At 42.5% G+C, this 144,179-nt stretch overlaps 1 protein-coding gene across 3 annotated transcripts; it reads right to left on the reverse strand.

The window, feature by feature from the left end:
* Window positions 1–16,078: 16,078 nt before the first annotated feature.
* mafa (v-maf avian musculoaponeurotic fibrosarcoma oncogene homolog a (paralog a)) lies at window positions 16,079–94,540 on the reverse strand. 3 transcript variants are annotated; one of them, XR_004695044.2, is made up of 5 exons: window positions 93,041–94,540; window positions 85,156–85,221; window positions 59,809–65,205; window positions 59,630–59,679; window positions 16,079–25,062 (listed from the first exon to the last, which is right to left on the reverse strand). XR_004695044.2 is itself a non-coding variant. In XM_035151387.2 (3 exons), the coding sequence occupies exons 1-2, from the start codon at window positions 94,006–94,008 to the stop codon at window positions 85,194–85,196; spliced, it is 996 nt and encodes a 331-aa protein (XP_035007278.1). In that variant the 5' UTR covers window positions 94,009–94,538; the 3' UTR covers window positions 16,079–25,062; window positions 85,156–85,193. The 3 variants fall into 3 exon arrangements, 1 of the variants encoding a protein (XP_035007278.1); XR_004695043.2 differs by lacking the exon at window positions 59,809–65,205 and having other exon boundaries at window positions 93,041–94,539; XM_035151387.2 differs by lacking the exons at window positions 59,630–59,679; window positions 59,809–65,205 and having other exon boundaries at window positions 93,041–94,538.
* Window positions 94,541–144,179: the final 49,639 nt, after the last annotated feature.

Below are 144,179 nucleotides of genomic sequence, written 5' to 3' on the forward strand. Positions count from 1 at the left end.
ATGTTTTGAGCATTTCCATTAGAGTCAACCGACAAGTTGAAAAAACACGTTCCTGTGTATTTGGTACCTAGAAAACCACTAAAGGAAGCAGTGTTTCATTTTCCAATAAATAATATATCGTAAAAGATAGTGTAAAGTTCAATTTTCAAATTCTTGAAACTTGCTTATATCCAGGCAACAGTTTGTCAACTGAAGCAGAATTTATTTGGGAGTAATTTTTCAAGAGAATATCTGCTTTTCTTGGTCTTACATCTAGATCTGTCTGTCTGTCTTTCTGTCTGTGGCTCGCATATCTCGAGGACCCTTCAACTCTGCATGTGTATTGTAAAGGACCCAAAGAAGTGAAGTGTTGAATTTGCTGCTATTTGGACACTTAATATCTTCAGTATTAACATTCTTTGAATAACCGACAATGTCAGTGACTTTGTCGATCATGACAACGTGTTGGATCTTCACTGAACTTTGAATTCGCAGATGAACAGCTCTAAGTGCAGCAGTGGAGACGCAGCTTTAGGGATCTGAGGACTGAGTCCAGCAGCCGGTCTTTACTTGCCGTGGATCAGTTACTGCAGTGTCACTTTGACAGTTTCAGAAAGAAATCTACAACCAGCATTACCACATGCCAAGCAAACAGCCCTTTACAAAAACAGCCATTGCATAAGTAACTGCAAATTTAACATATTATGGCTTTTGGACTTTTGCTGGTCGGCCCCTACAAGACATTTAAAGACATTCCCTTTGTTCTCTGGGATATTGTGATGAGAAGTTTTAACTGTGTTACTGTTGGGATGTTAAAACAATCATTGTTACAGTCACTGTTATAAGTTAGTTGAATGGTAATGCAGCTTGCAGCTTCACATCATATCAATAATGTAACATTTGCTAAAACAAAAGCAGACCTGTTGTGAAATCCACTGATCAAGGATGTCTGCCAACTGTTTCTTTTTACAAAACATAAGTTCAAGAAAAGCAATTGAAGAGTTTAATCTAAGATTATTAAATTCCTTTCCTTATTCAGAACACAGGGGAGTACTTTGTAAAAATGATTTACAATGACATGTGTGAAGTATATGTGAATTGTGGTAAATGGACTATGACATGCAAAACCACTGGTGTGGTCCTTTAAAGAAACCAAGCCTGGGATTCTGATGAGGCCTGATGGGAGCTGTGAGAAGTGTGCAGCTTTAAACTGTTGATGCCCCCGGCCTGTCAGTGTTATCTCCTTCTCCCTGGTGGGAGGAGACACACTTCATGGGAAGGGCTATCACCACTGGGCTTGTGTGGAATCAGATTCTCCTATCACAGCCCCTGACCTCACTGTTATATGATAGAATGTGAAAGTTAACCTGGATCAGTGCCTGGGGACAGTGTCTGCCTTGTCGAGGGAATATGATGTTTCACTGAGTTCTGAGACTTCTCTCTGTCCTCACTCACACTGTCGAGCTTAGAGACGCGCGCACACACACACACACACACACACAAAATGCTTACAAAAGCTAGACCAGTGTGAAGAGTTGGTTTCTGAGTAGTTGCAGGCCACTTTTGTGCATTTGTCAAGTCACATTTCTTTTTCCATCACACCCCGTTTACACATAAAAGACATGTGTCTTTCATATAACACTGATGGAAAAAGATTCTACAACCACTTGTCTATTGGCATTTCTTTTCCTTATAGCTGTGGTTCAGTGTTTCAATGTTCATATTTGGTGCTAAACCAAAATTGTGCCATCGTTTTATTGAGGACAGTGGACAGCAAGTGTAGAATGGGAAGAGAAAATGGGGGAAGACATGCGGTAGTTCCGGATCGGAACTGAAACTACTGTCAGATAAATCAAGCCTACATAGGCAGTGTGATCGCACCACCAGGTGAGCCAGTGGGCGCCCCAGAGTCATCTTTATGAGGAACAAATCATCTCCATTAAACGGAGCGTGAATGATGATGTGTTTTTTTTGTTTTTACTTTATTCTCTTGGGTTAGACTTTTGTTTACCGGCCGACGTCTTTACCGAGTACTGGTATTTATGTTGGGCAATTGCCAAAAACGCTTAAGCAATGAAGGTTATCGCCAAAGCTGCACCCGGAATCTGGGAAAACAAGAATGTGTTCTGTAAGCAGCTGTAACTTTCAGTAAATGTGTGGGAGGACTCGCTGCTTGTAATCTGCTGGGAGGATCGGTACATGCTCTGTTGTGTATAAAGGTTAATGAAATTAAGCAGGGGGTTGTTACCACAGCTGCAGGTGTCCTCTCACATACGGCCACACAGAGCAGAGAGAGAGGAAAACAGAACACACTGAGGTCCTGCGTTCTTACACCTACATCTGAAAAATATCTGCTCTCCTGATTTATACCCCCAGCACAATGGATATTGAGAGAAGTTAACCAGCAGATTAGTTTCCTTGACAATATTGGTCATTGTTTTCCTTTACTTTGTGCTTTGTCTTTTTACATCTTCAGTTGACCTGTCTGACCTTTTTCAGGCAGAGAGAGTGTGGGCGTGTGTCTGTGTGTGTGTGTTCTTGACTCATCAGTGTCGTGTTGCTAGTCACGGATCCTTTGTTTCACAACTCTACAACTACAAACTGCATGCAGAGTATTTTTTACTGTTTATCCTTCACCTCATAAAGTTCCATTCACATTAACTTAATCAAATATTTATTTAAAGTCAAACATGATATTGAAATTATTAAAATTAGCTTCTTTTTTTTTTTTTAAAGATTGGAGGTCACATGTTTCCTGACATTTTTCTTGGTGAGTTGGTTTGCTCCTGCAGGTCAAAGGTCACATAGTGGTGACGACGTCTGCGCTCTAGTGGGCAAGAGAGAGCCGAGGAATAGCGGGGGCCACGATACGAAAATGACAGCAGGACAAAGATATTTAGTTTCACTGTCTTCAATCTGTTCTCTATTCTTAAAGCTGTTTAAAACTATGTCTGATCCCAGGGAACAGATGGCCGTCTGCCCCTCTCTGTTTTTCTTTTTTCATGTGCAGCACCATTTGCTCATGCATGCTCGAATGTTCATATGTGACTGTTTTTGTGGGGGGTTGTATTTTTAATCTACAACTTACTCTGTGTATTTATTGCAGTTGTTTAGTTTTCCATTTTTAGAGCTTTGAAACAAACATGTTGAACAGTTTTATAGCTGCATCCCATGGATATTTTATTTGCTGGATAAAAGAGCTGCATAAGGCTTCATGCATAAAGTCCAGAGCAGGTGGGGAAAATAAAACACAAAAGGTCTGATAACATGCAAGTAAACTTACGAACAAAGAAAAGACATATGCTACAACTAATGATGAATTAAAGATGAAACATGGATTGCCATGGCATTGCAAGAAGAAGAAAAAAATGGAGCTTGCAAAAGGCAAAAAAAATTAATGGATGGAAGGGGAGGGTGGTGAAAGTGAAAACAAATGAGATAGAGTTGCATTGAGAGATCGAGGTAGAGACAGGGAGGGCTAGAGGGATACAGGCAGTGTTCTAATGACTTCACACCCCATTAGCCACTTAGTCTGATGCGTCACACCTCATTATGCTGCTGGAGCAGCAGTGCATGAACGCGTGAAACCGTCCACTCAGCCAGACCTGTCCACTCGCTCCAAACACTCACTCACTTACAGCAATTAGTGTGTGTGTTTGTGTTTCTATGTTGTTTGCATGTTGTGTGTGTGTGTGTGTGCCCGTAAAGGTAGAATCCAACTGGTCTGCCTGTTTCAGAAAACAGATGGTTAAAATCGATTGTTTAACGTCCACTGAAGACCTTTTCAATAGAGATGTAACTGCTCCCACTCTGTGGCATTTCAACACAAGTTCGCCATGGCTACCCCGCAGCTCAAGCTGGAAATGCTGTGAACAGGCCAGAGCAGCACTTTTTTTTGTCAGCCTATATGAGGGAGGAGGGCCGGCTAGTGTGCACCAGAGGACTCTCCTTAATCATCTCCCTTAAACACACGAGTGCACATGCACGCTCTCCCGCACAATGATACACACACATCCACACACACACACAGGGACGAGGAGAAAAGACCCCATGCCATTCCCTGCACGGGCAGCCCCAGTTGGCAAAGTGTGAAGTGTTCCTCTCCAGGACAAGGCCTGCTAACTCAAATCCCTGGCTGGCAGCCACACTCCTCTCCATTACAAACACTGGGCCCATTTATCCCAGTGCCCCCCCCCACTCCAGTCGCACTGCCACCCCAGGGGGAATGCCACATAATGGCTCTGTAGCCACTGTAACTGACATCTCTATTCAGCTAATGTTTATTGTTTTGCTTTGCTCGGTTTGTTGATATTCAACAAAAAAAAAAGAAGAAAAACCAAAATGAGTAAATAACTATATTGTTGTTCCAAGCTTTGTATAATTCATGAATCCAGACAAATATTTCATATTTAATCGGAGTCGTCTCCTGTTTCCAGCCAACTTAGACTGTGTTAATACCCAGGAGATGAAGGAGCTACTGTATTATGCAATTTACCTCTGACTGGCATTTCACTATGAGACTGAACACATAGATTATCTTTTATCTCTGAAGCTGACCTTAAACGATCTCTTCTGTCTCTTTTATATTTAATCGTCTCTACTGAATATTTTCTTTTTTTTCTGTGCTATTCAGAATCTGGTCTCATATCTCATATGGTTTACTCTCTGGATTTCATTCATTTGCCAATTTGATAATATTTAAGCATTGTTTGCCTGATCTCTGCAGCCTTTGCTTGCTTAGCCCTCGCTGTGAGCATGATCCTTCTCTGTCAGGTTCCTCCCAAGGTGACTTTCAGGGATGTTTTACAAATTAGGTTTTGTATGATTTTTCCTCCCCCTCGTTCATTTCTTTGTTCTAAGTGAGACCTCCGATTTTTTGTTATCCTTTACCTGTATCGTTTCCTAATGTACGAAGACACTTGACTTGATGTATCCTGTCACCAATTGCCTTGAAGATCAGATTGGGTTGCAAGGTGCATGCACATGTGACCTAGAAACAGCAGTAGAAAGAAACAGACTATAAAGCAAAAAACCCACTGCCATTTAATGTATGACTGTATGTAATTACAGTGAAATACAAGTTAGTGTGGAAAAGAAAAAAGCTTGCTGGATGTGTTAAATGTGATGAAGCTAAAAGATTTAAGATGTGTCCAGAGAGAAACTGTGTGATTGTCCTTTCCCCCAAAAAATTGTAATTTTTTCATATGTGTGTTACTGTTGGTAGCAATAGGACTTAGCATCAGCAATAGTTGTATCACAGCCCCTGTTCATACCTGACATTAAAGTGCAACTTGGGTGATCGATCACAATACAGCTCTAAGCACACTGCACTGGTGTGAACGCAGCCAAGATGCTTTAAGGACACGTTGAGATCGGATCACTGACCATATTACATTCTGGGATGGTCTCAGACACATTCTTTTAAAAAGTGAATTTGTCCTGGCGTCATCGTATCACTAGTGCTTCAAACATCTTGGGCGATTTGCAAACAGAATTGACGTTTGTGTTTATTTGTATATTAAGTGAGGAAGTCCAATCACAAGTGGTCAATGTAGACACACTCTAATGCCAGGTGTGATCTGAAGTACTTGTCACCCATAAAAACATGTTAGTACCAAGTATGAACAGGCCCGAGGTAAATGTTAGCTCACCAAATGATGTGTTAAAGCAAATGTGACATTTTGTCAGGATCCAAAACCACAAAATATAACAATTCTAAACAAGATGGTCATGTGATATAATGTGTTTGCTCTTCACTCAGTAGCTGGGGCTCTCCCCTGACCTTCAGCAGCACATGTGAGATAATGTAATCATGGTCAGGGAGTTGCTGCTGTCAAACACGTCTCCTCCCTGTGATGAACGCATGCTGCGTGAGCATGTCAAACATCACACACCTGAACACCTGTCTGTTTCTGTCTCTCTTCTGCCCCGACTCACCACCTTCGCACAGGACGAGTGAGGGAAAGGACAAAGCCGGGGGAGGGGCTGTTCAAAAAAAGCACAATGAAACAGGAGAAATCCTCCTATGCACTCACAGCCAAAAATAATCTCAGTAGATTACAACTCACACCATTGCATTGTTCATTTGCTGAAATCGAGGATTCATTAACGAGGCTTTATCAGTGTGTGGCTTACATCGCAGAGTACACAAGTATCATGATTTGTGAGTATCGTAATAATTTGCTGACTGGCAGCTGTGACAGTGCGCACAGCTTGGAGTGTGTTGGCCCCTGCAGTGTCCTGTTACCGGGTCACCGAGGCCTTGCTGTGACGCTGTGCGTTGCAGACAGGGGGTGGCCTTTAGTGTCAGAGTCTTGTGTGACCTCCCTCCCGCATCCTCCCCTCCCTTCACCCTCTGCATCTCTTCCGACTGTCCTCTGGGATAAAGTAGGGGTAACTCGTATCAGCTGGAGGAACTAACATGCAAAATAATGTCTCACGTTTCACACTGCGATAACAGTTTAGAGAGAGGTGGATTGATGGCAGAGAGCATGCACATAGATGCGTGTACTTCGCCCTGTGTGCATGAGTTTGTTGAGTTGTTAGTGTAAAAGGATAACGGGGTGAATAGGATGACAGAGATGACTCTCTGTCATCACCAGGAATCCTTTACACGGTCAGGCTGTGGCTTCCGACCTCTGAACTTAGGAACCAGCATCAACAGACATGTGATGAACATGCCCTTGCCCCGTCCAGATGTCCACAGAATAAATATTACGCTTTATTTTGAAGACACAGACCGAGTAGAGGAGGGGTGATAACGCACTATGGTCAAATATTCTCATTATCCCTCTTAGTTCATTATTCCCTCCACTGCCTCCGTTCAACGACCCTGAGACTGCCCCCCCCCCTCTACCTCCCCTCATTCACTCTGCCTTACTCTTCCCCTCTCTTCCTCTCTCCTCTCTTTTGGACAGAGGCATGGGTGAGATCATAATTATGTTTTGACACATGGCGTGAGCCCCTAGAGTGCTTGGATTTTTAACTCAAAGAGGGAGTTGTCAGTGCGACAGCCCTTACTGCTCTTAATTGGAGGGGAGGACCAGGAGGCCCGCCCACAGACCAGGGTGGCAGTTTTAATGAGGTTATGTTTGTACAGGAAGTCAGAGTTATGACAGGAGGAAACTGTCATTGGCCCGTTAAAGAGAGCGGCTGACATCTCAAAGCCTACTGTGTTTGTCAGTGAGAGGGGAAAACCTCTCCACTCCTCTCTACAGGTGGAAGCAGGCAATTAAAACAGAAACGAGTTACTAAAAAAACACCCAGGGCAGCCACACCAAATTGAGTATCGCCAGTAAACACCAATCAGAAGAGGAAAAGCTGCTGATAGAATAATAAATTAAATACCTATTAACTCCCTTCGCCTCACGCCAACAAGGCTACGCTGAAAAGAAGTAATAATTACCTTAATTAAACGGCAATCAATACAAATCAGCAGGAGTATGTGCGTGTTTGCCCATGTGTGCATTCATGTTTGCTGTGTCCATCTTTGCATGCTTGTTCATTCTGTATCTTAATCTGTCCCTAGGTATGTGAATGTACAGTTTAGGGACTTTTTGCTAATGTTTTTCAGCCTTTGCTTCAGCCTCAGATAAAACGAAGGGGGAGAGAGGGTGTTGAAAGCAAAGCTGCAGACTTCTCTGGTCCAAACACTGGCCTCAGTGTTCTCCAGGTGCACCCTGTTGAGAAACGCTGCTGTTGCCAGAGGTTTGTGGCTGTTGGTGTTCTGCCCTGACAAACAGGCAGTGCGTAACCTTTCATCTGCACCACCCTCAAGAGTGAGAATCCCCCCGAGCTCCCACTTCAACGAAAAAGTCCATTTACAAAATGTATCCCATTCTTTCTCTCAGTAATAACCAAAGCCAGAAATGTTGGCCTGACAGTTGATTTCAAACAGACATTTATTTGGAATGGGAGCTGTGTTTATTTTCCTAAGTAGCTTTTGAACAGGTTAGACTTTCACCAATGCTTTTAGGCACACACACGATGTGTGTCAGTGTCCAACCAAAATCATCAGAGATCAGCCATTTCCTCTTGGCGTGTCCCTCCATAGACCTCTACATGTTTCAGGCACACCAGTTTGTTTTGAAGACAAGACTAACTTTGCAGACCAGGAATTCTGTGGGACGTAAAAAGTGTTTTCACAAAAATGAAAAAGGAAAAATGTTATCCAAGTTTCACACTATTGGCTCTTTGTTGGGTTTAGTTCAGTTTGATGGAATTTAGAGTAAATCGCATTTGTGTTTCCCCCTCGACCATGAAAAACACAATTGTGGTATAGGTGGAGAAATATGAAGACAAATTTATGTAGCAAATATTTCTTAAACACACACTGCCGATGCCACGATGCTCTCACATGTCGCCGTCTTTGGTTTGGTACACCTGGACCTTATATCATGAACGTAATAGGCTCCCTTTGTCCACCATGACAATGTGAGGCTTCACACAATTAGAGAGGACTCCTTCCTGCCATACTATAGATAAGCATCACCTGCTGGCTGTATAGATTGGAACAGGCTCTCCAAGGTTGTCTGGAGGTCTTTCTGTGTCCGACTCCAGATTCACACAAACACCACAGCGCTTTCTTCTCTGAGGAGATGGAGAGGACCATGGGAGGATGTGTCATGACCTTGTGTGCCATCGGGTCACGAGGAGTGAGATGGTGATGAGGTGAAGTCTCTAGTCCTGAGCAAAGAGGGGACAAGGTCACTGTGTTATTCCATGGGATGCAGGAGGTTGTTTAGTTAGTTGACATGGACCACAGCAAATGGCCTTATTATGAGATATGCACACCAAGGTGAGAAGGGGCAAAGTCCCATTTAAATCCAATCTGAATTTAATGCTATGGTGAACATGATTCTTTCCCCTGTTGCACATCAGAGCCTCATATTAGTTAGTTTTTCCTGTGATCCGATCTGAAAAGCAAAGCGAGCAAGGTGCCTTTTAATAGCTTCTCCATCAGGATGCAGGATTTCTAAGATCTAACAAGTCTATTGAATGGCTGCTACCCGCAGGGTGTGCAGGCTCCAGCGCAATCATTTGTTTTCAGTTTGTGATCTGTGTTCTGCTGTCGGTCAAGTCCGTGAGAACCAAGAAACGCGGAGATGTGACGTTCCAGGTGAAAATGCACTGGGGCTGTGGAAATGTCTGTCACTTTAGTCTGCTTGTGCGTGTGTATGTAAAATGCATGTGTGAAAAAAAACGTACACCACCCACGAGGTATCTGTCAGTGCACTGTGATCTCACCACAAGTCAGGCTCATTCGCTTGCTTTCACCACCAGAACATTGTCTTAGGTTTCAGCGGAGAGCATTACTACCAAACTGAGTGAAATTGCTGATGCTCTGTGAGAGCTACGAGATCGTGAGAACTGACATGCCAACCCTGTTGCACTGCACTTCCTCTGTGTGCTGTGGACGGAAACAAATTTGCTCGAAAATTGAACGTGAACATGGAAAGTTCTGAACACTTCATTTGATTTACCACAGGTGATATAAAGATTCTCAGCTTTTTCTCGTGTATTTAAATTTTCTTTGACATGATCAGGAAAGGTCATAACGCAGCAGTCGCTGTTGGGGGGGAAAAAAAAAGACATCACTAAATGTCAATGTTTTGCTTTTTTTCTCACCAAGAGTTAAGGTTGAACCGTTGCAGAATCATTAGTCTGATGGATTTGAGCAAATCCTTCTGTCACACTGTTGTAGAATCACATTGGACTTTGTGAATCTCTACAGTGATCACCCCTGGTTAAACCAAGAATCCGTAATGCTCTGAGGTCCACTTAGCCCGGCCTCTCTAACATTAATAATGCAGAACATTTTCCTAATGAAGGAACATATTTTTTCTTTTCCATTTTTCTTTCAACATGTTGGATAACTGTGTTAATCAAGGCTTTACTTTCAGATTTCCTCTCTAATGGCATATCCAGTGGAGGGAAAAGGTCATGGTGGTAATAGACTGATCTGTAGTCCTCGGGGAGATTCTCTCTCTCTTTTTCTTTCCTCTCTCTCCGCACCTCTCTCTCTCTCTCTCTCTCTCTCTCTCTTTCTGCTCAGTCCCAGACAGACAGTCTCCATCCCAGACATCCTCATCTGCCTCCCACTGCGCTCTGCCCAGCTCGCCAGGATTTCAATCACAGGGCCAAATGAAATTATTAAGAGGTGTTAAACTTATTAATCATTGAATTAGCTAAATGATTCTCCAAGTACAGCCCAGATGAATGACATGTCATTCACTAATGTAATTTGCCTCTCCAGTAGGTGAAGGTCAGGAGAGGGCCCTCAGCATTGCAGTTAATGGCTTCTTTTCATTTCCTATCATTCTTTCTCTGTGCCCACTCCAAAAATGTTCTCCGGGCTATGAATAAAGACTGTGGCATCTCTGTCCACATGAGCATTTTGCTTCATTTCAGCTTTACTCCCAATCTATACTAACACGCCTGAAAACGTACACCACCTGACCGCTCATGTACACTGGGCGTGCACGTGGTGGTGTAAACAGGAAGTGCCATGTAGGGCGGAAAACACCACCAGACATGGGAATTGACACAGACTGTTTGAATAATAGCTTGTCTCCTATGCATGTGAACAGTAGTATCATTATAAAAATAGGGACAGGGTCAGCAAGGCTTGTAATTGATTTGAAGATGTTGCGTGATAGGAGCCGGACGAATCAGCGAAGGCTACGTCTTGACTGAAAAGACCCAATCAGCAAGTGGTTGTGAGTGTCTATGTCATGGTTGCCGAACATCTTCGTTTCTGCCCGTCCAGACTTAAACATGCAGCTTTCATGAGTTTTCAATGTAAAAACGGAGCAAACGTGATTTCCACCACCTCTCCATTCAAGTAGCTCTTAAACTCTGGTGTGGTGTGGAGGGCAGGCGTGTGTGGAGTCATGTGAATGTCGCCTGAGAAAAAGTGCTCAAAATAATACACTTTGAAGGTAGAAAATACAATATGTAATGTGGCTGAACATGCAGGGACAGAAACAAAAGGGCGAGAAAAAGCATCAGTTTATGAACGCTTCCTGTCATCATTTCCCTTTTGATATTAGGCACGTACCAAACCAGCTTTCAAGTTTCAGTTTCCCTGTTATCTTGATTCATTTGGTGGGAAAGTAGGCAAGCATATGTGAAACACTCCTACATAACACCTCCCCTTGTTCTCTGCATTTAGTGACATTCTCCTGATATCACATGTGAACATAGCATGAGAACTAGAATATAGACACTACTGAGCTGACATCACCCATCTCCTTGTGGCTGATTAACCTTTCAGGAACTCCTATTTATTTGTATTATTCGTTTTGATATGACTATGCATGACTCACGTGCCAATGTTGGCTGCACTCATTCATTTCGGAAACTTATTTGGTAACATTTAATTTAGTCATTGACACGTCGATGTTATAAATCTTTTATTTTCATTCTGCACCAGCACACACTTTTTTTATCGATCCTCAACATAAAACAGCAGAGCCATTCAAAATACGCCTGCCGAGCAATCAGTGATATTATCACGGAATTTACAGGAGGCTAACAAAGCGTACCTCTGCTCCATCAATTCCAGCTGCTGTTGAGGTCAGCGTTGTGGATGAACAGGCTGAGTGGATGGTGGTTTGAGGAGGGGCACACAAGGTCAAATTAACAAAAACCCTTGAGGGCTTTGCACTGAAAAGGTATTTACAATTAAGACCCTTACTTCCAGCAGCAATCAAACAAATAGTCAAAAGTAAATGCTCGAAAGCTGGATTAATTGTATTTGTGCATTGTGATTTATTTATTTGTATATAGACAATACCGTGGAAATGTGGTCAGAATTGTAAATGTCCTTGCTAATGCTCACAGGTCACATGACTTTCTGCTTACCTGCAAATTACACGTCTTGCCAATGACATCCATTTCTATGCATTGTTTGTCAGCATACACGTGTGTGTGTGTGTGTGTGTGTGTGTGTGTGTGTGTGTCTTCGTGCACGTGTGGGTGTGGGTGTGTGTGCGTGCGTGCGAGTGGATGTGACATACACCACAGTCGTGCAGATTACAGTCCTGAGGGATTTAAATATCATTTTAATTAATCTGCTCACCTGAATTTAATGAGACATGTCCAAGGGGCTGAAGGCACGTGTGAATGTGTGTGTCCTCATATGAATGTGAGCGCTGCATGTGTGTCCGTATGTTCGAGAGTGCATGCCTGTGACTAATGAAGTTCACTGCTGGACTTCAAATGGCCCCCTTCATTTGGTCTGTTTTACAAATCTGCATATTACCTGTATCTCAGCCAGAAAGACGGAGGCAGGAGGAGAGTGGGATCAATAGTTTTCTTTGTTTACAGTAGGAGTGCTCCTCCACAATGTAAGCTACTCTTCTTTTATATAACAAAGGAGTATATAGAAATAACTTCCCTCTGATAGTAATATTGGTATGATTACGTAATTAGTCTGTGATCAATAAGCCATTGATTCAGACGCAAACAAGGGATTAATGTTCTCTGTGTTCTCTGGACAGTTGGGCAGACATGATGTGGACATGTTCGACAGGCTGACCAACTGGCCTGTGCAACCTTGACCAAGTTTGAATCAATACGTGATTGAACAGAACACAGAGGTTATGGGAAAATATAGAGTTATAGGAGCAACCAAAATTACAAATACACTTGATATTTCATGGTTCGTGATGGCATCTACACATGATTTCACCCAACAATGGGGTTCTTGTGCGAAGCTGGTGCTAATAGTAAGATCTCGGCCTGATATTACCACTATTAAGTTGATTTGTCAAATCAATCAAGGAGGTTATGTTTTCACCCCCATCCATTTGAATGTTGGACTACCACAAAACTTGGTAGAAGGATCCCATTATTGGGAGGCTGAATCTAGGAGTTTATCACTTTCTTTAAGATTTTGCGATTTTCGCTAATTTCCCAGAAAAAATACATGGATGTAGATGAAAAAAATCTGATTTCTATGAGTCTGTGCAAAGTGCTACAGCTTTATTGAATGGAACTATTGGGCGTTTGTGGAGATATGTGCTCTACAGAGAGCCATTCTTTGCTTGTTTGTTTTTCAGCAGGATTGCTTCTTTGATTTCCAAAAATCAAAGAAGCAATTTAATTTTGAGATGGATTCAGACATGGGGTGGATCCAGGAATCTTTTATCACTTTCTTTAACGATGTGAGATAGGACGGTCTCTGAGAGTTTTGCTGGTTTTCCTGGGAGTAACTGATGCATCTTGATGGACAAAAATCTGGCATGTTAAGGGGACTGATATTTATTAGTGTGAACAATTTGGTGCAGATGCAAATAATGCATCTGGATGTAGTTAATTTAAGATTCATCCGGGGACCTCTGGGCCTTGGCGGAGATTTTCACTCTACTTTGTGCAATTGTGGTGTTTACATAATTCTCCATCATCTACAATATTCTCAGAAGGTTGTTGATAAATTGACACAAGGTTGGTGATGATCATATAAATTTGTAATCAACAAAGATTAAAGAAAGATGTAACTACCACATCTGTATACAATTTTGCATCATGCAACTTTACAGGCCTGTACTGTAACAATATTTTGTGTGTGTGTGCGAATGTGTGTGTTGATTGTGATTGTTGTCAGGGTGAAAAACCACAACACACACGCGAGCACGTTGCCAGACATTACACAATGGGCGTACACAAACCCTCCTTGCCTCTGTCACAATTGCCTGTTTCTCTCTGTTCCGCTTTTGTTTTGTCCGCCCTCATTTGTAAAGGTATTTATGTCAGTAAAGGATACAACCCCCCCCCCCGCTCTTGTCTGAAAGAAGAGTCATTTACAATCATTTACATTAACAAAAACTGTATTTTACCATCACAATAACCTCAAACAATGGCATATATCCGCCTCGTTCATTTTGTGCAATGAATGAACCGAGGTACACACGCTTCCATTGTTCTGGGTAAAATGTGCCACAGACGTAATCATCTCCCTCTGCACTTGGTGTATTAGATAATGAGAAGATGCTGATAAGTTCCTCAATACAATCTGCTCCCCGTTGGATAATCCGCATCATTCTGTATTGTGAGGATCACAATGATGGTTTATTATTGCTCATTCAGAGCTCAACAATGATTTAAACATTTACAATATGGGAACAAACACTTGGTCTCAGATCACTCATCCATTTAAGAGGATGCCAGCACTGCTTAGTAGCAGCTGTGACTCGCTTGGAGGATGCAGATGATTGTTAGTCTCTGAGCTCTCGAGTAGATACCTATCTTTGAAAATCTGTGTGATGGACCAATATAACATTTTGAAAAAGCTCAAAAGCTCTCAAATCTCATTGTTTTTACAAATCGACAACTTTTTCAGCGTCTTCTATGTGTATGGTAATGCTTTTACATCCTACATTTGTATTCTTGTCAGTTTTGCCTCAGTCGCGTGTTAGAAACGTCTTTTTGCTAAATGTCCGGAGCAGCTGACATTTACGTTCTCACATACAGCCCTTCCGGAAATTTACAGGACAAAGTCTGAAAGCAGCTTCACAGTGAAACCCAGAAAATGGATTGAGAATGGATGTTGGACATGATGGGGCTGCAGTAAATGTTCCCATTTCCCCAGGATCTTATAAAGAATGAACATGTAATGTTTAGCTCATCTATCCCTCTTCTGTCGGGCACCTGGGGTATTGAAGTTCCCTGACACTCGGACCCTTAATGAGAAGCAGAACGACACCTTCATGTTATAGCTCGTGCCCCACCTCTCTCCATTTCTATGACTTGCTTTAATAAATTACTGTCCAATAAGAACTTTTATGATCTTGGCATATGTTGCCTTTTATAGGTGAAAATAATTGCGTTCCCAGATCACCCTGCCCATTCTGAACATGAGAATGAGAGTAGCGGAGCCTACAAAATGAGATAGTTTCACAGTGTCTGCACAAGTCCTTCTCATTTGGGTCGTTACGCCTCCCCCTCCTTTTTTCTCTGTTTCCTGGCATACCTTCACAAGCACCATCCCCCCCCCTTCACCACTCTCCGCTCCACTCATGCCTAGAGAGGCCTACGCTTGCATGCCAACGGGCACTCTTAAACCGACACCACCATCCCCCAATCGACTTCATATTCACACACACACATAAACACACACTGAGAGTCTTGTTTTTGAGTTCCCACTGAAGTGTGACAGAAGCCACTTGACAGGTGACACACACACACACTTGATGTTATCGGGTCAGGGCCAGAGACTCAGCCTCTTGAGTGATGAGAGACTGTCACTGGCATTGTTTATCTATGCCAGAAGAGGGGAGAGCCGGGAATGACAGAGAGAAAGTGAATGCTTCTCTCCTTCTTTGCTGGATATCACTCAAGGGGAAAGGGCAGAGCAAAGAGAAAGACAGAACTTCGAATGTGGAATTTCCGGCCTTCAAGTAAAATCCGAAAAGATTCTCATGGTATACATGATAATACATAGCGTTATATGGATTTCTGTTAAAAAGCCAGAGCATGCGAGAACTCACTGGGACCTAAAACAGCAGCGCTCTTCAATCATTTAGAGAAATGTGCTGGAGTCGGCTCACAAATTGATGTGGCTTTGTTATCGGCATTGTCAATTGATTCCTCAGAGGGCGTTAATGAAATAACTAATTGAATGTGTCCTCTTGTAAACAATTTGTTGAAACGTACAAAACACAAACAGCCGTGTCTTGCCTCTTTCTGCTTGGGTGTGAGTGGCTTTTAATTAGTCCCAGAATGAGTCAGATAACCTTCACAAACAACTATTAGCCGTGCCTTTTGTTGCATTCACAATATTCCTTGTTTGTGTCCGGCCAAATAATCTACTATGCCCTGTTGCTGTTGTTTGTTGGGATATAAGAAGCAACCACATTCCTCCATCTTACATGGCTGAGAGCCAGGGGTCAAAGGTCATTGTGTGTAAGCCTGTGGTCTCTTAGTATTTCATCTTGGATATAATGAGTGAAATGAGTAGTTTACTAGGGAACAAATACCCTTAAAGACCCTTTATAACTAAACTCCTTCAACCTCTTTACTTTCTCTTTGTCTCTCTGTCTTCATTAACATCAAGCCAACATGCAAAAGCAAAGTTGAAAGTTCAGGACACAACAGGTTTTCTTGTTACAATAATTATTTATTAAATTTAAAATATCTTTAGCACAGGTTAAAAATTAGACACTTCCATCTACCATTAGCGCCTTGGGATTTAACATGGTTCTAAACATGGTGGAAAATAAACACTCTTAGAAACCAGAAAGATTTTCTTCATACTTCATCCATCTCTGTCTTCATAAATTGTCACATTGGAGTTTGCTAGGGCAGAGGCAAATTTGGCATTTAGGTCATCGTTTTTCACTGGACATATATTACAAACGAGCAAACAAAATCTGTCAAAGTTTTCAAAAATCTCCCCGTTGCCTCATGATTTGGAGAATTTGGAATGAGTCAAAATCGCTTGCTCCAGCTTCGTAGTTTATTTAATGATTTTGCATTCGCTTATCAGAAACAAATATGTACTATTTTAAAATAACAGCACACTTTAAAGCTGGTGATTGGTCTTTTTTGGTGAGATAACTCAAATGGCAGGCCAGTTTCTACTGCTTTTAAGCTTAACGGTTTTTGCCATGGTATTTTATTGTCTGTGTTCGACATTAAGGATATGTCATCAATTAAGTGTGTGCATGTGAATGTGCAGCGGCAATGGAAAAAACGACATGGTCAGACGGCCATCCTTCCCCTCATCTTCTTATTCCCCCAACCCGGCTCTTCCACAAACCAGTGATTTATGGTCCTTTTTGCCTCGGCCCTATCTTATGAAACATAAAAAAGTAGCATGAGCAGAGCACTGTAGTAAATGGCAGGCCAATGCATTAGTCGTCAGTAAGAAAACATTAACAGCAAAGACATATATTTTCCAGTTTTGAAGTTGTTTACAAACCATATTTGTGTTCACAATTTATTATGTTTTTTCCATGTTTGCTTTTTTCATCATTACATGCCATATGAGAAGTCTGGATTACAAAAGTACCTGAACAAATTGCTTGTATATTAGCATGCATAGCTGTTTGTTATTTACATCCTATTTACAGACTTGAACTAAGAACAGAGGGATCTACAGTATGTTTTCTTTCATGTGTTTCATTTACATTTCTAGGATGGAGAACAAAAAGCAGCCTCACACTGATATGCAGAGTACACAGGACATGCACGTAAAATAACATGTTTGCTCGTCTGAGGAAAGTGTGGTTATTTATTTTTTATTCCCTATCACTGAAGAAGAAGAAGGAAGAGCTCGATTCTGTAACAGGCTACATCACTAACCGGTGCTACCGCATTGCATAACACAGATCTATTTTTCTCCTTTGTCTATACTGCGCACCAGTCTCTGAGCACGGGGGACTTGAAAAGGTTAATTTACGATGTTAACCGTGCCGTGAAGGGAAAAGCAAATAGGAAAGAGCATGCACAGCACCAGAGAAGGACATTAAGCTGCGGCTACATCTTTCTCTTTCTCGCTCCCTCTATCTGTCCAGTGACAACAGTAGAGCCCCCTGATGTGTACAAAGACACAGGGCTATCACCATCCATCACTGTAGACGCACTGAAAGGATCTTTCAGCAGTGATCAGGCTGTAAGCAGGCACACACCTCTGACACCTCTAGTTTTGTGTTCCTAGCCACAGGAAAATGTCTGTATAAATGTAACAGATGCGCAAGGAAATAAAAAAGACATCCTTTTGACAATTTTGTGAATAGAACCGGTGTAGCGCAACAATAAAGGAAGGTTATGTTACTTACAGTCTACAGCAACATACTTAATAACTCCAAGATATAATGTTACATCATATCTAGAAGCATATTAAACGTTTGTTATGGTAGTGTCAGTTATTGTAGAAAGAGTGGAAGACATGGATATATTTAGACTGCAGACAATATTTGTGATGCCGGGGCTGGTAACCTGCTCTTGGGGTGTTGCAGTCATTAAAAAATATTGCTCATTTAGTGAGAATAACATCAGTATCACATCCTCAGCTCTCCCCATGACTACAGGTCCATTGTCCACCTCCAGCTCATTTACACTCAACCTCTAATGTAGGCAATCAGCAGCTCTATACCCTCACTGGGGCTCCATAAACACTTGATTTCATAGAATTGCCTTTGATAAAGGAGGGAGGTGACTGCCAGAGCATGTTAATGTGCTTTCCTATAAAGCTTATCTCTGACTGGGGTCATGGAGGCCAAGTGGCAAGGGGCTGATCGCCATAGCAATAAGACCCTAGAAGCCGTTACTGCAGCTTACGACCCCTCTGACAATAACAGAGCCAACCGTGGCCTACCTTTGGATAATCAAACCCCTGGTCCAGGCCCATGTGGGAAATAATGTGGACATTTACTACAGTACAATTGAAATGAGGGGCGAGCACAAATTAACCTCTGGAAACAGAAGGGGCTCATTGTGATAGGAACCATAAATTTTTAATTGTCCGGCAGCAGCAGTATTTTAAAAGCATGTAAATACAAAATCATGAGCTGACCCACACCATCAGGACATGGCCACTGGTAAGAAATTGCAGGAAACCAAAAAACGTCCCCTCATTTTTCAAAGGCAACACTTTTCTTAAAACATACTTTTCAAGAAATGATTTTGTGTGTGTTTGTACATTGAGCTGCATAATTATGTTTCTTCTATTTTTGTCAGGTATACAGTATGTGATGATACTGTATAATTTAGTGGACTAAAGACGGGAGCTTTGAAGAACACTTTGATAACATATGGTTATCCCCTGCTGTTTCCCACTCTCTGCTCTGTCGGGGGCCCAGAAGGGATGTATGCGTAACTTTCTGGACTCTACAAACTTTTCACTTCTCTGAAACTGAAGGATTACACCCTGTTCACAGCAGGGAGAACAGCACACATCCTGGCATCTCCCCTTGAGACACTTTAATCTCTATTTTACACCCTAAAGACAAAACCCTAATGTCTCCCTTGAACACAACCAGGCTCAGATGGCAGAGTTGTGCTACCTCCTTGGCTGTGCCATGCCTCTATCCGTGTGAATGGGTTTGCACAACATTTGCCTGATCTCAATGGTCTTGCTACAGGTACCAAAAAGGTCCATCCTGCAGAATAGCTTCATCATTATGTTTCAAAGCAGGTAAATTGGAATCTAGTTAAGCTGTTTTTTCCTGCCGTTAATTTTCTCTCCTTTCTGGCTCAGGTGCAGGAGACTAAATCAAGCTGTCAGGAACCAGACTGCACAGCTAAATGGTGCAGGCTGAAATGCCACCTGTCCGCAGCTTCTGGCGATTTATTATTCCCCCATTTATTTATTTCTATAAGAGCAACTTGGCTATTTGTAAAAGTCCTCGACTGCTCATAACAAACTCGGCGTGTACATGTTTCCGTACATTCTCGTACAAACCCTCACGTCATGTTCCGGGCTATCTCACCACAGCTAATGTTGGCTAAAAAGGATGCGTTATCCTCCGCTACCTAATCAGATGCTAAAGATTTGGTTTACAGCATTTATCAATGGTATTACACTTGGGTCAGCCCAGAGCATTTATTCCAATTGAGGCATTTGGGTTAATCCGATTCCCTCCATCCCCCCCAAATCTTCTTGGGAGCCCATCTCATCTCGGAGAGGGGCTTGATGGCTCGCTGCTCACCCAGTGCTTTAGCTTATGTGCAGGCCAGAATGAGGTGGGAGTAAGGGCTTTAAAGGCTCTATTATTCATCCCTGTCATTAGCTGTGTGACATAAGGAGGTCTGCCCTATCTTTGCTGCTGTCTGGCTGTTAGATCAACCCTCATCCAATGTATCTCTGGTGCTAAATCCAATACAACTTCATAGGCTTTTTTTAAGCATTTAAACAAATGCCTTAAAATCCCCTTTTTGTTGAAATGTACAAACGAGTTAGTGTTTCTGTGAGTAATATGGTGATACACTCATAACATGTTGAGCTGAGACGTGTGAGTCATGTTTCCAGAGTCTGGGGTCGGCCTGCAGGTCAGGATTACAGCAGAGCAGTCGACATGGTTGACACACTGTAATCCTTTCACCTTTGGCCCCACTCCCACTACCCCAACCCTGTCTGGCTTGAGGTCACTGTTAATCGTGACACCCCACTCTTCAAAGAGACACAGAGTGTGTTTGTGTGTCGTTGTGTGTGTGTGTGTGTGTGTGAGGGGGGGCAGATAATGTATGTGTGTAAGTCAGAGGAGCTAATCGTTCCATAATTCTTTTTCTCTATTAAATACTTTTAATATCGTGAACATTACTTCACATAGAAACACAGGACGATTTCATGATCCTAAAGGTTTATGTTATCGCCACTAGTTTATACATTTTACCCTTAAGTGTTTTCATTCAGTTTGACAAGGTGGTCTGCTCTGAATACTACAATACCCTTAGGCCTCCTATGCTGAAATTTAGTAACCGTTTGCCTGAACTATTTAGTTTATCCTTGTGGACCTTTTTGGTTTGCCTCCAAAACTGTATTGTAGGCCCAAACCTACAGTTTTTATATACTAAGAGTCAACAATTTGTTCCTTTAAGCTGCAAACTTTTTGAACAGGGTTTGGTGGGATGTTTGGGGTGACAGCTTTGTTCATGTAATATAGCAAACGGGCCAAGTTCTCACTCTGGGGTGATGCACACTAACTATGCCAACAAAACTTAGGAAATGTGTAACAACATTTTTTGCTGAAACTACATGTCAAACAAAAATCAAAGATCACAAAGCAGACAGGATGACTTGATGTAGTGCAATGAAAAAACGAGGAGCGCTCACTCTGCAGCCACTTCTGGGAACTGAAATGCCCTCAGAAATATACTGGACACTGACTGACAAAAATAACCCTGTATCTTCCACTTGAGGGTCTTTGATTGATTATTCAAATATTTGACTTCCAACTGGCAGCTCCACTGTATTTCATCACATATGGGATGTTCCTACAGAAGCCTTAAATGCCAAATAGGCAGAAGTTCCTGATGTTGTTCCTGATTGTCGTCATCAATAGACGGGCCATCTTTGTACCTATTCTGTGTCTTACAGGTTGTTTTTCTTCCCAGTGTTCTGCTCCTGTGTTTACTCTGTGTCACTCGGGCCCAAAGTGTATCCGCTCCACTGGCCCACAGACGTATGCAGTACACACACAAGCTTGCCAGTGATGACACTAATGGAGTGTTTAGTCAGGACGACATGGACTTATTAACCAGTTGAGCGATTGGGCTAGATGGTAATCAAATAAAGCAGAGATAAGTTAATAAGCTGTATGTGCAATGGAGTAAGCTGCACAGGGTTTAGCCTGACTGACACAGCACTTGTTTGCTGATACGCAGTGAGACGCTCTTGCTCTTGTTTTCGGCATGGTCAAGTATAACGTAGAATTATCTGAATCAACTGTGTAGCTGTTCTATTCATCACATTGTTCGTCAGAAACTTACTTGCTCAGACTTTGCTGAAATAGATTATATCCATCTAAAGGATGGAGAAGAGACAGGACTGAGGCATTAGAGGTGAGAAATGTTAATAAAAACAAATAAAAATGGAGGAAGTGAGTGTAAGTAAGATGTGGGCGAATGGGGGAAGGACAAAGGCTGATTAAATGGGGCCAATACGAGGGAGGCAGAGGAGAGAATCGCAGCGGACGGGGGCCCGATAGGGGGTAAATCTGAATCGGTAGAGCTCTATATCCTTCATATCCCCTGCCCCCTCCTCTCTCCCACATATCCATCATGTTAATATACCTACAGCGTGGCCCTCTGGGTAATATATCTTTGACCTGTGATTACGCTAACAGCTTATTGTTTGCACACTGAACAATCCCATTATGTCGACAATCTGTTTACATACAGCCTTGCTGTTTAGATTAGCATGGTGTGTGTGGTGTGTGTGTGTGTGTGTGTGTGTGTTAAATAAGAGCAGGGATGTGCCTCTATGCGTTTGGATCCACTTTCACACATTTTGGATATGAACATCTGTGCATGTTTACATATGTGTCCTTACATTGGTCAGGGTCATTGCCAGATAAAAGTGCACTGGCTGCCTGACTACCAGGGCAAAGCACCAGAGCACTTACATGCAAAACCATATGAAAACAAACCGACCTGTCACAAATAGCCTGCAGCTGCACAGAAATGGGGCTTTGTTTCATTTCTGAGAAAGTGAAAAGCCTCGAGGCTCAGAGAAGATCAGCTCTTGCTCAGTGTCTTGTTTTCTACCACATACTATTTTCTCATGTTTGGGTGACATCTTCATCCTTCCTGTATTTTAAATCTGCTTTAACTAATCACCTCTAAGTCATAAGTCTTGATTTGAAGTTTGTTTACATGTTGACTGTAAATACGCTCTTATGATTGAATGTGATCTGACAGTATATGATTTAAGGAGATTTTTTTCATGTAAATCGGCTGCAGGAAGGGGAATACGGAGTATGTATCCACATGTCTTCTGATACAGTGACTGTTTTCCTTGGTAATTTGTGTCTGCTGGTAGATTGCATTTTAATTATCTTCAGTCAAAAAAGAAACTTGTTTTACACACTTTGAAGTTGCTCCCACATCATCATTTGTTACTTGGTGAAGCTGTTCATGATGCTGTGTCCAGGAAGAGTTCAGCTGTAGTTGGCAGGCGCGAGAGAAGGGTAACAGGTATTTAACCACAAGGCTGAACATCTGGTTGAGCTGAGAGCCAGGCTCATTAACTCAACGTTAACCTCCGACAGCACGTGAGGTCTTGACAGTCTAGAGAGCCGCATGATGGTGTAACCGTCTGAGGTCGAGGGGTTATTGAACTCTCCAAGAACAGAAGATTCTATATGTGGAAAGAGCAGGAGAATACTTGAACATGAGTCCAGTACAATCTAACATTTTTGGTAGAAATCCACACATTTTTCTCTTCGACCCTCTCCCTTGAGCCTCGCTTTCATTTCTCTGCTCTCCTCTGCTCTGCTCTCGGACTTCTCTGGCAGCGCGTAGACTCATTGAGATGTGCAAATCCCTTTGACATAGGATGAATAGACAGTTGCTGGCAGGATGCCCCATGCCACTTTGTGTGCTGCCACTTAATTGGAGCGCCCCAGTTTGCCTTCCATCTCCTCTTCTCCTACCCACGCTCACTGTGGCTGGGTTCTGTCTGTCATCAGAGGCAGGTTATGTGTCCCTTCTAAAGGGTTTAAAACCCATCAGCATCACCGTTTGGCTGACGAGGACCTTGCACAAGAGGATCGGGAGCGGTCAAACGATTTCAGTCATGTTAGCATACATTTTCCAAAAGCAAAGTGAGGGGATGTAAAGCTGACAAAGAGCTTGCATTGGTTCAGAGAGTCAACCCACTGACTCGGTCTACCTGCTCAATCTCTTCTATGAATAATGGTCACGTTCCATCTACAAGTCAACATGCAAAGTACAGCATCTGGGACTATACATAGTGGATACACTGTACATATATACAGCAATATATTCGAGTGGCGCTGTGTATGATTGTGCATCTGTATGCATGCACTCGTGTGTGTGTGTGTGTTTGAGTCAAAGTGAGTAAATGTTTTTGTCTTCCCCATTGCCGTGTTTGTCCATCAGTGCAATTCAGCTCTGAGCGACTCCCCCCTCTGTGTGTCCCCACTGCTGTGCGGACAGTAGCGGGGACACTGAAAAAAGTCATGGTTTCTTGTTGCACAATACACACTGAGAGGTAGAGGATGCACGGTGATGGAGCTGAGGTGTTCAACGAGCTAGCATTTTCCCTGTTGTCCATGCAAAGGTTTGCTCTGTCTTCACTAGTGAGAGTGGTAACCTTTGAGGTTGTCTGTTCATTGGCTTGGCATATTATCTGTCTGTCCATTTGTGTCTTCTTGAGAATCCATAGGAGACGGAGGTCGGAGTCCTCGTGTCTACGTTGCAATCAGTGATGAGTTCCTTTTCTTCGATGTGCAGGCTCCTTGTTAGAGCACCGTTTCAAACCATGCAAAGAAAAAAACGTGTCCTCTCAGGCTGACGGTTACAGCAGTTCCAACCCAAATACTGTATGTGGATGGGGAAGGGAGTTATTGCAATCAGAAAAATAAGTAGATAGCTTCTGAGAGAAAATAATAAATTACAATACTATAAAATTTTAAATGTTTAAAAAAAGGTTTAGAAAGGACACATGGCTCAGGTGAACAGCCTGCTTTTCCTCTTCACTTTGACCGTTCAGTGATGAAACCAGAAGAATTGCTGCCTTATTATTCTTGCCAGGTAGTCAAGTAACCACATTATCTATAGCTACTGCCTTTATGCATCTATTCATATACACAGGAAAATGTCCAGATACCTGGGAGTATGTCTTTAACTATCAGAAAAACAAGTTCAATATTTTAAACGCTTTAAAAAGGTTGTCTGAAATATCCACATACTGAGATTTGTGATCTACGAGGGGAGTGGTACATATACACTATGGTCTGTTCCATGCTGTTGTCGTCATTCATCTCTATTTACATGTACTTGTGTGGATATTGGAGAGGAAGACTAGGCTGTTTTGTAAAGAGAATAAGACGAAGAGGAAGTACAATTTTTCAGTCCAACTAACTCCAACGAGTAGAGAAATGATGAGGGAAATGATAATTACATGGTCTCTGAGGAGGTAAGGAGAATACTGACTTCATATAGGAAAAAAAATGAACCATGAGTACTCTATCCACAGTCGTGAAGGTTTATGAAGTTGGTGAGAGCGACTTGGTATACTTCCTATATTAGGAATAAGAATAGGGTTTTTATCATGATCTATTTACAGAAGCATGCATCAGTGATCTTCCCACCTAGAGAAAATAGTTCCTCCAATGTCTGGCGTTGTCAACAATGTCATTAGTACGAGTCCTCTTTCTTTTTTCTTTTTTTTTTTAGTGTGTTTTGTAGAAAAAAGCTGGATGTAAAATATCAAGTAGGGAAACGGGAGTAGTAAGAGGCTTTCAAGAATTTCGCTGTAGGGATTTCGAGGGATTTCAGCGGGTCTCTTCTTTTGTTCTTCCGTGAAGTCATTTTCTATTGTTGTGCTTTGTAGGTGCCTTCTTGCGATTGGTCAGCCGACGCGATGTCATCACTGCTCAGCCGGTAGGTTATCTGTTGACAGAAAGAGAACGATGGAGGGGAAGAGGAGAGAGGAGGGGTCGGACAAGAAAAGAGAAAAAAAAAGTCATTAGAGTTTGAATCAGACCACAACTTTCTCACACACTTTAGCGTATTGCATACACACACACACACACACACACACACACACACACACACACACAAACACACACACACACACACATAACGTGCACTATAAGTTAGTGAGTGAACACATTGTGAGCCATATAGGGGCGCCTCGTGTAAACTCTGTCTGTCCATACAGGGTTTATGGTGACACACAGTGAGTCACATTATTTGGGGGGTGGGGACGGCTCTGCTGTCACTGTTTCCAGTTCGAAAACAAAGGCAGAGTGACCACCCTGTGAGTGTACGTGGCAAGCCCACTTGGCTGGGATTCAGAGTGACAGTGGCGTCAGCATGGGGGGTGACTCTTTAATCATCTTCAATTAAGGCCAAAGAAAGACGAGCAAATTCACTAACAGTGTGGGTGAGTCTCCTCCATGTCTACATCCCTTTACATTAATCAACGTGTTCACGCTTTACTCTGTTAAAACGCAGAAATACGTCTCTTTGTTCTGCTGTTGTATCCTGAACTACCCAAAGTTTGGTGAGAGGCCTCAGCAGCTCCTGCACAGAGTATGAATGAGTCATGTAGCCAGAAGCAGCACATTGTGGGTGGCACATTAAACACAAGTCCAGATATAGTAGAATATTACAACTATACTATAGCTACATGACCCATCTGTAAAGATTCCTACCCTGCTCCCGATATAAACAACCATAAACCAAACAAATATGGACAAGCTGGATGATATGACCAAAAATTATTTCAAGATAAAAATGTCCATCATTCGATATTGATAATTATCATGTTAAATGTCACATTTATTCTTTTAAGTTTAAATCTTTCCTCAGTGAAGGTTGTGTTTTTTTATACTCTTGAGCATATTATATAAATGCAATTATCATTGTAAAAGATGCAGTCGAGACTGTATTTGTGTTCCTACTGTTACTAAAGACATTCACTTGAGATATTACTGTTATCTGTGGTCTCATCTCACACACACACACACACACACACACACAGCAGTATCAGCGGCTCCTTCTCCATGTGACATTGTCTGTGTTTGCCTTCCACTACTTGCGGCACAAATCACTGCGAGCGTTATGTCTATGTTTTGTCCATCTCGTGCGCAGCGGTGAGCCATGTTCTATGAGTTAATATTCTACAACTGAGATCACAGCCGTTGCCCCGGGGCATGCTACATCCACTGTCAGAGAACAGCAACAGTCAAGACTTAAGCCCCCTCTACACTGAATGTGGTCCCAGGGTGTGTGATAAGAGAGTGTGTGATGGGAATGCAGGGCCGTTTGGACCTCCAAAGCCAGGTGTTAGCACTTCAGATCACTGCCTCATCAATAATTGACAGAGGCAAACCAATCAGAACGATTTGCTCCCCACAGCGAAGTGCTAGAGCAGCCTAACACCAGTGAATCATTAATGAGGCAATTAGATGAAATGGTTAGACGGTTAGCCCTCACTGGCAACGCTCCTGTGATGCCACTGTGACAGGGCCCCATATACAGGAGCTGCACATGATAGAGTGATGTATGGGCCAACACAAGCTCAGCGAGAGAGAGACTGGAGTCGCACAACAGCACTTGGAAACAGAGCGGAGCCTCCTTAAGGTTGGAGTGTAACTCGTGTCAGTGGTGCCAGCTCTCCATCTGTTGACCACAGCTCAGAGGGCCAATAATGGGAACAAACCCAATTGGCCATTACCATGGGAGATTGACCTTTATTGGTTGTTGTAACCATTGCACAGACCAACAGAGGACGTCTCCCGGGTGATTCAAGTGTGGGAGAGCCTTTATGGACATGGATAAAATCGACCTCGGATGACATCACTCAAACGCGGGGAGAGCAACAACAACAATAACAGCAAAGATGGAGTTTGCCTTTGAAGAGCGGAGATCCTGGATTGTTGTTTGAGAGGAAAATCAAAGCCCCAAGGGAGCTGCTCACAAAGCCTCATCGATTGGCCATATTGGAACCATTTCATAGTTTGTCGATGCTCTTCTGCCTTGCTCTCTCGGCTCTGGGTCCAGTACGAGCTCAATTAAACCAGCAACCTTGATCTCAGGAACAAACCATGCAAACACTACATACTGCAGGGATTATCCCCAAACACACACTCCTTCACCCTCTTATCTAAAGCAAATATTTTACACGCTGTCCGTTTTGTTTGGGCCAGATGAGATTAAAATGAGGTTTTATACTGTTCCTCATTTACAGCTTTTCGCTGAAAACCAACAACATTATTTCCCTTTAATCTTTACCTTCCTAATCATCCTAATGCAGTCTCAGCCTGTGACTGAAGGATTTGAAATGAGAGTGAAAAAGCAAGAGAAAGGGAAGGCGAGACTGAAAGAGGAGGGGGGGGGATGCATACAGGCAGGCAGGTTTGACTATAGAATTAGGTGTAAATAAAGTGTAGAGCAAATTATGTTTTTCACCATTTGTATAAACAGAGAATAGTAGTACTGCAATAATACTGTCCATTTCAATTTAAAAATGTCTGCTTATTTGTTAACTTTTGTTTTATTTATTACATGTTGCCTCAGTCCACATTTCACAATTTAAGTCTCTGTGATGTCGTTTTTGTCAACAATGTTGAATTAGATAAACATAAAATAAAAGTAGGTTAAAGATAATAAAAAAAATGAGTGAGACTGATTTATAAATCACAAGAATGTCTCAGGTTCATACGTCCACTGAAACATTTGTCATCACATCAGGCAGAAATAATAATATTTATTAAAACATAATTTCTGTTAAAACTGACGCACAGTAAATCTACTCTTCTGTCAGGCTTTTTCCATTTATTTTTGCTTTGATATTGTTTCCAAAATGACTCATTAGACAGCTGCAATAACTGCAGCATTTTTCAAGAATACAAGTAAAACCAGGAATTATTTTTCAGTTGACTAAATAGAGAAAAACATCTAAAAGGTTAAATAGCTATAAATGATGCTACGTTGTATAAAGGTTTGTGTTTAATCATTTATTGCTATTTATTACACTTTGAATATGGCTTTAAAACATGCAACACTGATTTGCTGTGTCAGTGTCTTAACTCAATAAAGCAGTTTTTTTTACATTTTTGTTTAACTATTTCCTTTTGTGTGTGTGCCTGTATAATCATAGTCTTTGGAGATAAAATAAAACAGTACATGTAATTGATTAGTGGTCGGGTCAAGCTCGGCTGCTGATATTGACACTTCTGCAGATATTGTAGACAGCTAGTCTCTGTTTAATGATTGTTATTCACTTTTATAGCCCTCTCAGGATGCCATCCTCAATAAATATTTGCAAACAGGAAATTTGCAGAGTGACTTGAGAGAGTCATAACCGTGGCACCTATGTGTTTTGAGATTAACATGTAATTAAAATAGTAAATCAATATTTATTAAGCAGTAGTACAAAGCAAATGAGAATTCTGGTCAGGTCATATAATGAGTCACTGGATGGAGGAGGGTCCATGAAAGTAGCTTTCTGAAAATAAGATTTATATTTAAACATACAGGCAACTGAGATACCTACATAATTAGCTTAATAAAAATCAATTTGACAACCTGTAAATCGCCCGCCACACGCACTGCGCACATGAACACAAATCACATGACGAGTGCAGGTACAGAAACCTCAACTCACCCTGAGACCCCCCTCTTCCTTTCCAAACCGCACTGTTTTAATGTGGAGTCGACACGTTTTCATTTACTCACCACATCTTTCCCACAGTTATCATCTTAAGACTTTCATGTTTACAGTTGCTACAAAAACACCCCCCACCTCTCACACCACTGAACACAAATCACAAAGAGAGAGACGCGGGCCCCAGAACTTCACACTTTCCAGCACGTTGCGGAAAAGAGAAGATGTTAAATGCTTAATGGACGGCTCCTCTCATTGTTTAAAAATCACTCTACATATAACTGGCTACAGAAAACGTTGGTCGGCCTCAATTATGCATTGAAAATAAAGTTATGAGCTAGTGGCTGAATTATTGATGCTGGCACCGGGAACAAGAGCATGTTGGCAATGTGTCACTGCTTTTTTGCTGATGCTTCATCTTGTATTGATAATTTTTCATCTAAAAAGCCCATGAAGTCTTGATCTGTGAAAGATGGAAAAACACACCGTGAATATTGGAAATCTAATGCAACGTTACTGGAAGAGGAAAATGGATAACGTCAAGTAGCGCTGTGGAAAAATCAAAAATAATGTGAAGGAATGTGTAGCTTTGAGACTGGACTTTACTCGTGAGTGTTTGAACAATGCAAGCTCGATGTTTGTCTGCATTTACAGAATTGAGACGATACATTTTTAAAACAAAACACTGCATTTCTCATATGAATGTTACATTAATGCCACTCTGTCCCTACACTGCATGTGCATGTTAATGAAATAGGGCATAAAAACACCAAGGCCCTCCGCCTTGGGACTGTCCCGTATTGGCTGACATACTTCCTGAGATGCAAATGCTCGTGGTTCATCTGGTGATAGCCTGTCTCTATTCTATTTGTCTCACCGACTCTGTCTCAGCGCGCGCACACACACACTCAGTAACACACACACACAATCCACAATCTAGAGTGAGGGGGACAAATTATAGTAAAAAAATACTTTTGACAGCTTTGAATACAGAAATTACTGCTAGTATTTCCATTAGCGTGTAGCTTGTGAGGAAAAGAAAGAAAACCGAAGCAAACTGTAGTGCAATAATCTGATCTGATCTGTGTATGAACTTCTTTCTCTGCAAAGTGAACAAAACACTGGTCTCTATAAGCGGATGACTTGATGTGTTACAAGGAGCAGATGACCGTCTCTTCATGTTAAAATTAAATATCAATCGTTTGCTGATTAACTTTTCACATTCACACTCTTTTTTTTGTTTTTCAGATTTGTTTTTTGTTCTCTTTCTGCATCACCACCATCACTGTAGTTCAGTAAATACACAGATCCCTAAATGCACATTGTGTGTGTGTTGTGCCGTTCATGTCCTCTGTAAACTGAGAGGTGAATAGTGTTAAGTTCTCTTGTCCGTGAGGTGAAATCAAGTTTGACTGGCCGAGCGGGGAGTGTTGTTCCGCTACTCGTCTGACTGGCTCTGTGTTAGTCATCATTCATAAGGTCACAGCGTCTGTTTCCGCCTCAAAGTGAAGCACACGACCCCAAAACATCACAGATTAGTAGAGATAACTAGCACTAATCATGAATGACTTAATAGGTCCACCTCTACCGCTGCCCTGGAAACTCCGGTTATCATTAACAGTGAGTTTTAGAGAAACCCGTCTCTTATCTCTGTGGATATTGACTGTTTTGAAGAGTTTAACACAGACACTTAACACAGGGATGACTTGTGAAGTGGTAAATGATTGAACTGTCAGCAAATGTACAGTTTAAAAGGCCATAGGAGAGACACAGATTACCCAATCAGATGCTCTGTGTATAGACTGAGCCACAATGAGAGCGGCACAATACTCATTTAGTGTTTCACAATCTTGTGGTTGTCTTTTGTGTTATTTTTTTTATCTGTTTCAGCACAAACTGAGCAGCAGTTTCCCCAGTTCAATTTCCTTCGACACAGTTTTTTTTTTATTGTAACACAAACGTGATTTAATCACATTTAAAGTTATGATAAATGCATTGTGTGAGAAAATCATACACTTCAAACATTCCTCTCCTTTCTTTCAGTGCAGTAAAAAAGAGGATACAGTGAATATGAAGATGAATCTGTTGTTTAAACAGTCAAATTGTGTCTGTGAGACATTCAATTCTGTTTCTTCAAATTAGAGAACATTAACATTTGTCTTTGTTTTATTGTGCTGCCGTCTCAGACCTGATACTGCTACAATGTGGATTCAATTTAATATGTTTGCTGGTTCCATTTTGTTTAGCAGAAATTCATCAAGGGTTTTTGATTTATTTTTCAATAAAATTGACATTTTTGTCAATAGTTTAAATTATAGATTCGTGAAAATTATGAAAACTAATTTATTTTCTACAACTAATTCTGCTGTTAATTATAAAGCATACATTCATATGATTATATGATCCTCAGTTCATGCAGAGAGTAAAGTGGAGTAAAGTGTGGAGAAGAAGGACAGGTTGGTAAAACTGTGTAGGGACCTCAACAGCTGACATTTTCAGCAGGCATCAGAAAAAGCTCAATGAATCTCCTGCCAGGTTTTAAACACACGGAGGTTGAACAAGACACAGTGATCAAACAAAAAAACACCAAAATTAAACGGAGTTCTAAGGCAAGCGGCTGCGATATTTCCCACAAAGCATCATGACTGGTCTCATGCAAGCGGTCGAGTGGGGAACAGTCACTATCACACAGAACATCTCCTCTCATGATTCACTGAGCAGCACTCGCACTTAATGTGGTGCTGCAGGGACGAGGATGTTGTAGTGGAAGTCTGAGTCAAGCAAGCAAGCGTCACATCTACATGTCGGTCGTACATAGCCGTACCGCTCGTGTGTGACTTTGGATGTGCACCGCAGAGAAAAAAAACCCACCAGCTTGTACATATATTTTCTGTTCCGTGTCAGTTTGGTTCCGCAATGACTCAGCCTCTGTCGCGCTCCAGTCTTTCATCTCCGTAACGGTGACTGCCGAGACACTCTTTACTCTTATTTCCGATGCATGTCTGAATTTATATGTAACTGGCAGTCTGAGGCAACCGTTAACCTCCCCGCGCCACCGCAGTGTTTTTCACCTCGTTTGTGAGGCGTGAGATGTTTGCTGGCAGAGAGACATCCACTCTCGTCCCCTGTCAGGATCCGGGCCCTGTGGAGGAGCTGCTGACGTTTGTCACTGATACTTCACACACCATGTTAATACAGCAGGTTAACAGCTGATTAGAAGTAGAAATACAAGGCAACATCAAACTCCACTCTATTGTCACTTGGATTGACATTTCCTCTGGTAGGGTGACAGGCTCGTGGCTCTCTACTTTTGACTTGGTACGTCATCTTTTACTGTGGCTTGAGCAAACTCTCTGGGTTTTAAAATCTCATCTGAAGAAAATGTTCCTTCTGTCCTCCCTCTGCTGCAGATAAAGAACAGGCGTTTGAGTAATTATGGTGCATTATCGCCAAGGAACGTTTCATTGCTACATTTTAAGCTGTGTAGTGAGCAGTGACAAACGAACGACCGTTTTAATTTCTATCAGGAGGAAAAACACATGGCTGGAGCCAATGAAGTCAGCTCTCTCATTCTGCCACTGACTGAGACCATCTGGACCGAATAAAGTTTTTCCCTTTGAATCAACAGCTGTTGGAAATTACAGAGGAACACTACTTCTCAATATATCTGTCTTTTTTTTTGTCTTTCTGTGCTCTCGTTTGAGAAGCAGTCGTGTTTGTTTTTTTATGGTTTAAGTTTAGTGCGAGATCTGATCAGTGCTCACAGAAAAAAAGCAAAACATTACAAATGCACCTGTTTCCTCTCTCTCTCGCTCTTGCTCTTTCTCTCTCTCTCGCTCTCTATCTCTCTCTCTCTCAGCGCATGTCTTTAGCTCTGTATGTCTCTCGTCTTTGCGGTTGTGATCGAAGGGCTGACCACGTCAGTCAATCTGTCAGTGGCTGACAGTTTTACAACACATGCACTACACTGATGGGTACCATCACTCATGTAACGATTGCCCTCCACAGTGAAACCAAAAGACGAGCGAGAGGGTTGAAGAATCGGAAGTAAAGGCAGTTGGGTAAAAATAATGCTTGTGTGTGAGAGCGATTTACAGTGACAGGAAGAAGAGTCAGTTTTATCTCAGTTTCATCTTTTTTTTTTGTACAATTTCATAAGGTTTTATACTCAGAGGTAGATTTTCCCCTCAGTGCTGCAGAAGTGGAATCAGTGCGGTTTTCTCTTTCCTTTGGCCAGAGGAGAATTTGTTCCACTCTGCCGGCAGATATTACTTTTAACACATCATTTAGTCCTTTATTATCATTGTTAGGCCAAGTCATTCAAATATTTTTGTCACTATACTAAGAAAAAACGAAAGCAGCTAAAATGTGTTTGAATCATTATCTTCTATGTTTAAAAAATGTTGAGCACTTTCCCTGATTCGCACACTGCGTCAAATGAAACGGAAATGTAATGAGCAACAAAATCCGGCTTGAACGTGAATCTCAACGCTGTTTCTACATTCAGCTTTCTCACTCATGTCTGAGACGACGTTGACCAGTGTGAGGATATAAATGCCCTGATGGTTTTTTGTTTTAATTATCGAGTACAATAAAATAAACAAATATTTAGAATGCATATGCACCATGCAGAAGTTGACAATTTCTTTTACAAAATATCACAAAAAAGGAAAGTGGCATGTCTAATAAGTAATTAAGTTCATGCTCACTTTATGACATTTAAGAAACATTAGACTTATACAACAATGGGGTGTTTCTGCACAGGGATCTATAGGTTGTGACAGGTTTATGTGTCCGTCCCCTGGGGAACAGAAAATAGCTTCGCCCATTGATGAAAATTGGTGATAAGAGAGCAACTGCTTAAGATGCAACCAACATGCATGCAGTTCTTTGACTAAAACATTTTCTGAATTATTCAGAACATTTCAATCTGTCAAATACTTCATTAAATCAGTTAAATATTAAATTACAGCTACTTATGGACTAAATGGTTGAGATGTGCTTTCTAAATGAGTTTGACATTTGACAGTGGTGTAGATTAATTAAAAGAAGCCAGGCTACAAATTGAAATACGGCGCAGGCAGCAGCCTCTCCCGAGACCCGGGGAGGAAAGTCCTAAGCGTTCCCAAGAAAGCTGGAGACAAACGCTGCCCAGAGGACAGAAGCAAACGAGCCAATCTGTTTGTCTGTTTATGGAGATCGGCGGCAGAAGCGTTCTGCCACCCCGCTCTGTCATATGGGAGTCGAGCTCGCACAAACACATGCTTAATGACTCGATTCATTCACTCCGTCACTCTCTCTTCATCTTTGCCTCTCTGTGTTCTCTAATGGTCCCACCCAAAAGCATCACCAGTTTTCCCCTCCCTATCCAAGTTGTGGGCACAGCCTTAACATCCAACCCATGAACACTGCATTTGAAAAGTCATGTGATTTTACCATGACCCACCACAAACTTAGGGTTAAGTTCCCTGCGATGTGGTCACAAAGGGGTCGGCTGCGTTCTGAGCGGCCGTGTGACGCGTGTCAGTGCCATCTGGGTCCACGTTGCCGGGGAATCGATCAGTTTGTACCTCTGGAAAGTCTCTCAAAAGCTTTATTCTTAAATCTATGCTGACAGGCGATGACATGATGGAGATGGGGCCGCTGAATTGATTGTGTCCTCTCTCTCTCCTTTCACTCTCCCGCTTACACTCCCACTCCGCCTCTCTCTTCTCCCTCTTCTCTTTGTCCCATCACTCTTTGCCTTCGACTCCCCCACCCCCCCTTCTTTTTTCTTCCCCTTCCCTCCCTCCCTCCTTCTCTCCTCATCGCTTAGATGTGTCGAGCGCAAGATGTCAGATTATTTCCCAGCAGACACTGCGCTGTGTGACAGAGGACTGGAGCTGTATATCACCGGATGACACTTCCTCTGCCTCCCCCCTCTCTCTCTGCAGACAACATCAAATATCGCCGGGCCTTTTTGATCACTTAAAAGGCTTGTATTAGGAGAAGAGCCGGTGCTTAAACAAAAGCAAACAAAGTGTTTCATCTGTCATGTTTGTCAGTGGGCCATATGTGCGGCGTAACAGCTTTTCTATCAGAGAGGAGGTAACCCTCACAATATCACGCTTTGTGGTACTCCAAACACAACCCGGAGTGTCAAAAGAGGCAACGTGGACATTCCTCAAAAACTTTATATTTAATCTTTGCGTTAATGTGAATATTGTTAAATTTATGTCACATAAAAAAATGAACTAGTCAGATCTTTCGCAAACTACATTTAAACTTAACTTGTTTTAATGAAACATAAAAGATCAGCACATTACACATCTTCAGCCTTTACAGAGTTTTTTTAATGTTCACTACCACTGGGCTTCAATCCATACCTTGTTATTCTAATTGAATGCACCGAGGGCTTTGGCATGGGTGGGGTCGGCCCAGTATCCAGGCCAACCGCTCAGCATATTGTTTCTATGGCACCTGTCCCCCAGATTAATAACTCCAAGGTCTGTGCCGGCAAAGCACACGTGGATACCCGAAATTACAATACTAATTCAGCACGAGGGATTTATACAACAGCCTCTCGCAGGATTTATGACAAAGTGAGCAAGAGATCAGGCGAGAGAGTGAGAGCGCGAGAGAGAGAGAGAGAGAGGAAGAGCGACTAATAATGCTAGCAAAAGTGATTAGCTCAATTGGAGAAATTGTGCGTTTGTAGTCCTGCGATTATTATTGTGTTTCTCATCACATAATGAGTTTGAACAATGCAGTTAATGGTATTATTGGCGGGCCACCAGAAACGGGGGGGGTGCATATCAGCTTGATAGCACTTTTTCATCGATAAATCACTCCAGTGCACATGGCAATATTTAAATCTATGTTATTAAAATTGTTGGAACAACACTATCAGATTTATGTTGTGTTATTTTATTACGGATTGATTATCATCATCACGGGCATATCTGATTTGCGTGGAGGCAGCCGGAGCGTGGTGGCTTTAATCCATTTTGATTGCTCTGCAGAGGAATGCCACTGCTCTGCTCGAATGGACATCTAGTGCCGTGCACCTCGGACGATTGGCTTTGAGAGAAATGAAACAGACCTAGTGTTTGTCTTGCTTTTGTCCCCACATACTTCTACCACAAACAGTTGTGATGACATGTTATAAATGACTGATATAGCTCCTAAAATAAACTGAATTGGCTAAAAAAGAAGAAAATAACACTTAAGTGAAAGGTCATTTGTTTCGGTAGAAGTTGAGACTTAGAAATCTTTGTACTCATTTTTACTTTGATGAATCCAAAAGTCAATCGTATTCAGCAGGAGACAAAAGGAAAGCTCTGGCATAAAAGGGACACGGGATTAATTTCTGTTGCATTAAAATGAAAAAATAAAAGAGACTATGTATCTAAACAAAACAGAAGCAGCAGGAGAGTATCCACTATACAATACAGCCACACTCCGCTGTGTGGTTACAAAGTAGTCTGATGTGCATCTATTTATTATCACTTTGTTTATTCTGATTAGAGATGCATGTATAAAAGAAAGTAGTCTGGACTATGAGGGAAGGGATCAGTCTCAGCAGGGAGGAGCATTCAAGTGCGTCCGCTCACCGACACGGCAGCAGAATTACCGGCTCTCACAACTGTGACAGCCCTGAAATTACAATTGAGTTTCACTCTTTCCTGCCTTCACACCTACCTCCTTCTCCCTCCCTTGTTGTCGCTCCCTCTCCAACACTCTTTTTCATTCTCTCACTCTCGCTCCCTCTGACGGCTCAATAACAGGTGCCATGCTAAGAGAGCTGTTACAGCCGTCCCTGAGTGGTTGTGTCAGCAGCAATGTTAGGGTTGAGCCTTGCAACCTGCTCACCGTGCAGGAAAAAGGAACGAGAGAAGCGGGGGGGGGGGAAATTCTCTCCGGTCCCCAAATGATGCCCGCTGGGAGCCATCGTGCGCTAAATTTCGCCGGGTGGTTCTCCCCTTTTTTCTGTCTCTAGGCCCCCGGACTCCGATTTACAGACAGAGCCATATTGAGGCTTTCTGCATGGTGGGGCCCAAGCAGCTGTGTTCAGCAGAAAAAAAATGACAACAAAATAAAGAAATAAATAAACAAATTAACGAACACATAAGAAAAGCTTATTTCTTAGCAAACGCTTGAATAAGGACTTTTTGTGTGCCATCTGCAGAAAATGAACCGTACAGTCGGACGTTGCCAGGTTTGGCTTGAGTACTCAAAAAAAAAAGCCCTAACTGTTGGAAAATCCACTTAAGTGTTGGAATCCCCCCACCCACCCCCTCTGCATCCAAAACAAATTCATAAGTTTTTTGTGCACCTTCTGACTTGAAGAGCCAATTTGCCGTGTGCGCCTCAGCTGATGCTGATCCTGCCTTTAACACAAACAAGGCGATCTGTCGTCCTGATTGCTCATCTTTAAACTCCTCTTAAAGCACACTCCTTAAGACTTGAGAGGTTCTTGGCAAAATCTATGCAAATGAACCTGCTTCATGAAAAGACGCATCACAGCGCGTGAAGCCTGAAGCGGGCAATAATTACAGACGGATTGTGTGCAAACAAGAGATGCTAAGCACCTCAAACCGGCGACAGAAACACAGAGAGAGAAACACACCACAGGGTGAAAGAGATAAGTCAGGCAGTCAGGTGATTGCTGTTTTTTCTCTTTTTTTTTTAGATGTATGCTGATGAGCAACAAAACATTTCACATTATGTTTACATTTAAAACTTTCTGATTCTGTGCGTCGATAGGACAGGAATGTGCAAGTACACAATCTAGATATAAAAGCGACAAACACTGACTGGGAAACAAAAGAAGGGGACAAAGTGAAACGTCCAAGATCAGGCTTTTGATATTACCTGCCTCTATGCACTCAGCATAATTCATAAACCTGGGAGGAGGGGTAGAGACATGTTAGCATGTAGGTACTCTAAATTTAGCTTCCATACCATCATGGGGCGTTTCATTTTACGTCCACAAAAAAAAATGATAAATTTCAAAGGTGACCTGATGGGTTTCATTACAGCTGATTGATCGGCTTATGTGAGGGTGTCATGGGATGGACAGAGCAGACATAGAACACCTTCCTACATAGGACATATAGGCCATCGAACCACGGCACCTACATAAAACCATGCAGAATGATTTGTCTGCAGGTTTCTCCACACGTTCTGCTCTGAAATGCTGAATTTAGATAAAGGCAGTTGACATGCTCTATATAGAGTTAAATTAACTTCAATTAAAAAGGATCTTTGGGAATAAAGCAGTCAGATTCAGAAAAAAATGTAATCGTCCATGACAAGGCAACAGAAATTTGTCTCTTACTCAAGTAAAACATACAGAGTAAGAAACCCTACAAAACCATGACATACCAGATTTTTTAAATGATTCATTTCAAAAGGGAATACTGCCAAAATAAACACAAAATGTTATCCAGCAGATTCAATTCAGCATCTTTACACACGTGGATGGAGTAAATGAACTAATGGAAAAAAACATTTGTACTTTTACAATTAGGAGAGACAGTGAAACTCCCAGAGCAGTTATTTTTATGGATGTCTCTGCATTCTTTGCGCGTGTTCGGGAACAAAGCAGCGATCTGTGCATCTCTCCTATGAACTAGTAAATAACCCCTGCAATTCATCATAAAAACAAGAGGGAAATGTCAAGGGCACAGGAGTCCCTTTTTGTCGAGGTCACACACACAAAACATAAACACAAACACGCATGCAAAAACATACACACACGCATTACCATGCTGCATTGTGACCACACTGCGCTACATAGATGTTGAGGCATTGACAAATCACTGAGACCTGAAAGTGGGGCCGAGGTGGGACTAATTGAAATGAACTTTAGAAAAGGGGGGACACCTAATTAAAAATGAACTTTCTATCCTGTGTTTGTGTTGACATCATGGGGCCTAAATTTAAGCTCATCTTTGTTTCGCCAAAACCTGGTGATGCAGGCAAAAGGATACTGTGTACGAACACAGAGAAGGAATAAGGTCATTGCTTTTCCTCAGTGAAAACATATTTTTCCTTGTCTCGAGTCACTTGCGACACTTCTCTGGAGTGTGTGAGGGGCCCATTCATTATCTGCCGCTTTTCCTCAGAGGGTCCGCAGCGCATATGGTATCTTGTGTTGTGTGGGTGTTTACGTGTTTATCCGTGCTGGTGTCTACGGTGAGCGTTACACTTATTGGCATAGATATAGCATGTCCTTATGCACCTGTGTGTGTGTGTGTGGGTGTGTGTTAGTGTGTATGTGTGTGAGTGAGGGTTAGGGACAGATGGGTGTGTGAATGTGTGCATTTGTTTGTTGGCGTTTATTGCCTGTTCTATTTTCTGTATTACTTAGTCGGGGACACGGCCCAGTGCGAGAGCTGTGAAGTTTCCCAGTAACAGGCTAATTCCTCAGTGGCTGTTTAGAGTGTCTCCAGCAGTGCTAAGTGTTCTCCTCTCTGTGCCTGATCAGAAAACAGGACCACTTTAGTCAGTTTGTTTAAGGTCCCCTGAGAAGGCTCTCATATCCTCCCTCTACTCACCCCTTCCTTTTCCCTGCTCAGTCTCTCCCGCGCAAACACACACACACACACACACAAATGTTTGCAGTTCTACTTTCACAGTCTCTATCTCGCAACCTGCAAATTGAACGGACCCAACTTAACGTGTGCTCATATTCTAGCATTATCTTTATTTGATCCTAATTCTATATTCAAATTGTTTTAATTAAATCTAAGTGTGAAGTATAAGACTGTTTTTTGTATTTATTTATTTACTGTACACTTATTAAATCTTGATTTGTCTCAACAGAACGCATATTGCACCGACAGAGACATTTTCAGATGTGTCGTGTGCGTCTCCGAAAATCTGCAATTTAATGCAAGTGTGTTTGTGAAAATAAGAAATCTTAATATGATGTTTTGAACAGATTGCAGCTAAATTTTATGCTGAGGATAAATGTTTATGTGGTGTATGTTAAACAATACAACAACACATAAAGCAATGCATAAAGATTTTGTTTTATAAACCCTGTATATTTTGCTCAACAGGTGTTTCTTAAACATAAACTGAAATAAAAAACTTACTTTTGTCTTCGTAAAGAAACAGTGACATAAAATATGGGAATGTTTCCTCCTGGAAGGTATAATGGTGGATAAGAAGTATGTATTTAAAACCACACACTACTAGAACCATATTATATTTAATTTATCTATCATTTTTGTATATTGTGTATTTATTAAAATGCCTTTTAACAATTGGCAGCTAAGAATGCAGGTTGTTTAAAATGCCGTTTGGTATAGTGGTATAAATGCTGCTCTCTTTTAGTGCGACTGGGAATGGGATCATATTTGCAAGGGAAATTCTTTGCATATAGAATTTATCCCACAACATGAAGACATATTCTCTGTCTGTTTTCTGTGGCCTGGCCTGTTCTGCTATCCTTGTGTAAAGGTGAAGTTTCCTCACAAGAGCTGACAAGTGTGAAATTACGATAGGAAGTGCTTCATACCCTGCCATTTACCTTCATTCATTACCAAGCTGGGGAGACACACACACACACACACACACACACACACACACACACACACACACACACACACACACACACACACACACCTACAGTCCACGGCTGACTGGCTGATATGGCAGTCATTTCTTTAACCAGGAGTGGAGGAAAATACCAGACGCTCTATGCAGACAGTTTCTCTCAAACTTTCTCAAAGGCATCACCTTGCCTTTGGAGTGGTATTGAATGTAGGGCTATAAAGATACAAAGGTATTGGAAAGGAGTTTGGAAGTAGAGATAGACCTACATGGATTATAGCTCATCTATACATCTATACCACAAGTCTCCAGCCCGGGAACGAGATCCATATGATGTTCAAAGGAGCGCTGCCCCACAGAGGTTTCTTACCCAGAGGTGAGGCGGGCCACAGGGCATGACATTGTCCTCAGAGGAAACTCGGTCTCGCTCTCTGTCTTTCATTTCAATTGAAATTCAAATTACTTAATTGGAAAAGCTTCAAAAGTGGATCCACAAAGAGACTTAATGCGATGTATAATAAAATTGTTTGCAGCGAAATTGAAAAATAAGTCCCACATTGTAAGAGTGTTTGTTAGTGTGAATCAAATGTCATAAATCATACGATGTTTACATTTTGTATTTACAGGCTAAAATCATGACATCATTTTCCTTTCCAAGTAGTAAATGCGAGAATCAGAGAATAAGGAAAAATATTCCACGCTGTGTCTTACTCCTCCCTAGTTAGTGTGTGTTGTCTGAAGGTTACACCCAGCTGACTCTGTGGCCAGAGGAGCTGAGGAGACGCTGGGCGGTCATAAGTCTTTGTCTTTGAAGACCGCACGCTGTGTCCATATCGCTGTTGCAGCGTAATTGATACAGGCTCACGCTGTTGAGCTTAACGGAGCCCCATCGTGGCCTTACACTCAGATCTCTCACAGCTGTAGGGCTCAGACTACTGAGCTCTCACAAAATCACACAAGCGTGTGCGGGCACACACACACACATAACACCCAGCTGGCTGCTGGCGAGATCACAGCTAAAGAGATCCAGAGCGGAGCTGGTTACACTAACACTAATGGAGATGAGCTGCCTGGTTAGCTCAATGGAAAATTGAGCAGAGTTGATGCTTATTTCATCACAGCAGTAGTCTGTTCCCCAGGGAATACACAGTCGACTTACACTGACTTTAAATCTATCTGAAATAAAGAAAAAAAAATGTTGTAGTGTTTGCGAGGGAACTGGTTGGCCCACTACAGAGAACGCTTTATGATCTGAAGTGTTATATATTGTATGGAAATGAATGTGATGGATGATTTTCTTCTAAGAGTTATGCACAAAGGATACATTTGTAAAGGCTTGCTGTGCTCAATCAGGGTTCTTCCACTGACAAGGAGCTCTTCTCACTTGGCTCTTTAGTAGGGAGTGCATTAAATCATGTCACCGTCCGGTGAAATCTGGGCCACACCTGAGTGCATATGTCCTGCCCGGCAGCGCAGTAGCATGGTAAAAACTATTGAGGATCACTGGCAAGCTGGAGGAGGTCCTCTGCTTTTATCCCTCCGCCTGACATTCTGTGACATTTAAGAAGTCGTTAAAGGTATGAGCATGTGGAGTGGGAGAGCGAAGCTCCTCAGGCAGAGAAAGACCCTCAGCGCTGTCACCAAATAAAACCTCATTGGATGAAATGATTATGGCGTCAGAAAAATCACAGCTTTACATTACACTCTCCTGGTATAAAGATGCATTTACCGTGTTGACAAATCATTTACAGTGGCGAGAGCCATAAAGACAGCTAGACGCCGTTACCCATGTAGATGCACTGCAATTATCAGATTGTGTGGAGTCTGCCTGGACTGGTCTGGTCTGGTTGTGTTTCATTTGGGTCAGTGTTGGCTGTGACACAAACACACAGGGTCCGCAGAAGATAAGAGTCTCCTTTTTTATGAGCCTCTTCCTCTCCACCAACAAACAGCTATTAAAGTGCAGCCAGATCTGGCTTGTGCTAGTGCTGCTGACAGCTAATGTCCTGCTATTTGTCCATCTCTGGCATCTGTCTCCATAAAGGCCTTGCTGTAAAAAGCCGAGCTGACCCACATCGTTAGGGGCCGACCCTGTCTTTACAGCAGTAAATGTTTGTTTAGGGGCAGTCCCCTGTTCTGAAGTAGCGATTAGCCTCTGGTAGCGAGAGAAGCCCTCAGGTTCAAAGCCCTTCCTCCACTGAGAGGCTGTCAGCTCCAATTCAAACAGAAAACACAGACAGAGAAATGCAGAGGCAGAGACAGGACAGTGATTACAAAGCCCCAGCCCTCTGCTCTGGGCCCTGCACTGCTTCTCTGGAGGAAATAAAAGACACTATCCTGCTCAACCCGATGAACTGACGACTGCATGAGTGCAGGCACTGAGGAAGTGTAAAGGTTATCTCAACCAGAAAAGGTAGGTTTACATCGTTTACTCAGGCAGTTCATCAAAACACACAAACGCTTAAACACTCATGCACATGTGATTGTGCTGTTGAACATCTGTTATAATCTCTACAAAGAATCTAAATCTATCTGGATCCAACACAAAGTCATAAATGAACAACACAATTAAATGCAGCACAAGTATGATAAACCACAATGATAAATTATGCTATGTTTGATTGTCTTTTCTGGATGTTGTCATTATGTGTAATCTGATATCACTTAAGCCCCGTTTCTACCACAGGAACTTTCCCCTGTAATTACATGGACACTTGCAGGAACTCCTTCCACCGTGTCGGGAACAGGGTTTTAAGTGCTGGGGAAATGTTTTTACCCCCTTTAACCCTTGCTTTTGGGGGGGGTACATTATATAAGTACTAGATATTTTTGGGTGGGGCTTGCAGTGATATACATGCCTGATTGGTTGAGTACTCCATCATTGTATTTACCAATCTTTAAAAACCTGTTGATGTGTGAACAGTTTTGTTTCTATTGTTCTTAAGACTGATGGACCTGTAAGATGGACTCGATTCATCGCTGGGTCAGCGGTCAATCCTCTCCGGCAGTAGGTTGTTCTTATGTTAGTGAGTTAATTTGCCTAATCTCCCCTGGTCTTGACCGCAGTGGTAATGCAGGAACCTTTTAGTTGTTTGAAAAAACTTCCTGGGACTAAATGTTTGGTCGAAACAAGGCTTTATTGAACCCACCTCAAAGTGATCTTCACTACTATTTTTCTGACCAGTCATGGTTTCGTGGAATAATGCTGTTCTGACAGTAAAGATTGAGGTTGATTCATGTTGAACCATGTGTACCACACACATCAGACTCCACAGTTTAGAGTCTCGTCTCCTTCAGATTATCTCTCCCTCGCTTTTGAAACACATTTTAAGACAAGGTTCCACTTTAAAGAAATTTCAGGAACGTTGCGCTCATAAATCGGTTTTCTCACCCTTCCCCCTTTTACAACTTGTATCCAGGGGCTTCACACTCCTCTCCCATAACGCACAGAGCTCCTGCGCCTGTTCCGTGTAAATCTGTCGATGTGGTGAGAGTGACAGTCAGCCAGGTCACGGTTACACCTCTGCTCATCAATCTTAGACACATGCTCTCCACATGGGGAGGTCCTGACATTCTCACAACACACACAGGAGTAATGGAGTCCCAAAGATGCCGGAGGGGACATAAGTCACAGAGAAAAGAGACATTGACAGAGTGACAAAAACTCGCCGCAGTCGGATGCCTCCAGCCTCAGGTTCAGGCCCAGTGCAGTAGCTCTAGTCCCAATTCCTTTGTGGCACGTGGGCTCACATTTGTCTTGAGTCTCCTCCCTCATCACAGAGGAGGAGAGGACAGGAGTGCTTTATGATAGATGTTAAAGACGCGACGGCTGGAGGTTCAGGGGTTTAAATGGGGAGCACATCTGTAAAATCCTGTGTGGCCTCCCAACTTCCACCGTTTCCATGTAAAATGTCTCTGCCACAGGCCTACATGCTGCTGTGTGAGCAGGCGCAGATCAATCTTGCTCTTCCCCAGAAGCCCGAGGAGGCTGCATCTGCACAGAGGAATCCTCCACTGCCTACGACTGAACAAGTTCAAATCTAAGACCGTCTCTGTGCAGCATGAGCAGCTCCACACTGCTGCCACAGCATGCAGACATAGTGGCAGCACCAATGAGCCCTTATCTGCCTGCAGAAGTCTGTACACATTCACATTATGCATTTAGCCCGGCATCAACAAACCAATGCAGCGATGTCTTTTACAATAAACACATTTAGTCACTACAGTAAAGAACATTAAAACATGGAATACGGCCATAGTGAGAGCTGCCTTGGCTTTATGGCCACTCTTGATGAATAATTCACGTAGCATTTTAAATTATTTACATAAAAGTTATGGTGTAATGTTGTGCCACAAAAGGAAAAAAAACGATCTTGCTAGTTCGTGTGCCACTGTCTTGAAATTATGGGGTGATTTTCCTAACCCTTCATGATAACATATACTGTACTACATGCTCTTACTGTTGTTATGATATGGTTTTCATTACTGTAACTATCAGCGACTGGGAGCACCATGGCTTCTCACAGAACGAGTGAGAGAGGGAGAGACGCAGTTTTCAGGGACATAAATTCTGTCTTTTCTTGGAACTTGCCAACTCAGTCTGACCTGAACCTGTCTGGGCCAAAGCCAAAACTAAACACACAGACATCTGCTCTTTGTAATCCTCTTACAACTGCTCCCCCCCCATACACATACAGTGGTCCTCGACGGCAAGTCTGTGGTGTCTGTGACATTGTGACATGGCAATTAACTTTAACTTATGTCCATTGATTATCCAAAAGCAGCTTATCCTAGCAAGGGTCAAGGAATAGACTTGAGACATGAGAAGACAGGTCAAGGGGCAGTCACACACATCTGACCGTAAGTGTATGTAAATTGCATACACACACAAATGTGTTTGTTTGGTTTACATTCAAATATTTGTAAATATTCCAATGACTATCCAAAACGCACATATATATGTATATTTAAATTGTAGTCATGATGATTAGACATTATTTGAATAATAATAATTGTATTAAACAATTGTTTATTTGAACCATTTTACTTTTTAAATGGACTGATATTCATAAATGCATATATACAAATATGTTCATATAATCTATATAATTTGTGGTAATTGCTGTTTATCCAAGAGATTGACACGTGTTACTCTTTTTCACTTCTTTCCTTCTTTCTTTTTATCAAATACAACATTTAAATTACATGTTTACTTGTGTAGTGGTCAGTAAACCCCACATTTTCATAAAAGTTGCTCACAAAACACAATAACTAAAAACCTTTTCCTACACTGATTAGTGGCTGACATTAAAATTACATGTTGTCACCACTGTTGGTAGCTTTTACATGACTCAAATTTATAGAACCTGTTTTTAATGCTCAACACATTTTCTCAGAACACTAAGTAAAAGGTTTGCACAGCCCAGCATTGTTTCTGAGTTTTTGACAAATGTATATTAATCACTATGTCAAGACTTTTCTTGATGTTTTTCTTCAGAGATTGTGTTACCTATAAAAACACCCCAATAAAGCATCTATATGCCCCCAGTATCTGTAAAACAAAGGCACAGTTCTTTCCAGGGAAGAGAAGAAGTTTGAGAGCAACAGGAAAGCCCGAGTGAGAGCTGTGAGATAGCAAAGAGGAAACTGCAGTGTCCCTGCCACGGTGTATGACCCTGCTGTCATCACTCACAGGAAGATCCACCGTCATCCAAGTTTGCATCTCGTCGCTGTTAATTTATTTCATGTTCCACATGTTAAATGTGCAAACCTCCAGGGTGCAATTTTAGCAGCGGCAAACTATCTTTGTTTCTCCCCTGGCAGAGCGCTTAGGAGCGATAAAAGCTTTTGGAGAGAAACAGACTGGAACAATGGCGGGGACTACACTCTAAACGGCTTCCTGTTGCGCTGCAGCGCAAGATTGAGCTCTGCTTCAGAAGAGCTGAGAGAGAGAGAGAGAGAGAGAGAGAGAGGCGTTTCATATCATGGGCACAGAGAGCAAAGCAAGGGGTACACAGAGTGAATGAAAGTGAGAGAGACACTTAAAACAAACAGTTTATTGACTGTGCCGGGGAGAGCTTGTATGTGAAGTGAGAGCAGTGCAAAGAGGCAGGTTGTCTACAGAAGCATAGTCTTCTACACGAGCCCCCCTGTCCTCTCAGCCACTTAGCACCCTGCCCGAGGGACCTGCAGTGGCTGTTGTTGCAATGTCTCAGGGGTAAAAATACTGAGCCAGACACCTTTGAGGGCGAGAACAGACCTCTGCTTTAGATGTAATTGTTTTCTTCAATCATAAAGGACAATACTTGAAAGAAGTAATCAGTGCAGATTAATTTCACATGTTCATTGAGGTCAAACTTGACAAGCGACGCTACAGCCTTGTGTCCCACACAAACTCTCAAGACGTGTCTCCCCCCAAATATGAGTCATGCATGAAAATAAACTAAATAAAATATAGAAATGTTGCTAAAGTAACATTACAAATGTTTTTGAATAACTTAACTTTGCCTTTAAAAAAAATGGCAAAAAGAAAGTGTAGTATAGTGTGTGCACTCTCCCCAGAAATTTTCAGAAACAATTTCATGTAGGAGTGCACCAAGTTCTGTTCAGAAAATGAAATGCTCAAATACTTTCAGTGATAACCTCCAGCACTTCCCTTACAATATCTAACCCTAACACTAATGTACACAATTTCAGGCAAGCATAATAATGTGTCAACAACACTTAAATAACCTCAGAGACCTGATAGATGGAAATACTAACCGGCCTCTTTCAGAATAAAAGTCTGTGCTTTAAGCCATTCACGAAATGTACAAACTCCTCTTGTTAATACAGCATTGCACTGCGTCGTCATGGACGGCTCCAGTTGCAACTCCACTGTTACTCAGATGATGTCAGGGAATAGAGGGCATTAAACTGCAAGTGACCCGCAGGTACAATTCTTTTTTTTACCTGCAGCAAACTTCAGTGGATTCAGCTGCTTGTCCTGTTTGTTGACATCATCACAGAAAAGAGTGAAGATTTTGTCGCATGCTGTGGATATCACACTTGTTAAATAATAGACAAATAGTTTTAAATGCCAGTGAACTATATCCAAGCAGACCTTATGTTTCAGCTTTAACCTGTATGGTATGAAGATGCAGAAAGCTATGACTGATTTAGCAGTGTAGACTCATGCCCTTCCTAATTATAGATGGCAACAGTTAATGATTGAAGGAGTGATATATTCTAGCCCCCATCTCTCATCTCAAACAGACAGCGTGTCCCCATGTGGGCTCCCATTGCCTCGAACCAGAATCCATGACTGGGCCTCACCCAGCTTAAATACAGGGTGTTCGTTATTAGCACAGAGCCCAAGATAGGACCGGTGGAGGCTGGATAGGTGACAACCCCCTCAGGGGAAACAGGACGGATGGATGACACTTTGGCTTTGACATAGACCTATTTGGATTTAGCCGCACTTTGTCACTGTCTGGACTCTGTGACATAAAAATGGAGCTGCCGTGAATATTCTGCACCACACATCCGGTTGAGGAGAAAAGAGCATGCATATACACCGACTCCAAAAGACGAAAAGAAAATATCAATGTAACTTTAATCAGATCCAGGCCTATAAATCTAACTCTGAGCTGTGGTAATGGTAATCAGAAACAGAGCGATCCCGTCAGGAGCCAATCCGCTCTCTGTTTTTCATTAAAATGCTGGCCACTACTTCTCACATCTCTGTGTGCATTTAAATAGTTAATGGACTGCCCATCCGCTCGGCTACTGTAAGTTGTGGGGGCCGGAGGAGGCGGGCTGGGACTCTTCAAAAGTTTCTCTTCCAGATCAGAAAGAGTGACTTTACAATCTTGCAATATTCATGATGTATTTAGGAACTCTATACCCTCTCCTGGCTTTGATGTTAAAGCGATACCAGATTCCATCCATTTCTCAACAACCCTCAAAGTCCTCTGACCGATCCGTGATTGGGCACCAACATAAATACACATTCACGTTTCTTAAAAAAAAAAATATGAATCCTTTTTTTTTTTTTATTCATCATGCATGCAGAGAGAGGGTGGACGTTCCCGTGCAAACACCACTTTTCTTTGCTAAATCTGCGAGAACACAAACTGAGAATTCTGCTAGTCGCTGCTCTCGATGCCAATTTGGCTGGAGTTTTTTTATGTGCTGAGCGAGCCCTCGCCTCTTATTTCTCCTCATCTAACCCAGTGAAATATACGCCTGGTCACTCTTCCACTGACCGTGATTTTGCTCATGGCTTCTGGAGGGATACGATAAAGTGTGTGATGAAGGTGATCAGTAAAGGAGAGGGAGGTAACTCTATACAAGTTCAGGATACCAGGTAGGAAGTCTGAATTCTTGCACTGAACCCACACAGAGACTTTAGCACAGATGGCAGGGCCTCTTTGAAGGAAACCATGAAATATTAAGGGGAAGTGGATACCTCACTTGACTTAATGCGGACATGAGTCAGACCGCACACAGGCTCATAAGATAAATCCTCTTTTTCTCTCTTTATCTCACTTTTGCTTATTCCCTCCTTTATACTCACTCTCTCTCTCTGTGGGTCTCTCGCTTAATCAAGGAGGTAAAAAAAGCATCATGGAGCTTTGAGCTTCACAGACTTCAAGCGTGTCGGTGTGCTGTTGGGAGTCATCCCACAGTTAGGGGGTCAAGTTCCTCACAAACATCAGCTCCACCCCTCGTCATCTCTCTTACTCTTCATTTTAGAGTAATTAAAATAATATTTGAGCTATTTTTTTAATTTATTTATTTAAGTACAATGATAGAATGAATTGGCATTAAGGTCACCATTCATTTAAATCGTATTTGTAAAAGATTTTCAACCTTTTCTTCCCCGAACCTCAATAAATGCCAGGAAAACTGTAAATTTGTTCAAAGTTTTTGCTAATACAACACAGTTAAATTAGTATAGTTAACAGTCAGGCAATATAAAATGAATGGGTAACATTCTGGACAATCAATTTATTGTTCATCTAATTTTGTATTTAAATGCTTTCAGCCTCTGAAAATGTCAATATTTGCCTCCGTCTTCAGTGATAAAAGTGATATTTTTTCAGGTTTTAGAGTTGGTCAGACAAGAGAAACTATCTGAAGCCACATCAGGGATTCATCAATAAAATAATTGAATGATTATTACAAAGATTACTTAATTATCCACTATTCACCGTCCTAACACTGAATACACCACCCACACAGTTTAAATCGGTAGTGAAAAATAAGGAAACAACTGTGCAGGTATGTGTGTCAGTTTCAAATTAGACCAGTTTACTTCCTCAGCAGAGCAACCGACACAGATGGAATGAGAGAGAAAGACAGAGAGACAGACACAGAGAGTCAGACTGAGGGAGAGCACTATACAGAATACTGTACATCCATCAAATCGGTGCCACTGAGCTCTGGCTGCTTTTAACCCTACAGCAATCTCCCCCCTCTGTCTCCATCCATCCATCTCCCCTCCTCTCTGTTGCAGGACTGCTCAAAGTTACCGATACACAGTATGCCAAGCCAGATGGTCAGCCGCACGGTCGAAGCATGTACCACTTGGTTTCAACACCCCTCTAACAAATCCTCCTCCCAACTCCAGATGGCATGCCATGCCTGGTTCTAGTGCCACAGGGGGACCGCGGCGGTATCAGTGTGACTCAAGTCCCTTGGGTTATGTGTGCACGTGTGTGCGCGCACACGCTTGTGTCGGTATTCGCTGCGTGCTTATCCCTTAAGTGTTCTTGTTTGGTTGTGTGTTTTAGAGTCCCGACAATCAGATGCCTGCATCTCGTGGGCTGCTGATTTCTCCCCTTTGGCCAAATTTGGCTGCTGTTGTTCAATATGGAGTTCCCTCACTAATAATCCCCCCCGCGGTACCCTCACTGTTCAAGTAAGTGATTTCAAAGGGGAATAAGGGGCCTGTGAAAACGCCACAACTAGAAGTGCTACTATTGGATACTAAATATAAAGAACATTTCCCTTTTCTGTAATTTCTTTTACTGACTCTTTTTGCAAAAGGCATTAATGACCTAAAAGATTTATTTCAATTGTTGTTGCTGTTTGTGGCTTTAAACCAGAAATGATCCATTTCTGTCAGCAAAGATACAGGAAACTCTGCAGCTCAAATTTATTATCACCCCAAATCACAACATTATCCTTTAAACAACAATGGCTTTGTTAGATTTATGCTGCACAAGCACAGACAGATACGGTGGAATTATTAAAAACTCCCCCTGGACCTGAGACCTGCTGAGGCCCCAAAGTCCCCGGGCTCATGGTGCCTCAGCAGAGAATTGTGTTCATTCAGGCAGAACAACGCAGGCGTGTTTCAGTCGTCTGTTTATGCTTTACCTTCAGCAGCTTATTGGTACACATGGGTTGACGAGTTACATCCAGTAATAAATTAAAGCTATACGGTGCCTTACAAGGCTTCAAGTATTTGAAGCACTAATTTGTAACGTTTGTGTAGTTCAGCGGAGGCTAGTGCTTGAATCCAGGCCCCTTGATAGAATAAAATATGACTTTTGTCTCTCTGTGTGCAGCTCACATACAGAAAAACATGATCTGTAGCATTACGTAGAAGATTTCGTGTTTATTCTTTAAAATAACAGCGACTGCTCTCTTCTTCTCTCCCTGCTTCACCCTAAATGTCGAGGGGCTTTGAAAAATCGTGAAGGGGGAAACCAGAGGAGGGACTTTGCGTCTGATCTGGGGAATATTTCTGCTGATCACCATTCTAAATTAAAAAGCAGTTATGAATAATCCTCGCTGGAGACTCTACTTAAATTAATGCCTCAATTAGATTGGGAACATTAAAGGTAGTAATGATTCCACTCCTCTGTATTGTAATTTAAGGCCTGCTTGCTCTTCCTTGGGAAAGCAGCTCTATGCAGTGAATGTATTAGAGTAGATTAATGAGGGAGGATATGGGGGTGGCTAGCAGCGAGAGCCAGGCCACTCTGCATCCACTCTTCTCGCACACCGTTAATGGCGTGAAAGGAGCAGGTTTATCAATCATGCAGTCGGTGTCAATAAGAGATTGCGGGATATTTCTGACAAAGGTTTTCTTCTCGACTCTTAAATTAAACTTCACATAAACTGCCCCAAATGCAATTCAAGACAAAGAAGTGTGCATACAAAAAAAAAAACAGTTTAAGCTGCCGATTGGTAAAGACATGATTCAGTCAGGATCATCACCTCTTTTGTGCAGCCGTGAGTCACTCCATGGCTCCACCTGAGCATCGGGGTGGGGTTGTAACGATCGCTGCATGTAAGTGATCCATCCCTAATTGATCCAGACTGTCAGCATAGACTAGACATTCACCTCTGCCTGTTATCTCTATCTGTAAGGAAGCCTGCGTCCGTCACGGCAGCGACCACAGCCTAACCTAGCTGGTCAGCTCCAGTCACAACCCGCTGCCATGGAGATGAGTCACCTGTGACTCCCCAGCCGGCTTCCTGTGGGTTCGGGTCTGGGTGTAAAGACGGATTCAACTTTAGAGAAATGAACAGCGGAGGGATGTTGGCTGGCTTATATTGCATTAATAGGTTAAATCTATGGTGACCTTATTTTTGGTGAAGGAGCGTGATAATTGGAAGTCCTGCACAACATTGGGGATTACCATGTTTATCCTCCTATAATCCCCATAAACATTAAGACACAACGAGCTACATGCTGATTAGCTTCAGGCAGGAGCAATCAATCAGTGAGAGATAAATAGCCCCCTGACTTTCTATGCACATGAAAGAAGGGTAAAGTAAACAGCTAATACCTTGCTGCTCAGGACTTTCTGTGGTTCTACCGTCTCCACAGGCGCCATGGGAACTGAATGAATAGCCCCTTAATGTCTAGAACGGAGCCAAATCACACTTACAACAATAAATCTTCATAACACTGCATTTTTTCAGTAATATTTGGGCTGAAGTTTGTAACTTTAAATTAAAGTGGATTTTTGTGTGCTAGTAATTCAAATAAATAGTCAATTCTTTCCATAACTCTGAGTTGACAATCAAAAGTGTAAACATTTATCACTTGCCCCAGGCCTGTAGGTCGGATGGCTCCTTTGGCAGACAGGGGGCCATTTTGCCATGCTGCACATTTGCCTATTCAGACGGGGAATGGGCAGAACCCCTCAAGCAGAACATATTCAGGAGGTGCGTTTTGAGGACTTCATGTTTGCAAATGACTTGCAGGTACACACATAAAACCCCTACCTGCTCTCGATAAAGAGACTTGTTGAAACCCAGACAAGCGCGGCTGCACAGCCACTAACCAGATGCAGGGTGGAGGAGACGGGTTGTGTGGTGAGATGGAGGGGGGAGGGAAGCGGAGAAGGGGAGGGGGGGTCATACGCGCTTTCCTTGTCCGTGTGACGCCATGATAAGGAGACACTAGAGCTTGTTTACATGCGGCAATGGGAAAACAAATTGAAAATTCCTGCCGGGACGCAGATGCATATCAAAACAGGATTATTTTAGAAATAATCGCCCATGCCACAAACTGTCACCAGCTAATCTCCACTTTGTTAGAATTCAAATTACTTTCCCATGTTTACATTGCCATTACTGCAAGGGCAGGGACCAGGGACTCTATGGGGGGCTATTTACGCACGAGTAGCAATAAAAAAAAAAAAACCTGCAGATAAAATAAACTTTCCATAAATATTCCAGACCAGAGAGAATGCTTAGGTCCTGTCGGTGCAATAGGAATGTTGAATAGGAGAATCTCTTGGAATAATGGATACTGAAAGGCCCGGCGTTAAAGCAGAGGCAGACAGACAGATTGAAATTATGATGGTCTGTCTATGTTTGTGGCGAAGAGCAGAACCAATCATGAGTGGTCAAAAAGAAAAAAACTGCTTGAATTGCCTCCACTGACCTCCACCTGGCCAGACCACGCCAAGCTCCGCAGGGTTGAGCTAAGCAAATCTGGACTTGGCGAAGAAGAATAGAAGTGCATTAAGTTTGAACTCTGTCAGAGGCAGAGGCGTCTCTTGTCTCTGGATCATGTTGCCGGTGTTTATCACTTCTAGCTGTGCTGGCACTGAGGGCAGACACACTATCCCTTATCCAGGGCTGTCAGTCAGCCGGGCCTGATGTGTCCACACATCACAGGGCGGAACATCAGCCTGCTTCAGCACTGGAGGGAGCCATGGAAAAACACACGAGGCTTATTGCCCCATATCAAACCAATCAATGGGGCTTGTCCTTAAGTGAGAACGGAAGTGCAAACCTGTGCGAAACAGTTCTCATGTATCTGGAGCCTTGCAGAGTCATTATGATGTTACTTCTGCAGGTTATTTGTTTCTATGCAGGTATTACAATTAGAATTTATACCTTTAAAATGAAATAAAGCAGGCTTAGAATCAAACCGCCACTGTAGTGCTTCCTTTAGGAGCATTAGACGTACAATCAGTAGACATGTTCTCCTAAAACTCCTTCCTCGCGGTCACAGTCTGTGCACTAGTCTATTTGCTGCTTTGCCGTGCTGTCATAGAGGTTGGCCTTATGGTTCCCAGAAGGATAGGGGATGTGTCTTGTGGTGAAAACCACACTATGTGACAGACACAGAGGAGACATGAGGAAGGCGGTTCTCATCCATGTTTGCTGCAGCAGTGGTCACATCAAAGACAATTAACTATTTTTTTGTTCTCTAAAAGCTCCGACATTCACATTGTAAAATTTTCTACCAATCGAATTTGGAAACAAATTCATTTTCAAATCATGCATTCACAGCGTACTTGGAAAATAAAAACATTGTGATTTTTTTAGGCCTAAAAATATTGATCCAAACACACATTGATAAAGTTCAGTTCACAATTGAACTGAGAATTCACGAGAATCAAAGCTCACAGTCTGAGAGGAGACGCTGTGGTGGTGACTCGAGTCTACGGCTTTGCTGTGACTTTGCTCTTATGTTCCCAGCCCTTGCCTGAGGCGGCAAATGGCTTTGCTCACATAGGGAGGGAGGAGAGGAGTGGTGGAGGGGGTGGGAGAGGAGAGGGGGCAGACAGAGGTAGGTTAGATTAGGTTTGACAGGGTAATGCTTTGAAAGGGGGCCCGTTAGATGATTTATTCTCAAACACCTCTCCATAATGGGCTGCTGCGTGTTTCTATTAGACGGTGCAATGCTCACTTTCCTAGACACACAGTGGTCCTCCGTGCCGTCTGTCCCTCCTTCATGTCTCCAGCCTCTTCATCTTTTCATCTCTCAACTTCTCTCCCTCATGCACTCCCACAGAGATGCACACACACAAGTTATCGCCACTCCTTCGCCTCCGCTGCCTTTCTTTTGCCAACATTGTTCATTTACTCATCAAACATTCCCAACACACATTTTGTCAGTGAGTTCGACTTTGGATCTGTAACAGCAGAACGGACAGGCAGCGTCATAACTCAGGAGACGGAGCTTTGCCGGAGCTCACGTCTGCTGTCCTCGCACTCAGTGTGAGACTTAGCGCCTACTAGCTGTGTGTGACTGCTCTTGTAACTAAGCCAAAGGGAGGCTGTCTTTTTAAATTTTGTACTTGTCATCTCACCCTTCAGCTGCTGGGCTGCAGCGCTCGGTGTGGGAGTGTAGTGGTTTAGAGTACACCACCAGAAACAGAGCAGCATGGAGGAGACTGTCAAACAGAAAACGTCTCTGAAAGCGTGAATGAAAGATGATGGCTGTACCGCAGATAGACTCCAGCAGCAATCGAAACCTTGAGATGTTTGTTTAATCTAAATGGAAGGAGAGCTACAGTGTAATACATACAAACCAATGCAGTGCAACATAAATTATACATAGCCTCGGGAAACAACCGTCAATTTGTCTTCTTATATCACTTCTCTTTATTTATCTGTTTGTTTTAACTTCATAATCATCTTTGATTTTTTTTCTCTCTCTCCAGCTATGAGCACTTCTCCCTTACGACAATCGCCCTCTCACTATTACACACGTGTTACTTTCAGGCCTCCTCCACCTAAACTATCTTACATGTTCCTTCTCAGTGTGTTTTCACTTCTCGCTCTTTTTTTAAATTTTTTTTACCTGTTTTTCGTAATCATCTCTGAGGCCACGAGTTCAGAGCACGACTTCCTGTGACTGGGGCAAACAGGCTGATAGCAGCGGTTTCAGTTAAGTCGGGTTAAACATGAGAGCAGCGAGCAGTAAGGGAGAGAGAGAGAGAGAGAGAGCTGGTACTGGTCGGACAAAACCAAACAGGAAGAAGCGTTTGACTTCTGTGAGGCTGACAGAGATACGGGTCTAGAGAGAGAGAGAGAGAAGTGCGATGGGGTTATGGTGAGATATGGATGCCTGCTCTAGGCCATGGCAGGAAGGATCAGAAATAGATACCATTCTTTCCGCAGTGCTGGGAAGGTGCATCTCATATCGGACAATCGCATTACAGAGCAAAACAAACACAACTGTAAGACAAGAAATTAGACAGTCCAGGGGACGTTCTAGACTCGCAGTAAGCGAGATAGTCCTTTAAATAAAAACTGGATAGAAATACATGTGATGGAGGTGATCACAGATTCCCTTTTCTCTGCACCTGACAGATCCAGCTGCATCAGACTGTATTGACCATATGCTGTAATCTGAGAGTTGAAGAAACAGTAAAACAAATCCTGTAGACACACGCTATTTTGGTGATACATTTTTTTCAGAGTGAGTTTAATTTGCAGCCGCTTGGCCACAGCCTTCACTTTTGCTTTCTTCTCACTTCCACTTTTATTTACACACAATGTGCGTCCCCTAATCTCACACACACCTGTACACGTATTCCTACAAACGCTGACTTATAGCTGCACTCGCTGCTTGGATGAATTAAATGTTTTATTTTCATTTGTGCACATAGGCGGGGGGGAATGGTTCTCTTATGAGCGTCATGGTGCCAAAACCGCCTGCGATGTTCAGCCCACAAATACTACACTCCATCCCAATTCTCATGTATCAACATTTGTTTATGGGCCTGAACACAGCACCTCCGGGGCAATTCAATACACCCGTTTCACAAATAATACATTTTTAGAAATGTCAAACAATATAACCGTGAATAAAACTGCTTCCCACAACACACAAAAGCACAGGACTACAAAGGCAGCACACCTACATAGCTGGATGCATTAGTGTTTTGTCTCTAACAGCCGAAAGCCTGGGTCACGATGTAGCATCGCAATAAATCCAGTTAATTCATTGTCAAGACAGTTTGCTGAAAACCAACATTCATTATGTAAGCTCGCTCAGCGGAACATGTCAGCGGGCATTTTAGATGTTTGGAGTTTGTTAGTGTTTTTGTTTGCACAGCAGCAGTGGCTGCAGTTTCCCATTTTTGGTGACTTTTGAGGTGCAGAGATATGATGCATTATCTGTGGCAGCAGAGACTTCATTACCTTCATCTCTCTCTCTCTTTTCTTGGCCCCCCACGGATGTAGGTTTGCGCCTGCAGGTGCGCATGAGTGCACAGGCACAAACACACATGCACATTTGTGAACCTCATTGTGACCACCTTTACCACAGATTCTCCCTGGAACCCCCACTCCCCTTCCCCTGGCCTGGGGGGGGGCCTAGGGGTCTGTGTGTATGTGTGTTTGTTTGCATGCGCGCATGTCTTTCTATAGTTATGAGGGCCGCTGTTGGTTCAATACGATCATTGTGAGGACATTTTGGCTGGTCCTCACAAGTTCAAAGGCTTGTCTGAGGGTTAAGACTTGGTTTTATGGTTAGGGTTAGAATTAAGTTTAAGTTAGGGTTAGGCATTTAGTTGTGATGGTAAGGGGCTAGGGAAGGCATTATGCCAATGAGTATCCTCAAAACTACAGAGAGAAAAGTGTGTTCGTGCATGTGTGTGAATGTGTGTGTTGTGTGTGAGGGGTCTGTGGTTAAGTGTAACTTAAGCTGCTTTCAGACATGCACTAAACTCTGAATGCAAAAGTGATAGCCTGCTGAGTGTCTGCGGACTTTCTCTGTCTGGCCCCCTAGTATAAAGTCCGCAAAACGTCCGGAGGAGCCCACGTGAGAACACAGCAGGAGATCCTCCACAAGATTCACAGCGAGCGAGTGGGGGGATTGATACACGCGACAGACGCAAAATAATACAAAATAAAACAAATATCTAACAAGCAGAGTCATAAACATAGAAGACAGAGACGAATATGTCAAGAGAGTTTGTGATGACAGTAGCGGACGACAGTGTTGATGTGATGTAAATAAAACCACTGCCTCTGCCTCTGCCTGCTGCACCAGCCCCCATCTGAACAATCCGGAGGATTTGTTGCTGTTGTGTATGCGGCTGAGCGGAGAGTAAAAGGAAACCCCTGGAGTTCCTCTGGAGGTCATGTCTGAAAACGGCTATAGAGATTTAAATATGTATGTATGCTGTTTTGATGTAACACTTCTGACCTGACCTTCATCTGTATAAGTAAACGGGAAGAAGGGAGGATAAAGTGCGTCTGTGCTGGCTCACACGTTACTAGAAACCAAGACTGGAGTGGTCACAACCCCCATACTGTGTTCCTGAGGGAGGCCGAGTGTGATGATGGTGAAACAACGGATGATTCACATTTTACTGTCAGAGGTTGTAAAGGGAACGCTTGCTCACATGCCTAGAACAGCGGTGTGCGATTGCACCATCGCGGCTAGCACTGAATCACCGTGTTGCATTTAGTCACGACAACAGAGTTTCAAGCTTTGCTTTTTTGACAAACTTTGCTGCACGATTGCATTTGTGTCAACAGATTTAACCTGCATATAAACTGTGTGTAGATGCGTGCATCTAAGTCAGTCGTTCTGTGAAAATGTATAGTTTCAATGAAAATAAAAATGTTCAAATGAAAATAAACAAGAATTTACTGATGCAAGTTTGGTGACCTATATTTTTTGCAAATATTCAACCTATTTATTATTTTTCCCCCTATCATTATTATTGAATAATACAAAAAATGATGTATGGGCGGGGGATGTTTTAGCTTCTGAAGGGGGGCATTCTAAAAAAAAGTTTGGGAACCAACAGTGTAAATGCTACTGTGAGTGTCTGCGAATGTGCATCTCGGTGCCTTGGAGCTCCAGATGGTGAAGTCTCTACTCTCCATCAGTGGGATCTCAGTGGAAGCAGATGCCCATGCAGGCCTGTGTGTGTTCCCATTGTGTCTAAACCTGTCTGTGCCTCTCGCCGTGTCGCTGTCTCCCTCTCAACCTGGTCACAGTTACTCCCCACCGTGAGGAGGTCGGGACGGGGAGGAATACTCTACTCTATAAAACACTGTTAAACTTCCTGCCAAGTGGGCCACCTCCAATCACGATGAAAGCTCGGCAAACAAGGGCAAATACACACAGTAAAAAAAGTCTGTGTTAAAATAGTCCTCTGCCTGATGGTGTTTGTTAGCAACAAAATGTGCAGGGTTTACTACATGACCATAGACAGAGTCTAAATAAGATGTACAAATTACAGACTAATGTAAAAAATGTGTTAATAACATAAGTCAAACAGTCCTGGCACCGTAAAACTACCCATCTGGTTCATCAAGTCGTTTTTTTATTTTTTTATTTCTCCATTTCTTTGGGCTATTTAAGCACAGCTTTGGATGTATGGTTAGAAAGCATGTCAGGGTGTTTTATTTATTTATTTTCTTGACCTTGCCTCACCCTATGAGCCGGCCTGTGGACAGTGTGTGTCTTTCAGACCCAGTAGTATCTGTCCAAACACTGATACAGCTCTCCCACAGCTTCCTCCTGTCAGCCAAATACATGGCTGCTAAAACAAACACTGACCCATCCATCTGTGAGTGACATGTCACAGGTATGAGAAAAAGCAGGAAATAATCTCTTCCAGCGTTTACCACCAGTTGTGTGTATTAAAAGTACTTGTATGTGCCGGTAAATAGTTTTTTTTATCGTTTATATTTTTCTGTGTATGGCTGCTAGGTCATGCACACAGCAGTCACGGCATTTATATACAGTATGCAACCCGCTTCCACTCGTTCTGCTGTGAATGGGAAGACCCTGCTCAGATAAGAATGAACTCTGACCGAACAGGCATCCTGCCCCTGTCCCCCCTCATGCTTTTTTAACCCTAACCCTGGGAGCAGCTGACGGCCTGGAAGCCTGCGTCTTTATGACCCCCGTGGGCTCATAAAGCTGCCAGGCCCAGGATGCAGCACTCTCACTCCACCGACCATGTCACTCCCAGCTCCCTCCACATCAATTGAGTCTGCTTATGTCAAGTGTGGAGTGTGGATGTTTGATGGTTGTCACTGGCATGCCGCTGGGTGTTAAGATAACAAAAGCAGGTTGTTTCTCACCCCCTCACTCTGCAGCAGCCCTCTAGGAAGCCATTTACTATCCGTCATTTCTGCGACAGAGAGATAGGTAGGAGTGGAAAGGATGAGAAGGCAGAGTAAACAGGATCATAAAAAAAGTTTTAAAAGCAGGCAGACAACAAAAGGGTAATGTCTTTCTCAAATGTCTCTCCGTTTCTTACATGTAACTCTCTCCACTGCACGTCCTCTACTCGCAATGAGGCCCATTTCCTTTAAACCTTTAAAATGTCTCTGTGACCTGAAGCTTTGCGATTTAACTCCCTCAAGGGGGAAACTGGAGAACTGTTGGTCTTCTTCAGGAACTACCTCAGTCAGACAGGAGTGTGTTGGCCTCGCAAAGCAGAAATCCTCCTCAGAATGAAGTGCTGCATGCTTGAAGGCCACAAGAGTAGAGTCAAGAGTCCAGAACAGACTCTCGTGGACCAGTTTAAGTTACAGCAACTGGGGACAGAGCTATACGCTTTCATCAAACACACACACACACACACACAAGCAGTGAGGAATCGCTTGAAGGCTTCATGACCGCAAACCAAATACTTGGGTTTAGTTTTAATGAGTGTACCAGGTTCAAGCTTAAGCTGGAATGCTGTTGACTGACCAGCTGAGCAGAGGACACTGTTGATAGAGACCTGGGTTGGGTTGCTCTCTAATTAGTAATCATTTGAAAAAGATCTCACACAGGTAATGTGTGTGTGTCCTGACTCCCGCCAGGTTATTAAATGGATAATATGCCATCGACATTAGGTGTCAGATGAGCTTGTAGAAAATGTACTTAGTTTCATTAATTCATGTACAGTTAATCAAGAAAAATGACCAGAGAGTGCTGTGCTTGCGTCTGAGGTTAGATGGTTATGTGAGTTTTTTTTACATGATATCAATTGTAAGAATCATTTGTATTTTTATTTGTGCACTAAAAACACAATATAGGAAACTGGATGAGACAAACTGCAGAAAGAGAAGAAGATGAAAAGTGAAAGAAAGACAAAATAAAAGATCTGAAGGCCCAGAAAGAGTACACTTCAGGTAAAGTCTGTTTATGAGCCTGAACGTGGCACCCGCTGAGATCAATATGAATACCACCGAACAGGCTGTTATAAAATGATTGAGTTGTAAATGATCCCCAAAAACAGAACTGAAACGTTAAAAGGGCACAAACTGTCATGCACAAGCTCAGGCATTAAGCCAAACAAATATTTCCAGTATATACCTCCTCTCACCCCCACCACCGCTTCCACAATGAAACTCCCACATTCAGCTGATTTCTGATTGGCTGAGCAATCAAAAATACTATTACTCCTGCATGGGGGCGAAAAACCGAGAAAGTGAACTCAACAAAATCTGCTTTTCTTAAGCAAATTACTTTTTTTTTTCGCGCAAAAACTACTTGGCAAAGCACACACCCAGGTGAACATGTATTTTTAAGAGAGCATGCACACACGGCTGCTTAAAGCTGACCTCAGGCAATACTTTTCCTTCAATAATGCAAACAAACATCTTTATTGCTTTGTTTGGTGGATGGCATGATTTATGAGAGAAACTTCCAATCAGCAGTATTTCAGTTGCCGTTATACCGGGGGACAGTGAAAGGGGCTGACAGTGGTGGGAGAGGAGAAGGAGACGCCGCAGCCTGGTACCTGAGACAGACAGCCCTGTGCACGCTGTCCCTTGTGGTCAGAAGTGGAATATTCACTTGGAAAAAAATCATTAAACCATATTTTACTTTTTCTGTCGTTCTTTTTATAATGATTAATATAAGTTTGCATCATTTTGTTTTTCCCCTTTTTCCCCACCTCTCTGTTTAAACGTATCCATTTATCCCAGGTAAGTCGAGAGAAGGAGATCCAATGATTATAGGACTTATTGTATTATAACTCAGCCTAAGATTAAAGGGAGAACTGGAGTGGAAGGATGAGGGGAGGCTAAAGTGCTGAGCCGGCATTTTATACTCACAAAGACTTTTTAATGCATATGCATCCCCCAATTCTTCTTCACAAATGGGTGCACCTTGAGCGAATATATTCCAAGATATCTTTTCAACTAACTTTTGAGGTAAAACAAGAAAGGAGGAGGAAAAAGGAAAAAGAAAAAAAGGCTGGCGTTGGATTCCGGCTGACAACAGAGCAGCGCGTGTGTAACCACTGGATGCACTCGCTTCACCACAGTGCTCCCGGTGACGGTCGCTAACAGTAGCCGTGAACCGGCGGATATCACACAGACTGGCTAATGAGCATTAGCATTATAGCTAAGAGACGCACAGGTAAAAACACAGTGAAAGGAACCTCCTGAGGATATGTCTAACTTCTTAAATCCCCCCTTTTTCCTCTCTCCTTTATTTTCCCCCTACGGACCATTAGCCGGTAGATCCCTCCCACCTTCCCACTTCTCCCCCCCCACACTTTTTTCTTTCTTTCAGCGTGGTGCAATTAGCGCTCTCATTGAATATTGAAGGTATGAAGAAGAATGGGGCTTTTTAGCTGTTTCTCTTCCGCTAAGACCATAGCTCCACTGAGGGATGGCTGAAGGCTTCGACTAAATCAGGATGCTGAGCTACGGCAACAGCACTTAGAGCCAAACAATCACTGATCATTTATTTAGTCAGCCTTATTTATTCATCCCCGTTTGCTGTTGCTCAGAGCTGTGATTATTTTACTCAGGATTATTCTCATGTGATTCTCTCTTCTTGAAAGCAGACAACTGGTCTGAGCGCCTCAAATTAATGAGTATCTTTAAAGCGTAGTTTTGCCAGTTCAGATGATTTTATCATATCGGATTGTTCTTGGTGGAAAAATAATAAATGTAGTTCATCAACTGAGGGAAACAATGTAATGCAATTATAACCTTTTCATCTCCTTTGTGTTTGCAGCACATCATTATATCATTTTCTAAAGAGTGCTGCTCTTGTGTTGCACGGTGCTTGCAGGATGTATCACATCTCTACTTTGTGTAGTTCAGAACAGGGAGTATGCTTACTCTAAGTTTGCCTGAGGGCTGTGTGGTGGGTTAATGGCAGAGGGGCTGAAGCCATATACTTTCTCAGGACCCAACACATGAGTCTGCCACATTGTCTAGAGCCATCATGCCTTGTGGCCACTCAATCAGACGTTTCTGATGAACACAATCCTGCTTCAGCCATGTTTAAACACACAAACACACACAAGATGTGCTTTCCCAAAGAACTTGTTCATTCTCACTAACAAATACCAGACATCGATTCTCACACATGCTAGATTACAACGTCTCATTCTCTCACATTCTAATACCCGTAACCTGCTCACATTGCACTCTATAAATACATGTTACAGTCCTAACCGGACTCAGTATCAGGTCTGGTATGCTGCTGAACTCCACCACTTGTTGGTTGTGGGGCAGATCTGTTGGGGGGGCGGTAGGGGGCTCCGCGGGGTAAGGATGAGGTGGGGTCGAGGCAACTGAATCCCTCTTGGATCTGTGAGTGTTTGGCTCGTCACTGCTGGCTCTGGGGATTTTTCTAGCATCCACTGAACAAATCCAATTTATAATTATTAATACTTAGAATTGTGTGTACACTTGTTTAGAATCTATTTTATAATAAGTATTATATTAATATATTGTTGTGTAATGATTAGGCACACATCTATGTTTTGGGAGAATAAAGTCGCAGTAAATTGTTGATATAATGTTCAGCAGTACTGGAACACACACTCACACACTCACACACACACACACAGAGAGAGAGATAAAGGAAGGAAAGTATTGCCGTCTTGTGTCTCCTACCACTTCCTTTCATATAGCTGTGCTTGTGGTAAAACGCATAATGCACAACATAAATGCACCACACAGTGATGCAAATACAGGAATCAAATAGACACTCACACAGCCATTTCTAGGAAGTCGTGTCTCACTGCTCTGCAACTGGCCACAGGCACAAACAGACACTTATCACTCTCATTTCTTGAGATCTGATGTGTCTCCTTGCACCGAACAGCGCTGGCTGCAGACACCGTCGTTAGACCACATTCAAACAACTACAGCAACAGCAAAGATATAAATCGCAGAAAATAGGAGGGAGAGAGAATTGAAAGGAGACAGGTTACAGCCAGAGACGAGACGGGCTATAGGCAAGGGCCAGACCACAGTAGGAGACAGGCTCCAGCCTTCTCTTACAGCTCCATCAATGTTTAATGCAGTGGGGCAGAGGAGAGGCCAAGCCTGGGCTGGCCACCCTCAGAGAGGAGGTCAGCGCTGGAGTCGACAGGCTGGAGGAAGAACTTAAAGGGGAGTGATGGGAGACAGGGGTCTGACACACAAGGCGTCTGGTTGACACTTCATGTGAGAGGACACAGTCGATTGTAAACTTTTGTCGAAGCTGAGCGGTTAGACAAGTTTCCTAATTTCCCAATGTTTCATTTAACAGATTTTCAAATGTCTTATACAAGAAAACATGAATTCATGTTAAAGCAACAAAATGCATTTGGCTAAGGTTAACCTGTACATCTTGGATAATGAATATTTATTGCTGACCTGAAGTTTTCACACTTGGATTTAATGAACACCACACAACAACTTGTTAAGGGGAGAGGTTCTGCGAGGCTGATATTGTTACCTTCAGCCAATAGCTGTTTCCGATCTTTAAGTAAAGCTAAACTACGTTATATTTAGCAGAGAGATATGAGAGCAGAATAGAACTTCTCATTTTACTCTTGGCAACACAGTGAATAAGTGTATTTCCCCAAAAACAAATGCCTGAAGCAAAACAACCTCCTTTTCCTGAACTTCATCAAATACTTTAGTTGCCTAAACTTAACAACACGCTTGACAGGATGCCTACTACAATCTCAAATGCCTGTGCTTTTGAATTGTCCCCCTCGATCTTCGTGGGTCAAAAATAAACTCTTCAAATGCCATTCATACATATTTACCAATCAAATCAGTTGTATATATATTGTATTTTTTATAGGAAATAATGTTAAGTATAGGTACAGTAATGGCTGACAACTGATGCAAACTCATATGTGATTACGTGTACAGTTAAACAGTAGTTATCTGCTGGCGTGAGCAGGAGAATGTAGAGGATAATAGGCTACTTGATGTGAGTGTGAGTTAGCGAGAGGCTAACAAAGTTTGAGCCTGTTTGTGAGAGGACATCCTGTGATGATAAACACATGGCAACCGCCTGTAGCCAGCGACACACCTACTCTGTGATCAGAGCAGGAAAAAGGGCCCAGCTTTTTTTTCAGGTTCACTCCAACTCAGTGGGATACACTTCAGTCATCTCCTCTCACAGTGTGTAAGGAGACACACACACACACACACACACACACACACACACACACACACACACACTCAAGGAGAAGCAACGATTCCGAGCACAGACACCTACAAGCTGTGATTACCTGGGCTGGAGTCTACCTTCTCTGTCATTGGGGCCGTCAGCCGAGGGAGGGGCGGTTTGTTTTTTGGGGGGAGGGGCAACGTAACCACAGCTACATAGTGACCTTGATCTGCTGTGCCCACTGTGAAGTCTGCTGCTGTGGGTTGAGACAGACGCAAAGGACAGAAGGGGACTACGACGGGCCAGACTGTAGGTAGAGATAAGAGTAAGGAATAGACAGTGAAATGCACTGGTAAGGGGCAGATTTCACAGGCTGAGAAATAAGCTTAATTTTAAAAACATGATTTTAGATTTTTACTACATATATATAATCATTTATTTGTCAAACTGGCAGCGGCAGCAAGTCGCCCGAGTTCTCTGTCAACACACAAACATCCAGCAATGTACATATTAGCTCAGGCATGTGTCCTGAAGGGATGTCAAACCTGCGGCGTCTGTGGTTGGCAGGGAGGGAGGGAGGGAGGGAGGGATGGAGAAAGGGAAAAAGGAGAGGGAACGAGGGAAGAGGGAGAGAAAGTGCTGACTCTGACACTGTCTCTGTGTGCCGTTAACACAGGAACCAATTAGCTGGGAGCCAGCTTCCGTTGCCTGCACTGTTATAGGACGTCCTCTCTGAGTCCCCAGGGCTGACTGCAGCTTCAGGGCTATGGTGACACATATACTGTATACTGTAGACAAGCTATAGGAGAAACACAGATACTCGGCAGACACGCTTCGGACAGGGATGTGGCCTTCCAGACGTAAAAGGGACGGACAGGAGAGCAGACGGGTGCAGCAGGTCAAAGAGGTAAACGACTGTGCAGATGTGGAGTTATAACATGGATGTAAACAATGCAGTGGAGCACGCAAGAGTTCAATTCAGCAACACAGTGGCGAAACCATTTCACCTCAAACTAAGATCCTTACATACCACATCGTCTGCAGCTCTTTTCCTTGCACATATCTCACAGTTTCCACATTGTATTATAAAATGAAACACATGTAAACCTGTAGTGATAATAGACACACAAATGTCTGATGCATGCATGTGCATACAAAGACCCAAATATTCACAAATTTTTAATACAGCCTGAAATGTGACTCCTGCACATGTCCACACACAAACACACACACCTCCCTAACCTCGACACACCACCTCACTGTCCTGCTCAAAGAGGGCACCGGGTGACGCAGTCTTTTTATGACAATTATTGATCCTCTGGAGCGCAGTAAAAACTATCCCCAGACAGACAACAAAAATAACTGTAACCATATAACAGCTTCCTGCCAGGGGAACAGATCCCACAGAGCGGCCACGTGACTGGACTATTCCTGGAGCATACTGTAGACCCCTAGCAGGCCCAGGGCACTGACCAGGCACACACTCACACAGGGCGAGGAGAGGAGAAGGTTATGAAGAAGTGTGTGTTCAGTTCCTTTTGCTGAAAAATGAGCATTTTGTGTATTTCTGTGCGCTGATAGGCTTTCAATTTGATTGTTTATGTGCAGCTCCTCTCCCTCACCATATGGCGCTGCACACTTTTAATTATGATAATATCAAAGTCTTTGTCTCGCGTCGTCCATTTGTGTAATAACCTCTTCCCCGTGCAGTGCTCGCAACATTCGCACACATTCCACACGTTTCCTCCAGCAGAGACATAACTTACCAAATCAATCCTCTTTGAAATCTCTAAACAACTTGAGAGTATTATTCTGAGAAAACACGAAAAGGAGAGGCGGCTGAATACGAGCTTTATTTCAAGTGCAGGATCGTGCCGTTGTATTCATTGCTCTGTGTTTGAATTTGCACCACAGGGACAATGGACGAGGAAAGTCCGTATTTCTCCCTCAGAACAATTTGTCTGTCGCTGCAGAGGAAGTGCTGTTGTAAAGCTGTCTTTGATTCTGCCACCCTGTCGTGAATAGAGTCAGTTAAGACCCAGCTCCTGGATGGACGGTGACTATACCTGAGATGAATTAGGCTGATAGGGAAAGAGTCGGTTTAACAATGGGATGTTAGTGTAAATACTGTGCACTCATTTTATACCAAAGAGCAGAATCCACCAGTTTTTAATTGTCTTTATAACCTGGAAACATTTCTGCGGCACTGTACAAGTGACATATTGTGTTAATTTTGGAAGTGATTAGGAGTAAACATAAAAGATAAATACAGTAATTGTGGCATGTACAGCAGCTTGGGCACCCTTCTAACTCAGTACTTATTATCACCCCCCTGGCAGATATCACAGCTTGTAAACACTTTTTGTAGCAGTTAATAGTCTTTCTGTTCTTGATTCAGGAATGTTCACCCACTCTATCTGCAGATCCCTGCAACTTCTGAGATATTTTTAGGATGTTTCACACAAGCAACATCTGTGTTTAAAATCTGCCCCCAGATTTTCAGGGATGTTTAGGTCAGGGGACTATGAGGACTGTTCCGAAAGCTTCAGCTTGTGTTTCTTGAAGTATTTTGAGGTCTGCTTTGGATCATTGTCCCGTCATAGAAGCCAGAATCTTTTCAGTTTTTCTGCAGGGGATTTGCATCCAGAATTGTCTGATATTTAGTGGGATCTATTGTCTATCTGAGCATTTTTCCACTTCCAGGCTTGACATCAAATGCTGCTCCTCTTTTTTTGCACCTAACACATTCTGTGATTGTAGCCAAAGAGCTCAATTTTAACTTAATCTGTCCACAACTCTTGTTTCCAAAACTACTCTGGCTCATCCAGATGTTGCTTTCTTTGCATATGCCAAATTTGGACTTTCGTGATGGGGGTGCTGGTGAAGTTTCCTTCTGATGACTCTTCCATATAGCATCAATGCTGCACAGTGGAACAATGCAGCACCACTCCAGGTCCTCCCTGCAACTCCTCTGCAGTCATGTGGGGGTTATTGGCTTTGCTTTTCTGTCCAGCAGACGTGCAGTTTTAGTCTCGGTCTTCCAGAGCGTGTCTTTACTTCCATAGTTCCCTTTAATGGCCGTGGAAAATTCAAACTGGAAGCACTGTGATACCTTTTTATAGCCTCCCCTGCCTCATAGACAGTTAGCTTCATTTTCAGATCCTCAGTCAGTGGCTTAGAGGAGCTCATGGTTCAGCTCTGGAATCTGACAACTTCTAATAACCAATTTTCCATACAAGACCACTCAATAATGGTTGTGTGTGTGTGTTTGTGTTTAATGTTCAATAAATATAATATTGCATTTACATGTGAAGAAATGCTAAATTTGAATGTCTGTTCATTATGAAAATGAAGAAAATATGCAAGTGGCCGAGGGGTGCACAAACTCTACCAGAACACTGAGTATGTCCAAGAATAAAATTACAAACCAGTGCGATTCTGCTCTTTTCTATATTTATTGTCCAGCTAAGCCGGGCTGACTGCACACGAAAGCCTCGGTTTGTCACCATCAACTCGAGACAGTTGTAACACCTTGCAGAGACAAGAAGAGGAGAGCAGAGCAGAGCAGAGCAGAGCAGAGCAGGGAACTCAAACTGCATCCAGAAAAAAAAAGTGAAGATAAAAAAAAAGAAGCAGAAGGGGTCTGGATATGATCTGGTCTCAGACAGAGCAGTAATCTTGCTGTCAGACAAACAGCATTCAGTCTTGTCAAACTCTAACACTCCACAGTCTGCATTAGGGCCCTGGCTCCCAGCCAGCCCAGTGACACAGACCTCTCATCAACATCATTCCTCATCTGTCCTCAGAGTCCCATCGTCTGCTGTGTGGACAACTTCATGTCTGATCCCAGTTAAGACGCACATATAACATATCCACTGAGGCACTGAAATCATATTCTGTATTTACACAGTGACACACGGAGTAACACTAAAACAAGCAACGAAAAGGGACATGATTGATCTTATTTTTCTTTCCTAATAACTTATCATCTGTCCGTGTTATCACCTCGTTAGTGGTCGCCGCGCTGCCTCCGCTGAGTGAGACGTACACAGAGTAGTGCTCTGCAGCCCCCCCGCCCCTCTCTGGGAGCTTTTGGACGAGGGAAAGTCTGTTTGATCTCAACACTTATCTGCTTCATTTCTGTTCTCGTATGTGGTACTCACCAGCCATCACTTTGATTTGTGGTCAGGCTCAAGTCAAGTGCATTAACCACCTAACACACAGATGTGCACTTTTAGCTGCATAAACACACGCACACAGGCAGACACACACACACACACACACACACACATACACTCCCCATCAAAAAGAAGTGGTCCCTTTGCAAACCTCAGGCAGAGTAAAATGAATGTGCTTGCTTGCAGGGCGTTTGATAGCGTTTCAGAAGCTGTTTGTTAGCTCCACTGAGAAGGTTCTGTTTTCACCCGTGTCTGTTTGTTTATCCGTCAGCAGGATTATGCAAAAAGTACTGAATGGATTTGCACCAAACTTGGTGGAGGCATGGGGCCTGGGAGAACCCATTAGATATTGGTTTGGATCCAGCTTAACATGTTGAGGCATATTTTTATCAACTAGGTACTATATGGATCTAGATGTAAAAAATAAACAGACGTGTGTAGGATTGTTTGGCCTTGGTGAAGGCATGTGCTCGACTCAGTGCCGTTCTCTAGTCATGTACTGCAGGCGGAATACTGTTGCCGCTGTGTTGCTTATTTCAGCAGGTCCAAGACCCAATAGATTTTTTTTTCCCTGCCAGAGTGACTCATTTGCTCAGTATTCACTTGCAGACAAATCTGTAAATTGCTCCCTCTCTTGCATCCAGATGTCCAAACCCATAATTATTCCAAATTATAGCAAAGTTCTCCACTAAAGCCGAATGATTCACAGCTCCTTTAATGATTCTTGAAGATTTTAAGAATGAATCACTTTGGCCCAAACAGACAACAGAAGCTGTAATCCGAGCATCAAAAACAACGCTCAAGAGTTGCTCCTTTAACGAAGCAGTGGACAGACGCTTTTGATTCTTTCATGTTTGTGCTTCATTCAATATATAGTATGTAACAATTCTTCGTTAAAATGTCTCAAAACAACTAAACCTGTGTTATATCTTTTGCTGACTTGTGTTCTTACATGATCTAAAATGTATCCAGCAGTGTTCAAACCCAGAGAAATCCACAATTAGTTTAATGAAATGGGACGTTTCATTCCAGTCGGCTTTTACTTGCGTCATATCAGCTTTACCCGTGGCTTTGCCTCTGCTAGCAAACAAAGGAAAAACACACTGATAGCCAGTTAGCAGTTAGCCAGTAGGCTGTTTTTTCCTTCCAGGGTTTGTATTAGTCACTCGTTTTGGAACATGATTATTCATTGCCGTTTGCTGCGTATTCTGTCACTGAGGCTCTCCCAGTAAGGCACAAAGACACAGTGGAACCAGTGGACCCAAGAAGATTATGAATTAAGATTGAACAACAACTCTCATCATGGGCACGCTGCTTCACGACGTTACATATTGTACGTTTAATGCATCGATATCCCTGCACACACAAGTACTGGCCGTGTCACTATCTGTACAGCCCTCCTGTTATTTTGATTCGTATTCATGAGTATGTATACACACACACACATATATACAGTATATATATATTTATAAATTCAACCTTAATAAACACACAAAGTCGTCTAAAGTAATCAAAAGTTAACAGAATAGAATTGCCTTTAAAAAAAGCTGCTTAGCAGACAGTGAAGAAACACTCAGATAAATAGAATTAGACAGTGGATAACCATGGAAAAATACAAAAGAGGGTCAGCGAAATTGAAAACACACTATTCCTATTCTTGTACGCTAGTCCTGTGCATCTATATGTGAAATAGATTCTTTTGCCATCCAAAGTCCTTCACGCTGCCTGGTAGCGACGTCCCTAAATATAAGGAAGGTAAGTATGCATGTAGATTAGGTCAAGCACGGGAGACGCTCCCCTAGAAGGAGTTGGCCTGTTTTAGTGGAGGAAAAGTGTTTTCTGCTGGAGAAAGAGAAATACTGCAGGGTAGGGTTTTTCTGCAATGTCTGCAATAACAGCGTTAATTTCTGGAGGTGTCTCCTTTCGATGGGGTTTGTTGTTAAGGCGCGGCGGCACGAGGAGGTGCTAGGAGGTTTTGGGGGAATGCTGGGGGCCTCTAGTAGCAGGTTATCTGTTTAAATAAAGCCCCGCGAAGCTTTGTGATCTCAGAGGAAAAACACACATGCAGAGAAAAAAAAACGTTTTAAAAGGAATGTGTGCCGACACACTCTCATGCTTGCTCATAAAAAGCAACGGATTGTGGAAGTTAACATGCAAGAGGTCAAATGCAAGTAAACAGCATGCCTTTCTTTCCTGAGGTGGTGTATTCTGTTTGTGTGTAAAACTGTTCTGTTGTTGAACAAAAGTAAATTATCGGGTTTCCATGAGAGCAGACAGAAGCTGCACCAGATTTCTTCTTGTGGTTTTGCTTTTGGAATAATCTTTATTTTCAATTTATGTTTTTTATTTTTACAGCTAAATGAGATAAGTAGGCCTGGGGTTGCCATTACAAATGAAACACAGTCATATAAGACAAAAGGCTCATTTCATAGGTCGGGAAAAAAAACATATCAAAGCTTCTGCTGCTTGTTGAGTTCGGTGTGTGGTGCCATGAAATTAGTGTTTGTGTTTGATTATTATCCGCTCACTTATCTTTACGTCCACAAGAACCCCAGCGAGGAGGAGAGGAGGAGAAAGAGAGGACGAGACTCTGACAGACAATCTGAGAAGAATCGTAGATAAACAGTGCAGATTTTGGATATAGCCATTAGCAGTTCAGCCATGTTGGTGGCTGAACACAGCTGTCAGACCCAGATGGTTAGTTGCTAATAACATTCAGAGTTTTGCAGCGCACCGTTTATTTTCTAATAATAAAACTGTTAGCGCTCGCTAATAGCATGGCCGCTGCCTGCCAAGCACACGTTCCAGCTGATACTCACGCAACTCCGCTGCCATTTACATGCCATGCTGCCGAGCCGAACGGCTCTATAGAAGGCCCTAACACGGTGAGACACATGCACACACACATGCACTGAGACCAGCGAGCTGTTGTGTGTAGCCAAGCAGAGCAAAATGACCTGAGGTTCTAAACATAAAGGAATTAGTATGTGGAGGTGAACGTAAACACCCACACACACACACCCACACACACACTCTCATGAATATATTTGAGAAAACCTGTCTAGTAGAATGAGATGTTTGATAGTAATTTTCACTTTGCACATTACCTCAAAAGTGATACATGACACAACAGTTAATTTAAAATGACAAATTCCAGATTTAATAAATATCAACCTGACTCTTGCCACTTTGGGGCTTTTTTATGAGAGCAGAGGCAATTAATCATTAGACAATTAGTCATGTGATCAGGTGGTTGTATGTTTTAATCTTCACATATCCTGTGGAATCTTATTGAGTTATCAATCCTTTGATTAATGCAGCAGGGGAGTCATTTAATAAATCAGCCAAATCCACTGCATATTGTAGAAGTCCCAAACACTGAATCCATGTGTAATTTTCCTTAAGTGATGAAAACTGGAGAACTAATGTATTTTTAAAGTGTTTATCTTTTAGTTTATTGATTAATTAAGTCAAAGAAAAAGAAGTCAAGGAAAAACTAATCTCAATGGGTCCATATATTCAAAATACCTATAGGAAAATGAATCAGAATATTGATCGAGTAATAAATAAAACATTTTTGAAGAAACATTTAATTCATGAATGGTTTAATGTCTGGACAGTGGTTCTGGGCAGAACCCCCCCCCCTCCCTGGGACAAAAACAAAATGTGCTATTCTGCAAAAGTGCAGACTCATCACAGTGCGTCTCTACAATAGAGAGCTACTCTGGCGTGAAACAGTATGTCACTGACCCTAAAAGACTGCTGTTTCCTTTTACACACTTTCCCATTTTAGGTGAGATCAACAGTGGGCGCACATACACCTCATTCAAAATCACTCAATTTACCTCACTACCTTTTTTTTCCAACATATATTCTGGCATTCTAGCACCCGAGAGTGACAGGAAGTACTGTCTGAGGAGAGAAACGTGGGGTTGATATGCAACAAAGGTCCAAAGGGGCCAGGCTCACTTTTCCTGACTCCTTTTATCCAAGTTGTTCATGAGGGCGGATTGTATGTATGTGTGTGTGTCTGTCTGTCTGTATGTAAAGAAAAACAAGAGCAAGCCATTCTTGTCAGTATCATACAAGGTTGTTTGAACTTGCAACTTATATATTAAATATTTCAACAGGAGCCAATTTCCCGTTAAGTGTCATTACAGTGTTTCTGCACACGCGCGCGCCTGCAAAGTGCCACAATTAATTGGACTTCATTTCCGGGAGATAATTTCCGACTGTTAGGCAGGCTGTAAAAGCACATCACCATACACATAATTACATAGGAAGGCAGGAGCAGCCTGCAGAATTTATCTTCCAGCCCAAATATGAGAGGCTGGTGAGTGGCTCTCTGCTGCAGCCTTTGAAGAGGCGTTTGTGTGTGTGTGTGCTAACGGTCTGTAAATGAGCAAGCAGTCACATTACTGAGATGCGGCTTCATTTAGGTTTTTTACTCACAGAGTCGGAACTTCAGTGTTTCTAACTCCCTCAAAAAATATTTAGCAAGTAAATAAATTACAGAGATGCTGAATTAAATTACATCACCCAGGTGGACACATGCAATAAAAAAAAACAATACAGAAACATAAACCAGAATAACAAAAAGAGAGAGCATGAATTAACTCCAAATTAACTTTGTGTACTGTGCCAGGTTTCCAGCTGTCTTATGTAGCTGAAAGCAGAAACCTGTGTCTTGGGTAATTGAGCTCCCCTCTGCCAGAGGTATCATTTTGCTTATTATGCAGCGATATGAAACACAGCATAACGGCGAGACTCGGTTTAGCCGGCTGAGAAGTGAAGCCGTCCCTTTTCTGCGAGGTTTGAACTGTGCAACAATGAAAGACAAGATGGGGGACGCGTGGAGGACACGGGGGCCGCCAAGTGACCCAGCGGGGGTCTTTTGTTAAAGGTCTTTCCAGACAGAGTTTGTGGAAAACTGGAAGAGAGCAGAGAGATGAGAGAAGGCGTGTTGACTTAAAAAGGAAATTAAATGATCCATGGAAGTCTATGAGGTGGATGAAGCACTGGTAGGTTGTTAACATGGAAAAATCTAGTCTCTCCGTGAGTGTGTGTGTGTGTGTGTGTTTGCGTGCGTGCATATGTGTGTGTGTGTGTGTGTGTGTGAGACAGAAGGTTCCGGGGCTGCTGTGTGCAGTACCGGCTGGCAGGGTGGCTGTCAGAATGGCCCTGTTTCCTGTGTCAGCTCTAAAATAGGTCCAAACACAGCAGAGATGCACGACACACTCTGGCTATTTACAGCACTCACACAGTGTGTGCACAGGATGCTGCCAAGTGTATGGAACCAGACGCACTCTGCGTTATACTGTATCTATTCACAGACTGGGTGAAGAAACTGTGCTCACTTAAAATAACATACAATCTGACAAGGCAAAGAAATTTGTCTTAAAATGGATGACATCGACAGTTAATATTCCTCTGTGGAAGTTTTTTTTGCTTTACAGTAAAATGCCTGTGTGGGTGTGTGTGCATGTGTTTACGTGTGTGTGCACGCCCTTGAACCTTCCATATGTAGGTGTTGTGAGAGCATTGTGTATGGTAAGGGCACTGCACCCACCTCCTGTTCGCTGTAACGTTGCTCTCTGTGTGTCCGTGACGACAAACACATATCCCAGATGACGCAGACATCCCGCACACACATTTTTATTATCACTTGATCACACCTCATCTTGGTTTTTAACGGTGCACACCAAATATAATCCAATTCAAATAGTTTAGTTCTCCATTTGATGTCTTTCTGTCTTTCTTTCTTTCTCTTTCACAGAGGGAAACATGCTGATGTTGCTGGCAGTTTGGTGCGATGTGTGAATCACAGCGGCAGATCACTGGTTCACACATGACCCAACACTCAGAAACCTACCTGATACACACACACACACACACACACACACACACACACACACACACACACACACACACACACACACACACACCGACAAACTGCCACTGACCATGTCCGACCACAGTTGTTCATGTAAAGTAGCAGAAAGTCTTTAGTCAGTTATCACATCACAGCAGTTACCAAGAACAGTGTCAACAGTTTGACCACAGTCCCAATGCAGAAGGAACTGAGCAATTATCTCAGGGGAGATTCATGAATCTCAAGGGAGATCTTCAGTTTATCTGTCTGTGTTAAACCATGACGATAATGTCCTTAGCCTCTTTCTAACCAAAGGCCTTCGTTCTCAAGGGATGCGCCCATTTACAAACCAGAGTGACTCAAGTCAGGTTTACCTCAAATCGTCAGGATGCAGGTTTCACACAGCCGTGTTGCTACTTTATCCGCCCCCGCTGTTCCCAAGCAACGCAACCGTGACTTGATCAACTCCGGTCTGTGTCAAAAGTATTTCCAGGAAGCTTCACCAATTGTCACTCAGACCATTTTTACATTTCCGCAGTGACTGTCCTTGCATGCTGTAGACAACCCGTGCATTTTCTGTTGAGCAGTTAACCCCAGTAAATGGAGACAAGTTTCAGTCCTTGGTTAGTTTTGCTTTGCCCACGCTCTCCTCTCTGTTTTCTTTTTCGCAATGTATTTTAAGCAAAATTTCCACCCCTGTAGTTTCGATTACAAAGCCAAACTCTTTACGATGATTTCTCAGGTAAGGTGAGAAAATGACACCTGTGTGTGTGTGTGTGTGTGTGTGTGTGTGTGTGTGTGTGTGTGTGTGTGTGTGTGTGTGTGTGTGTGTGTGTGTGTGTGTGTGTGTGTGTTAGAGCATGCATCGTTAAATACTTGTGCAAAGGGATGGAAAGTGAGTGGAGAGGAGGCAGCTATCTGTGCACACTGTGTCAGTTTTCAGTCAGGGGGTCTCTCACTCGCTCTGTGGAGTAGGAGGAGGAGAAGAAGGAGGAGGAGACTTATCTGAAGCTGATAAGACGGCTCAGGCCTTACTCAAATTATACTGAAATTATTTTAATTGCCAGTGAGAGCAGCAGAGCTTTGAATTGTATCTCCCTGTTCCTCTTTGCCTTCATCCGTCTTCGTTGTCTCTCACTCTCCCGCCCCACATGGTCTCTCTTCCCTCCTCACTCTCGTCAGCTTGTTGTCTGTCATGTTTTCAGGAAAATGTTGTTTTTTTTTAAACTTGCAACTGTCAATCTCCTTTCCGACAGTGTTGTGTGTGTGTACCTGTGCTCGGAGCGTGTTAACATAAAGAGCACACAGAGCCTGTGTTTAACACCCAGGCACGATGTGACCAAGCTTTGAACCAGAAAAGTGAACCAAGGAATCTTGTCTTAGTCGAATTGTGCGTTTGTGTGTGTGTGTGTGTGTGTGTGTGTGTGTGTATGACTCTTGTGTGCACTTGTGCTCCATGAACCAGAGCGCTTGGGTCAGATGCCTCCAGTGTTGGGGCTTAAAGCTGCTTTGAATGGGCCAGGCTGTGCTCATCTTCTGTCTAATCTTCCTGCTCTGGTGAGTGTAGGGAGGAGGAGGAGGAAAAAAAATCTATAGTCTTTCCATTCTCCTGTGACCAGTGTGCCTGTGAGACAGCAGCCGTGGGAATGGAGATGGATACACGCAGCCCTGCCTCTGACCTCCCTCTACTCCAACACAAGGGTGGAGATAAACAGGGCCACAAGGATCGCTAACATCTTTCTTTCTCAGGCACACACAGATGCACGCACACACACACACACACACTCATCCAGACACACGCACATACAGCACAGACATCTCATTAAAGCAATAGTAGGTGAATGTTGCAACAGCCGTGTGCCACTGGGAGAGAGGTCTATTAGGGAGACTATCAAGAGACGGGGGAAGGAAATGAGTGTCAGTGTGCTGGTCTGTGTGTGCATCTGATTCTGGTTTGACATATGTGTTTGACGAATGTCTCATTTTGACCCAGGGGATACGGTGGAGGAGTCTGTATTAATACTTATTGGCTGAATCGTTATGATAATGCAGCGACGAGAGATTTCCCACAATAAAAATCTATTAACCAAAGTGAGTGAAAAAAATGTGTATGTGTATGTCCAAAAGTGAGAAAGACAATAAAAACAGACGGCCTGAGAGTGTGCAGCAGCCACTTCGTCCTAAATTACTCTTCCTCTCCGTTTCCCGAGGATTTTGGAGTGATACTCCCCTCCTGCTCCCTCGCTCCCTCAGCTGTCAAAACCCGTCACCACAACTATTCCACTTCAGCCGCAGGGATGGAGAGAAAGCTTTGTCCCTCTCCATCACCCTCCTTTCACATCCCTCTCACTAATGGCAGTTGTGGTGCACCAGGTTGTATATTGACAATGCATTTGTTTGTATCTTACTTTTCTTTTTTTTTCTTTTTTTAACAATGACCTATTGGATTAAGGACAAAACAGGAAACTTAGTGATGGTTTAGTTTTTTGCTAACAAGAGTGTCATGCAGCAGAATTTCAAAAAGCCATTCCTTTGGTCGTGGATTGTGTCCATAGAGATGCATGTGTCTTATTATGGTTTGTCAGGGGTCATTAGTGTAATCCAAGTGGACAGAAGTTTATACTGAGAAAAGTGCACCATAGTATTCTCTTTCTCTGTGTGTGTGTGTGTGTGTGTGTGTGTGTGTGTGTGTGTGTGTGTGTGTGTGTGTGTGTGTGTGTGTGTGTGTGTGTGTGTTGTGTGTGTGTCTGTGTGTGTCTGTGAGTGTGTGTTTTTAAATGTCTATATCCAGCAACTTCCGATAATGTCATCCTACACTGCTCTCCGCTCCTCGCAACCAGAGACCATCAGCTGTGAACTCATCGCTCTCCTTTAATGGCCAGGGGCCTCATTTATAACCAATGCGTACGCATCTTTCAAACCTCATTTTGTGCGTACGCCACTTTCCATGTAAAGGTTGGGATCTATTAAAACAAACTTGACGGGAGAATGTGCACACTTTTGTGCGAACTTTAACCCATGCGTACGAAAATTTTTGAGACAGGTAGCCAGGATAGTGAGGAGATGAATTGAAGCCAGATTATTGATCCCCTTCATCATTAACATTAAAACCAACAGCGTTATTTGTGCTCGTGCGACATAACTGTTCCATATAAACCTTCAATTGAAAAAGATATACATAGCATAACAGCTACAGAACCGACTGGCACTGATAGAGGAGTACGAGGAAAGAAGGACTAGTGAGAAATGTTTAGTTTAGTGATGATGAGGATTTCCTGGCCCCTGGTGATGACTGACTCATCAGCTAATAAAGATTCTCTAGAGCTGTGATGTTGGACTGATCCGACGGAACTGAACCTTCCCAGCACAAACACAAGTACTCACCACTCTGGGTTAATAAGCCGACAGATCTGTGTGTGATATGATTAACACTGTATAATTTGTACCTTTCTTCTTCAAGCCCCTTGTGGGAATAATATAATTCTGTTCAATTTTATAGATTGGGGATATTGCAGCTGTCCCTGAATTTAATAATCCTGCAGTTTTGGATGATTAATATCCGTACAGGCGACGATTAGATTCTGACAATGAGAAACAATTCTTTTTTTATCTCCACCTTTAAATCTGACCACTTTTTTATTTCAGGCACTGTCCTCTCTGTCTTACTCACACTCACTCACTGCATTAACCACAGCAGCAGCACGGTACCACATTTTATTTTATTAGTGGTACCTCTGCTTTGGCCACCAAACAATTTGTCCTCCACCGCACTAACAATCACCTCGATGTCTGTGTCAGAAGCTTCATTTCTTCTTCTCATCGCTTGATGCCATGATTCACAATAGAATCCCATTGGTTAATTTCATTTCATTCGTTGCTTTGTATTGACTAGTCATGGTTGAGTGTGGGCGTGTAGAGGGCGGGATATGAGGCAGATCCACATACGCACGTTTCCAGGTGGACTGTGATTTATAAAGGGAACCTTGTCTTCAGGTGTGCATGCGCAAAGGTTTATAAATCTGAATTTTTTTTTGCGTACACCATTTTCAGCCTTTGTGCGCGCATACACTTTTAGTATGAATCCTATGCATTGTTTTATAAATGAGGCACCAAGTCACTTAAAAGAAAAAAAGAGGACAAAACTAAAGGCATTGCAGAATTTGTATATGTTTCAACAAAGAGGCTGCACAAGTGTCTGTGAGAGGAGAAAAAAAATAAGTTTGGGTGAGCCGACCAGAAATGTGGGTCTCTCTTGATTTCTGTTTTTGTCTCGGCCACAACATTGTTTCCCAGGGGGTCTGAGTAAAAATGGAGTTCAGAGCGTATTCGGCCCGGCGTGCCTGTGTCGCTCTTAAGAGAGTAACCTCTCGACATAAGGCCGTTCCATGCCTCTCCACTGCACTGAGGTAACATGCAGACGTGTGCTGCTCCTCCGCCTCCACACTTTGAGGCCCGGTCACTGCAGAGAGCTCTCCTCTGTCAGGTCTCTGAGGCCAAGTGCTCTCCAAGGGTGACACTACCCAAACTCTGTAATTATAGAACCAAAGAGCATTCTTCAGCCTGGTTAACCAGAACTATGAGACAAATATTTACCCCCACACCCCCACCCCCCACACCCACCCACCCCTTCCCTCTGTTCCTCCTCCTTCAACACACCCCCACCCCAATAATTTAACAGTAAGACCAACTCAGCCTTGTAAACACAATAGTTATGTCTGCGCTCACGGAGCCATGAAGCAGACATACAGGCTCCACTATCCCCAGCAGCTACTGCTAATACAGGCTGCTGTCCTCTCCTCTCCTCTTTTTCTCCTCTCCTCTCCTCTCCTCTTTTTCTCCTCTCCTCTCCTCTCCTCTCCTCTCCTCTCCTTCTCTTCCTCTCCTTCTCTTCCTCTCCTCTCCTCTCCTCTCCTCCTCTAAATATATGTTTGGATGTCTTTACAACAAGTCACAATATCTTTTTAATTCACAGATTAAATGAGGAATGACAGATACTCAGTGAGATATTTACTGCAGGGTTGTATTTTCATTTAATCTGTAAGTGAACACAATGTGTTTCACAACTTCTGTAAAAGTACTAAAACAACTACTCTATAGAGCTATAACCATGTTTATGTCTTTCTTCCCTATCGATGTATTCTCACATGCTGTATATTTAGTCTCAGGTGACCCTCAGGGAAACCATTAACTGTCAAAGTTGTCAGACTACATAACAGTAACCCAAAAATACTTGAAATAGAGAACTAAAGCACAGTTTAACACCAAAGTTGGCTCTAAATGATTATACCTCCTTGCTGCATAAACTTAAACTTGAGTGTATTTTAGACTTAAAGGTCAAATGTCTTTTACTTTCACACAACATCAAGTGTGGGTGGACAAAAGAATTGTTCTACTCTACATGGAAATCGCCTATATATTAAATTCCTCATGGTTCCTCAACAGTTTGGACATTTATTCATTGGAACAGTCTTATAAAGCTAAAATCTAAGTGTTTGAAGAGATGTCTGTTTATAATTATGATACCAGATATTATTTTAATTGTCAGTGGCTTGGAAAACATTATAACTAACACAGCAACTTTTAGCCTCTGTGTATTTGTGTGTGTGTGTCTGAGACGTGTATTAATAGGATGCTCCGCCAGACTGTTTGTTCTAACACTTTGTAAACAGCGCGATGATATCTCAAGCTTTAGTTTCTGTGTCCGTGCATGCATTATGGTGATCGCAGATTGATTAAATATCCCAACTCAAATTAATTAAACACATAAAATAGAGAACAACAACTTATGGTGCGAGTGTTTGTGTCCGACAGCAAAACACTGAGGGAGTCGCATTGTCTCAAAGGCTATTTGTGTTTGATGTTAACGCGCAGGCACAATGCATTAAGCCTGGAATGTAAGTAATGTGCACTTAGACGTGCCGTGCGGACAGCATCGTTTAACGTGCGGCCATAACTCTGTTAGGGTGCCGCTCTCGTTGCTTCTCTTTCACCCTGTATCTTCTCTGATCTCCCGTCCCATTGTCACCCTCTGTATACATTTCTTTAATGTGGCACGAGTGTGAAAGATGAAAGATGAGAGAGGACGCTGCAGGACTCTGCCGAGCTATTTGCTCTGTGCCGCTCTGTCTCCCTCTGGCCCTGTTTGTCAGAGTGAAGCGAGATACTGAAAATACTCCGGAAACATTTGATATGATGCAGTGGCACCAGGCGACTTTCACTCTTGCTTTATGAAACACTGAAATATGTTGTGATTCCAGAGCGGTGCTGAACTCTATAAGTATAAATGCAGGCCCGGCCTCCGCAGAGGACCCGCACCCTGGGTGAATGACTGTGAGAGTTGCTGTATGGCAGGATGAAGTGTGTTCATTTCCTTATTTATTGACTCACTTGCTTTTCTCTGAGTGTTTGAAATTAATAACAGCCAGCAGAAATCAGACAGAGGGATGAAAATCAGCACTTTCCCTGCAGTGAAGCCATTCATCAAGCTAACGAGGGGGAGAATAGGAGTGGAGGAGGTGCGGAGGGGGGGAAAGTGACGTTTGGAGAGGGAGCAGAGAGAGCGGGAGGGAAGCAGGTGCAGTGTGGGGCGGAGGGAGGGTGAGGCAGGGAGGGAGGGAAAGTGACGTCGGGAACAGAGGTGAGGGGAAGGAAGCTAAGTTTGTTTGTGAGGAGGAGGAGGAGGAGGAGGAGGAGAGTCATTTTGAGGATAGCGGGGCAGACGGAGGAGGAGGAGCCATACGTCATTCTGAAATGAGGGGAAGAGACAGAAAGAAAGACAAGTTTGACATTGGAGTATAAATAGATAGGAAAGAGAGAAACAGACAGCTTCCTCTGGAGTGACTGACCGAGAGATAGGCACAGAGAAACAAGGCCGTGTAGAAACAGTACAGGGTCCGTGTCCTTGCTAATTGCTACAGAATTACATATTAGACTTCAGTAATAATGTCCAAAATGAGGAGGTTACGCAAGTGTCATCTGGTTTTTACAATCGGCAAACTATCACGATGATGAGGACTGTACAAAACAGAGCTCTCGTTCACTGTCACCGACGCTGGTGTTTTACTTCCCTCCCTTCCACTGATGGTCGATGATGGGCCTGCCCTCTCACGAAAGCCTTCGCCCCTCCGATGACTTGGTCCCGCGCTGCTCCGCCTCCCTGACAGTCCACCAGAGACCCAACAGTATCTCACACCAAGAGGGGGGCTGACTAAGCACTTACCGCTGAGCCTCTCTCCTCAGAGCGAGAGAGGAGTGCCACGCTGAGAACTCTGCCACGGGAAAATAATTAGCAAAGTGGAGCTCTGCCCAAATACACTGAGCTAAATCTAGTGCCACTTCACATACAAACGCAGCCATAAATCCCCTTTCTTTCTTTCTTTCTTTCTTTCTTTCTTTCTTTCTTTCTTTCCTCCACATCTCTCTGCCTTCCTTTCTTCGTTTCATTGATAGTATCTTTCTCACAATCAGGTGTAAAAATTTGATTTTCTTGTTTAGATCTTTCTTCGTGCTCACATATTTGAAGACATTGGTTTGTTGTATACTAATACTCAATGTAGAGTAAATTTGGCTTCCAGTAAGTTTGTACAATCCTCTGTGATGAAGAAACTCCCACTTAAAGCCTCTGGCCTCTGCCTCTGTGCCGGATGCCTTGCAGTGACGCAAACTGTACCCATCTCACTGTACATGGATATCTGTGATTTTAAGTATAAAGTTAGACCACAGTGTCTTTGGCCACCGGGGCTAAATATAGTGCGCTCCTCCTGAGCAGTCTCCAGTTTCTCACTCCTTTCCGAGAGGCAGGTGGAGCGGAGCGGGGCTGGGGAGGGGGAAGGAGGGATAACACCCAGTCTTGAATAAATCATCCCTCGACTTTTGACCCATATGGAGCAGGAGGTTGTTTTTGTACTTCTGCTCTGCCACCCCACCCCAGTCCTCTTCTCTCTCTGGCCTCTGTACCGCTCCTCTATCTCATTCATTTTCTCCTCCACATGACAGGTCAATTTGGATCGATTTCATCTGCCCTCAACGTCTCAACATCCTCGCACCCAGAAATAGAGCCCTGTGTGATAGAGGAGCCTCTGACTAACCGTTACTGTGAGCACGCAGCTCAGAGAGGGGCAGAGAGGGAGAAAGAGGATGGGAGAACCAAACTGCTTTGAAAACATGCAATTTGCTGCACGGAAGAACAACACTGATATAGAGGAGGAAGAAACACTGGATCGTTATCACTAGTTACAGTGTGGGTGACGCTGTTTCAGCAGGTCTCACCCAAACCAGCCAGCTGCGCACTTGTCACGTGGTCAGTGGCCTTGTGTACCTGTTACTTTATGCTAATGTTATCACGCACACATGTGCACATGCACTCAAGACCAACACACTTCCCCAAAATCTTGCACTCTCTTCGCTTTCTCACGGCCTCTTTCACACACTTACGGTGCACATAAACACACCTGGCCTTTTTTCTCCGTCAGCACATTCTGGGTGCTCCAGCTCCCGGCTGGGCTGAACTTCAGTGTCTCCTTATGTAGCGAACCCCTGAGGTGTGCCTGCCTTCACAAGACACGCACACACCAGTCCCAGGTGAGACGCACTGGAAGTCTCATACAACGTTAACCTCTCTTGATGTCCTCGCCAGCTCCACATTTCACAGAGTAAATATATATGTGAGACTAATCTTTTTCTTTGCAAACGATGGGATAGAGGCACATGAGCACCGTGTCCTGGTGGCGTCTAGGCTGTCCAGGCCAGAGTCGGGACACTCTTTCCCCAGGCAAGGACGCCGAGACCTGGCTCTCCGTCTCCATCACTCAGTCTGTCCTCCTGGAGCTACGTGGCCAGACTGCTCATCACCCCCCCCCCACCAAACACACACAAACACACACACACACACACACACACACACACAACCCTCACCCTCCTCATATGCATGGATTTGCATAAAACAAAGACAAAGCTCTGCCTACAACGTCTGCCATGGTTGAAACCTCTAAGAACAGAATCGACCAGACCACACCGCACGCAGACCCTGAGAGCCGGGCTGGCAGGTTGTCAGACGTCACTATATGGAAGCGGCATGGCAAGGGACCTCAGATTTACGACGATGACTAAGATAGACACCCTCATGGTTTTCCACTTTCATTTGCTAAACATCCGTTCCCTTGGCATTGTTTATATTCTTCACCCCTTAGCAGTAAGCAGAGGGCACCTAATTCACGGTGATGACGTGGGAGGAGAATCAGAGCACTTAAAACACTTCATCTAAAGATGATTTGTCCTTGTCTTCCCTGATGGCTTTTGTCCTTCTTCCCCTCTGGAAGTTAAGTGGAGCTGGAGAAAGGCCAGCCACTGATCCCACACCCCACTCAAACACAATCAAGTAAATAACACTAGATACAAATACATGCATGCACAAACACACACACGTTGCACATTTTCTACCCCCCCATGGTGGAACGTCATGAATACCAGCTCATTCTTATGTATCATGACCAATCACATCATGGGGAACGTGCTGTGGAACAATCAGTGAAAACATTAGAGGAACTATTGGGTTTGCAATATACATTTGCCCGTGGTTCCTCTCTGTCTCCGTGAATTGATTTCAGGACGAGGAGCTTATTCTTCACTCTGTCTCTCTCCCGTTGTCCGAGACACTCTTCTTTTTCTCTCTGCCTTTTTCACACAAAATCTGAACTTGTGATTTACATTTGAATGGGCGACTATAATCTGCTGGTTGCGCTGTTGATCCACGACAACTGCAAACCTCTGTGTTTCGTGTGTTTGTGTGTGTGTGTGTGTGTTCATGGATTTAAATGAGGTAGCAGAATGCATACTGCAGTCAGTGAAGTTACGGCAGATGGAGAGAGACGTGATGGAGAGAGATATTGTCAACATAAAGAAGGTGTGCGCTCTTTAGCATATGAATATGAAATGACACTACAGTACATTATATGTCTGTTATAGAAGATGTGCAATATCCTATTAAATATGAAATTCTAATGAATAATTAATGACTGACTAATATAATGTCATTGTGTATGCCTATAATGTAATAATAATGCCATACTGTATATATAAAAACCGTGCTTGATATTATATGTACAGCTTTGTTTTACAAATCCAACTTCACTCGCTGCTATGAAGTAGAAATTACAGGCAGGAACAAAACGAAAAAAGCTTAAAGAGATCAAGTGAGAAGTGTTATTACCTCAGGAAGCCAAGGGCACAGAGGAGCGGGGCTTGAAATCACAGATGGAGGAATTTTCTCGATGACCTAAAAGAGCAAATGAGATCAGACAAAACACATCAGGATGGATAAATGAGTTTGAAGGTAAATACACATGGTGCTTTCGCCTTTTTGCTTTTCTCTTTCTTCTATTGTGCCACTCTCACGCTGTCAGACGCACACACACACACACACACACACACACACACACGCACGCACACACACATAGACCCATGCACGCACACACGCAAACAATCACAGAGAAACAAGTAGATCCATTCCGACTGAGATTCACTCTCACCTTGTCTGTCTGCTGAAATACAGTACATGTATCATAGTAAGCGTTTGATGCGGAAGGAAATGTAAAAATTTGCATGCAAATAGATTCCACAGGCAGAACCCATGCATCAAAACATTGTAACCACAAGAGACAAAAAATAAAATATCTAAGCACACAGTTTGCCGATTCTGAGAAAAGGCAAAACAGTGTCGTGCCCGGCCCTTTACTCCTGCTCATTTCATTGAAGTACATAATTAATTGTTATTTTTCAGCAGAGAAATAAACCACCTCATGAGTGACATTTTCCTAAGCACCCCTTCAAAAACACTCACAAGTCCTTATGCTGCTCTGGGCAGGTCCAAATAGACTTTTTTTTTTAAATTGCCTATAAATGTTGCCACACAAGTGAGAAAAAGTGCTCAAGTGGGAAGCAGGGTTCCTTTAAAACGCTAAAGGAAAAAAATCTGTTTCAGAAATGCTTTGGCCGTGCACTGCAGTGAAGGAAATTTTAAATCACCGGATTTTAAAATAAACGCCACATAACTCAGTTGGACAGAGTATATAGACGTGCAGGAAAACAGAGGGGATGCAGCACGATGATATTAGTACTGCAGCAGGAAAAAAAGCATCTGAATCACAGAGTATAAACTTTCATCAGGGTGATATATGTTGGTTTTGATGAGAAAGCTGCAGTGAAAAAGCAGGTTTGGGGTTGGCTCCAGAATAAAAGATACTCAAGAGCAGACATGTTGGTGCATATCGCCTGTTAGAAAAGAATCAAAATATCTCATTTTCTTTTCATTCATGTCACACGTGGTGGTTGAGGACATTGTAGGTGCTACGGAAAGAAATATAAAATACTATTCTGTTCATGCAAAGAAATATCTGAATATTGAATTTGTATTCTTACCAAATCTTGAATGGATCTGCTGCAGCGCAGTGTTTAATGAAAAGGATGCTTTAAAAGTTACAAATGCGGAAACTAATTAACTTTTTGTCCCCACTGTATGTTCTTTGTGGATTATTATTATTGTAAGAAATGTGAAGACTCTATGCCATTTTGAAAAACTAATCCCTCTTCCTTTTTCTTCCTTTCAACTCTGTCACCTTGTGTGCAAAGGGACTGCTGAGAGATGGTGTTGCATTTATTTAAGTCACAGGCTCATGGTTTGGGTCCATTTACAGACATATAAAATTACCCTAGCAAGTCCCGACCACCTCATTACCAACATAACCTGCAGCCAGTCTTTCAAGGACAACTCTCTAATGACACCGCGCGCGCTCGCCTAATGTCTGTTTGAAGCACGCAGTGACTTTCTGCCACAGAGAAGGAAAAGAATGTATAGAAAGAGCGAAACCCACTCTGATAAAATAAGCATCTAAATTGATCCCTGATGTCCGTTTCGTTCTGAATAAGCGAGTGTCTGTGCTCTACTTCTCATCCTCGCCGGAAAGTGAGAGGAGTCTTTTTCGACCCTGTGTCTGCTGAGACTTTCGACAGACTGTTTGCAGATGTGGCTGCCACCTGGTTGTGTGGAGACACCTGACTAATCTGTTAACTCGTTATTTTCACTACATCATTAAGTAACTAATTTTTTTAATCATAAATGGTTGTTAGACAGTTAAAGTAATTGTCTGTTTTTTTGCCAGACTTCTTTGTTTAAATAAAGTTACTAGCAAAATAAAAACATGAAACAAACATTTAACACTGCTTAGACTTTTCTCGCTCTTGTAGATCTGTTTCTTTTTTCAAACCATAATTAAAGTGTTAGCTCAGGACTGACATCCAGTTTCACACGCCCACTTTGATTCACGACTTGTTTTGTTGTGTCTTTGCAACACCCACAATGTAACCCTCGCACAATGTGGCTTTGAAAATAACTAACTGCTCTCCGTGATCATTGCGTTTGGCCACGAACAGCACCGGACGATCTCCATTACACTTCTGTGAATGTTAAACTCGTACAAACGCTGCCTTATTTTTATCATCCTTGTTTCAACTTGACAGAGACTGAGTGGTTTTCTCTTTTCAGCTACGTGGGCTGAAAAAAAAAAAAAAAAAGAAGATAAATGTTTGGCAGCATGAAACTAAAACTGCCAGGCATCGGCCAAGTGCCACGCCTGCCCTGTTCTACACACTGTTCTTCTCTTAAGGTAGAAGTCGTGCTGCGTACATAAACACTCTCTGTGTATTTCGACCTACATATATTCATATAAACATACAAACTAATATTATAGTTTTTACATACTCCAAAAACCACTTACACTAAATGTTGTTTTGCCTTAAACTAATCAGATGTAGTTTCCTCAGAAACAAACTTGCGTAACAAAAACAAGCATGCTGCGAGTGTAACTCTAAGACAGTGGTGAAATACAGGAAATGGGTTAAAAAAAAAAATTGGCAGTGAGTAGTCTTAAATTTACTGTGTGCTGTAGCATGTCGGATGTGAATGTACATCTCATTCAGTGGGCTCTGGGCAGAGGAAATGAGCATGGGCTCCCCAGGGCAGGGATTACTCTAATGACTTTGAGAGCAGCCTTGTGCTCTGTAACTTCTGACCTCTGCTCATCCTCTTCCCCAAAAGACGACAAGAGAGGCACACATGCATGCACGGACACACTCGCACATTCAAGCCCACGTTTTTTCTACTTAGCCACCAATCGACCTCTCGCACAAGCCGGTGTGAGTTTAAGAGATGCAGAGTCACACACAAAAACGGCAACACAATGGATTCTCTCCATCTCTTCCTCTGGAACCATCATAACTCTGTGAGAATTCCTACCCCCAACCAGCCCTTATTTTTGGTTCTGTCAACTGGCGTACTGCTACTTGAGTGAACACTGCTGCATCTTATGCTGTCAGCCCGCATAGCGCCAACGTTCCATATGAGTGCATCATTGGAAGATCGATAGATTTATCACTTACGTAACCATAGCGCATCGGTGCCACAGATATAAGAGAGGAAACATCTTTTGCAAATTACATCCGTCTTCACGAAAATGTCACTTAGCTCGTAGACCTAAGTATTTGAGTCGTATAAATGCCAGAAAAACAAGGAATGTCATGCTGTGAGGGTAAATCTGCACAGCAACATTTATTGTTTGTGTGTGTGTATTGGTGTTTGTGCTGGTGTGTGTAGGCCAGCAAGTGTGTTTTCACTTCTAGTGTCTATGTGGTTAGCGTGTGTTTAAGTTTAACTGATCTCTAACAATGAGGAATGAATCAAAATAAACACGCTAAAGAGTCAGACAAGGCGGCTTTAAACAGAAACCCAATTTTCATTTTTCACATTCCACTCAGAACACATAAAAAAACACATCACACAAATGCACAGCCTTTGGAGAAGCACAGCCCGACTCCCAACTACAGAAGAAAATGATCTCCCCTTTAATATGGCAAGTTAAGAAATGTATTCTTTAAAGAGGGGGAAAAGAAAACAGTTATCCTGCGTGAAGTTGTTTATTACATTGTTGTAGTTAATATGAAATATCAAAACCGAGCAGCACTATAGCTCAGATCAAATAGATGTAATTAGATAAATTGAGGAAGAAGGAGAGCGGCTTGGCTGTAAATTGCATGGTGTGTGCATGCAAAGACCCAACGATGGCACAGCTGCATGGAGCTGCACTCACGATTTATCATCTCTACATCGCAGGAGCCAGTGGCCCACACCACTATTAATCATCAGCAAAATCATTTAATTCAGCCCGAGCCCGCCTATTGTCTCAGCTTCTCCCCTCACTCTGGGCAAATCATCCACCACAGCAGCAGCATGCACCTCAGAGGAGATCACACCAAACAGAGTGGGATACAAGTGTTGAGTTAAAACTGTCTCTTTTTTTCTGACAGGCTATTTAGCAAATCATCACTGGCAGATGGTGCGGGAGGGGGCTTTTCTGTAAATTTAACAAATATAAAATTTGAAACTGCAAAGTCTTCTGTCAGTGCAAACACTTGATCACTCCGTGCTTTGTTCACACAGTGACAGTGTGGTAATTTTCTATGAAAGGTGCCTTTGTGTATGTCCTCTGCTCACATCCTTGCGCGACCCTAACTGGGGCTAAGTTGCAAAAAGCTGATGAATCCAGACAGAATCTGTCCTCAGAAACCTTAGTGTGTTTTTCAAAGTGTGTTTTGGCACGTTGGTCTTCCTGTTTCAACAAACAAATTGTTCTGGGACAGTGTAACAAGATGCCCACGAGGCTATATTCCTTGTCCCAGAAGTTACAACAGAATTTTCCCTCCTGTGCTTTAGAAAAGTGGCCATTTTTCCTCAGCTGGTGCATCAGCGCAGTGAAAAAAGTTATGTTGAAAGACGTCAAAATGAGATGTCACAACGCTCGCTGAGATGCAAGGTCGGGCGCAGCAGGGCTGAGGCTCTTCTGCTCACCGCAGCAGCTGACTTGTATTGGCACCTTCTCCAGCGCCCCCTCACATGCCTGACATGACTGTGCCCTCACTGCACCCCCCACCTCACCCCTCTCTCCGAGAGCATGTCTGCTCCAGGCCAAACATCCCGGCCCACTGACAAACAGGATAAAGCGAGGTGAAATTGGGAAAGCCAAATGATGACATGCTAATGACAGTGAGCACACAGTGACTGAGAAACACAGACAGCAGGCACACAGTCCACACACACACACACACACACACACACACACACACACACACACACACACACACACACACACACACACACACACATCAGGAAGCAAGTGATATGAAAAAGGGCAAATGGAAAGTGCAAATATGAAAACATGCAGTCAGAAGAAATTCACATGTAGAGAAATCATCCTTTCATACTGTTATTCATGGAAAACACACACTCACACATGCACACACACACAAGCATGCAGAGAAAGAGAGAGAGGGATGGGGTCTTTCTCTCTCTCTCTCACACCCACACACACACACACAAATCACAGGTCACATTTGACAATAAATGAACAGGCTGCAATATGTTAAACCATAACCACACATGAGGATGGAATTCATGGCTCTAAATCTGTTAAATAGAAAATACAAAGATCAGATTTCATTGCACACAATTATTTGAGTGTGAAGATTTTTTTTTAATGGACATGGTGTGAAAATGATAAAACGTTGAAGGATCATTAAAATATTTTTTCATTCATTATTTGGGGATTTTTTTTTTTAAAGAAAAATAAATGTGAAACTTGTATGGGACAGTGTCTGATCAATTCATATGTAGGCCACTGCGTGTCCGACTCTTTTGTGTTTCCATCAACTTATCTGTAAACCGGACTCGTTTTCACTCATGCGTCAAAAACGACCAGGGTCTCAACCGTAATTGCTTTCCAATCGTTTTTTGCGTAATGGTTCTGCGTAAATTTGTGGAAAACTTTATGATGGAAAAAAATCGTGTTTCTGGTTGTCCCAATTATGAAATGAGTGTTGTAGGAAAAACACACTTAAAAGGAGCGATGTAAAGATCAAATGTGGTGCAGTCATCTCCTCTCTGATTCTTTCAGTCACAAAAGCATGAAAATGCAAAATCTCAGGACAAGTGAAAAGAAAAAGTGAGAAACTTATTGAGGACAATTACATACATTTATTGCATATCATTTAATTGTATGAAATGAAAAAACGAGCACATATGAACATCACATATGGTTAGTGAGTGAAATAATTTTGCACAGCAAAATATATATATTTTTATATATATATACTATATATAAGATGAAAGATTAATTAACATATTCTCAAGATTTGTTGGCGGATGGTAAACCTCCTCATTTTTTATACATGCAGGGTGTCAATCCCTGACCATCTAACAATGTCCAGACATTATTGATTATAATAATTGTTATTGCTTTGAGTTCGCTGAAGACAAAACAACCTCCTCCTGAACCGATAATAATAATAATAATAATAATAAAAGTATCAAAATGTTACGATTTTCGGTCGTAACAGATGCCTCTTTCCTCTCCTTGACATGTGCAGTTTAATAACGTTTCTTTAACTTCTACATACAGGCGACATTTTCTTTCCTCTCTCTGTGCATTTCAGTCCCAAATGTGTCGGTTCGTTGGAGAAACACAAATCTAAAAAAAAAAGCATGGTGATTTACTTTGATTTCATCTGTGAGAGAGTGACCCAAAACCCTCGATAGTTTATTCGTTTTAAATACGTGTGGCGGAGATCACTTGTGTTTGAAGCACATGCTGCAAAATCGCTGCTCACGCACTGTCACAATATGGAGACGAGCCAACCTCTCGATGTTAAAAAATACTTCATGTGCAGCCGTCTCACCTTTAATGATCTTTACGCATCAACCTGTAACACATGTTATCTCTTGCAACTCAGATTGTAAAACTTTTGCACTTAAATTACGCTGTAAAAAAATGATTCAAAAAGGTTGACAAATGCACAATGGAATATCTTTTAAATAACAATATAGGCGTTTGAGCAACAGTCTACACTTCCAGGAAATGGATCGGTGGTTTTCCTCTATCAGTGAAGTCTTTCCTCTTTTCCCCCCTCACTCGCACCATGCAGGATCCCCGCTGATCCACTTCCAGCAGTGGACGCATATTGCGCATTCACTGCAGCCTGTGTAATGACAGCCGATGGTGGTGCGCTTCAACACAGCTGAAATGCACTTGGATAGGTTGCAAGGGCTCTGTCTGGGTGTGTGTGAGTGTGTGTGCGTGTGTGCGTGCGCGTGTGCGTGTGCGTGTGTGTGGTGGTGGTGGTGAGGGGGGAGAGGGGGGTTCCTGTCACTTTTTTGTTTCAAGTCCCAAAAAAGTGAGGAGGCCATAAATGAATGAATGCCATGCTGGAGTCACCCGACAAAAAAAAGGACATCTTCAAGCACAGGAAAAAACGAAGAAAAAAGAAAACCCGTACATGTCCAGCATGCAGGGCAGTTCAATAACAACATGTCTTAAAAAAAACAACAACAACAACGAACAGTTTGTCATGAGTACAGTCTTTTGTTGCTCAACACAATAACAAGCATGAGATGAGGTGGCGTCAAAACGGCTGCAGGCTCTCAATCCTCCAAGTTTGGCAGACAAAAAAAAAAAGAAAAGGTAAAAAGACCCACCCCCCACCCCCCCAAAAAAACAACAAATAAAAAAGCATTCTGTCGATGGATGCAGTTTAGACAGGGATCTGTACACTGAGTTCGAAGTGAAATGATGGAGAAAAACAAGTTGGTGAGCTGAGCGCCTGCATGCACACTTCGTATACTGCTGCGTAAAGTTCATGGATCAACTTTGAGGAAATCATAAACACCGCAAATCTAATGAACAACGATGAAAAAATCTTGACAGACAGACTACGAGCTAAGATACTATGTATGACAGCAAAAAAAAGAAAAAAAGTAGATGAAGGTTTTCTGAATATGCCTCTTCAAAATTAATAGAGCTTTCCAAAGTCTTGTTTTCAAAAAGATGTATAAAATAAAAAAATTAAAAAAAGTTGACACGTTAGTTCTTGGTCTATTGGCTTTGGGTCAAATGAGAAAAAAAAAAAGTTTCATAATGAAAACTTTTTTAAGCGGGGGGTGAGTAACTCAACTGATATTCTTTTTTTTTTTTCACGATAATGTCGAGACTCACATGAAAAACTCCGGGGATGAAGGGTTGTTGTCGCTGCTGGATCCATTTTCTCTGAAGCCGGTGCTGATGAGCTTCTCATACTTTTCTTTGTACGCGTCCCTCTCCCGGACCAGCCTGGAGATCTCCTGCTTTAGGTGCTCGACCTGCTGGATGAGTTGCGTCTTCTCTCCCTCCAGGACGTGCCGCTGCTGGACCCGCTTGTAGCGGCAGGACTGCGCGTAGCCTCTGTTCTTTAGGGTCCTCCTCTTCTGTTTCAATCTGATCACCTCTTCCTTGCTGACCCCCCGTAGGTGCCGGTTGAGCTCCCGCACCGACATGGTCACCAGCTGCTCGTCCGAGAACCGGTCCTCCGGGCGCAAGTGTGCTTGATTTGAGCCAGAAATGCCGTTGCTCTGGCCGCCGGGCCCCTGGTGGCCGCCACTGTGGTGGTGGTGGTGGTGATGGTGGTGGTGTGCCCCTCCGTTCTGAGCCGCCGCCGCAGCGATGACCGCCGACACCACCGCCGCGGCGGACCCCATCTCTTCCCCGGCCATGGTGCCTCCTGCCCCGGCTGCGCCAGCGAACTGCTGGCTCCTGGAATAGCCATCGAACGACTGGAGCTGGTGACTGCTGTTGATCAGCGCCTCGACTGCGTCTTCGGGGCTGAAGCCCAGCGCCTCTGGATTCAACTGCTGTTGGTAACCGGACATCCAGTAGAAATCCTCTATGTGTGACTTCTGCTCGCTCCCCGAGCCCGGACTGGGCGCCGAGAAGCTTGGGGAAGGGGGCACCGAGCTGCAAGGCGTGCTCATCGGGGTGGAAGACAAGGATCCCCCGGCGATAAGGCGACTGCACTGGCTGATGTTGCGATCGGGCTCCACCGGCTCCTTTTTCACTTCAAACTTCATCAGATCGAAGTCATTAACATATTCCATGGCCAGGGGACTGGTGGGCAGGTCGGAGTTGCTCATTGCCAGCTCTGATGCCATCCTCTTGCTGCTGCTGCTGACAGTCCTCCAAGCGGGGTGAAGAGCAGCTGTCAAACTGGGCTGGTTGGGAACAACGTGAGCCAGTTTGATTTTTACGCGTTTGTCTGGAGAGTGAAAAACGAGCTTTTCTTGGTCCCCGGGTGCAGCCGCGGACTCGCGGGCGTCAGAGCGCAGGAGTTTTTCTGTGGTGCGGAGTCTAACGCACGGACACAGCGGTGCCGCGCGCACGAGCAGCGGAGTCCCTTTTCAGCATGTGAAACTCGGCGGTTTTGTGTTTCAAACATTTAACACTTTACGCTTTTCTTCAGGGAGACATTGCACAAGCGGCGAGAGAGAGAGAGGGGGCGAGAGGCAGCCGCGCACGTTGGAAGCCGCTGACTGGTGGGGCGATTTTTTAGAGGGATCACACAGCAGATGAGTTTAAGAGCTTTGGAGCGGCCCTGACGTCAGGCTGCAAATGGGAAATTGACTCGGACGAAGAGCCAATAGGGTCGCACACTGCGAGAGCTAATTAACATATTAGTAACCTGCAGAAAGCAAACTTTCCTCAACTGTCAGAGGCCGTCAGCTGACTGTCAGCCTCTCTGACTGCTGCTCCCCAATCTGACTTTTTACACCCAGCGACCATTTCATCCACCGGGTTACGTTTTATTTCAGTTGAATGAAGTGGAGCGTGCACGCTGTTAAAACCTGAACATGATCGTCCCAATGTGAAGCACCGAGGAAAATAAAGAGAAAAACCTACACGTAAAAGACAGTAAGAAAGAAAGGATGTAAGATTAGATAGATGGATATATAGATAGAAAAATAGATAGATAGATATATAAATTGATACATAAATACATCCTTTTCCTTAAAATTTCTGTTAAAAAAAATGTTCATGACTTCTCATTTTAATCAGAACATTTAATTTATTGTACTTTATTTTGTCTCTTTTTTTCATATTTTTTCATATTTTTAATGCAACATATTAAATTTAAATTCTCACCTACTAAAACCCCTTCAACTTATACATTACAAATTTTGATATTTCTGTTATTTTTTATTCAAATAACAATATGAAACATTAGTGAACTGCGTTGACTGTGTTCAGTAGTAACTAAAAAGACGAGTGAACAATAATATGACAGGTGGAATGAGGAAATCTGTCATGCCTTCGCACACCATTGTAAAACTCAACACTGCCACCTTTTGGTCATTCCCGTGCATGGGATTCCCCCCTCAGTCACTGTGATAGAGAACAAATTCCACAGAAACAATTACAAGTTCTAATAAAGGGATGGAAAAAAACATACTGTTTGCAACACACACACATAAAAAATGAAGTGTACCCTTCTTTTCTTTATTTTTATTATGAGGAAATGAGAGTAAATGGTCCTTGTGACTTTCACTGGAGTTACGTAAGAGAATCAAACCTTCGCTGTGTGGAAGAAGTCATGTTGGTGGAAGTGAATGCCAGTGAACCCAGTGTTCCATCCAAACTGATATTATGTTGTACAGCCATAAAAATCACTTTATCTATAAGCAGCGGCACAGGCGTCGCAGTGGAGTCATATAAAGCACTCTCGTACTTTGCACTTTCTCTAAGTTCAGAGGTCTGCTACTTTTAATTGATCCACGTACAACAATAACATAAGGCAGTCTGGGTATTGCTGCTTTCCTATAGTACTGTGTGTGTCCTGTCTAGTTAAGTGGTCATAATGGGTTTATCCATATAGATCAGGCATGTTTTCTATCAGGACTGTAAAGAAGATGTGGTCAACAGAATATTTTATTTGTAAGGGGGACCGTTGTGATGTTTTTTAAAAAATATTTTATTTTACATTAACAGAACAGAGATCTTTGTTCACCGATGGCGTGGTTTGATACTGACACATATCAAATTGGCTTGTGTGTACGATGATGATGAAGTTCCTTATCTAGAACCATGTAATGTTAATTCACTCAGCTTTATTCCCAACCTGAATTCATCCACGAGGATGACATTAGCATGGGATTTATGCCCTCAACTTTGACTTCCCCATTGTACCAGCATTAGGAGCAAAATGCAATTAAGTGACGACACATGGTAGTTTACTCATTCAATTATAATGCAATTTGGGGAAAGAGTGATGTAAGCTATCCTAGAAGGCCTGGTCTTGCCGGCCAGTCGGAGTGATGATTTTTTGTGGTCTCTCTTGACATGTTGCTGACAAATAACCATTTCTTTCCTGTGACAAAAGCCTTTAATGATAGTCTCTCTCTTTCTCTCTCTCTCTCTCTCTCTCTCTCTCTCTCTCTCTCTCTCTCTCTCTCTCTTTCTCTCTCTTTCTTGCTCCCCCCACCCCCTCTCTCTCTCTCTCCCCTCTCTTTCTCTCTTTCTCTCTCTTGCCCCTCTCCCCCTCTCTCTCTCTCTCTCTCTCTCTCTCTCTCTCGCTCTCTCACTCTCTTTCCAAGTGTATGATCTCATCGTTTCAACAAAGTGTATTTTTAGATTCCTGGATGCACACTATTTAATGATAGACCAAATCAGTCACATCACTTGTGCCAGGAGCGATGGAAGACGATCCAGACTATCAGCCAGATATTTTCATAACCATACGGAGTTCAGCACTTGTCCAAAAACTGTAGCTCAGTTTGTGGCTTTTAAGTTTTCCCTCGTCGAAATTGAGTGGAAACACTGTCTTTTCTGTCTGTCTCTGTCTGGTGTCTCAATTGCTAAAGCAAATGCTCAGACACACTGACCAATACTATATTTCAGTATTTTAACTGAGGAATATAGATCACAATGAAGCTACAACAGGGAAATGTGGAATGTAATGGTTTAAATAATTTTTCTTTGCTTGTAAAAACATAAAATTGAAGTTAACCCAACACAAACGTATTCTTGACAGTGACTTAATGTTTGTAAAAGGGATAACTACAGTACATGCATCTGCTAGCGTGTTAACACAACACTTTGCGTGTGGTTGAAACAAATTCAGACAGAAGCCTATTGTTTCTATTTCAATTCTGTGGCCGTATCATCTGTTTGGGCTTACCTGTTCACTGGAAGGCACAGCAGTGGCCCGTTCCCTGGGGTATGGCCACAGCCGAGCGAGACTAATACACAAACGAAGGGAGAGCTCATTAGTCATGACAGAAGAAAGTGGCGGACCTAATTTAGCTGCTTTTGTGCTTTTGAAGTTATTGATGATGCAGAGCGGAGGGAGATCTACATAAAGAGAAAGAGAGAGAGAGAGAGAGAGAGATTGGGCTGCAGTGAAGAGAACCTATATCGAAACAGGAAGAAGGGAGGTTTACGTGAAGAGGTGGAGGAGCAACGTAGGTGATGTGAAACATGGCGATCTTATTAAAAGGGCCCATCCCGTTTTTCAGACTTTATCATTTGTAAAAAAAGTGAAAGGTTTTTGAAACAAAAGCAGACACATTATACAGCGGCTGTTGGAGAGCTGTAGGATTATGTCGTTTTCGTCACGATTGCTGATAAGGTCCGTTGCCTTAACTTCCGCAAAATTCTGAATAACACAGTTAAAATGTTCATTTTACAACACATTCAGGTACATTCAGTGTTGTAAATGACAAATCTGGCAGTGACTGAATTTAGACATGCAAAATTTAAAATTACATCCTCAAGAGTTAGTGTGGAGCAATTATATATATATATATGTTTTTTTTTACATAGGCTGTTAACCTCTTAGAGATTACAGAATGCATTGTGTACATTTCTTTGCAGTGTTGTGTTGCTTTGACACTTTAAGATGAGCGTCTATGGTCAGTCTAAAATGTCGGTCCCATATTGAAACCTCTGTTTTGACAGCCTGTTGTCGAATTTATTGACATACTCAGTTTACAGAAGGCAGAGGTAAGATCAGTCTTTTAGCGTGACCAGGTCCCATCACAGTACACAGTCTGACGTGCGCTCCTGATAAGTCTGTGAGAGTTCAGTGTTGTCCTACTTGGAAAATTGGAAAGGGTTCTGACGGCTCTCCAATTGATTTTTCTGGGCCATATATGAACAGTTTCCATAAGTCTGCAACTCTGCAGTCTTTGCTGAAGGAAAAACCCACAACGCATAACATAATGGCATGGCAACAATTCCACACACAAGTTTGTACTGGCTGCTTGTCCATAGTGACATTTCACTTATTTTAAGTGTGTAGAGATATTCAACACATCTGTCAGTAATCTTCTCAGAGTATTAGTGCTGGTATCAGTCTGAACGCCTCTTTCTTGAGCGCAATAGAGGTGATACAATGGAAAGAGCAGAGGTCAGTGAGTCACTTGTGTGTCTGTGTGTGTTTGTGTGTGTGTATGTGTGGTTGCTCAGTTCCAGACAGGGCTTGATAAGGCCATTTAATCAGCCTCTTTGCATTCCAACACTTTTGTAAGTCGCCCCTAACCTGAGCCTGTTATTGTATCCATGTCAGGATTGGTGAATACCTGAAAGCTGATAGCACCTGCAAACACACAGGCAATGTAGCTGGAAGGATGAACTCTCAAAGCTTTAAAATATGAGGGAAAAAAACCCTCATTGTTTGAGCACCGCTTTTAAATTTAAAACGAAGAGGACAACCAAACTGCCCGTGCTTTAACGTGAAGGGTTGATCTGGGGCAACGCAATTTCATCAACAGTTTAGTGAGAACAACAAAGCTGGAATATCAATTTTCACCCCACCAGCAGAATGTGGGCACAGCCGTGTCATAATTACCTTAATCCATTAGTCAGAAGGAGGGTGAGGCTGAGAAGGGTGCGACAGAGGACAGAGCAGACAAAACAAGGTCAGGAGGAGAGCAGATCTCAAGTCTGAGGTGGATCTTGGATGGCCTCTCTGACACCGGTGGAAAGTATTTGGGAGCCTACAGCTACAGTCTGCTATGTGTGTGCCTGGAGAGCTCTGGCACATGACCCTGAGCTAGTTCTCTGGGTTGATGGCGAGGGACCAGCAGTAAACCAGTGAATGTGTTGCGTTCCTGTGAACAGCAGAGTCACACATGTTTTCTAAACCGCCTCGGCGTCACGTGGCTTCAGGGTGACGCAGGGTTTTGAGGTTGAATCCCTCGTATTTGATTCCCCGTCTCCTTCCAGCTGAATATTTGTCAAGTTAAATAACGTGGTTGCTAATTAATGCTCCGTGGCTAATAAATGTGGACTAGTCTATTCACCACATGTAAGGTAATCGAAGAGGACTGGTCAATATTGTAGAAGAGTTGGCAGAGCGGCTTGCATATTAGCCATAATTACATTCACATGCATATAATGTATTGGTTTGCTGTCATGTGTGCAGTTAATGTGTATGGCAATTTATTGATATATTAATTGTTGGATATCTTTCCAGGGTTTGGACATCAACAACGCTTTCACACGACTTGCAATTTCATTTTTAATTGTGTGTGTGAGTGTGTTTGTGTGTGTACCTTTACCTGTTTGTCTATACTGGTGTGTGCTTGTGTGTTGGTGCATGCGTTTCTATGTGTGTGTGTTGTTTGAGTATTGATATGACTTAATGTTAAAGCAATTACTTCCAATACAATGACACAGTTTTCTACTAGACGAGCTGAAGTGTACTTTACCTGATAATAAATTTAAGAATTCCATAAGATATATTTTATAATAGGACACATTCAAAAAATATATTTACTTTTATCATTGATTGCGTAATGTTTTGGAAGTAAGTAGCTGGTATTTTATTTTACAGTGAGGACATATCTGATGCAATAATGCCAATATCACTAAATATGTCCACAGACAGGAGCATGAATTTACAATCCCCCACCCCACGGGCTAAACAATCATTTTAACATTTTAAGTACCTTTTGTTTTGTATGGATAGATGGGCCACATGAGGTTGTATATACATATAGCATTGCATCCACCTCCTCTATCTTCTTCATACAGGGCTGATAGGACTTGCAGTGCGAGTTGTCACCTCCTGCACAGGCTCTGTAACCTCCACCCTCAGCTGCTCACTTGCCCTTGAGCCACTGTTGCCTGGAACTGGCACTAACAATGAAGTGTAATTTTCACAATTACAGAGCGTTTGCAGGCTGATTAGAGTAAAGGTCCAGCAGAAATACCAGAAAACAACACCTCTGAAATGTCTTTGCCCTGGTGTCTATTGTTGAGAAGATAATGATGTCATTGGAGGAAAATAACGCACCACCTTATATTAGATATTACCCCTAAGTCCCTATTTAAATAAACACACAGTCACATTGGTGTAATGATTTGTTTTGTTGCTCTTTAACTCATCAATACAAACTTTATCTGTGGAGTTTTCTCATCCCTTCATCATCTGTTACACAGTTATTACACTGAACTTAATGAGACCATCATCCCATTGTGTTCCACACAGTGTTTGTCAAATATGCCAATACAAGACTATTGACTCAGTGAAGATATACAGGAGCAATGACTGTCTGCTACACCAAACCACACTTTGATAAGAGCCAAAGAATTTCAAGAGGGGTAAACACAATCTGTCACGGACACTGAAGTCTCATTCCTTAATCAGAGAACAAAGACTTGTAGAATAAAAAAATAAAAAATTAATAACTAAACAAAATTTGTTTGTCAGACAGATGACGTCTCATTGCTGGAAAATGGCTAAATTTGTATGAGTGATCGAGATGCTGTTGGCCCCTCTTGTCCCATGATCCTCTGATTGTAGATATCTCCAATCACAGTCAACATGCACATCACCCCCAATAACAAGTAAACAGAGATACACAACCAAACACAGTGACACAAACCCATTCAGAAATGCGTTCTTATACAAATTCACAAAGCGGGAAACGCATGCGCATGCTCATAGTCTAATGAGAGATTTTCTGACCTTTCTTCATGTACCCCTGGAGAATATTGATGAATCCCCTTTTAAAAATAACTCTCGCCTTGTAGGGTCATTAAATGATTTACAGTTATTTCACCAACACATAATTATTACATTTATTATGTTGGACTGTACAGGGTTGGGCCATTGTGGTGGAAGGTGGACCTTTTAACACACAATAGAGGCAATTAAAAGTTTTTTTTTTTGTGAATCCACTTTGCTCATGTTCCACTCTGAAGATAACATCACAAGAAAAGAGTTTACAGCTTTCAGAGTGGTGCATTAAAACAAAACCTGTAGAATTGAATTGTTTGATGATTGAAAATTGAAAATATCTTAGCAAAAGAAGAGAGCATAAAGGTTTGAATGTTTGCAACTAATCATATGTAACTTTCTCATAGTATCCCGCAGAAAAGGTTCCCGGTTCAAATTCCTCTTCAGCTTGAGTCTTTTTGGGTGGAGTTAAAATGTACTACACATGTCCGTGGATTTTCTCTGGGTACCCCGGCTTCAAACCACAGCATCACATGCTTCAGTATACTACCATTACTAGTCACAATATCATCAGGGCCTTTGTGCATTTGAATCTCGCAGTCTGGATCTGTTCCTAATAACCACATCTTTTCAATTGTTCCACCGCTAAGCTGGTTAAAATGTCATCTGACTGTGATTGCGAGCGTGGCCCTTCAAACACTCCCAGTGGGTGAGGCGCTTAATGTTTATGTGAGCCCTGCGTTCGGCACGCGGCATTTAAAAACCCGGCTGAAGCCCAAATGAAGATGATTTAAATGAACTCATTTGAGGAACATTTAATTACCATTGGAGTGTAATTGAATGTTTCTCTGAAGTGCTGAGTGATTCCTAATGAAATGAGAAAGACTGAGGGAGACACTGATGAGGCTGAGCTCAGGAGCCGATACTCAGGCCTATTCTCAGCTTACAGGACTGAGAAAAAGATCAGAGAAGCATCTGCCGCACAAATAAATCCATCACGGCTAAGTTATCCTCAAAATGGATTGAAAAAAAGCTTCACTACAGATTCGCTACAAGTGATTGTGAACAATAGCAATCCACAATACCGTGTAAAGATAACGACAAAAATAGATGTGGCTGTTTAAAAGAGGTGTGAGTGTGGAGGCTGCTTCAGGCTGAGTCACACAGTGTAACAGCAGAAGAGTGAGTGAGGAGTGAGACAGAGTATTTACAGGGCAGGTGTGCTGCTTGGCCAGTAAAAGCCCCTTCCTCTAGACACTTGTTGTTAAGCCCCGGCTGTTGGCCCCCGCTGTTGTAGCATGCATATTTCATGGCCTTTGGAAATTCCCACTTCGCGACGTCCTCACACCTGCACCAACTATTACAGAGAATCTCGTTCTCCCACTGCTGTCTAAGTGTATACTTGTGCTTGTGCTTGACAGGAAGAGAGAGACAGTGAGTGCCTCCTGGTGTGTGCAGGTAAACCTGTGTCAGTCTTTACGAGTGTTAGCGGCAGGCGTTGCCCTCCACGTGGCCTTCTCAGAGTCGGGAAGCCTAAAGGTCCCGAGGCAGAAAGTGCAAAACAAATCCACCTATTAGCTTCTTGTAAGCTTGATGCAATCTGTCAAAACAAAGATACAGATAGACTTATTTTATGTCCAGCTGCCTGCTCACTTCCCCTCTGTCTGTGTTGAACCCTTCCGAGTGAGCGTAGCTCGCCTTCGTTTGTCAATGTCCATTTTGTATTTGTAACAAGGCTGCAACATAAAGCAAACGGAAGCTGGTTGGTTAAATGCTGGTGACGCTATTATGAGGTTAAATCTAGAGTATACAAGCCTGCAGTCTGTATGGTGAGAGCATTTCCTGGAGAACAATGAGTCTCCAGGCTTGTCTGACAGAGAAAGAGACACAGAGGGAGATATGGGGAGAGAGTGAATGAGGGAGAGAGAAAACAGAAAGAGAAAGAGAGATTGTCATCGCACAACATGTGCATTTGTATCTACTGTCTGACAACTAACCTTATAATTGCAAACATGATACATGGCGTTCATTCCGGGTCAATGTGGTGATTATTTCAGAACATCTTGATAACCAGCCTGCTCAGCTGTACGTATACACTGTACAATCTCACCCTGAACTGAGATGTACACACTCTGTGCATTTAAACCCTAGTTCAGAGTGAAGTCGTAAAGTGATAAAGAGAAGGCTGTCAGTATTGTTAAGATCTTTCTTGAACTTGAGTGCAGCCACAACATCTGTTCACAGACTCAGACACAGATCTGAGTGAACTTGACACACAATAACCCAAACAGACTACACTGAAAACCAAATATCTTCTAATGTGCTGTGGCCTCAGTCTTCTGTAGATAAACACAGCATTTAATGGGATTAATTCATTGAGCTTCAGTCTTTCTGCAGAATAGTCTCTGCTGCAGGTGCAGCATACACAATACCTCCCTCTCCAATGTCTGATAGAGTATTATGGACAGAAAGCAGAGAGTTCTAAAATGCAGAGTATAGTCTATTTGTGTACTTTTCTGCATGTTGCAAGCACAGAGGTGCCTTATATATATTTATATATAAACGTGTACCAATCCTACCCAAGGGTATAACTCTCAGAGCTCTACAATTGGTAATGACACCTCAGGGAAGCATGGTGAGCCGGGTCAAGCACCTGAAGCTACTGAGCAGAGGTGTGCATAGATAAAACATGACCATTGTTAAATACAGATACAAGTCACTGAAATTCTCTGAGGCCAACCACCGATTAATGTTCATTTGAGGTTAACAGGCAGAAAACCTCTCAGCATTATTTTGCCACTATGTGTATCTAAAGCCAGCTGCTCTGTTGTAGTGGAAACTCAGAAATCTAACAGGCTACATCACATGTGGCAGGTCTGGATTTAACGTGAGGGTGTATCAGTTCATACTCCATATTCAACTTCTCCTCAGCACACACACTCTTCCACATTTTGACCATATGCACACACACATATATATACATGAGTGCACACTTATAGACGTATACTATGCATTGTACTTTAAGAATTATCTTAATTCTCAAGCTAGACATCACATGGCTGTCATACACTCAGACTAGACATTCAAATGACTCTCTGTGCTGGATGCACTTCCCATGGAGACAGAGGGACTAAATTGGCTAATAAAAGCTCATAATCTAAATTGTGGTTCGTGACTCCAGAGTTCTGGTGTTGGAGCGCACATGGACAATGACACCCAGTAGTCGGAGCACATCCTCTAACCAGGCTTGACATTCCAAGCGGCAATTACGGCACCGGGCCCACCGATCCAGACCAAAACACCTACTTACAAAAACAATGGGCATCACTGTTCGCACACAAGGGCAACCCTCTTTGGACCCACTTCATTCCTCTGTCTCCCCCCCCCCCTCTGCTCTGGGCCCAATCTTGTTATTAATCTTAACTCATTCATTAGAAACATTCTCAGTCATTGCATGTTCTCACATTAATGTAATGGCCATGACAACAGGTCAGGTCCTTGCAGCGCGTTTGCAGTCAGGGAAGACTTGATTGGAAGGAATGGAAATCACTTAAACAGAGAAAGTTACTCGAAGATGATTTGTCTGCAGCTCCATCACATTTGCATGATTGGTTTTGTTTGCTTTTTGTTTTTCAAGTCCCAACAGAGATAACAGAAGCAGGCACATCTGTCTCGTCATGGGAGCATTTGTCAGAGGTCCTATCTAATAAACTACGTCTGTGGCAATGTGTCAAATATGAAATGATACGGGGGACGTTTTTGTCAAAACAAAACAATTCTTCTAGTCATATAGCTGCTTGGACACTGTCTAGCTCTCCCAACAATTTCCAGACATTTTACGTTCATTTTCTCTGTTTCTTTAAGACACATAAAACTAAAAATGTCAGTGCTGTCCAAATGCTTGTATTTCATACACACAGCCTTTATTCACACCACATAATTATGTGTTAATGGCCTGCGCTGCAATTTTGTGAGCAAAATCTGGTTTGTAATTTAGTGTAAGATGAAATATCCCAGATGTAATGGAAATAGCGTTAGTTCCACTGAAGTCTTTAGAAATGTTTTTACACCTTTTCGGTGAAAACAGTGCGTGTTGACCAGACACTGCCTCAAGCAGCCGTTTCTTATAGCCACTAATTTCCCAGGGTGTATATTTATTCAAAATTAATATACATAACATTTTTAGTCATCAGAGAATAAAGCAGCTCCTGCAAATGACGTTAGATGATATTGAAAGAATGACTCTGACTACTTTACTATAACTGGGCAATGTCTAAGCTGCAATGATCAATACATATCACTGATTCAAATGATTTTGCAAGTGTTCGGACAAACAAAGGGAAAAATGCAATAACGCAAACATGTGTCCCACTATTTAAGTTGCCTTGCATCACAAATTGATAGGAGATGTCATATTTGCCGCAAACATGTTTGTCGGTGGCTGCTTTTCAAACCATCTGCAGCAAAGCTATAGCTCACTGCTGGGCCGTGCAAGAACCAAGTCTTGTGCAACGCTCCCTCAAAAGAACATTTGTTCACCATCTGTGACTGCTGCTCCCACTCACTCCATGCAGAGCGGGAGCAGAGACGCGGCAACGCTCACTTTCTTACAAAACTTGAAAACATGTCGCCACTGGATTTTCTAACCGTCTCCCTCCTACAAGAAAAAATAGAATGTACACTCTAAATAAACCCTGTCAATGACGGTGAATCGCCCCCCGTCTCTGGGATCATGAAAACATAATCACTGCATAAATGAAACTCCCCTTTTATTATCACTAAGACCCCTGGCCAGTTGAGTATGTTTTGATGACAGCTGTGTGTTTCCTGATTTGGCCCATTCAGACCGCAGCTGGCTGTGAAAGGCATGAGTCCAGGCTGGAAATATTGAAAGGTTTCCAGGTAGACACACATGTCCACATACTGAGCACAGACAAAGCCTAGCTACAGAATGACAGGAGAATGGATCCATTAGAGAGCACTACTATTTATATATGATAGAGCCCAATAGAAGACAATATTGATTTTACAACGCTATGGACAAAAGGACAGAGTAAGTTTTAATTTCGAGTAATTTCTCACCGTATTGTAAAACATTTTCAAATTACTTTTCAATTTAAACCCTGCAACATTTTTACTAGCACTGATGTAAGAACATATTGCAGTGTAAAGTTGCTATCAAGAAAAGCTGGTGTGTTAACTCGATGGTGACTCAGACTTGCATGACGTTGCAGTACCGTCAACACAGAGGGTTAACACCGACATGCCTCCCTTCTGTCAGCGTACAGTCTTTCAGCACACTCACATTCACACACATGTCCGATCTACACTGTGTCATTGTCCGGCGCAGTGGAATCTCTCCGCTCATTTCTGCCTTTCCTCTTTTGTTTGGTTAAGCGGGGGCCAGAGGTTCGCTCTTTGTCTGTGTAGGTGGAGTTTTGAGAAATCTGACTGGTTTAAACTGCCTGGTGACAGTTTGTTGTGCACCCAATCAGAGGCCCTGCTTGGACTCAACACATGACTTATATGCCTGTGGGGGCATATACAGTATGCTGGAAAGTCTAATTCTGACTCTGCGAAAGATGCCCGCAATATTATAGAATGTCAGAGCCACACTATTGCTGTGTCAAGTGGGGAATAAATGTATCTTGAAGTTTTGTCCAATTGATTGTGCAAGACCTTGTTTTTACTCTAAATTACAAAACAAGTCCAACAACAATCAAGCATGCTGATAACCAAATTAGTGAAGCAAACAACCAAAGTTCAGCAATATATTGATTATTTGATTGTGTGAGTTTAGTTAACATTGTTTTCAGGGGAAAGAAGTCACATTCTTCAGTCGTAGTTGCAAACTTGTTTGTGTGAATCTGTAACTGTCTGCCAAGCTGATATACCCCATTAAAAAACCCTGTCGACACATCTGGCACCTCTTTTACACCAAAATTAGAAGGTATACGCAGGTTTTTTAATCGTGCGTAAACACACTTAAAATAGGCGACTGACTTTTTTCCCATTGCCAGTGGAGGAGTTTGCATTTCTGTGACTTTTTTTCCCCCAGTGAGTCATGTTGGACATCAAAAACTGAGAAGCTCTCTCACCTCACTGTCTTACCAGTTTTGCATTTTGCATTACATTAAGGCAAAATCGACGAAAAAATGAATATATAAATGTTCATGGCTATTTAAGCGGCAACACCTGGAAGTTCAAGTCAAGTAGGTGCCAAAATGAAGAAGAAGAAGAAGAAGAAGAAGAAGAAGAAGAAGAAGAAGAAGAAGAAGAAGAAGAAGAAGAAGAAGAAGAAGAAGAAATTGTGTCATGTTTCCATCAGTGCCGATCAGAGCTGGAGCAGATTAAAGCCCATGTCTACTGCAGAGTCATTTGACCCTGGACTGAAGGCCAATTGTAACCAAGGAAAAGGGGTTTGAGTTGCCTCAGTTAAAGGCAAAGAAGTTTCCCTTCTCATTATTTAAAATTCCTTTTAATTTCCCGTAATTCCTCTTCATTACTCAGCCTGAGGATGATGAGCTTAGTTAACCATTGCTGAAGCTCAATCACCCTGTGTCAATCAGAATTTACAGAAAGAGGAGTTGCGGGCACTGAAAGAGAAGCTTTGTGCCGGTCCTCACAGGTTGACACATGTCAGACTTTTTTTTTAGATTTTAAATGGATCCGTAGACAACCCACCTAAACCAGTCATGCAAGAATACAAACGGGACCTGAGGACAGTGATTAGACTTGAGACAAAATGGGTTTAACCGAAACAGGATCGGATGGATCGGTCATTGGCAGAAGCTTGATGCCCAACCAACTACTTAACAGCCACAATACATTTGCTATTTCCTTTACTTCACATGATCTGTCTCACCTTAAAAAAATATGTGATGGTAATAGTACAGGATTTGATCAGAGCTGATACTATGTCTGGATCCACTCAGGTATTGATACTCAGACCTGAGACTCACAACAAATCTAACAGTACAACAAGACCCTTTATTTGACCTGATTAGATAGAAGCTGCATGTGAGCACATAAATGTCAGAGTCAGTTGCTGCAGTTTTTCCTGCCAGCCCCCGAGTAAAAACTCTGGACACTGTCAGAGTGAGGCCATGTGAGAACACAGCAGGTTTATGTCCAGAGATACAAGTGGTTCCGTTGATAACATTTCACATGACAGCTGGAACTGATAAAACTTTAAGAATACAAATATCTCAGGGAGAAAAAGAGGTGTCATGGAGAGCCTTTGGGGAATAGGGCTGGTGTTAAAATGCAGTACAAAAAAACACGTGATTTCCGCAGCGGAATCTGTCCTGCCTCCTGCCTCCTGCCTCCTGCCTCCTGCCTCCTGCCTCCTGCCTCCTGCATGCTCTACTCAGGCGCCACCCCTCACCTTAAGGCTCTTGAGATTTTCCTGTTGTTGTCAACACATCTGACTTGGACGATCTCCTGCTGTGTTCTTCATATGTGAAAGACAAACTCTAGAAAATTCGTTCTCCAGGGTTCATGGAGGAAAACAGCGAATATAATTTGCCTTGACTGATTTGACAATGCGCATAGCTGACCACCCATATTAAAATGTGATGAACCTCACAAGAACATGAAGACACGTTGTAGTGACTGACATGCACTGTATATTCTGTGTCATGTGGAGCCACGTGGTGATTTGCTCAAGGGCAGGGTTACAGTCAAAGGCAAGAAAGTCTGAAATTTGAGCCAAAAGAGCAGAGGCGAGGCAGGGGAAGGAAACCCAAGCTGGTTTAATGAGAGGTCAAAGGTCCTTCTGGGTCAAGTAGCCTGCCTGGGGACTCCATGTTAAACACACTCCCCAGGGGAAAAGGAGGGACAACACAGCATCTGACAAGATCAACAGTGTTGGCCTAATTAGAACAAACACGGACACCGGGGACAACAGTATCTCAGAAGAACAAAAGGAACAAAGAGAATCTCCTCGTGTGTTGTTATTGTTTTGAAATAAACTTATTTTTCGTGAATTATTCTTTCCAGTTAGTGCAGTAGTGTTCACCACCAACGAGGATTTACCGTCTGGAGTGTAATTTGGAGAGGCTCCTTGAGGAAACAGCCTCCTCAGGGGGAAAGACAATTAGTCCTTCAACAAACAGCATGGATCAGTCGCTTTAATTAAACACCCTCCCCCATCATTGCCTCATCCCTCTTCCCTCTCCTTCCCTCCCCTCTCTTTCATCTCTACTTTTTCTCCCCTCTTCTTATGCGAAGGAGTCTGGATTTTAATCCTAGGCCAGATGACACCTAATAATTTGTTGTGCGGCTTGGTGAGCTCCTAACCAGTGGATTAGATGGATATTGGTCGGTGGGTTAGTTTGTAGAGTTTGCGCTAACAGGATTTACTATCTACTGAGTATATCAAAGGCAGAGTCCTGGGCTAAGCACTGAGCACTTCACCAAATTAAAAAGTGACCCACAGGTGGGCTCTCTGCACTGTTTGTGCCGATGGGCCTTGACGCTAATTGCTTTCTAACTCTGTTACGAGTGCCATCAAATTACACTCGTCAATTAGAGTGAAGAGGGGCGTATGGAAGGTCTGAGAGCTTATCCCACTGATCACTGCTGTGTGCTTTACTTCTGTCATTATTGCACACTGGGCATTGAGTCAGATACACACAAAGCAAAACGGATCTCTCAGTCTCTCGCTGGATTAAGAGCTCAGTTTTTATATTTCTCTCCAAATCGTGCAACGTCTTTTAAAGAGAAAGTTTAATTTTATTCACAAGTTCTGTCGTAGTTTTTATAATTATTACAATATAGGCCAATGAGGAAGATCCCCGAAAAGAGGTTATTGTCTAAATTACATATGTTATATTCCATAAAATCAGAAGGAGGTTAAGCAGCAAACAGACGGCAAAGAAAAAAGCCTAGAAAGTAGGTGAAGTACAGTGGCAGTGAAAACTGATTCATCTTTTGTGTGGGAAAGTATGTGTTTCTTGTCGCTTTGTGTGTGTGTGTGCGTGCCTACTGTGTGTATGCATTTCCTTCAGTGTCATGTGGTGAGGCAGTGAGAGGAAGGCAGGATGTGATGCCACATGTTCATATATTACATCCTGTGTGATGTTGGGGAACCCCACTGTTGTCTGTCACCCATACAAAGTCGTAAGTATTTCCTGTGGTCGTGTAACTGTAACACAACCATTTGTGAGCAGAAGTCTCAGAACAAAGTTGGGTTGCCTTTGATGGTACAGCACTTATTCTTCTAAAGTGCCCATGAGCAACGCTGAACCTCACTGTAGCTCAAAGGCTACAGGGAGTTGCAAAGAGGGGAAATAAAAAGATCTATTTCCAAAAACCATAAATCACACCGTGTCTTCTCGACAGCTAATGTTTCCTTTGTGTTTGTCTTGTTTCTCTTCTTTGGCGTGTGTGCTATATCTTTTCTATTCATGCTGATCTGAGATAAAGACTTTCTGGGAAGTTTTTCTGTAGCTCACTGAGCCCATTACCTCGGTTTTAGTGAGTGACATGAGCTGGGTCGACGGATGGGGGTGTGACATCTGTACTCGGTGCTTTACTGGCAGTGCGAGGCGTAGCTTTCCTGGAGGAGCAACTAAATAATGGGGGAGAACAAAGAGAGAATTGACTCCCTCAGACAACCAGATCAGACAACACACCTGTAGCAGGAGATGGGCGAGTCAAGTGGCATGGTCAGAGGTGTAATTCCTCCTGTACTGTACCCCCTGGGGGCCGACAGCCTTCAGATGGGAAGCACAATGAGTCTGAGGTATAAAAACTACATATATATATATATATAACATAGGTGGAATGAGAGATTTCACAGGCAGAAAACAATAATCAAGATCATAGCCATTCATGATGATATTCTGACATGTACTGTGTTGTAGGCCAGAGAACGACCCCCTTCCAGTTTTCATTTTCCCTCCAGCAAGGCGTATGTACAACAGCTGTTTCTCTCTGTTACTTTCAACTGTTGTGATTTTAATTTACTCGATTGCCTTAGGGTACCGCACCTCTAGTGTGGCATACCGCATGTCTGGCATAACAGGCCTTAAATAAATAAAAGGGCCCTGTTATACACCATGCAAGACATGGTTCACATTTGGAAAGTGGAAGAGCGAGAGAGGAGGGGGGAAGAAATCAATCTGTCGCCTAAATTAGTGGCTGGTGAGATGGTAGATGCAAGAGACCCGGGGGACGGAGTTGGGCAGCAGATATGAGTCAGGGCAGAACTTCATACAAGCTTTGTGACATCACCAGGGCTTTGATAAAACCAAACAAAGGCTGGTTGCTTTTTATTTGAGCAAGTGCACAAAGTAAACAAATAAAATCAGACTCGACTTGCCATGATGTCTTGTTTCCTATCTTTTGAACAGTAAAGATCCCTCACATCTTTACTGTTTATTAAGGCTACTTGGGATTTGTTTTAAGGGAAAGAAGTAATGTTACTAAAGACCTTTTTTATTGCTCAATTACTAAAGTGATGTAATTATCTCTGCCAGAGAGGTTATGTTTTCATTGCCGTAACTCCAAAACTACTAAACTGATTATTTTATACTGAAATTTTGGGGAGGGGTGTGACATGACCCAAGAATGAACCCATCAAATTTCAGAGTAAATGGGCAGATCCAGGGATTTATTTCTCCACTTTATCTAACATGATGCGCTCGGGCGTTATAGCCTTGGCAGAGGTATGCAAATTGATCACTTTCTGATCATTGTGGACGTATGCTGACGTGGAAGAGAAAAACACACTAAACCCAGCTTTTGGATGTGGAATCAATAAAATAATCATTTTAAGAAAAACATTAAATACAAATAGGTATTTGGCCTCCTACCTTGTCAAATACTACATCATTTTCTTTTTCATATTTCTTGACATTTAGAGTAGCTTCTCGAGTCTCAAATTCCGCATTACTTTGCAGTTTGTAGAAAGACAGAAGAGTGTCTGTGCATCAGATTTAATATTAATTGATGAGCCACACGAACACTGTTATCTTAGTATCTTGAAATATGAGAGAAGGCAACTAAGCAAGAGGGAGTGTGTTTGCACTTTCAGTATTGCAAAGGTGTGTGTGTGTGTGTGTGTGTGTGTGTGTGTGTGTGTGTGTGTGTGTGTGTGTGTGTGTGTGTGTGTTAAAACACTCCAACACAGATGTTTCGCGGTCTGCACATCTACTTGTAGAGGCCTGTCTTAGTCTGGGCTCGGTGCCAAGACAGGAAGTCTCACTTTTAACCCCTTGAGTTCACGAAGAGGAGACATACATCCAGTCAGTCTTCTACGCGAAAGGGTCAGAAGAAAGATATTTCAAGTGAAAAATAGAAAGTGTTAATTTTACAGTAACTGCTGCATCAACTGAGCTGATATTTCTTTGCCAAGGACCTGTCTCAACTCTCTGAGACAATGAGGGCTTTGGCCATGTTGCATATAAATTATACAGTGGATATGATGGGCTGGAAATGTAAGAAATCTTAATAATATTAACTTAAAGTATTTCAATATAAGTAGCATTGTACGATTGGGTCTGGACTTTCTCCGAACTTTGCCTTCCACAAATGATTAGCTCAGCGGGAGATTCTCTGGCTCAGATGCATTCACAACATCAGGAAAATCTCAGGAACATTTAGGCGAGGGGTGTTTTTGTTTGTAGCACATTAACACTGAGATGTTAGAAACGTCATCAGCAGACCCACTCGCTCACGTTGAATTCTCCTGGGAATCCTACTATATTCTCACACGGGCTCACACGTAAGTTAAAGCCCATAACAGCTTGATGTGTTAAGATTAACTTTTGATAATTGCTGCAAAAAAAGGTTCAGTGTAAAGGATTTTGTGCCATCTTTCACTAATGAAAACCTACTGGTAAAAACATGAAAGGCCCTCAGCAGAGTCCATGTGTGGTTTGACTGCTCTGGGCTTCTGTAGAAACATGGTGGGATCCATGGATGTAGATATAAAGGGCTCATTTGAAAGTAATAACACAAGGTGGTGGTGATTTCAGGTGAGGACACAGCAATGAAATTATAATCACGAATAGCCTACTTATTCCATTTCTTCTGATTGATCCCATCAGTTCAGGTTTTCTGTGGTGACATGGTTCACAAAGTTGCTCAGTTTTCCAGCCACACCTGTTTAAGTTCTTTAGACTTTCTCATTGAATACAGTGGTGGTCTCTCTGGACATAAGACACCTCTTTGCTAAGCCTGAAACCAACGTGCTCTCCCGCTGCTGCTTTACAGCCTCCAGTTTTCACCAAACAGGGTACAATTGCGTTCTGGCCACTGACCTTCCATAGCTTCCAAGTAAAAGGAAAATTCAACGTAAGTTCCAACATCTGAGTTCAACACAAGCTGCAGTGGAGCTCGAACTGTAACTGTTTAACTTAGATCACCCTTTGTATGACGTGGCCTGTTGTACATTTACTGTTATTGTTGGCATTGATTGCTGATATAAACGGGGGTGGAAGACACCCATAAATCCTCTGATTGGTTTGCTCATTCACAGACGCAACAGTAAAGATGTAATAGTGAGAAAACAAATCATGAATGGATGAACATATACAGGGACAGGCTTGCTTGTCTCAATGTGCTTATATGTCTGTTTAATACCACAGTTTAATACTTTGATTGATTTGTGGACATCACTTTGGCCAGATTAACGGTGCAGGGACGCCATGGGATGTTTAGGACATTTTGGAACATTTGACGGAGGTGTTGGAGTCTACATTATTTTTCTCCAGAAATTCCCCTTCCGTTATTTCAAATGAAGAGGTAGCTGGTGCTAATCAACACCCCATAACTTTTAAACACATAGCTCTGAAGTAAAACAAAAACAGTCCAGAAGTATATAAAGAAAATCAATGCAGTGTGGCTCTTTATGCAGCTGTAATTCTTTTGGCTGGTGGACAAGTGATTTCATTTGCACCTTCATTGCAAGAAAAACATGGTCAGGGAAATGAAAACATTATACAGAGGCAGGGGATGTGACTTGGACGTTAGACAAGAGAAAGTTCTGATTTACAAGGATATGCATTAAATTTGCAACCAGCCGTGCTACACACCGCTGGGGCACATTCATCCCGCAGCTACACCTGCGCCCAGGCAGAAACAGCAGAACAGAGAAACAGGGAGGACAGAAATATTGCAGAGACCGGGTGCATGTGAGAGGATATTTGATTTCAAGCAGTCCGTTTGAAAATTCACGAGTTGGCAGAACACATTCGTCCATTTTAAATTGAGCTTGAAAATGTTCTTTTAGAAACCGAAACACAGAACAGTAGCAGGCATAAACAGCACACTCCCAACCATATATATGAACAACTAAATTCACTTAGTTTGATTCAGAATTCACAGAGAGAACCGTTAAAGTCTCGGTTTGCTCATTTCCAAATCACTGCACCATGAAGCACCACAGAGAAGTGTGTCTAATTGAAAAAGACATGGTGTTTGTCCTCACAATTTGGGCCAGGGCCAAATGCTGAGCATCAGGGGGCAGGGCCCCTTCAGGCCATGAGGCTCTAAGATTACCTCCCTCTGCTAGCTTTACATCTTCACTAGCTTCGCAGCCCTCCCCCTACCCGCTTTTTCTCCCTCTCTCTCTACATGAGGCCAATTTGTTGTGGCAGGCGTGCGTCTCAAGGTCCAGATCGTGTTACACAAATTTAGGGTTCTTGCTGGAGGATTTTGGAGCCGGTCCAGACCAGATAGACGAGGCAGTGTGTATCTCCGAGGAGTGCCAGGCAGAGAAGACACGATATGGGCTGTTATGTTTGATGAGATTTAATAAGGGGCCTTGTGGTGTACAAACAGCATAATCTGTAGGCTATAATGTTACAAATCACTTAGTAAGTGCCATCTGAAGAGAATTATTCTACTGTTTTTCCACATCTGGGATCAAGTCACCGAAAAGAAAGCTCTGATAATTGTGCACAAAATTACACACATGATACAAAACATGAAAATGATCAATTTGAATTAATAGTTATTCATGTTGTCATTTCAGCTGCTGTTCATTTTGGGTCTTTTCGCGACAATCCCTTGGTGCCCCTTTAGTACGCAGCCAGGCTCGTCCCACCAAGACCACAGAAGTAGGATTAGCTAAGAGAATACTCATCCTTTCCTGGATAAAATCCTGCTGCAGACTGTGACACGGGAAACAGCGGCCGTGGGTTTTGTGCTCAAGAGGAAGAGAGGCTGCTGTGGTTTACACAGCACTGCTTTTATCTGCTATACTGTTGTTTTAGGGGTTGGTTGATGAGGGTGAGCTGTGGATGGAGTGTTGAACAGGGATGTCTGGCAGTGATAACCGACTCCAGTTTGATGTTTGATGATGGTATCGAAGCCATTACAGTTGAGGTAACTCCTCTTTTGTATGTTTTGTAACAATAGGCATAAAAATCTAAAGCAAATGTAAGGATTCAAAGAATCAAACTACATTCGCATGAAGGCTTACACAAATATACTGTATTATGTAAAAGCTTTAAATTTGGGGCACTAACGTTGTTACACAAACTTGCGCAAAAATTTTCGCTAAACTAGGATGACACTCAGTAGAGTGTATACCTACGTCAATTTCCAACAGTCCCCTTAAAAAAACACTTTTAAATTCACTAGATCCACACTTAATTTGGATCTGCACCAAATTGCACACACACACAGAGAGATATCAGTCCCATTAATATATTTAATCAAGATCCATGAATTATTCCCTGGGAAATTGGTGAAAATTGAAATCAAAGCATTATTTCACAACGTTAAAGAAAGTCTTGATCTGACCCAAAATGCTTTGGGTTTTTGAGTCCAGGTTTCGTGGAAAGTCTAATCAGTATTTTTTTGCATAATCCTCCTGACAAACAAACGTACAGGGGTGAAAACGTAACCTCTATTGGGGATGTAATTATTTGCTGATGATATGAGGTTATATGATATGAGGTAACAACAGTAAAAAGAAAGTGAAATGAATAAATAAAAAAAATGAATAGTGAGGCAGCTCAGTATATTTAGATGGATTTTTTGGCTAAATCATTGCCACAATAGATAGATAGACCTCTGTGCCTCATCAGTATATCTATATCTTATCCCATAGGTTTAATTGTGAATTTCAGCAGCCACTCCAGTCTCCGTTCCTCTCCTGCAGAACAACTAGCAGCAAGGCTGAGAACAGAGGGCAGAGAGAGCCCGTCAGAAAGTAAACAGACACAGAATTGAAGAAAGATAGAATAAGGAGGCATCTGAAACATGTGGGCATTATGGGAATGTCAGATTGGATGGACAAAGGCCAACTGTGGTGGCTGCAAAGTATGGAATTGTCCCTCCTTGTTTGGAAAGGATTACACCATGATGACCCGAGTCATTTTCCCACAGACCTTAGGTAAAGCATTGTGAGCCCGTTTCACTGAAAGACCAATCAGTATACAGGCCGAGAGTGGGAAGACATGTTGATAAACTGGGCGTCCATTGTGAATGAACTTGCCGTTTGAATAGTAATGCAGCTCACAGTCAAAACACACTTTCTCTTTCACGTTTGGGGCTTCTTCAGGCCATATCAAATTATTTCATGTTAAGCCTTTGGCCTGACATAGCCATCAGTGCAGTGTCGCTTAAGCTCCATTTGAAGGAGCTGAAGACTGCACAGGGACGCAAACAAAAAGAAACTCTTCTGAAAAAGTGACATATTACTGTCATTAACAGCATTATCATGCTGGACTACAGTTATAATGCCGTTACACTGGCTGACAAGCAAAGGATTTAAAGAGAGCTGTATTTCTCTGCCAGACTCTTAAACATCTCATTTTCCATTAACATGAGACCTAGAGCAGCGTGTGTCACAGAAGGACATAAATCTCCTGTTTCCCTTCCCCCCTCCACGGCCCCCGCTCAGTGTGGAGGAGGAGAACACAATCCAGCCGGAGCAGCTCTCTGCTTAACCCTGCAGTGTGCTGCTCAACAAGAAACTAACAAGTCACTGAAACTTCCAGATCTTACCCGTTTTCACAAATGTACTCCTGGTTCCCTTAGTTTGAAAAATTCGCTGCATTTAGACAAAATCATGTCCAGTCCCAAAAATCTCAGTGTGCACCCTAAGAGAGGGCCCCAGATATACCCCGGTGCTCCATCCTCAGCCCCAGCAAAGCAGTCATTAGCTGCTCATCCCCTTGCGAGGGGGCTTCACAAAAGCAGTGATGGATGACTCCTCTCAGTTGCCTCTCCTGTGGCAGAGGGGAGCATGCTGCTTCACCAAAGACCCTGCTGCCTGCTGTCTAATCTGCTCCAGAGATGACACGCAATCAGCTCAGAAAGAGCCCATTTAAAGCCCTATCCTGTGCTCTTAAAATGGTATCGCAGACTGGCAAATGGCCGTCCAGGGCCTTTTTAATGGGTGTATAGTTCTATGCTCTCATGGGGACACCGAGCACACTAAAGAGTGGTGGAAGGAGGTTCCTGGGGGCCTATTTAAGCTCCGGTCAAAAGACCGACTTCCATGTTTCCAATTTTAAACAGGTCTAAAGAGATCCTCTTGGGATGAGATAAACACTGTACTGTGATAAAGAGGCAGACTGAGATCAGAGAGTAATATCCTATACCCCAGTAACCCATCTCTTCCTCACACTTCCTTTCATTTCTCATTATCATTGGTGTTTTAAATTTGTCTTTGCTATTTGTGCAAACACCTCTTTCTACTTTGGTGAATGTGTTTTTGCTAATGCCAGCCAAAATACACATATTTCAAGCTTAACAATTTTTTTTCCAATTTGGCAGCACCTGTTCCCAAGCGGGATGCTCTCCACTGTTCTCAAAATTATTTTCAACAAACAGAATTATTAACTATCATCTTCCTTGTTTATTGACAGCAGAGACTGTAAATCAATTTCTGTTCTGTAGCTAACACTAAAGCTGAGGATATTCAGCAGACTTTGAAGACAGACTTTGATATAAACAGCAAGAAGACTTAATAATATCTTAACAACTCATAACACCTGACAACAAATTCAATATATTTTATACATTTTTTGTAAAATGACGTAAACGTAAAAGCAAAACTACCTATTTAAGATTCACAAGTAAAGGTAGCTGTTGTGGCTTTATGATAGAAAATGTCCCTGTCATTCAGATCATTCTCATCTGGATGCAAACTAGAAAATCAACACTCTTTGTTGACCCAAGCCAGCACCCAAAATAGTAAAGTGTAGCAACATCTAGTTACTTCTATCTTTGTTTCTCTGGTGTGACCTTTCATCAAGTTGTAATTGCTAGCGACCTCAAAGAGACTAAAAATAGCAAGCACCCCTGGCACTAAAACCATAGCTCTAATTATATTTTCTAAATTATATTTGAAAAATGCATTAAAAAACTTCATGTTGCATCCTTCTTAAAAGATCACAATTAAAAAACATTTTAATCACTTTTGCCATTTGCCTGACTTATTTACTCATCAGTCGCTGAACAAAGGTTTCAATCAGCGGGCTGGAGGCGATCCATCACTGTGATAGAGAAGCTAACAAACACATGTTGCAGCTACTGTACCTTTTGGTCTGTTCAGCCACATTGTTTAATGTTGTTCATGCTAACAATTAAGTTTTTCCGACGTGAATTTAATCAAAACTTCAGTTGCGCTTTTTTCAAAGCTGTTTTGTACCTCTTACTTCATTTACTCTAGTTACTCAATTTATTTTCCCAGACTTCATGTCCATCTTAGGCTTCATATGTCCTCCACCTTACTGTGACACACTGACCTACACACACACACACACATTATTTGGTCATTAAGCGTATTCTCATTAGCGGTGAATGGGTCTTGATTAGGGGCAAGTTCACACAATCCATCTGATGGCTATCCACAGGGACTGGGGGAGGATCGAGGGAGGCAGGAGAGCACCAGCCAGTCAATTAGATAGCCTTTAGAGTTGGATGGTTCTGCTGAGGGGGTCACATTTGGACACTTCTGTCTTCCATTGCAGATTTCCCTCCTCCCACAAGCAGAGCGTAAGCACCTACATTTCAACAACCCTCTGTGGCACATTCTCTGCTGTGGCAGAAAACACCCAGTGCACCAGTCAGAGAAGTCAAGTGTCATTAGTTGGCTTTGACACATGTATGTTTCTGTAATGTTTGCTTGCACTGGTCCAACTGGAACATTGGCATGCTGTCAATCTGGCAGGTAGTAGTCTTTCTATCTGAATGGAAAAAATGAATGAATGACCAAGTTCATTTTGTCAATTTCATTGTGGTATGACTACCAGAAACAACAACTTCAGACTTATTTGAATGTGCTAAATGAATGTCCTCATCGCTGGAACAATATATCGTTGGAGGTGAAGACTGCAGGCTATATCCTGAAAGCCTGGGCAACTCCATTTCTGGAGAGACTATTAAAGATTCCCCCATTTTTTTTCTTCTACTGTTTATTGCTGTCTCAACTTCGTCCAAAAGTCTGAACTATACCAAAAAGTGTTTACACACTGCAAATGAATTGAACCATGGTTCAGTTTGATCCGGACTGAGACCACTTCTTTTAGTTGAAACAAAAATTTGGTCCTGTGGTCCAGACTTTGGCCCGAGGAACCTTTCACACCTGTTGTTTTCGTCCGGACTGAACTGAAAAGACCAAAGATCTGGATCAAACAAGGCTGGTGTGAAAGTGCCCTTGAATGGCCCTTTCTTTTTAAAGAAAAAATTAAGTTAATCAACTCCTCACCTGTCTGTGTATTTTTCCTGTATGACTTCAGAGTAAAAAAATGCACAAAAATAAGTCGGAAAACACTTCTATAATGTATACAAAAAAACCACAGTAAAATCTGCTGTAAATGAATGTCAGGCTCTAAACTTATATGAGGTGTGAGTTGAATGGAAACAAGACGGCCATGTATAAATGTAGTCAAAAGCAAAGGGAAAGGTTTGAAAAATGTGCAGCTGACTTCAACTTATCCTGAGGTGACATCCGACTCAATCGGCATTCTCATATGTCTGGACTGGACGTGCGGCTTGGGGCCCTGCCAGTACCCATCACCAGACACTGCTGCTGGGTCTGAAGCTGGAGGCTTCACTCTGAACTCACTTTAAGTAAAAGCTGACTAATTTTGATGTGTGCCAACGTAGCCTGTCCAATGAAAGGAGCGGCATGGAATGGATCAAGGAAAAAATGGAGGTGTTTGTTTGCAGGGCTGCTGTAGGTTTAAGAAAACAGTAAAACATCAGTTGACGAACCACAGTATGGAACCAGTAGTTGCATACAGTCTGTTGTTGTTATGGCTGGCCACTTGCTTCCCAGGTATGCCAACAGTTAATCAGTATTCTAGCATAAATAAATAAAGGAGAAGTAATTGCTGGGTTGGAATAAGCAGAACATGAGACATGACAACCCTTGGGCAATCAGAGTGAAATGAAGAAAGGCAAAGTGGGTGAGTGAGCTGAAAAATAGACATAGACACAGTGAGACCGTAGACATGCTGGAGAAAAAGAGAGCGACAGGGCGCTGGCTAGGCCTTGCCCCACTGAGAAATCTCCAAACCGCTGCGTCTCCAGGGGAAAATGTTTTCACCATCCTCTAAGTGCCCATTAACTGTCTATTCCCATTCCAGCCGCCGCGCTCTGCACAGTGCTCCGGCACAGTGGGAGCTGCGGCCGGAACCGCCCACGGTATTCCAGGGAGGCCAGGCCGAGCTGTGAGCCGAGGGAGGCTGAGAAGTGTGGAAAGCTGTGCAGGCTTCCTGGTGCTCGAAGACATGTAGGTCAGTCCTTTTGCACACAATGCACAGAGAGAAAGTGGGAGACCCAGCACTTGCATGGATCTAATAAACAGATGGTGTATCCCAGCCAATGTTCCCCTCTGCTCCTGTAGTTTTAAACTCGGATCTTGATGCATTTATCATCTATTCGCAGTCTATTTCTAATCTTGCCTGCTCCTGTTAAACACAGAGGAATAGGAATCATAGAGCATTGTTTCAGGTGGCAGGACAAGTTGCCAAAACTATTAACAAGTATTATTAGCTCATTTATTATCTGCCATTTCAATCATAGATTTGAACATCTTGGGATGAGGGAGCCCACACCTCAATTAGGGTCTGATAACTAATCAGTAGCTGCATATTCTGTGAGCAGGAAGTAAACAATTATGCCCCTGGGAAACGCAGTTCAAATTACACTTTTGTCAATGTGGAGAAAGGAGAAAGAAAGACAGAGAATGAGACCACAGGGGTATGAATGGTACGTAGGGATTTTAGTGTCCCGAAGATCGCCTCAATTATTCTGCTTGTGTCAATGAAAATGTGTCGAGGCCAACAGTTTTTATATGAAACAAATCAGAACATCACAACCCTAACTCTTCTGCATCAAAAAACAAAGACAGCGAGAAAGACGAGTGGTGGAAGAGTGGAGGAAATAAGTAAAGTCTCGTCACTAGTTTGCTGTACGAGGGTGATCTGCACCTCCCTGGATGAATCATGTGGTGCACGGAGTGAATAACTGGTTGAAGGAGGCTGTTCGTACAACAGCCAGAGCAGCCAGAAGCAGACCACGGACAAGGACACCACAAGTGGAAACAGGAAGAAACACTGCAACCCCATGCTTTTATTTATGTATTTACTGTGCCACACTGAAACCACAAATATGTAGGAAAATATGCAAACTTGATGCCAGTATAGGTCTATTTTTAAGTGCTCTCCTTTGCCATTAGTGTTGAGCTCAAATTTATTCACATCTCCATATTTTCAGCACTTTTTCCTCTGCACCTAATTTAGAAATTTTATCCTAGGGCTTAATTATTTTTTGCATACACACAAACAAAAAAGGTTCAGATGTGTAATTGAAACATATGAAATTGAAGCAAATAGTGATATTCAAATGAGGAAGCAAACGGGAAACCTCCAACCTTAAACCTTCCCTTTAAAGTATCATACATTAGTGTAAATCCTCCGATTTGATCTCTCTCTTTTTTGTCTTTTTTTTCTTCTGCTGTCGAATGTCATCCCCAAGCCAATCAATAGTTTAAGGAATCATTCAAAGCCATTCTTATCAAAGCGTGGCGCTCCGGAGCACGGTGAACTTGCTGAAAGCCTGCGTGTGCATAGATTAGTCCTGTCTTCCTCAGCTCTCAATCACACTGGTGAGATGGAGCCGGTCCAGTGTCAGACGGAGTGGATCAAAGGGAAACATTTCAAAGTGTCTTTTTAAAGAACAATGATGGAAAGAAAAACTGTGAGGATTAGCAGATAAAAAGAAACTTGGCTTTTACAGTAATCACAGCAACATGTATTTTTTTCTCTGTTTTATCTGGTGAACTGTTGGATGCTTGCAATAATGAAAGGAACAGTTTCAAGTATATTATGATACATTTGTAAGTGAAATATTTCTAAATATATAGCTATTATAAAATACATTGTAGTAACTTTCTAGTTTGTTGTAATACGAAAGCAAGAATAACTTGAAGTTTTACTTTTGATAAAAAAAAAAAATCGATTGATTAGAAGCCTTTATCCTTTGATGCAACCTAATCCACGTCTTAGTGTGAGGATGTTGGGAGCTAAGCATCTGCATATCGAGAAGTTTGGGGATCAAGGTGCTGCTTTTTTCTATTAGCGATGCATTGCATTCATCTCTTTTGCTGTCAGAGTTGATGAAATAAGGCGATAGATAGGTGCGAGAATGCGGAAATAGTCGTGTATGTGTACTGTGCGTGCTCACTGCTTCTGCTTGTGTGTGTGTGCTCCCTCAAACCTCTGGCTCACTCTCATGGTGGGTTTGTGTGACGCCTGTGAAGGAACTCGGTGAAAAGGAGCATTGTGCAGAGGGAGTGTTCTCCTGGTGGGTAAAGCTTGTAAGCCCCTCTCCTCCACATGGGGCCTGCAGCCGGGGCTCTGAGCTGTGGTCTGGAAAGCACCAGAGACTGCTCCCCCTGAGACAACAGCCGTAATAGCCGTGCTTGTTGCCCAGTGAGAAGATGGACACAGAAAATATGTGATACAAATATGATACAAAAGACACCGTAGATGGGAAAGGACTCCACATGTGTGAGAAAAAAGGGTGGGGTGTGTTTAACTTGTGAAAATACACTTTCTCTCATTGTAAAGTAACAACTCGTGGCTTCTATTCTGCTTTTTTAATAATTTGCTTTAAAGGCGAGAACAAAGGCCAGTTCACGTAAGGTCATGTTCTTTATTTAAAAAATTTTGCTCCAAAATGCCCAACCTTTTAGTCCTCACTCACTTTCTCCTACGTGCATCAGATTGTAAGCTACTACAGTGTAGATTGCTTTTAAATGTTGCTAAAAAAAACATATCTGGACACGCTCTTATCTACTCATTCATCATCTTGTCACATCAGCAATCTAAATGTTATCCTCGCTCTAATCGCAAGTCCCCCTGTAGATAGCACCAGGACCGTCCGCGATGAGTTGGGGGAGGTAATGCATTGATATGCCTCTCTGCTAAGGTCAGACAGTACACATGGACGTGTATGTGTTTGTTTGTACCTGGGGGAAAGTTTATCTCACGCCGTAACACTGCATCACACTGTACTCTCCGTGTCTGTGGCTTGTATGATGATAAATTCAGTGCAGGTGTCACCCTGGTTACGGTAGGTGAGGATTGATGGTCCGCAGAGGCTGGCTATCCATCACCATCGCATCGGGATTTCAGGAATCTGTTCCTGATCACACCCCACAGCAGGGGCCATGTGGTAACGACCCCTCTCAGTGCGACACCACAGGAAATCGATACCAGGCACTCAAGGTCAATGTACTGTTGGAAAACTACTTAAGCCCTGACGGATGGAAGGTCCGCCTGTAGATGAGACAAGCTATTGACAGCTCCTCCTCCTCCTCCTCCTCCTCCCCTCCTCCTCCTCCTCCTCCCCTACTCAAAAAAATACACGTACACGCAGACGTAAACAATGTGTGTCCTTTAAGGTTTGAGGTTTCTTTGTCTGTCTCCTTCAGATGGTCTCTGTTTATCTGTAATCTTTTTTTATTTTCATATATCACACAAAGGTGGCAAACCAATGGGAAGCCACAATGGGGAACTCAGTGACACAAAGATGCAAATACATAAGAAAGTCAGTTGCTTTCTCTTTGTCATGTAACTAAAAGGATTGTGTAAGATGTTTAAATCTTGTCCCTTTTTAAGGCCAACTTTTCCACTGCTATTCACTCCTGCTAAAACTTAAAGGGATAGTTTACTGAAACATGAAAATTCGAAATTGACACCGTGTTTTTAGCCTAAATGTCCTCTGATGTAAATGACGCTGTTTCAAGTTAATTATGAATGAGGTCTTATGAAGTTTCATTACGTTTGAAAAAGAGGTCACTTTGGCTGAAACACTGTTTACAGCTGAGTCTCCGAAAGTGTTTTGTGGACTCAAACACTTTCACCCACCCCTCTATCTGCACAATGGTGAGTAGATGATGTGTGAATTTTCATTTTTCAATGGACTATGCCTTAAATTCTGCTCTATTAAAACTTTATAAAGGAGTCCTCTATTGAATATCTTACCATATATGCATCTGTTCGTATAAATTCCTCTTCGTTTGCTTCTGTGTGTTACATCTATCTGTTAGAGATACCGTGAATTAAGAGGCTAGAATTTGGGTGAATTGCTGGGTTAGTCTCAGCTTTGGCAGCTACCGTGTAGCCACAAAACCAGAAGTGGTGTAGCTGTCCTCTCTTTTTCCTAACTCGTCTTTAGGTTGCCCTCTTTTGCGTCACATTTGCATTAGATTTCCCGCCGCTGGCGTAACTCAACTCCATCATTGGGCAGGCAGGAGAAACCCATGATCTCTCAGCGCAGCTTCATATATCATATCCATCTGAATTTCCAAGATTCTTTTTTTTTTTATCCACAAATTGTCATAACCCTGTACAATGCACAACATTTGTTTGTTGTAAACAAAATTATATCAAATTCCATTCTTTGATTCTTGGAGTTTCGTCCTATAGTCCCTCCCAAAATAAAGCAAAACAACTTAAACAAGCAGGGTGGCCTCGTGATTACTGAGACCAACCTTTACGTGCAGCATGCTGCATCAGAAAGCACACGCCCCGCTCCAGTTTCACTTTAGTGGCAGGTTTATTTAAGTCTGTCTCCAACCCTTGAGGCTTTTTAAGATTGATATTCATTTACAGTGCATGTAATCCACCTCTGAAGACATAACTGCACATGCACATCCTTTGTTGCCCTGTTCTCCGAGCTCGACGAGGCAGCACCAGACTTATTTGTTTTTCAGCATTTTCGTTAAAAACAGTTTGCTGTTCATTCACTTAATGACAGACAGTCCTCGAGGCCACAGGGTACACTGAGGTTATATGTATGATGTACATGAAGATACCAAAGCTCTACATCCTGTACCGCCATAACAACAGTCTTTCATTGGAAGACCTCAAGAAAAAGTCCAGGTTGATTGAAAAGCTGAGAGTGGCTCTGTGTTCCTGACACAGGAAATCCACACAGAGACATTTCAAGTAAGAGATCAAGGGTTTTTCAGCTCAACAGTATTTCTTATGTGTGATGCACATGTCGTGGATTTGGTAAAAGAATTACAGAAGCACGACCACATGTTTTTTTTGTGTCTGCGATTGTTACCACACCGACAACTGCTTGTGGTGCCTTTTTTACGATGATGAAATATGATAAGAGGCAAACAGGAATCCTTTAAGTGCAGATGACGGTAAAATATCCTTATGACTAAATGTCTATCTCCAAAATATCTGACAAAATACTAGTTTCATTGGAAAAATACTGAATTCATGAAGCAAATTTGCATTTTTATTGTGAGGATATTAGTCTTCATCCCATTGATTTATGTTACCATGCATGTTAGTTTTTTTAACCATTTATGGGAGATAACAGATGATGAATATAAAATCCCCTTCAGTTCCTTCGTTATACCAATTTCAGTCATTTAGTGACAGATTTGGTTCACAGGCATAATCTGAATTCTTTATAAAATGATGTGGACTAATAACATTTTGTGTGTGTGTGTGTTACATCCTGCCATAGCATCAAATAAAACCGCATTTGCTAAATACTTCGTTAAAATTTGGGTGGCAAAATAAGTGTGCAGGATACAGAAGCAAACATCACACAATGGTGCAAAGGTGATTGCTCATAATCATTTAGATGAAGCTGTACACAACATTGTCTTGGGCAACAGGATATACTTGGTGTAGTGTCTATATGGTATAACTATAGTGGCAATCCTTCATTATGGATTTATGTTACACCTTCTGTTATTTCCACTGTACACTGCGCACATGAAGATGCAAAGGGGGAGTCTCACACACACACGCACGCACGCACACACACACACGCGGGGAAAATCCAGACAGTTGTGTTTTTAACTTCCCAAGAACCCACACAACACACGAGATGAATATTGCCTTCATCTACATAATGGATTATGTGGGTCATCATAGAGGTGGTCTATTTTTCTTACTCCAGCTCATCTGTGTGCCTTATTCTTTTTATACCTGCAAATAATTAGTGTTTCTAGACAGCACCACACATTTGTGTTAGCTGCTTTCTTCCACCTAACCTATTTAAAATCTCAAGTCACTCACATCGAGTGTAGCCATCAGGATGCAATGCCTTCCAGAACCATATTCCCTTTTCTTTTATTGCACTAAGAGGACTGTTACTAATGTATTTAGGATGTTTGTCTTTCTGCCTGTTGGAAGCATGGTTTGCGTGCAGTTTGTTGGAGGAGAACTGTACGAAATCGAGCCAACAGCAGCATCACAATGCTTGAAGGAGAGGAGCAGCTGCTCTGTCGAGAGCTCTGTGTTACGACTCTATCACGAAGCAGGAGCACCAGTTTGTGTGTCAGTTTGTGAAGCCCAAATTGCCCTCAGGTACCCATCAGTGTGAGAGTGTGTTTGTGGTAGTCAAGTGCTGCATGAGTAGCACAAGTGCAGTATGAATGGGTGAGTATGACTTGTAGTGTTAAGCTCTTTGATTGGTCGATAAGACTAGAAATGTGCTATATAAATGCAGTCCATTTAAATCATTTTTAAATCAATACACACGTTTAAATCAGATCCACCCGTGCCTTAATGATGGGCAGTGGTATTAATGCACTGTTAACCAGCTGTCCTTCCTGCTTTGCTGCAACTGTAGTCCGCATTGTCTTTTGCCTAATATAGTTCGCTCTTTGATTATATAATATGCCACTTTGCTACCAGGAGACTTGTTTGCATTTGACATACGCTCCAAATGCCACCCCGTGATAGATTGAAAACTCGGGTGGACTCACAGAGATGTTGGCTGTCATCTGACCGCTTAGTGTGATTGCGGTTTTTCGGCTTAGTGAACAGGCCCCTGGTCAGAGGGAAATGTAAACAAACGCCCATGGGTGAAGTTGAGCTAACAGGCCAGGATCCAGTGTAGCAACCCGGGGGGTCACAGTCCATGGACGAGGGCGAATTGACCACAAGAAGAAAAACCAGGAGGGGAAATATGTGGCTTTTCCCTCTGTGGAAATGAACTTCAGAGCTCTTAAAAATGAGGTCAGGGCCAGAGCTGCAGACAGGATGCATGTGTTCATTGACACATAACTACTCATTTGTTGGAAAAACACAATTCCAAAAGTTTATGTCATCATTTTAAGTCAATAAGATATTTCTTTGTTTCAATTAACACAGTCAGGATACCTGTACTGTAGGCCCTGGGTTATTTAGTCACCAGAGACAGTGGAAGAAATATTCAATTCTAGCACTCATGAAAACATGCTGCTAAACTCATAATACTCTGTTGTCTGTCGTTGAAGTTGTTTGGATGTGTGTCTGGCATTTATATGTGATTTTTAAAAATCTGTTGCTGCCACAAGTGAAGGCCGTCCCACGTTTTGTGAAAGACATCAGAGGCTCAGGTTGCCATGTTTTATGACCCCTGGAGGGAACTGACAAGCCCTACATTAGCCTCAGTCTGGGCCTAGTAGTCAGCCGCCTGTTTGAACATGAAAAATTAGCTAGGCCCTCAGACACTGGTCATTATGTGGTCACCACTCGGCTTTTCCACCATAGCTGCGCCAAATGGGACGTGGTGCCGGGCCAGAGAGCCAACCTCCAAGGCTGGCTATTCATGGTAGAACCTCCCCTGGGAATGGTAACAGCACACAGGGAGCCGTGCAATTAATGGATGGAAGCGTCGAGGTATGGGACATTTGAGAAGATGGAAAGGAGGAAGAGGACGGAGAAAGACATAAAAAGAAAAAGAACTACATGGGATGGGGAACAGAAAGTGGAGTGATGGAGCAAGTTGCTGTCTTACAGCCAGCTCGATGTCTGGTGTGGAGGCCGGCTCACTGTCTCATTCTTGGATCCACTGGCAGGAGACAAGGAGAAGCCATTAAAGTGCTAACCTAAATTACCTTTACGTAGTTAAAGTCCATTTAATGAACACATAAAAAAAATAATCACAATGCGACTTCATCTTTTCCATACATGTGAGCCCAAAGGGAATAAACGTTCTAATACGTACATATTCATTTACGATGTGATGACGACATTTTTAGATAAATACTTTTATGTAAATTGTGAAATGGCAAAAACATGAAGCCGCAGAGTTTGTAATAAATTGAAACAAATGTACTTTTCCAATGTCAACACTTTCTCTGTGGACTTATTGAAGCCAAGGTGGTAAATCATCTCCAGATTAATTCACGAGGCACCGCGAAGTAACTTCAGTAGCATTGATGGGGTTATCACATGCATGCTAGTGTGTGTGTGTAAATTGATACTTCGGACACTAGACAAAAATATGTGCATACAAACACATAACACAAACCTTATTTGAACCTACTTTGAAACATATTCCCTTCTCTCTGATACATCTGGGGTTATCTGGGGGGAGCTGACCTGCTTTAAAAAGAAGGAATAAAGAAACATACAGTTTTCTTTCTACCGCTATTTAGCATTTAATGCCAGTGTTAACTGCAAAAGCTTGTATGAGGCCATTGTTTCTGTGCCACAATAACAGACAGCTTTGTCATAGTTGTTTTGTGTAAAGCTCGTCTTTCACCTCAGCCTCACGCGGCCTCTGATGATAATGTTCAGACGAGCCAGAGCCTCGAGGGCTTCAGGGGGCGTTTCAGAGGAAAGAGACACTGAAAGACAAGAGAGACAGAGGAAGGAAAGAATATTAAGTGAGCAAGACAAAATATAATGGGAAAAACAATAAGGAGAGTTGGATGGGGAGGAATGGAGACCAAGGGGCGTTGTTTGTGGCCTGCTCTCATTACCGTAACCGCTATGTTAAAATTCCTCATCATTGTGGCTTCCCTGTCATGACGGTGGTCAGAGGACATGGAAATGATGCCAGAGGAGACCTCCTACTCCGCAGTGTCCATGCCAACCTCAGCCCACGCACTCAGAACAATACAACACAAAAGCATCCATAAGGATGTAAACAGAAACACACACACAGAATATATATTTACATATCTGCATCTAGCAGAGGAATTATTTGAAAGAATTGTTGAAGTTAGGAAGCGTTGTCAAATGGGACAGACATAGAAATCGTTTTTTCATGTGGTTTCACAAAAAAGATCACAAAACACAGCTTTGTCCAGAATAGCACTTCATAATATTAGTTATCAGTTCTATATGAAAATAATATTAATTTGTATGAATTATATGCAGCTAAAAGACATGTATAGGTGACAGTTTGAAGGCACTATGACTTAGGTCATAAGGCTATAAAAAGACTAGAACTTTGAAAATCTCAAAATGGATCAGAAACATCCATCAATCCATTTACCATTAGAAAAAAAAAATGGCTGAATCCCTGATGCTTTTGTGGGGAGCTGGAGATTTTGGATACTGGACAAACATATTGAAATGATATTTGGGTGTGGGCGGGGATCGATCAAGTTGGCTGGGCTAGCCACTTAACCTTTTTACACTGCACGTGCATGAACTTGGGGAAGGTTCGGGTACAGACACAAAAAACACAATGTCTGTCAGTTTGTTTTCTCTCAGGCTGATGGGTTCTGACGCAGCTCGGGCTCTAAGGTGGAGCAAGTAGCAGCTGGTTTGACTACAGGTTTGACACAGTTGGTACCTTCATGTCCACCACCGACAATGCTTGAATAGAAAAGGCACTCGTACTCATCTCAGTGTCGATGGGTGTGTTGGTCTTAAGATTAGTTAGTATTGTTGCCGTATTGCTGCCCTGAGGCAACAGAAAGCGATCATGCATTTGGTTTATTGCATTTAATGCCCAAAACACACCTATGATTAATTAGAGATGAAATACAACCCTGTTGAACCCTGCTCCTGGGGCAGCGACCCTTTTAGGATTTGGACGCTCTAAATGCACTTATGCCGTGCGCTCGAGACCATGTGCTTAGATCGTTAAAATGGCGCCCATCGAGACAAACAACCATGCATGCTCACTTTCATGCCAATGAGCTATTTAGAGTCGCCAATTAACCTAAACTGCCAAAATGTCTTTTTGATTGTGGGAGGAAGTTAGAGGAAATCCCCGGAGGCACAGGAAGAACATGCAAACTGCTCCTTGCTTACAACACTCACACTTGTGTTTTTTTCGCATGAAATAAAGGTAATTTTTAACAGTCTAGACATACAGTTGTTAAAATCCCACCTATATCTGCCTGATATTTGATAATCATCTATATAGTGTAAGACATTAAGCTCCCTTTTGAAGTTCTCTGCAGTCGAGCAGCAAATGGTGCTCGCCCATACTGCAAATCTTGTGGCTTCAGGTAGTAAGAGCTGGCAGAAGACCACATTACAGAAGCTTCTCTCTTATAGCTGTCCCACCACACAGCTTCGCACACCGGGGCGGATTTTATATCATTAAATAAAGCCTTTTAAAGCCATCTTTTACGACCCCACGTGACCCCACTTCATGAAGGATCTCCTTTGTTTTTGCATCTAATCGCAGCCTCTTAAAGTTTTAATGGCAGCCAGTAAAATATCGATAACTAATATCAGCTGGAGGTTGGGCTGGGTTTTTGGCAGGTAGCTGGAGGCCCCCTCCTGGGCTGTATCCGCGCTGCCTGGCGTGTGTCCACTGGCTCGAGGGCATACAGATGTGCACAGGTCCCTAATATTCTCCCTTACAGAGAAGAAGGAGTGCGTGGTGGCATTGTGCAACATGTATGAAACGTGTCTTCGGAGGTTTTGTTTCTTGTTTGTAGAGACTGTGCAATGTCCCAGGTTTTTGACTGACAGGTGGCGTAAACAGAAGTTAAGTCCACACATCAGCACTTTGCTTGGTGCCCTGTAGATTCACTTACATGCCAAAGACACCAACCTGATTCTGACAGTCCTGAGGCAGTATCTACCTCTGTACAGTATAAACTACACTGGCATGACGGGCAAACACAGCATATTTACTGACTTTTTAGCCCGAAGGCACACGAGCACAGGTCAGCCCTCAGTTAGAATCACCCTCACCGAGTGTCAAAGCTGCAATGAGCTGCAGATTACGGCCACAATTACGTGTATAAAAACATTATTAAGGCTGCAGATATGTGAAAACTATACAGTCAATATTTGCGTGTCCATTTCTGCACAGTTAAACAAACTGACACACAAGTTAACCGTCACAAAAAGTTCGCCAACATGAGGCGGTGGGAAAGAGGACGGCTGTGACATCGAGATGAGTTAAACCATTTGAAAATGTAGAGGCCGTGTACGGTGAAAAGAAAAGATGAAAAGACTATGTTTACTCTCTTTGTAGATTCCAGGGAGATCTCTCATTTATCTCTCTCCTTAAACACAGTGGTTCACCCTGCTGCTAAAAGCCCACCTCAGCAGTTTCTCTCCCTCTCCTTACCCTTTAATATTGATGATTCTCACAGGATAAAATAAGTTAAGTGGAGATATGGTAATCCCTCCTCTGCTTGCTGAACTCGTTTGTTTACTCTGGGGTGACTCCAGTGATGTAGCTACGCCTTTCTAGTCGCATATAATTTCACGTTTAGCAAACGCTCCCCTCTTTAATGTGCCCACTATCAAGGTCATGAATAGCTAAATTTTTTCAGCCTCCAGAATTAATTATTCACCGATAAGAAGCGAACGCGGGTTCTCGCTGAAACCGCGCGGCGCTCACTTTGTTGTCCAAGAATATATTCAACCACTTGCTTCATGATTTGGTCACATAAAATTTAGTTTGGTTCTTTTTCTTTTTATCCTCGCTTAGTCGTGATTAAAGAATACATGTAAGGGAACGCGGTGGAAACCTGACAAAATTAACCAAGTTAATGGATGTAGTGACTTTCAGAAGGTTTTGGTAATGTCTGTGAGGATCAAGAAGAAGCTTATATGGCACAGAAATTTAAAATCCAATATTATTCTCCAGTCTGTTGCTCAAATAACTGAACACTTTGAGTTCAGTCACTGTCAGACTAAAGAACCTACTAATTCCACATGTTCGTGTTCGAGATGTCTTCAGCTGAGCATGAAATAAGTGCAGACCAGACTTATTTCTAATAAGAGCAGTGGGTGGAATAGTTGGATTCCTCCTCAAGGTTACAGCAGTGATAGGCCATGGACACCCCTGTGGATCCACTCTGCCCAAACATTGGAAATGGACTGTGAATTCCCTTAGATTAGGGCCCAGCTTCATTGTGTAGTCTGTTTGATAAAGGATTAAACTCAGCAAATCCGTTACTTCATATGGGATTCTATGTTTGAGTTATCCTCTGCATTTCAGCGCTCTTATTCTCCTATTTCTCACTTCTCCTATTTTACAGTTTTTGCAGCTGAGAACTGGTAAATATGAGTTTTTTTGAATCGCCATATGCTGAAGGACATTTATACACATACCATAACTGACAGGGGAGAGCAATTAGGGACATTTTCCATCTGTTTGTCAGTACCAGCACACACAACACCATTCTAAAATGCATGCATGATAGGGGAAGAAGAATATTTTTAAGTCACATCCCGTATTGTCAGGCAACACTGAGACTCAACATGTCTTTGGGCACAGCCAGAGATACTGTGGCCATTAGCTATTTACGATGGAATCACCCAACAGCTTGTCACAAGATTTTGGAGCTCAGGTTGGTAAAAAAGAAGTCAAGTAAGTGTCATTAAGTCATTTTAGATCAGAGTTCAAAATAACTCAAGTTGCACATGAGTGTCAATGTTATTGTGATTTCCAGAAGGACGTTCCTCCTTTTCAGTTATTTTATCAAATTCACTGGATATTGTCCTGCCTACGACGCTCTCCACCTTCATAAAGAACTGGCTGGTTGCACAACTGAGATACAGAAGAGATATTTCAGATGGTTAGTGAACTCTTAAGGAATGTGGACTAACACAATACTAACTGATGTAAACTGTTCAAATGAAACACTTTTCCTAGGTGTTAATATTTTCCATGATCAGCTGCGTGCTGGATTTTAATAGATCTGTTATGAACAATAGATTTACTGTTTGTGACTGGCAGTAAGAGCAGATTCATCCTGTCACTGTATTATATGAGCTCATATCATTGAAATATTCACAAAACAAATCTGATAAACGTCAGATAAATCAGTTTTATTCATGGCTTTTATGACCCACCTTGAAGTCAAGAAACGAGATAGATCCATGCTTTGCATCGGCTATTATTTCCTCCCTGTGCTTTTGGTTCCGAGAACATGAGCTATATTATATTGATGTATTTTGTATTAGCACAAGTACACACATAAAGTAAAAGCAGTAAGGTCTCTCATGGATAAACTCATCTGAACAGCAAGGTCCCTGCCAAGACAGACACCCCAGCAAGAACAATTCATTTTAGCTGCAGCCAGCATTTGCAATTAAGCTTCATCTTCACTGCTTGTCACATTCCCATGCACTGCCTTCTCTTTGAATGAATCACCTGTACAGTTTAATTACCAAGTCTCTTTCCCCGAGCCCACCCACCACCATCAGCCTATCTCTTGCAGGCCTCATTATCAAACTAGGGCAATTTCCCCCCAGCAACCCCATCTCTAATGCATGGTTGCTTTAAGCAAGACTGATGGTGGCCAATAAATGTGTTAGTCTGAAGCAGTATAAATGATCAGGTATAAATGGGTGTTTTCAAATCCAAACAGAAAGCAAAGAAGAGTCTGTGACAGCTCCAAGCCAACGACATCGCATATATTGGGTTAAGCTCCAGATGCTGAATCATGTTAGTTTAATTTATCAAAATCAAATTGAATCAACTTGGAGGTTCCACGGATTTTACAAATATTGCACCTATTTAGTCTCATCTTCAACCAGTGAGGGCTGGATGCTTTCAAAATATTCACTTTCTCACTATGATAATGAAATGACATGTACACCACATGAGTTTTGTACTTTAAAAAGATGAGTAATTACCGTGAAGAAGTGTTGGGCCTGCATGGTGTGTGAGCATTTGGCAGTTTTATTAGTCAATAATGAACAGAAGTCGTGAGGCTGTAGTTGCACGCTACAAATTGCAGAATGGTGTGAGCATAACCCGAAGCTGTAAGTGTCAATATGTGTATTGTAAAGACCAGACAGCGGCGTATTGTGGCAGCGGAGCATTCTTCAACTCCCCACAGTGTAACTGATAAAGCCATAGATTTCTCAAAAGGAACCTGCTGCTCATGCGAGGGATGACAGATACATGTTGTTCAGCATGCATGTGCGAGGGATTGCTAATAAGCTTTTCCAGATCAATAAATGACTGCATGCTGCAAATTAAACTGTAAATCTCATCAAAGATGGTGAATAATTCTTACGTCAGGCCCAAGGACTAAAAAAATACCTCTTGGAGATGTTCTGAAATCACTACTTCACATTCAGTGGAAATAAGCCAACGCTAACTAAAGGTAAAATGGCTTAATTCTGACTAACAGTTGTTGTAATGAGTATCCTTCCCAGGCCCAATGAATAAGACGTCAGTTTATGTCTTGGGGGCAAACGAGAGCATGATAACACGGCATGGCATCTAATAACTGAAGCATGAAAACCAGATTCTGTGGCGAGCAGGAAAGCACGATGCACAAACAGTCAGATTAAGTGAGCGTTACCCTCTGTGATACGAGCTGCACTTTAAAAACAGCAGGCGTCCTGTATCAGCTTACATTCAACGTTGTGTATTAAACTATCAGAACATGCTTAAACAAGGAGAGAGCGTTAGAGTCACTCCGGAGTGCGTGCGTGCATGTGGGACAGCACTGACATTGTGGTTTCACTTGTTATGTAATGACTTAATTGTGGCCTTGTGACTGATTTGTTTCCACTATACTTTTAGGAGGCTATACATACAGACATTGAGTGTTCTCTCATTGAGGCACATTAGCATGTATGATGAGATGGCCTTGGTGTATTCCATTCCTCAGTCTTCCTAGAAATACACTTTATTTTCCTTTCAAGGATTTAGTGAAAACGAAGCCTTTATTTGGGGAAAAAATTTGGAATGGCAAGCATCATATTAAAATAAGATCATGTTCTCAAACCAGTTCCAACCACTCGCTGTCCCACTTGGGAGTATCCCTCGGAGCTGTGGTCATGAGACCTCAGGAGAACATCTCTGCCCTGTGGCTTTGCACTGACCAGCGGACCACGAAGGTGAACACGGCCAAGGCGGCCGCTGGTCAGAACTGTGCCTTTTGGCAGAGCTCGACCACACTCAGTCTGGAGAGTAGAGAAGTTAGTACAATTATATGAAGCTTACCATAGCAGTACATATGTCATGAGTTGTCCCACTTTCTTTTTGTGGTGTTTGTGATGAAATTTCTTTTGCCTTTCCGCTCTGCGGTGCGAGTCCCGGTCCAGAGGCCAAATCTCTGGTGGGTAGTTATAAGTCACGTCTGGGTTTAGCACATTGCTGAGGCTGGCTGAGGTTCGCTGAGGAACCACAGCCTAATTCACCCAGCACTGTGAGGAGACGGTCCGTCTACAGCCCAGAGCCATGACCAACCAGTGGCTTTACAGCGAGGCTGCACGCCAGAGATATTATCCCTTTTCCCTTATTGCTGTGTCACCCCCGCCCTTCCAATGGTTCTCTTGTGTTTAGGTGTTTTTAAGATTGTCAAGTTGTGTGACTTTGTTTGCCAATGTTTCGTCCTCAGGTTAAAGTGCTCTCCAATGTTCAATTTTTAAATGCACTCTAGTATCACTTATTAACCTCCAGATCTCGTTGCTAGCCGAGCAGCCTTACTAAGTTGTGCTTTATCTACCTCTATAATAAACACATGTGGCAGGGTTTCACTGCCAAATCACTAGTGAGATAAATGCGTGTGTGAACATTTCACTCAAGTGCTTTACAATACTTGAAAAGATAATCCATTTTCAAGGAGAGAGAGAAGTGGGTGGGAGAGTTTGGGGGTTTGAACAGCACGATAATCTCCACATATCGCCGCCTAGACACAGCACACTCTCTCCCCGCCACTTACTGGAGATGTGTGGACGTGATAACGGAGAGTAAACACACCCTGGCCGCATGTTCCTGCACACACATACATGCACATGCACGCACACATATATACACACACGCTCCTTTCAAATCATTCCCTGGTGCCACCACAGCTACTTTACAAATAATGGCCCCCATGTGTGTTTAGGGCTCCAAGGCTGTGTGAGGCAGGGGACTGGGCTCCGTGCCCAGTCTGAAACCCTGTCAAGATCACTGTAAATTTCTCCTCGTTTTCAGCAGCTGTAATTTAAGGGCCAGATGTGCAGGAGACTGAGGACAGAGTCAGATAAACAGCTTTTCCACGCATACTATGGTACATATCCGTTTACCACAGAAAAATTATGTTCTGTCTAAATCTAATGTTGATATGCAGTATACACAGGGCGAGTTTGTTAGACAATATTTACTTTGCACTATATCATGTCTTAATTTATGCCTTGAAAAAACAAAAGCCATTATCTGCCTGTTTTAACTAGTGTTATCGTTTGTAACCATATACATTTTTGCATAGCTGCAAATAAAAAATGAATCAACAATAAAAGTGTATAGAGGATAAAAGTAGACGCTGCTTCAAACATCTATTGCAATGGAAAGCACACACTCCTCCTTTCAGCAGAAAGGAACAGGCTTTAGACACTCACACACCACCTTGTGTCATGAATATTAGTACAGAGGTTCCACTGCTGTATGTGTGACAGTATAGTTCTCCTGCCACTAATGGTCCAAGTTTCATCGGCTTGAAAAACTCCCAGTGACGCCCGTAGAGACACTGTCAGTGTAAACAGTGGGTTTTACCTGGGAAAATGATGTTAAATCCTGAAAATCCACCCTAATTGGAAATATAATGGAAGATGAAGGGACAGCGTCGGACTGGGTGGGAGGCCTGATGAATGTGCACCGACTGGATATGTAGAGGAATCTCTTGTGTTTTGGCAATAACTAGGCAGTGCACTGCTCAGGGTGAGTGTGAAAAGTCACACTCTATAAGTCGGAGCGATCGGGTCACGACTGTAGGTCACAGCCGATTGTGGATCTGAGCAAGTAAACACAAGGCAACATGTATATTTATTCAGCTGACAGGTGCTGATATGGAAACCTAGTCATAGCCAATATTAAATTTGTATTAGCAACAGAAATAACACATAATCACATTCAAAGCACTTCCCGTATTTTCATTTGAATTTAAAAACTGATCATGACAATCACGTGTATAATTATTGTCTCAGAATGTCCGCCATATCCTGCAGAGATTATTATGTACATATTTCTACACATGCAGTGACGTCTATCCCTAATCATCTCTTTGTCTGTGTGTATTGAAGCGTGACATAAAAGTACAATATACCGGGTCTAGGCTCAACGTGCACATTCCACTACAGCCCCCATGCACCTCCACCCTCTTTATTTCATTTCATCCTGTGGTGCTGCCACTTTCAGCTCACAGCTTCCACATACACACAAGATTAATGCTGCTTAATTAACAGTACAAAGTGACTAATTGGGGGCGCATGTCAGAGGTATATGTGTAATTTGCACATCAGTAATGATAAGTTTGGGGAGATCCCTTGTGTCAAAACATATTTAATTGCAGCAGGGATTTATAGCATTGGTTGTTAATGCCAGGGTAATTACTGATGTAAAGAGACACATGAAAACACACACACACACACACACACACACACACACACACACACACACACACACACACACACACACACACACACACACACACGTAATGCACGTACATGCGTATAATGAAAGCATTCAGAAATCTGGTCAATGTCTTTATCCTTTGTTTATCCAATCTGCTCTAATTAAATTTCATTAAATGAGGGAACACTCAGACCAAACCAGCCAGAGTACAGTGTGGACATGAATCATGGTATATTCTCTTTCCTAGATTGTTTCATTAAGAAAAATGCAGCGTCATGAAACCTCAAGCTGTATGAATAGATGACTTCAGGGTGAGTTTTACACATTACTGGGCAAAAATATTACAAAAAACAGAAATGTGGGTTTAAATGAAATCTATTCAGGTTCTTCTTACAAGTGTAAAATGTGGGTTTCATGTTAAGATTAAAGGGGAATTCTGGGATTTTTTTACCTGGGCCCTGTTTTTATAAATGTTGGTAAAAAAAACAACTTTAAGTGGACATTTCGTGGAAGTTGATCAGATTCTTCCCACTGCTGCCAGGTTGCGGCTGCTGGCTGAGAGGATCTAATGGACCGATTCAAACCTTTTTTTTAAACATAGGGTCCAGGTATCAAAACGCTGCAATTCCCCTTTAATGCTTCCACACAGTCCCAGACTTTTAATAGGACGAAACCAAGTTTCACTCCAACAATGTTAACATTTTCTAAAACACATTTGTGAGGGAGATTCCATTGTTTTTCCTAGTTTTGATTGAATGGCTCATTATGAGTGTGTAAATAAAATACGCAGTTTTATACACATACATGCGTTTAAACGGTGTCTTCATGTCTGGTGTGTGTGTGTGTGTGAGCGCGCAGTTTGTGTAATATATTATGTCCTTATGTGTGTGTGTGTGTGGGGAGAGTGCATGTATGAGTGTGTGTGCATCCTGTAAAAATGGTTGCTACATTGGCCATGGCCAGACAGTCTGTGACCACACAGAGAGCAGCAGCGGGAGGTCGACACCTCCCTGGTTTACAGCCTTCTGAGGAAGGAGCCTCATTTTCTCCCCGTGTTGGCTTCACTCTTTATTTTTCTGCTTATAGTACAAGCACTAATATTAGATCAGCCGGGACTGCTGCTCGATAGAAAATGCTTTATGCTTGTTAAAATAATTGCTCTCAGTTTTCCAACTCATAAAATTGCCTTTGTAATTCGGTGGGGAATGTATCTTCTGAGACAATCACTCTCACGCCAGAGCGATGGCAACAGTTTTAATTAGTGGCATCGAATTTCCACAGAAATGAATCCTGGGTGCTGCACAGAGCGGTAATTGTTGAGGTAATAGTCTTATTAATTCTGCCACACTTAAGGGGGCAAACAGCAACTCCAAGCCCACCCCCCAAATACACACACACACACACACACACACACACACACACACACACACACACACACACACACACACACACACACACACCTCTTCGGGGGCAATTTCAGTATTCTGACTTAATGGAATTCCAATTCACTGAATACATGGATAATCATTTTTGTGCTCTCTCGCTGTATAGTTCAGTATGGAAACATGCAGTCGGGTGCCGGCAGAGACCTGCTGTGCTGCCTACAAAGGCCACAGCTCCGTTAGTCCTCCTGAAGAATTCCACCTGGAATTCCTTTGTGCCACGGGGCTCCGAGCTGTACGCGGGTTGCTACAGAGGGCTTTCACAGGCATGGACCCTACTGGTGTAATCCCATAATCCTACTGCACAGGGGTCTCAGAACTGGGGTGGAAAGCAGGGCGGGGTAGTGTGCTTTAATTAAGAACTGAAAAGGGGCCAATAATGATGATGAACAGTGTAGAGAAATTGAAGTAATGGGTGAAACCTGAGAAAAGGGAGCTGTGTGTGTGTGTAAGAGAAAACATGTTGTGCAAAGCTCACTGTAGATGTAAAACACAGGAAATTCTTAATGACTTGCTTATTTTGTTGAGAACAATAGCAATCGCAAAAAAAGTGCTGATCCAGAATATTTTGTTTATTGTTGAGGATTATAAAAAAAAGTGTCCCCAAATCAAATGATGCAGGCCAACACTCGCAGGATCTGTGCTTAATGAAAAGCCTACTCTTCAATACAAATCACCTTATTTACTTGTGTCCTCTCTTGCTGTGTCTGATTTCATTTCCTTCAGTTAGCCTGCATTATTGCCTCCTCTCCTGCGCTATTGATTTTGGTGAATATGGTTATTACAACATAAAAACCTTGCAGTCTCTGTCCATTCATTGTGCTCGAGGAAGCAGACTGAAAAGAGTAGTAACCAATCTCATCTCCAATTTACATTCACTTCAGCTGGAAAACATTCATTTCTGTGTAGACAATCAATATCACTTACGGAATAATTGGAATGTTATTAATTTAGCAATATGCCTGTGTGGAGGTATATCAGCCTACTGTGGCTGTTTGGTGTTGGAAAACAGGAAAGCAGATTATTATCTACTTAAAGTTTCTTTCACTTTATGTCATCAGAGTTATCCACATGAAAACATTCAAATTATGAACCAATCACAGGAGGATTTGGTATTTTTCTAACATATTGGACCTTAAATGTGTCTAAGTTTCCCTTCAAACCTTTATCCAACTGAGAATAACATGGAGCAATATTGAACTTGGGTAAACTGTCGAAGGCTTCCGAGGCCAGGCACCAGGAAGCACCTGTGGTTCTCTTGTAGCTGGCAGCCATGCTCGACCAACTCTAATTCAATCACAGGGAGACAGCAGGGCGGCCTCAGCTCTGCCTGATGGATATTGCTCCTGTCAACACCACACCACAGATCCATAGTTCCCCTGTTCTAGTTTCAGTGTCTCACTTGTATTTCTCAATGCACAGGGTTTTTCTCTGTGAGCATATGCGCACGTACGTTAACAGAAATTTCACAAGCAAATGTGTGTGTGACCCTAAAAAAAGCTTTACTTACAAAAGTCAAGCCCACAGCGATCTGATTAACAAAGGAAGTTAGGACTCAAAACCTTTTCTTCATTTTATAAAAACAACACTCTTCCCTGTTAGTTCTCTTCTAATGTTGCTTAACCATGGCGTTAACATTTTAGTGTGACTCCACTACTTACCCTTCACATTAACACCCCTGCTGTACCAACACACTGGTCTCATTGAATTAAAGAAGGGGGTGGGGGGGCTGTTTGATGTGGACCTATTGAAAAAGAGGCAGGAACACAGTTTTAGCTTCACTGCTATGTGGCACCAAGTTAATAAAATTACAGTTTAGGAAGAAAGAAGATAAAAGAAAATGTGACTATGATTTCCTATAAAAGTATTTATTATTTGTTCTGTTATTATGATAAAGTTTTCCCCTTTCTTGTTATTTGAAGCAGGCTCACTGTTAGACCAGTCATAGCAACACACTCATAATGAAACAATCATACAAGGCCAAAGGCCACATGTTCATTCACACTGAAGAGCCTCCCTTATCAGGACAACGTTGTAATCACATGACACGCACAAGATGACCCGAACAGAGATTTTTTTTACTGACAGATAACATCTAATTACATTTCAAAGGTTCCCAAAGCGTGGGCCAGCAGGAGGAAACACCCCTGTTACAGCCATGATAATGTGTTGCTGTCTTCCTGCCCATGGTCTGCAGACATTTAAGCTACTGTATTGTAAAAAAAAGAAAGAAAAAGGACCAGGGTAAAGGCTACAGAGGCTTGCTTACGTGCAAATCTTGTAAATTTACTATGATAATCTGTGTTTTGAATGATGCATGTCAAATAAGGGGCATTTCCCATCCACAGTGGAATGCAGACGCAGGGTCAACAACGGAACCGTGATTAAAGACATGGCACTTCTCTCCTATCTTATTCAAATTTGTGGTCTTTCATTTTAAAAGCAATATTTCAAAATTTTATATTTGGATTCTGCAATTCTTTTCCCCATAACCTTGCCCCTGCTCTCAAATACAAGCCCCCATACATGCACGTGGTTTCCTTTGGTCCTGCTCATAACAGTTTTCCTGTGCAAATCCCTGGACTTCAGTTTGAAACCTTCTCATCTTCTCCTGTGCACTCACAATACTATTTAACTCAACCATTGTAAGACTGGATATGATGTTGACCAATGAAATCCTCACTGCCAATTTGACGGTGGATCCACTTCACTCCTTACAGCACGCTATGTGGGTGGTTACTGTTTAACCAGAACTAGCAGATCATTAGCCAACATGGGTAATATTTTATTGTAATGGTGCTATTACTTTTACTTCAGATTTAATTGGTAAAGTCATTCTTCAAATCCCCCCAAAAAATTCCATATACACCCCTGATAAGGTATGTTGTGATTATGTGCAATATAAATAAAACTGAATTGACCAAGAAATGCAAAGACACACTTGAAATACTTAAAGAAAGGATATACTGTAAATAAGCACAGGAATTGTGCTGCTATAACCTGCTGCAGATCAGGTTAGAGATGCAGCTTAAGTCATGATGGTGATTTACCCGTGTAAGCAGAGAACCAGCTCAATATCACTGAAAACCCAGAATAAATTTATCAAACCTGAAGTTAACTGCACTTACCACAGATCTTGCTTTCTAGTAAAGGCCCCAGAAATTTGAAATTCATACACTGAGGAAAGTGTTTTTGTTGATGGACAACCAAAATGGAGGGGAAAAAATGTCTTCAAACCTGATTTATGAAAGTCTGGTTTTAACAGGTTTGGCCCAGGTCTCACTATACCACTGCCTGACGAGTCTGTGGGGTAGAAAACCTTGGAGTCAGCCAGGAATCCTTGTAATTAGGTGTACTGCTGGATAGGCCTATTGTTAAACAAAACTACACGACTACTAATTCTAAAGTCTTGCAAACCGACAGCTAAAAGGATAATAGCTGGGCCTTAGAAAGAAACATAGCTTAGCCATGGAATAAAAGATATTTAGTCCAATTGCTCTGCTGAATACAGAAACTAAATCAAATGGGTGTAAATTAAGAGATTGGTTAATTACACCAACTGTGAGTGTGAACCAGTTAATAAGAGTAAGTTTAAGACTAGATGATTCCCCGATGAGCAGGCAGGATTACCTCTGTAATCTCTTCTGTCACATATAGTGAAGCCCCAAATCTCCCCTTGCTCTGAGGAGTGTTCAGCCCGTCAACTGAAATGAAAGAGGCCTTAACGAACACCTCTATCCCACTCGTGGAGCACTCCCATCCACTCGCTGTTTAACATGGGCCGTGCAGCCCCTGCTGATTGTGTGTGCGCCAAAGCTGGGAGATCAGAGTCCAGGGTGAACCTGATTCTCATATTCCTTGAAAGATAAGAAAAAACTTAAGTGTGTGTGTGTGTGTGTGTGTGTGTGTGTGTGTGTGTGTGTGTGTGTGTGTGAGGGAGTGTGAGTGTGTGTGTGTGTGTGTGTGTGTGTGTGTGTGTGTGTGTGTGTGTGTGTACTCATTTTTGTTACCCCTTCAGAACCTTTTCCAATATAAACACAGACCTTGTCAGGACCAGTGTGGACCTCATGTGGACCAAAGCCTGGTCCTATAATGAGGCCAAACATAATTTATGAGCTACTGGTTAAGGTTAGTAATGATTATAGGCTGTCCACAATGAATGGAAGTCAATGCAAAGTGGTAATAGGTGTGTGTATGTGTGTGTGTGTGTGTGTGCGGGTGCATGCGTGTGTGTGAGTGCGTGAGAGAGAGAGCGAGAGAGAGAGAGCGAGCAAAGAGAGCGAAAGTAAGTACACAGGATGAGTTCTTCTTTCCTACATCAGTCTTCGAAGAAGATTGCATTTAACCTACTACCATGACTATATTGTATAGTCATGGTATACAATATGCAAAATGATTAAAATAACATCACATACAAATTTGCTTAAATGAGACAATAAAGTCATGTTTCCTCTGGACTGAAGAAATGTAATAGTACTGTAGCAATATGCTAACATCCCTGTCCCCACTTGGAGTAAAGGGACTGAGGGTAGGAGCCCTGGTTCTCTTATGCATTATCATAAATCATAGTAGGCCTATTTATTCATTCAATACCACACTGTCCCTCAGGACCATAATCTGTTTACAGGAGCAATGCAGCTTTGCATAGTACTTTCAAATCCATACCAAATGCATTTTTAATTGGTAAATAAATGCAAAATACATGCTAACAGGCAATTGTAGCAGTGCTCCTGAATGCTTAAATATGGTTCTAAGCATGATGTTCACATCATGGATTTTGCATCACCATGTGTTTCCAAGGTGATTTATAATCAGCCGAGCACCCGGTGTCTGTTGTAAAATAATGGAGGAACCAGTCCCGAACCGAGCTATGACTTCATCACATCTCCACATGAATATTGAAGGTTTCACC

The sequence above is a fragment of the Hippoglossus stenolepis genome, chromosome 1, assembly GCF_022539355.2.
Source record: "Hippoglossus stenolepis isolate QCI-W04-F060 chromosome 1, HSTE1.2, whole genome shotgun sequence".
In the NCBI taxonomy this organism is placed as follows: domain Eukaryota; kingdom Metazoa; phylum Chordata; class Actinopteri; order Pleuronectiformes; family Pleuronectidae; genus Hippoglossus; species Hippoglossus stenolepis.

What these genes read in the sequence shown, in the direction of transcription:
- mafa (XM_035151387.2), bottom strand. Translation starts at nt 94,008, where the DNA reads ATGGCATCAGAGCTGGCAATGAGCAACTCCGACCTGCCCACCAGTCCC. An exon ending in TCATCCCCGGAGTTTTTCAT is followed by an intron (nt 85,222 to 93,040) that starts GTGAGTCTCGAC and finishes TTGCTCTTTTAG; the next exon opens with GTCATCGAGAAAATTCCTCC.